This window comes from Perissodus microlepis, chromosome 12 (genome assembly GCF_051167445.1).
Source record: "Perissodus microlepis isolate ML-2025 ecotype Zambia chromosome 12, ASM5116744v1, whole genome shotgun sequence".
NCBI classification, from domain to species: domain Eukaryota; kingdom Metazoa; phylum Chordata; class Actinopteri; order Cichliformes; family Cichlidae; genus Perissodus; species Perissodus microlepis.
Genome location: NC_140472.1, coordinates 13,524,425 through 13,641,568, shown reverse-complemented (window position 1 = coordinate 13,641,568; position 117,144 = coordinate 13,524,425). Strand labels below are relative to the sequence as shown.

Genomic DNA, 117,144 nt, shown 5'->3' with positions numbered 1-117,144 from the left:
TTAAAACAACAGGTGTTGACCAAAGTACTGTACAATAAAATAGACAAGGCAATAAACATTAAAAAAAACTGAATAGTGTTTTAGAAGAGAATAACATCCTTAAAAAGAGAATAAAATCATAAAAAATAATAATAGTAACAAACTCATGATGAACCAAAAGCCAGAGAATAAAAATGGGTCTTTAGACGACTTTTTAAAGTATCCAGTGTTGGGGAGGATCTGATATGCAAAGGCAATGTATTCCAAAGTTTGGGGGCAGTCACAGCAAATGCCCGGTCTCCTCTATGTTTTAATCTGGACCTAGGGATAACAAAAAGCATTTGGTCTGCAGACTTCAAGGATCTTGGGGGAGAATACCAGGTTAGGAGATCAGCAAGATGTGTAGGGGCTAGTCCATGCAACGACTTAAAAACAAGTGTTAAGATCTTAAAGTCAGTTCGAAAGCTGACTGGCAGCCAGTGTAGTGATGGAAGTATAGGAGATATATGATCTCGCTTGCGTGTGCCAGTTAGGAGCCATGCTGCAGCGTTTTGAACTAGCTGCAGTCGGCCGATTGATGAAGAGGTGACACCAGAGTAGAGACTATTACAGAAGTCGAGGCAAGATGAGATGAAGGCATGGATCGCTTTCTCAAAATCTCTGAAACAGAGAAAGGGCTTAACTTTTGTAATTAGGCGAAGATGAAAGAAACTGGTTTTGACTACATGATTTATCTGTTTATCAAATGTTAAATTGCTGTCAAAATCACCCCTAAATTTCTTGCAAATGATTTTTTATAATTTTCTAAGGGGCCAAGGTCATAATGGTCAGAAGGACCAAAAACAATGACCTCAGTTTTCTGTTCATTTAGATTTAGAAAATTTAGAGCCATCCATGCCTTGACATCTTCTAGACAATCAAACAGTTCCTTCAGAGGATTGACAGATTTTCATTTAGTGGAAGGTAAATCTGAGAATCATCTGCATAACAGTGAAAAGAAATTCCATATTTTTTAAAAATAGATTCCAACGGGAGAAAAAAGGATTGGACCAAGGATAGAGCCCTGGGGGACCCCACAAAAAAGGGTCGTCTTTGGAGACAATGTGTCTCTGAATCTAACAGAGAAAGTACGATTAGATAAGTAGGATTTAAACCACCCCAAAGCAAGCCCTTTAATTCCGGCACATTGTTCCAGTCGAGAGATAAGAATCCTGTGATCTACTGTGTCGAAAGCAGCACTGAGGTCTAATAATATTAAAATAGCAGAATCTCCAGAGTCGGTAAAAGTTAAAAGGTCATTAGAAACTTTTAAAAGAGCGGTTTCAGTGCTGTGGTGTGTTTTAAAACCAGATTGGAATAGTTCAACAATGTCATGTTATTCTAAGAAGGTCTGGAGCTGTAGAAGGACAATTTTCTCCAGCACGTTTGACAAAAAGGACAATTTAGAGTGGTAATTTGATAGAACTGTTGAGTCCAGATTCTGCTTTTTAAGGATGGGTTCCACCACAGCATGTTTAAAATCAGAGGGAACAGACCCAGACTGAAGACTGCTATTGACAATAGAAAGCAGACATGTACCAACAGTGTCAAAAACATCTTTCAGTAACCTAGGTGGAATGATATCCAGGGTACATTTTGAAGGTCTCAAGTTTCTGACTACTTCATTAAGTAATGAAAGGGATACTGGCTCGAAGTGATCAAAAACAGCCAAGGTTGGAGTATAAACACCTGGGTCAGAAATGGGAGGAATAACGTGGGATCTAATATCTACAATTTTATTAATGAAGAATTTCATTAGATTCCAACTTGTTATGTTCACTGCTATATGAGGATCAGCAGTGGGAGGATTAAGAACTGAGTTTATAATACCAAATTAAATCTGAGGTTTATAACAGTCGTTGGACACGATCTTGGAAAAGTATTTTATTTTAGCTGCTCTTACAACTTTCCGGTAACTTGACAGGGATTCTGTAAGTCCCTCAAACGACACTTGGAGATGGTATTTTTTCCATTTTCTTTCCGCTTTTCTACATGCCCGTCTGCATTCCCTGGTGTCATTATTTAACCACGGTTGGGTTTTAGGTTTTAGATACCTAGTGGTACCGAGAGTGCCCGAGCCGGGGCTCAAACCGGCAACTTTCTGATTACAAGGCGAACTGCCAACGCTTGAGCCAGGATCGCCCTAAATAACAATAATAATAATAATTATTTGATGTAAAAAAAGTTTATAAGAATCATTTTATATATTTTTCCATCACATTACATTTAAATTTAACAGTTCAATCTTTCAAATAACGGACAAATATTTGTGAAATTATGATATGATATTTGTGAAATTATTGTGAATGTATTTTAATAATCTAAAAATGCATATGTACAGACAAATACACTTAAAAAACAAGAAAATTCCATTTTATTACATTTACAGTGATTTTACGTTAATTTACATTTTAAATTAAAGTGTAAAATCACAGTCTATTTATGTAAATTGAATGATATTCTAGAAGAACAGTACAAATATGTAAAATACACAGTAAAATACTTTTGTATTACATTTTTTTTACAGTGTATGTTTGTGGATTAAAGGGTAAAAATGTTAAAGGATAAAGGGTAATGTTTGATGACCACAACATGACCTAATCAGTGATTTTTTTTAATGCATATTTGCATCATTATTCTTCCTACGTGCAAACACAAATGCATGTTTGGAAATGAACACGTTGTAGCACATTTCTGTTCTTACAATCAGCCACACAGTCTGCTCTTATCTTAAAACCAACATTTATTTTTACTTCCGCTCATTCCTGACTGTAGAGATATGAGCTGTAGACAGATGCTTCTTTTCCTAAACACGCTTCATTGAAACAATTGTTTTTGAGGGTTTTTTACAGCATGTACCCTTAAAACATAGTAGAGTTTATGTTTTTTACCATCAACACATTACAATTTTTAGACATACAAAAATACAACACTGCTTTAAGATTTGCATCGAGGTAGAAAAGTATACTGTACAGACAAAGTTATCATTATAAATAATATATAAATAACAGCAGATTTTGCATTTAGTGCAGTATTTTCACTGTAACAGTCACTCTGTAGCTTCTCTTTGGTGATTTCTGGCTTCTGTCTCGGAGCTCAGACCAGCTCCTCTGCCGATGGAGCTCTGATCTTGTGTCGACACAGTGGGCAGGTGCCAAACTCCTGAAAAACTCTGGAGTTGCAGTGTTTACATAAACACCGGTGGCCACACGGCAGTGTGATTCTGGCCTCTTTCACCATGCACACCGCACAGGTTAGAAAAATGTGACATCAAGAAATGAGACCACACTCTGTGTGAAATGTGCAACTGAAATCAGAGAGCGACTTTTGAAGGGACTGTTTTCACCTTCTGGCATTTTCATGTCAAGACAGGAGGAGTCATCACAACTGAAGTCCAAAACTGAACCAAAGTGACTGTAAGCATCAGGTGAGGTGAGGGGTTCAGGTGCAGGACAGGATCTTTTGGTACAAAATAGATCTTTTTTCTCTGAGCCTGCAGCACAGAGAAAATAATAATTTAAAAGTCATTCAGACAACATTTATCGCTGTCAGAGCATGTGAAATGCTCTGCCTTCACAGAACAGGAAAAACCTGCTGTAAGGCAAATATAACTGTGGTTGAACTTGCCTAGGAGCAAAATGGAGCGCGTCTGCCCGTAGACGTCTATCATGGCCCACAGAGGCAGGCTGAGGTCCACTCCTGTCAGCCACTTATACTGCCTGTTGCTGACAACTATGTATATGCTGCCACCATCAGAAACCCAAAACTCCAGCTCTGAACCTGCTTGGCAGTAGGATTCATTTACAGGGACAGCCCAGTGTCCAGGCTTGTCAGTGAGATTGGGGATGGCCAAGCAGGGCAGAGGTAGAGATCTGGCTGAGGGTGGCATAGTGGTAAAGCCCACACGCAGAGCTCCCTCCCAGTTGGTCAAATCCCTCTGCACTCTCAGACGAATCTTCTCCTGGACCTTCACTGGACGGCTGCTGAACACCAGCCCATTCTTGAAGGTGTTCTCAGTCTTCTCTGCGAGTCGACCTCCATGACTCAAGCGGACCTTTTCTCCCACAGCCTGATTGTGGAAGGTCAGAGGACCGAGACAGCGTGAGCTGCATCTGTGTGACACCTCTGACTGAAGAACTACAAAGATAGAAAATGGAAGCATATAAAACCATGTCTGTGTCCTAAGATTTATTTAAGATTTTTTAACTGCACATTTAGGTAGGTGACATATCACATTTACTTAATTAAAAGAAGCTACATATCAAAGTTATTGATTCATATTTAATAATACATTTAAAGCCAAAGTTTCCTCTTAACAGTCTAGAAATAGATAAACATGTAAACAGAAAACTGCTGTGGTTTCACAAAGAAGCTTGTTTGGTCTGGACTTCATCCAAGCTGAGAAATTCAGTGCTGGAGATTGCAGCGTTTGTTTGGTGAAGTCTGTGTTGCCGTCTCAGTCCACTAGATGGCCTGTGTTGATTTGTTTTCTGTGTTTTATCATCAGTGGTAAGATTTTAATTTCCAGAAAAAACAAAGCTTCTAGTTTCTTTTTACAAGAAACTTCAGTGTGCAGCTCATTATTATCACTCTGTCTTTGAACTCATTTGCTAATCACTTGCTTTATGGCACTTTGCTGTTTTTCAATGTTTACTTTTGCATTGTCTTGTTTCTGTATTAAGTTTCTGTAAAAGAATGAAATGAGCTGCTGTAAGTTGATTTTTGCAACCAAACATCAGCTTGATAATGATTCCTTTATCAAACTGAGATATAAAATTCTCTGTAAAGACTTACCAGAGTTCTTGTTCTTACTTTCTCTTGCCATCTTGAAGGTGCAAATAAATCTTGTCATGCGAGTCCTGATGGATGATGAGGTTGAGAGTCATCAAGTCATGAGTGTTAACTACCTTTGAATGATGAAGTACGTGAAGTATGAACAGACGCCCAGCATCACCAGTAAAGGGAATGGGGAGGGACAGAGGGAGGCACCAAAGTTTGGAAAATTACCTGATGTGAACAATAACATAATTTGGTGATTTGATTATTAGTCATTTCCTCTTTTATTTTTTTATTCCAATGTTCTTTGCACCCTTGTTAGTGTCGTCAGTTTCTCCACCTTGGTTTGAGAAAATTATTTTAATTATTTAATCATCTGTACCACCTCTGTGGCTTCTCCTATTTCCTGTGTTGTTCTTTCAGTAGTGACATATTGCTGCTGTCGTTCTAATTTGCTTTTTTTTCCTTTTGAATTCAAGTTTGAACTTTTCCTCTATTTTATACATGTTGTAGATCTTTTGCCAGTTTTTTGGATTTCAGGTATCTTCTGCTCCTCCTGAATGGTTTGAATCCACAAAATGATTGAAACGACCATCGTCTGGATTTAAAGTTTTTGAATTTGGAATTTTTCCAAGAGTTCGGAGTCCTGAATTTGGGGCTTTTTTGAGCTCTTTGTTACAGTGGACATACCAACATTTATGGTCATCTAGTTGGGTGTGTTGGAGCGCCAATATCAGCTAAATGAAGACATCAGGAAACCTAAAGACTAGAGATGGACCGATCCGATATTACGTATCGGTATCGGTCCGATACTGACCCAAATTACTGGATCGGATATCGGCGAGAAATAAAAAATGTAATCCGATCCATTAAATATCAAAAAAGCACCTCACAAAACTTGCTACACGGCGTAACTCGGCTCATAACCGTAGCACGTAGCAGCAGTATGCATCACGTGATAGAGCAGCTGTGTGTATTTGTAGCCTCGCCACCAAACCAGCATTTCATCTCCGAGGAAGTTATCCCAGAGAGAAGTAAAGCAAGTGTGTAAGTTCATCTCTGAATGTTTGTAAAGCATTCCCATGTTAAGCTTAACAACCGATATATGGAGCGACTGCCTCTCTCTCTCTCTCTCCTGCTGCTACTTCAATCGTGAAACTGATCAATTATCAGCTGATCGGCTTTTCTGTCGGGAGTCCGTCTCTCTTCTTAGTTTTTGGCCCACTTCGCGCCAGAAAGAGGAAACCAGCGGCTGAACAACAGCAGCACGTTTAACCTTGATAAGCTGTTGTTAGAATTTATTTAATATTACTTTCTACACCAGGATCTTTTTCTACGTAGCCGGTAACTGTGCAGGGGCGGATCTAGCAAAGTTTAGCCAGGGGGGCCGATAGGGCATGAACAGGGAAAAGGGGGCACAAAGACATACTTTTCTTTCTTATTCTCATTTAAAATGTCTAGCTTTTAATAAATAATTATCTGACTCTTACACCCAAAGTTTTAATCTGATGTAAAATATATAGAAGTCCATTACTGTATATAGTAACTATATACCCTAGTAAGCTATACTACTTTTTCCTTTGGGAAGATACCATCTGTGCAGTCTGCAATTCTGTTGAAGAAAGATGTTGAATCTATTTAATTATTCTTGAAAAATAATTTATTTCTGTGCATTTTCCCCTGCATCAAATTAAATTTGATTACATCGATTAAGCATCATGAGGTGGAGGGTGGTTCCCTATTTTCTTTTGCTGGGAGTTTGCAACCCTATTAGTTAGGTTGCTTAATATTTCTGCTAAGTACTCTTTAAAATACCAGAATAGGGAGGATGGAGTAGGTTTAAGTTTATTAGACTGATCAGTTTTGCTGAACTATGAAATATTTTGGGCGCAGTGTATTTTTTACATACAGGTATAACAGAATAGCTTTAGTGTTGTTATTTATTTAAACTTGAGTATGAACTTATACAAAATGCAGCAAGATATTAAAAAAACGTTTTATTGATTAAAAAACACACTATATCGGATTCATATCGGTATCGGCAGATATCCAAATTTATAATATCGGTATCGGACATAAAAAAGTGGTATCGTGCCATCTCTACTAAAGACCAGTGTTGGTCAAGTTACATGAAAATAGTAATTAGTTACTAATTAGTGACTACTGAAAGTAATCCTGTTACTTTACTGGTTACTTATTTTCAAAAGTAATTATTTACTTTATTACTTAGTTACTTTTTAAAAACATGATACACAACTTGAATATCTAATAAAGCAATAGACATTTTATCCCAATTCTATTTATTCTGCATAATCCATCATATAAAATTGAATCAAGTGAAAAAGTCTCTTTTAAAAATTGTTTTATTAGTTTTAATCTTTTAACTTTATGCATATTGCATTAAGCAAAAATTATACATGCAAGTCTTTGACTTGGAGACATTTTTTTTAACCTACTTTCTGCATATTCCAGCATATAAAATACAATTATTGTTTTGTGTTTATATTCATTCTTTTAAATAGATGCAAGTAAAACACAGCAAAAAACAAATAAAATCAAAGATTCAGTGGCACTAAGTCCTGTCGCTCTTGAGTCTATTTTCACCTGTTTAGCAGGAGTGGAGCAGGCGGAGGTTTGCCTGGTGCCGCAGCGGTCATGTCAGTGGGGGGATGCCGGGGTTTCTCTGTGAATTTCACATTCCTGTTCCCACGCAGTGTGTACAGCGGAAGCTAATGTTTTTGTCACTTTTTACGGAATCAAACTCAAAGTAAGGTCAGTACGTCCACGCTTTAAACGCTGGATGGCCGTACTGTCTCCCACACTCCACATTATCCATTGCCGATCAACACACATCTGTTGTTGCCACGGGCGTCGCACGCTCGTACGTCATTGTCACGAGACACTCCCGCGAACAAAATCACAGTTTAGTAACGCAGCGTGTTTACAGGAAAGTAACAGTAATCTAATTACTTTTTTTGCAATAGTAATCCCTTGCTTTACTCATTACTTGAAAGCACGTTACCTTAAATGCGTTACTGCCCATTTCTGCTCACACCAAAGGTCTTACTGTTGTTACGTTTTCTGTTCACAGATTGAATTAATATTGTTAGTGTTTACTCATAAACACCAACTTTAAGTACTGAACAAAAACTCAAAGGCAGCACAAACATGTCTGATTGTGTTAATTTTGGCCTTCAAGGACAAAGTGCAAACAAATCTTTGCTGTTTCAGTTTATTTTGACCACTTTTATGTAATAATTCACTCTGATTATTTATTTTTAGTTTGATGAAACATTTTATAAATATTGAAATATGTAAAAATCAAGTAATGATGGAACTAGGTTAATTTACTTTCACATTTAAAGAATTATATAAACACATGTTTGTGAATTAAAAGGTAAAAAATGTGTTTGTGTTAAATTAAGATTGCTATGGTTATGTTTGGTGACCACAATATGACCTGATCAGTGATTTGGGAGTGTAGTTTTTCTATTATCAGCCACACAGTCTGCTCTTATCTGAAAACCAACATTTATTTTCACGTCCGCTCATTCCTGACTGTAGAGACATGAGGTGTAGACAGATGCTTCTTTTCCTAAACACGCTTCATTGAAAAATATTGGTTTTGAGGGGTTTTTTTAACCCTTAAAACATAGTAGAGTTTATCGTTTTTACCATCAACACATTACAATTTTTAGACAAAAATACAACACTGCTTTAAGATTTGCATCGAGGTAGAAAAGTACACTGTACAGACAAAGTTATCATTATAAATAATATATAAATAGCAGCGTATTTTGCATTTAGTGCAGTATTTTCACTGTTACAGTCACTTTGTAACTTCTCTTTGGTGATTTCTGGCTTCTGTCTCGGAGCTCAGACCAGCTCCTCTGCCGATGGAGCTCTGATCTTGTGTCGACACAGTGGGCAGGTGCCAAACTCCTGAAAAACTCTGGAGTTGCAGTGTTTACATAAACACCGGTGGCCACACGGCAGTGTGATTCTGGCCTCTTTCACCATGCACACCGCACAGGTTATATCTGTGAGCAGAAGAGAGAGATCCCAAATTAGAAAAATGTGACATCAGGAAATGAGACCACACTCTGTGGTCAGAAATGTGCAACTGAAATCAGCAATGTTTAAAGGGACTCTTATTACCTGTTGGGACTTCTGCGTCAAGACAGGAGATGCAGTCATCATCAGTGAAGTCTGAAACATCAGAAACTGAACCAGCAAGTGAAGTGAGGGAGTCAGGTGGAGGACACGATCTTCTAGTGCAAAACAGCTTACGTTTCTCTGAACCTGCAGCAAAGAGAAAAAAATGTTTTAATAGGCATTCAGACAACATTTATCACTGTCAGAGCATGCTGTGCCTTTGGACACCAAGAAAAGCTGCTGTAAGGCAAATATAACTGTGGTTCTAGTGAACTTGCCTAGGAGTAAAATGGAGCACGTCTGTCCGTAGATGTCTATCATGGCCCACAGAGGCTGGCTGAGGTTCACTCCTGTTAGCTTCTTACACCGCCTGTTGTTGACAGCTACGTATATGCTGCCACCACGAGAAACCCAAAACTCCAGCTCTGAACCTGCTTCACAAACAGATTCATCCAGTGGAACAGCCCAGTGTCCAGGCTTGTCAGTGAGGTTGGGAATGGCCATGCAGGGCAGAGGTAGAGATCTGGCTGAGGGTGGCACGTTGGTAAAGCCCACACGCAGAGCCCCACCCCAGATGAATGAATCCCTCTGCACTCTCAGACGAATCCTCTCCTGGACTCTCACTGGACGGCTGCTGAACACCAGCCCATTCTTGAACGTGGCCTCAGTCTTGTCTGCAAGTCGATCTCCATGACTCAGGCAGATCTTTTCTCCCACAGCCTGACGGTGGAAGTTCAGAGGACCGAGACAGAGCAGACTGCATCTGTGTGACACCTCTGACTGGAGAACTACAAAGAATAAAAACACAAACACAACAAATTATTTTACAGGCAGAACATGGTTTAGTAAATGAAAATCACTATTGTAACAATATACTTGCATTTAATGGTTAATTAACAGGTTCTATGATCTATCATCAGTCAGATTCAAACTGTGTGAGTGTGATCATTTACTTTAACAAAACATTCTTGTGAAATTTTATTTGTTAATATTTGATCTATGTATTAGTAATTATACTATAAATCATGTTAATGTAACTAATACAGTAGTTCAAGAGTGTTCACTTTTGACAAGTACATGAAGTTTCATCCACGCTTAGTAACCTTAAGCTTAAAGTGAACTCTACAAGTTGCCTCATCTATCTGTCAAAGGTGAGTTACAGTCAGCTTCGTCTGCTAGGCAGTTTCAAAGATTTATCTTGCAGGTGTGACTCACACAGTTATTGTGTATACCTTCATCAGTAACAAGCAGACCATTTCCTGTAAAATATAAACTTTCTGTTCTCCCTCTCTTATCTGCAGTGGTGCCGCAGCCATAAAATATTTCTTAATGAACAGTTTAGAAAATATCTTTTACACACAAAACTACTAACATGTGAAATTGAATTTGTATTGCTCTTTCATTTAGTAAAATCAATTACAACTTTTTCTTGTTGCTTTTTATGCATCAAATTCTCTATGAGGACTTACCGGAGTTCGTGTTGTTGCTCTTCTTCACCATCCTGAAGAGATAAGTAATATTTCTCATATGCGTCTGAATAGAAGATGTGATCACGTCTGTGTGTTGGTCTGGAGCACATGTGGTTTGGAAACAGAAACAATTCCAGCATGACAAGTTAAAGAAGTGGGACGGACGGGAGTGAGGGAGGAGCCATACTTTGGAAATTCACCTAAAATCCCCCCCGAAAAAAAAAGACCAGGGTAGTTTTTGTTTTGTTTTTCCCCCATAGATTACTGTTTGTCTCGTGATTTCTTTTTAGGTACTGACCTTTGGAGTAAAAGTTCAAACAAAAAAGCACACAGACACATTATGATTTGTGTGAATTCTGCTCACATGCAACTAGTTTCATTTTCATTATCTGTAATTATTTTGTGGCTTAGGACACAAGACAATGTTCATGGCGAATAAGAATGTGTTTGGTCCTGTATCACTGTCTCAAAAAGATTTTTCAGTATGGTTTTCTTCACTTAACATGCTGCACTCACTGCTGTTTCTATCAGAAATGCAGTGCAGCCTCCTTCCCATTAAACACATTAAATACCAATTAAATTATCTTGATTTGCATCATGGAAATTTTTCACCATATCCAACATATTATTTTCCGGAATGACTGTGAGTGTGAACTTCAAGGGAATCTAGACATGCCTGCAATGAAAGCACGTGTCGCTTCATTACACATCTCTGGCTGGTTGTGATTAATCTCTAAAGCGGATGTGTCGCCCTCTACAGGCGCTATGATTGGCTGCTCAGGTCCCGTGACAGGACGAAATTATAGCTTGTAACAGCTGTGAGATCATGACGTTCGGAAATTTACCAGCTCTCCCCCTTTTCCCAAGAAAATCCCAACATTTCGTCACTGATAGACTGCACGTAAAAGCAGCGATGTGTTCCAACGTGTAAAACTGATTGTAAAATGAGAAGAGCGTGTTGTGTACACTATTTATGTCATTAAACTTGTATTTTGCGCCTTTTGGGTTAAGAATGCAATACTTTCCATATGTCATGCACTTAAAGCATTTGAGTACTTTTTTAAAAAACAAAAAAATACAAATAATAAAAGTCATAACCTGATATCTGTAAGTTTACATAAAGGTTTATTATTAAACTGTAATCAAATAGTTAAAGAAATTCCAAGAAACACGAAAAAGAAAAGTCCAGATATGAGGCCGGAAATAGTCCTCCCACGGGACATGTTTAACCTACATGATAATGGGTGAGGAAATTGTGCTAAAGCCATTGCAACACAGAAACCAAGGTCTGCCTGAGTCATTAACTCTTTTCAAAGCAGCCACTGTGCTGCTGCTGTTTCCCAGAAACAAGTCCACAGAATAACTCTAATATAAATCACAACAATTCATTTGCATGATTATAAAATCTGATGGGGTTTTTTTTTATGCCACATAGTTAAATGACACAGTTGCCTGTCCTCCTGAATAGTTTGTTAATGTGCAAAAACAGAGTGGATTACATGGCACATTATTACACTGATAAATAAAATAAGAAATGAGATTTTGCCAGTGAATATTGTGACCAAATGGCATTTCATTTAACCAATGTCCTTTGCCTCACAACTCTGTGTAAGACACATTTTGTTTAAAGAGATTAAAGATATAGATGTGCGACAAATTAAAGTAAAACTCTGTAAGATGCTGGGCCACCGGAGCAACTTTACTGCATTTTTTTCCTCCCTTAATTCTCAGTGTCCTAATTCAACAAGGTGCTAAAAATGTTCTTCAGAGATTTTGGCCCACACTGTCAAATCTGCAGCAACATAGTTTCTGTGCATCCTTGACGCAAAGCTCCTGTTCCACCACATGTCAAAGGCGTTCTATTAAAATAAGATCTGGTGACTACGGGGGCCAAGTGAGTACAGTGAACTCATTTTCATGTTCAAGAAACCAGTTTGAGATTATTTGAGCTCTGTGACACCCACCAGAACATGTGTGTACTGTGGTTATAAAGGAACAAATGTTGTGAATAACAACACTCAGGTAGGCTGTGGAGTTTAAATCATGTCACTTGGCACTAAGGGGTTCAAAACCAAGAAAATATCCTACCAACAACAAGAAGCCAGGATGGATCCATGGTTTCATTTTGTTTTCATGCCAAATTCTGACCCTACCCTCCAAATGTCTCAGCAGAATCTTATAATGGCAATTCAGTTCAATCCGTTTCATTTCTATGGCACCAAATCACAAAAACAGTTGCCTCTAGGTGCTTTATAAAGACCTCACGATAATACAGAGAAAACCCCAAGAATAAAACAACCTACCTACGAGCTAGCACTTGGTGACTGTGGGAAGGAAAAATGGCATTTTAACAGGAAGAGACTCCCTCAGAACCAGCCTCAAAAGCCTTAAAACTCATGTAAATCATCTTTCTTCTCCATTTCGATACTTGCTTTGAACAGGTTGTCTTACTCGCATCTACATGCTTCAGTTCACTGAGTTGCTGCCTTGTAACTGGCTGTTAGATATTTGTATTAACCAGCAGTTGTAGAGGTGTACTTAATGAAGTGGCCAGTGAGTATATATTTGACTAAGGGTGGTGCTTAGATTGATCACCTTTCTGATAATGCCTCGGTGGAGGTAAATAGATTTATAAATAGGAATAGGAAAGAGGAAAATAAATAATGATAGACCAAATCCTCACACATCATAGATATAAGAATGTCTATCTGTAAACCAAGTCTTTATGTTTAGTTTTTCATTTTATAATTATATAATATACAACAAACATTTAACATTTTCTATATACAAAACTGGACTGTTCTGCTATCAAACTAGGAAACAGGGGAACCCTTCCTCCACTCCTCCTCTTTACTCCAGCTGCACTCACACATGGCAGGCCATCAAAAAATCAACTTGTTCCCACTCCACCTGTTCAAAACACTATTAATCTGCTGCCTTCCAATAAAAGGCTTGGCTTTCACCGAGGAGCCAATAGAATGGCATTAATGCTGCGAGACCCAGGCCAATCCCAAGCTGCATTCTAATGTGGCCTATCTTTATCAAGGTGCCACTCCATTTCCAGATACTGCTTATTTATGATTTCTGAGGAGGGAGCCAGCGGGAGGCATATGTCTTTCGGAGAACACTAAAATCCGTGTCCAGAGGACTCGCAGGAGACTTCAGATATGGAGCTATCACATGCCAAGCTGTGGATAAGAAGAAATCAAATGTGCGAGTGAAGTTTATTTTTCGGATGTGGTGGCAACTTTGACAAAGATCAGAGACTTTGCTGCTCGGGTTCCTAATTGTTTGACTATCTGGAGACGGAGGGTGTGGTACCAAACTCCGACCTCATCTGCTGGTGAGAGAGCTCCTTCTTTGGCCACCAAATATCTTTTTCTACTTGGAGCTCATTGGATGTGTTGATAAGACCTAGAGGAAGAGTTACCAGACTTCCCATGGATCCAAACATCCAGGGGTCTTTCCTGTTTAACAACAGCCTCAACCAGTTCCCCTCAGACATCAAGGCACCAGTGTGCCAGTACTCAATGCCCAACTCCTTCTACAAGCTCAGCCCGGGCCTGAACAGCCAGCTGCAGCCAGGGACGCCTCATGGCATCAGTGACATCCTGAGCCGCTCCATGGTCGGGGTGGGCTCCTCGGGCACCGCCACCCTGCTGCCCGGATACTCCAGCATGGGGGGGTTCAGCCCCTCTGTCACCAGCACTTCCATGTACTACAATCGAGACTACAATTCCTCACTGGGCGGCTTCTCCAAACCCGGCTCCGAGTGCCCGATGAAGAGTCGCAGTGTAAACTGCTGGGCAGAAAGCAGCTGTGAGTGGAGAGGAGGGAGGCAGCAGTGCACCAACAGTGAGTCTAAATACTGCAGAGCGGGCTCAGCAGCAGCAGCTCCTCAGCACTGTCATCGCACTCTGATCTTCCACTTTAAAAATGGAAACATTATCCAGTAAATACACAAATTTCAGAATCAAATCTGTTATAAAGTTGTTATCTGTTGAGTTCAGACTCGAGGTTAGATTTTTGATATGACTAAAGCTTTTTCTCTCTTTTTGTATTAAAACGTTGAAAATCCATTTATTAAAATGTAACTATCTGTTGTTAATTAGAAGTTGTGCAGACTAAAGGAAAATACAAACAGATCTTTTAAAAACAATTTATTTAATAAACATGTCAAATATTCATTCAAAAGATTTCATTTAATTATGTAGATGATTGAAAAATTATGTTTCATTTAATTCACAAATGGAGACATTTTACTTCGGTTCAGTGTATAAACAACAAATACATGCAGTCTATGAGGGAAATATACATGTGCTCATTTTTTTTTCCTGAGCAATGAGCCAAAATGCTGTGGCATTTCAGGCAGAAACATTCAGTCCTGTGTCATACATCAGTTTCATGTAATGTGTTTTTATTTTTTTCAGGTAGTGGTCCTCTTGGGGAGATGTCCAGCAGGAAAAAACACACCAGACCGACATTTAGTGGACATCAGATATTTGCTCTGGAGAAAACTTTTGAGCAGACAAAGTATTTGGCAGGGCCAGAGAGAGCGAGACTGGCTTATTCTCTGGGAATGACTGAATCACAAGTCAAGGTAACGTCGCCATCTGCTTACATTTGAGATGAGTGTAAATAAGATTTTTATTTTTGTGTGTGTTCGACAGTTCCACTGATATATATTCCTTGTGGTATATTTATTTTTTATACCCAGTAGTGTTGTCTTGTTTTGAAAGCTGCCACATATAAAAAAGCATACATGTCGTGTGTAAATTCAAGTGCAGCGATAGAAATCTGCAGATCATATAGCAGCACATACTCACCCTCAAGCAGAAATGGGGACACAGATTATTTTCCCATACCTTTTCATGTAACACAATGCTTAAAAGAATACTCGATAAGCTGCAGGGCTCCGGTCTACAGGAGTTAGATGACAACTCCCCCGTGCGTTGTGTGTTTTCAGGTTTGGTTTCAGAACCGACGCACCAAGTGGAGGAAGAAGAGCGCCTCTGAGCCCAGCTCCACACAGACCAACCACTCGGGGCCGGCCGGAGAGGCCTCGGAGAATGAGGTGGAGGACGAGGAGTACAACAAGCCTCTAGACCCCGACTCTGACGACGATAAGATCCGATTGCTGCTGCGCAAACACCGCAGGGCTTTCTCTGTCCTTCGCCTCGGGCCGCACCACATCTGATGCACTTCCTGCAGGCTATAGGCTACACAGGCACACACAGAGACACACGTACAGGCATAAAACTCTCTCAGCACATATGCATGCTGTAATAAATTTCAAACTAGTTTGCAATACGTTTAACTGCTGAGCTGTTTCGCATGATCGGAAAAGGCCCGACAAAAAACATTAAAAGGTCGAACTGACGCAGAGTCTTTAAAAAGTTACTGTAAAAAATCGATATCTCTGGCTTGTTACACAGTTACTTATGTCACAGAAAGTAACCTTAAGCTATTCCTGCACTCCAATTTTGAACAGCTGGGTCGTTTTCAGTTATGCGTATTTCAAAATAAAGCTCTTCTAAATCCTTGTGTGACTTGCATAATGCTGTCTAAATGCTTTAGTAAACTCTATATACCATAAAACACTAAGATCACAGAGCCTTCACCCCTAAAGTAGACGCTAAAATTAAAAGGCAGTGTGAATTTTCTGAATTTACTTTTGAGTATAATTTCCCAGAACAAGGAGATTTTCCGTGATCGTTACAAAAAGGCCAGAGAAGAGAATGCGTGATCATATGACACGCATTCTAACGTATACGGTTTCCAACAAACTAGAAAGGTAGACTTTTTAAAAGTGGGGGTGGGGGTGTGGCCGGAACAATAAAAGGTAAGCAGACAGTGCTGACATGCTGTAAAGTGTTTTAATCGTCTACAGTTTGTTTTCTTTAATTACATTTTAGCTTGAAGTTGGCTCAAATCCAAGTCTTTGACTTTGCTTTGTACTCATACTTACTTTTTAACCACACTGTAAAAATATCAAGGTGTATGATATAAAAAAAAATTACCGTGCACATTAAATTATTATCAATTATTTATCAGACATGTCTTTTTTGTCTTTTGTAATGTGAAAAATCAAACTTAAATGTAGACAATTTGGGTCTTGAGTTATGCTGATGTGGTAGCTGGTTAAAGGGGCCAAAGCAAAGGCACAAAAGCTAAAGAAGGTCAAAGGTCAATTCTAGTGTGATTTACTAGTGTGGTGGGGCTTAATTGAAGACAATGACCTCTGCAACCCATTTCAACTTCAAATCAATACCAGCAGAGCAGCTTGGTCACCATTTAGGCTCAGTGACTTGAAGCTGGCTGTGGTTTATCCAGCTGACAGGATATGTCTGATGACTGTGTTAGAACAAAAGCATGGGAACGCCGCTAAGACAATCACATTTTGCTTCAAAGAAAAGTCTGAAATAAAGGTAGTTGTTCTTGCAAGTGTTAAGAAAGATGTGTTTTGGTCTGGCACACAAGTTCAGACTTCATGTGTGGGTGAGAGAATTCCTTCTCTGACCACCAAATTTCATTTTTCAATTGGAGCTTGTTCGCTGCGTTGCTAACCAGTCCGACCAGCTCCTCTCACACCTCAGTGTGCCAGTACAAAATACCCAACTCCTACATGCTCAGCCTCACATCAGTCACGTACATGAACAGTCAAAAATGTGATTGTTCTTATCTGAGTGTCAAAGTGACAGGTGTGGGTCCAAGTCTTTTATTCTGAAAAACATATTTTGGTCTCCTCTGTTACTGATATTATCTGTTTTTTTTGTTTTGTTTTGTTGTTGTTGTTTAATCTGGACTTAAATCTGTATCTGAGTCCAACTGCTGCATCAACACAAAGTGAAAAAAGAAAGAATCCTGACTGTGATTCTCAGTCTGAAGCGCAGGTTTAATATTTCCTCTGTTTTAGCTGTCATTTTGCTCTTCTGACCCAAAGTAACCACAGTTTTATTACAGTAACTAAATGCAATAACACACACAGACACTAATGTAAAGCTTGTGTTACTTGGACGGGCTAAATTTGACATGATCTGACATTTATTTTAATGTGATCAACACAAAAGTATATATATACAAATATAAGTGAGAATATAGTTTATTTATAATATTTTATAATATTAATGACTTTAATAAGTCATTAAAGTCATAAAAAAAGTAACTTGGTACACAGATGATTACCTAACCTGTCAGGGTTAACTGCTCTTGGGAAATGAGGTCATTTACGTAGTTTACAACCTTTGCTTTCCCATAAGAGGCGTGACTTGATTGTAAACCCCCAAAAACAAAAAACAAAAGTGCAACAAAGGGTGATACTTTATTTACAAAAGTGAAATATCACAAATGTAGTGTTTATAACCAGCTCCACTCCTGTGACAAAGCATTTATCACAAACAGACATTTGCGTTGCTCTTTCTCGTTGCGATGAGGCTACAGTCACACTTTACAAACATCATGCCAAAGTTCTGAATCTAGGCATCAAAAAAGCATTTTTGTGATGAATATAGGAAAATGCTCTCCCATAAAACACCCAAAAAGCAACAAACACACTTTAAACAGAATCAATTAGTCAAAATTGTCAAAGCCTTGTTAACTCACACATGATTTTACTACACTGGTGCTGCAGTAAGAGACAAGGATCAAAGATAAATGCAATAATTCAAAAGCAAACAGCGCCCCCTCTGTTGAGTGTGGGTACACAGGTGTGATTATGCACAGGATTATTTTTTTTTAAATTTAATTTAGTGGATGCCAGGTAATCAAAACAGACGTTCTTCTTAACTACAGCTGTAGGTAAACACTACAGCATAACTACAGCGTGATTCTTTTTGGCAATGAAATACAGCTGACGCCAACTGCAGCAGGGTGAAGTCTGACCAGACATCCTGCATAGTAAACTGGAGGAGGACAGCTCAAATTAATCGGAGAAGAAATGCAAAGTCAAGGTAATAAAGCACTTGGTATAATGTGTATAATACAGCTCGGGAAATAAGAGAGATACACAAGTTCATTTTGGATGCTGCGGTAATCCATTCAGCTCTCACCACTGCTGCTAAAATGTTACTGGCCTTTTTTTCTTTTGCCTGTCTACTTTCATTTCATCATAACACCACTATTAAAAATCCAATTTGTCATGGCTGGAGCTGATGTGTATGAAGTAGCAACCTGTATGAAAAAAGTAGGAAATCTGTCACTAATCCTGTTTTATCAGCGGAGATCATTCACACATGACACCTGGAAGCAAAGACAGCTGTGCTTCCCTCATCATTTAAAAAATGCTATGGTGATGGCAAAGCAAAGATGCATGTACTAAATAGAGCATAAAAAAACTAACTAAAAGCACGCACACATGACCACGAGGGTTTGATATTTCCCTTTTCAAGATACCACTACTACACAAACTGTGGCTCATAATATACCCAGTACTCTCCTGAATCTTTTGTTAATTGTTGCTTAAGCTGGGTGTTTTAGAATAAAATGCCTTTAGTTAGGGCCAGTAAGAAATGAGTAAATTGACATTCATACAAAGTTTGGTTATTTTCGACACTGCCTGTAAAATGGACGGCATTGAAAAAACATGAAATACAATCAATTGAGCTAAAAATAATTTTAAAAATTCTTGATGTGTCTCATGAATGTGCAGCTGCAGGTAGGATTTGCAGGATTATCCCTGGTGACTCCGACATTTCGGGTAGAGGGGACTTTTAAAAAATCCCAGAGGAAGCGGTGAATAGGAACAACTCTCAAAAACTCTTGACACGTCTTGATAAATCTGGGTTACATGATACAAGATCTGTGGTCAGCAGTGTGTGGCAGGGAGCTTAGCTGAGGCTGAGTGAAACGCTGGCTTATTTTTGGTGGCTGATGGGACGGTTGTAGTGGAGAACAATCACACTGATCAGCCTCTGAGGATGCTGTGGTTACAAGCCTGCAGCAGACAGAAACACACTTTGTAAATGAGCACTGAAAACCCTTTCTAATTGTTGTTCACACACACATTGTTGTGCACACACACATTCACACAGCTAACACACTCTGGTGGCTACATCAGGGGCAACTCGGGGTTTAGCATCTCGGCCAAGGATACTTCAGCATGTGGACTGGAGGAGTCGGGGATCAATCTACCGACCAGCAGACGACCTGCTCCACCACCAGATCTTCAGCCACAGAGCTCTGTTTAACCAGTGTGGATTACAGTGCAAATACAGGACACAGTGGGTTCAGACATCTAAATGCTATTGTAAGCAAATCAAGTCTAAATTAGCGTACATAAGACTGACTCTCCTGCAAAAGCCATTTCTCAGGTCAATGAGGTAAAATTAACTATGATTTTTAGTATCATTTGAAATGTAAATGGTTACATAAAAAGCACACCTTGCAAGAGCTAAAATGTAGCCTCAAAGTACTAGCGGTAGGCTAAACCTTTCATATGCTTTGAAATGTCAAAAACAAAAAAGGTGATGGTTGTAGCCTCTTCAAGCACTCCCATTGTGTGGATCTCATCATTTTGCAGCTTTCTGAAGAAGGACAATCATGAAAAGGCAGTACTTCCTTAAAAAAATAAATTGAAATGGCAGCAAAACAAAATCATGGCCATAAAAATGCCAATATGCTGCCCCGCACAATGAATGTGTCTCCGGCCAGCCATCCATGTGGTAATTAATGAAAAGCAGGCCAGCATTAAACCTAATGTGTAGCCACAGTGACAGTGAGGAGGATTCAATAGACATAGATCAGCGAGAGTGCAGATCGCCTGCACTCCAACTACGATGTGCACAAAGGATCTCTTATGTCCCGCACGCATTACTCTTAGTTCATATCCTGACTCCACTGGGCCAGTAGGGTTATGGCTCTCCAGGGACCAGAGAAAGATTACTGTGCTCACTCTCTCACACTGAATCCATTCACTGGAATTACTACATCGACTCAGCTGCACTTGCACATGCAGTACAGAACACACACACACACACTCAGTGAAACTTCTTACCATTTAGAAGTATCAGATGTGGTCATTTGTCTTCAGTGAGAAGGACAAGAACACAGGCTACAGAAGAAAAACAAAACACATCAGAGTCAGTCCACATGGCTGATTTGTGACCTACACAACGTGCACAACACACTGCTTATCTGTTACCTTATGATCTCCCATACAGACATTAGGACCCATTGTGTTGTAAATGACACTCTTCTCACCATCGTCTCTCTGAAAAGAAGAATGAACTTGAAGATCATTTATATGTAAACATAACAAACAGATTCTTCTTAAATTATATTAAGTTAAATGTTGAGTATCACATTTGTGTGGGCTGGATTATGTTCATAGTGGATTTACATCACATTACATATTAAAGGTTATACAGTATGTGTGCACGAATGTAAAACCGTGTCCAGGTAAATACTTTTTTAAATTGGCAGTGTGAGTGAAGTGTCATGTAGTATTAAAAAATTTGATCCTCCCTGACTTTCTGTGTGCCCTCTAACATCCTGTGTGCTGATTTATTTGTAAAAGTCTTAATTTTCTAGAAAAATCAGAAGAAAGTGAGGTCCATGCTCTGCTTGCATGCTGTGCCAACGTGTGTAAGACCAGCCAACATTATTTTAGAACCAGAGCCCACTAACTTCAACTAACGACCATCTCCCACACAACACAGACTCCATCACAAACAAGACAAGAAAGAAAAGTATGTCCGTTGTCTAATGACTTGTGATTGGCAACTTCTTATGCAATGAAGATGTAGTTTTACACCAAAGTTAATCCTCAATTTCACAATATGATCCAGAACAATCCCAAAAACTCAGGAGGACTTTTACAGACTTTGGCTCACAGACTTCTACAGGAAAAGAAGTCTTTTTGCAAACATAGGTATCACCATCTGTTAGCTAACATTAGCTTTCCTGCAAAAACAGACAAACTGCAAGCTACATATTGTAGCAAAGCTCTATCTTAAATAGATAATGCTAGCTAATTTATTTAAACCCCTAGAGCTGCTCTGGCTGATAAATGAACCCGTCACTATCAGCAAAGGTTTACGAACTAACCAGAGTCAGAGTCATGCAGCATAATTGGTTAACCTTAAAATGCTGTGAACTAATGTTATTGCTAGAAACACATTTGTTGTGGATATGTTGGTTGGCTAGCTTGCTAAAGAGCTTCCTTAACACGTCATGCTAACTCACATATTACATCAAATTGTGTTTGTCATCAAAAAATTATGTGATTCTACAAATCAAAGCTGTATAACTAACATGGCAGAAGTAGCATGGATCTGCTACTGGGTGCTTTCTGATCTTATCTGAAAACAAATATACTTTTAGTTAAGTATGACCCTTTAATAATCTCTGTGTATAGTATTATCAATTAGCAGAGATTATATCTGAGATTGTGTGGATGTAAAATGACAAACAACAAGCGTGACAAAGACTCACCCTGTAGATTAAATCTTGGGCTGTATGTGACATAAGGATGCGATCACACCAGGCAGGACAGCGAGTGTTCATGTACTGGGTTGGTTTAGCATGCTCTTCACTGTATGGGTAGCTGAGCACAAGACGAGAGGGGAACAAATTCTTAAAGCATGAAAAGTAAATGGCAGAAATTTGCAGCAAGTAGCAGAGTTACAGGTCGTACCTTGGTGGAAACTTGATGTCCTCTTCCCTAATAACATCATGGAAGGCTGCGACTTCTTTGTCATACTTCAAAAGCTGAGGGACAGAAGCCATTATGGTTACAAATGACTACAAACGTCAACACATGAAAAACAAGCATGATGTGAGTGAGTGCAGATTTAACATGGGGGATAATTTGGGTTACTGCTACTAATGTTTCTCCCTTTTTGTGTTTACTGTGCTGTCATTTCTATGACGCATTCCTGCTGATGGAATCTAAAATCTAATCTAATCTAAAATCTCTGAAGACAGGTCAAACTAAGTTTCCCCTGAGTTTCTCAGTAGTGCAACTGATGATATCTTTATGGGTGAAAGGTGAGATTGTGTTCTTACTGCTCTGCCATTGTCCTCTCTGAAAACCGCCTGGTGCAGGTAGGCGAAAAGCTTCTCCTCAATTCGAAGCAGAACCTAGAGGTGAAAAGGAGGCAGAGAAAGTAACTTTTGAAGCAGATAATTCTGGCTTTTTTTTTCTTTTTTTAAACGAGATTCTCTCGTTTCAATCACCTGGTGGTCGTTATCCTTTTCTTCATATATGATTCTCTGCACTTCGTTACTGCTGTCCTTCTTCACCGTCTGCACATCGGCAGCAGTGGACAAATCCTGGTCAAAAAACACAAACGAGAGAGAGGGTTTATGTCAAAATTACAGACTGGTACACAATTGCATCACTTGAACTTTGGGAAAAATGAATGCTCTTGCATACCTGGACCAGACTAAGTGTATCCAGACGGAAGTTGAAATCTCCAAACACAAAGAAAGGCAGCACGGTTTGCCGACTGTCTGATATCCTGGAAAAATAAAAATACTACCTTAAGTCATAACACAGGGTTTTAATTCTTAATCCCAATGTACTTTGTATGTGTGGAAATTCTCATACATGTTTCTGTTGATTTTGTTAAAATGCTAATTCGCTGGATAAGAGGAGCTACATGATAGCAGATTTTGAATATTATGTTTTCATACAGTAGCGTGCAGCTGCTAATCTCACCTGCTGATGACATATCTGAGAGCGTTATTGCGGTTGGCTGAGTAAATGGAAGGACTGGAGTTGCAGGCAATGAGGTTAGAGGCATCATGGAACAGGTGGACATTTACCAGGTCTAGACCTCTGTGAAAACACCCCCCGACACACACAGGCAAAAGAAGGTGAGTTGTGGCAGATGGAGGGGAAAAAAACAGGAAACAATCCGATAACTCCAAAGCCTGACATCAGATAGGTGTGTATGTGAGTCTGTGTGTGAAATAACAGGTGTCATTTACAGGAGCTTTCTTATCAATGAGCACACTTGGGTTAATGTTCAGTCTACAAACAAGTGCAGTTCACTGGCTCCTTTTCTTAGGCTGTCACCAGAAAGCAATTAATGAGAATCTCACAAATGAGCTGTGTTGACTCACAGTATGATGCTGTGGTACATTAGATTTTGAGCTCCTGTTGTTCCAGTCCCAAGGTAACAACACAGCAGAGCAAATACTGACTACTACTATGAAATTAAAACCCTGCTCACCATCCTATAACATGCCGAGTCTCAGCTCCCAACAGAGCACCGCATTAAATTAATTATTTATATTCTGTGAGTGTAACCAGTGAAGAGGACATTTTTGTCAAAACAAAACCCAGAAGATATTAATAACTGGATGATAAGAAACCACAAGGTCATCGGAGCAGCTGAATGTGAGCCTCACTGTTTGTTTTATATCAGCTTTGATAGATCAAAGTAGGTTTTAAATGTCCTCTTAGATGTTTACTGAGTAAAATTGTATTTGCTTGTCTTCAAGGAACTACAATATTTGACCTTCAGTTTACTGAGGGATGCAGAAGCATGCTTTAAAAACAAGTATGACATAGTGGCTAACAGTTGCTTTAACTCCAGCAGTTATGGTTCCATATTGTAGGAGCTTAAACATACTGATACCAAATACTGTAAAAGATGGACAAAGCCAATGTGGACATACCAAATATGATTTAATAACATTTTTTTTAAATTATTATCAAAGGTTAGGTCCTATCAGTGAAATGTATACCCAGCCCTCTGATGTGATGTCTTATCTGAACATTGACCCATGGGACATTTTTTTATTTATTTAACTTTGACAGTCAGTCAAGGACTTTGGGCTCATAACAATCTTCTACGCTGCTTTTCCAATCTTTTAAAAACAGGCTACATATTTGTTCCCAAGGGTGCTGTTTTTATTGTAAATGTATTTTTCCAAAAACGTCACCAAACAACCACACATGAAAGTGTGTTCAACCCTGCTGGTGCATCACGGTGAAGGTGAATGTTTGTTACGTACTGGTTGTGTATAATCCAGCGGGTCCTCATGAAGCCCTTTCTGGACCACTTGAACTGCAACAGAGGAAAAACTGGAGTGAGTCACTAAACAGCAGTGAGCTGTGTCTTTAAAGGGCTAAATTGATAATTATTGATTCTTGCACATAATTTGTCTCATCACCCTGTCAGAGCAGGCAGACGGCCCCCCGAAAGCCCCAGTAGACTCATTTGTCCCAACATCTCCTTTGGCCCATGTTTGCCCCTCCCGACAGGCATACCCAGATGCACAGTCATGCATACATACTCACATCAGGCCAGAAATTCTTTGGGAATTTTTCTTTCTCCACGGTGGTGACCCTGTCCAGAGAGCCCATATACCTGTTCTTCTCCAGCACTGCTTTAAAATTCTTAACTGTGAGAGGCAGAGCCAAGGAGGTGACATGTAAAAGAGTGAGAAAACATGCAAACAGCAATCAATAAACTGGTGTTAACCTCATCAGAGGGGCATACATGATGAGCAAATCTATAAGCGGGCCATTAGACTGTGTTCGGCGAACAACAATCGTTTCGGGCCACGCAGCGAGTGGCAGCTTCGGGATGTTTATGGTCCTTCCATAAGCTTTTCTGAGGAGCTTTTTCAAGTCTAACGTGACTGGACTATGCAACAGCAAAATAGCTGCTCCACTTTAAATTCGAGTTCTTTGCAAATAGGAGACGTAGCTTTCAAACTGCCAGCGCAGTTTGCCAGAGAAATGTCCAACAATTAAACACCGACAAGGGTTTTGCAACAGCACAACCGACTGCACCAAAGGAGGGAGGATTCTATCAAAACAATGCATTGAGTAATAACCATTGGTGCGATCCAAGACGTTGTTTGGAAAAGAAACTAAATTTAGCATGAATGATGAAATAGGAAATCCATGTAAGCGTTGTGTTTTTTTTACCATGAAAGTCATACTGTTGTATATTTTTCAGTGTCTTGTGGATGAAGTACATGCTCCCCAAAGCCTGTGGATAGAAAATATATAGCAGTTACAATCAGTTTTAGGTAAACCACTTCAAAAAAATCATAGTGAAACTGGACTTTTAATCATTCTGCAGAGGCTTTTGGTTTCATTGATCCTCTTCAAAGAAAGCAAGAACACATGGTATGCTTTGTGCATTGGGAATGTATGACACAGTGCATTGTTACTCTCCAAAAAGATGGCAAACTTTAAGTAATAAAGTATTTCCAAGAGGACGTATAACTGCATAGCACATCCACGCGCTGCTTCTGAGACACGCACACTTCAGTACCCAATCATCCCTGACGTGGGGCTGACAATTTTTAATGTACTAACTGCCTGCTCCACTGATCTGATTAATCGCGGCCCGTGAAATCAATAAAGACAGAAAATTAAAACCATTTAAAAGGTATTAAGCAGTGAGCCCGCTGTCTGCCAACACCGCTGCTGCAAACTGGGAGCTGAAGAAAAATCAGCCGGCACTCAAGAGGGCTCAGGGCGTGACAGACCGCGGTGACAGACACCCCCCAAACACACACACACACACACAAATCCAGCCGCTACATGAGAAATTTCTCCCTGAAGAATTCATTTATCTTCAGTGCCAAAGTTGTCCACAATAAATAAAATTAGATATGTCTCTGTGTTTGACTCCAGCGAACTGCAGTTGGTGACCAACTTGTCGGAATGAAGATTTAAGCAATGAGTTATTTAACCGAGTCTGAAATTGTCCTTAACTTGTAAAGCAGCTTGTAGACTCAGGAAGGAAGTCAGTTCCCACTGAAGTTATGTTGGCACTTTTTTTTCACAAAATTGGGACATTAGAAATGTACTCTAACAATTCATAAAACATGAGATGGCCAACCCTTTTCGCTTTGTTTATGCTAGATTAGTAACAATGTTATATACTGGAAAGTATGTGCACACACGTCGGTGCACACAGAGGCACATTTCCCTCCTCGTTTTCCTCCACATACTCTGCCAAACACCTATCTTCATCAATCAGGTTTGTGCACAGTTTAATAAAAAAATATTGACTTACAAGTGATTTTTTATCAAAACACCATTTGTACTGGGAATTCATGCAAGTCTGCCCCCTCTGCTTCTGCAACCCCTCTGAAAAGAGAACCCACCACCCCTCCCCAAATTCTCTCATGGCCGTATAACTGATGATCGCAGCCAAGGGGAAACAAATTGAAAATCAATGCAGGTGGCACCGACGAAATGAGAATGAGGCATTAGGTGGGGTGGGGTGGCTGCAACCCTCCCAGGGCAAACAGCGGGGGGTGCAAACACTCAAGTGCAGAGGAAACTTAGTCCCGGCTGTCTTCTGCCCCCCAACACACTTTATTTATTGTGTACAAATAGGCTGGGATCAATAGTTTTAATCTAGAGTTAAATGCATTGACTTTGGCCTGTCTCTACTCTCACCTGGCCATTGAGTTTCCCCTTTTTTACTTCACGCACCTTCAGTCTACAGATGCAGCCATTGACCCCTACTGTCAAATGTTCAGCGTGAGGGTATCACCTGGGAGGAGTGTGGGTTAATACTTTAAAAAACACTCTACTGTGCAAAAGTCTTGAGCTGACTGTCCTTGCACTGCGATTTATTGAAAAATGTGCATACATGCATGGAAAAAACAGGTTGAACAATTCAAACAGCTTGAAAGTGAATATTTGGTGTGAGCGCCTCTATTCTTCAGTACAGCCTGAACTCTCTTAGACAAGCTTTCTTGTGTTTTTTTTTTTTTTAGGTAGTTTTCAGGAATGTTTTTTTTCAGGCTTCTTGAAGGACATTCAAAGCTCTTCTTTGGATGTTGGCTGCCTTTTGTTTTGCTCTCTGTCAAGATGATCTCACACTGCTTCAGTAATGCAGAAGCCCAAAATCTGTCCAATACCACTGGCCAAAATGCAGTTCCAGCCTCCCCCTGGTTTACAGATGCAGTAGACACTCACTGTTGTTCTTCTCTCCTGACCTCTGTACATACTGACATATCCATTTGAAGCAAGGTAAGCTTTGAGGCAACTCTTGTTGTGATTTAGAGCTATATAAATAACATTAAATGATTTGACTTTCAGATGCTGTTGATCTGCTGTATATAGATTTTTTGCCTGACTCTTCAGTTTCCTCTCTACAAAGTATGCCGAGACATGTTTTTGGCTCATAGCTTTTTCGGAATCAACTTGTTGATACAAAAATAGAAACAAATAGTATGATTGCAACAGGCTGCTAGTAACAAAGTGCCTAAAGTTACAATTTAAAACTGGTTCTTTGCTAAGCTGTCCATAACATGGGCTTATCCCTTGAATTTCATGGCTTTTTAAAATCTTGAATGATTCATAGGCCAGTGTTAAGAAGCTTAACAAAAAAAACAAAACAAAAACATTGCCCTGACTGGCCTGAAAATAAGCAAAAAAGCAGCCAGTGGTTAAAGAAAAACTTTAAAAGCTCGTCAGAAAACCTGGAGAACTATTGCTCAAACAACTTTTAAAAAAATTACAAGAAAGTCTGGTTCCTCGAAAGTGAAATAAAAAATGAGGGGTGAGTCACAACTTTTGCACTTCCAGCTAGGGGCAAAATTTCTAGGAAACTAATACTGTTGAACCAGTTAAGAGCCACTGTGAACTTTAAGAAATCATTTTCATTACTTTCTAAGAAAGATATTAAAAACTTGTTTGTATTACATGAGGACAATAAAAAAGAAGGTGCATACAGAAAACGTCTTTCATAAAAGGTGTGGACAATGTGGCTTAATCTGTGACTGAACAGCATTCCAACAAAAGACCAAGGATTCAGCTCATGACATTAAGAAATGCCGGGAGCAGCATGAGATTTAACAGACCTGTCTTTAAGAGCACCTCCTCTCCCTGTGCTCATATTGCGCAACAGCTTTAGCGCTGTTTTGTGCTTCATCTTTGAGATCAATGTCACTTACACAAGGCTGTTGTTTTGCACATCTAACATTCTGCAGTGAACTGAAAACTGACTCCAGCTAGGAAGTACTACTATAGTATGTTCAGATTTCAGCAGATTTTATTTGCAATGTCCTGATCTTTAACATGATGATCAGAATAACAGTTACTCACAGAAAAGTCTGTTTGGGCAGTCTGTGGCAACCAGTGTTGGTCAAGTTACTTGAAAATAGTAATTAGTTAATAATGACTAATTACTTGTCCAAGAAAGTAATCCTGTTACTTTACTGGTTACTTATTTTCAAAAGTAATTAGTTACTTCATTACTTAGTTACTTTTAAAAAACATGACACACAACCTGAATATGTAATAACGCAATAGACCTTTTCAGCCCAATTCTATTTTTTCTGCATAATCCATCATGTAAAATTGAATCAAATGAAAAAGTCTCTTCTAAAGATTGTTTTAATCCTTTAATTTCATGCACATTGCATCAAGCAAAAATTCAATTATATGCAACTGTCTTTAACATTTAAACCTATTTTCTGCATATTGCAGCACAGACACTAAAATAATGTTTTGTGTTTACACTCACGCTTTTAAATAGATGCCAGTAAAACACAGCAAAAAATAAATAAAATCAAAGATTGCAATGCAATCTGGAGCCAGTAAGCACGTTTTTTGTTTCACTGTGTCGCGTCACTCTCAGAAACTTCTGATTTTCCCCAGCAGAGTATATTGAATCCATCCAGTTATCATTGTGCATTAACATGTAAGAGAACTCCATCTAGTGGAAACACACAGCAACTACTCTGTATGAGACGTTTTTGTGTTTCTTACCGTGAAGCTATCTTCTACTTTGAACTGGTTGTCCACATAAATGCAAGACCTGTCAAAGTCTTTCATTTCTTCACTGGACTCGAGGGTCCTGGTAACAGCAGAGCAAAAAAGTATGATCACTGCAATGGAGGTTTCTTTGTATACAGATCTAACAATCTAAGAGTCTTCTGACTATAACTATACAACCATCAATTAATGTTATGTTTTTAAATAAAGATGTAATGACTTGATTCGTTCTCGCTTCTCGAATGACATCAAATCGTAGATGGTTTTCATTTTTTTGACACATTATAAGCAACTGTTTAATTGACAACAATGAATCAATGGAAATGGCGAAATGCATTATAATCAGCATATTAATCCTACCAGAAGAAGTTTTCTGCATGACCCATGTTTAACATGTAGTCCTTTCCTCCAACCTCCTGGAAGTGCAGGGCAATGAACTGTGGCTTGTAGCTCTGGATAGTCTGTTATAAAGCAAAGCAAACAGTCTCAGTGCAACGTACATGCTTACACTAAAGAGCACTGAGGGGTGTAGAAGGTCAATAATGATTGTTACAGGATGAAGGCAACTGTCCTTTAGAGAAGGGCTGGTAATGCTATCAGTTTAAGTACTGGATTGCACCGATGACGCACATGCATGCACACGGCTGAGTTGTAGTTCCTTCCGTAAATCTATGTAACCACATCAGACTGACTTCATGAAACCATATGTCTCTCACATTTCTTACTGCCTATCCCTCTTCATCTGCTATACATCATCATCCTCACATGTCACTGCTTGAAGGATGTAATTTCTTAACATAAAACCTCTTCAAAACATTAGCGTTTTCCACAGAATGTTCCTGCAAATGTTTCATAATATAATCCAGTTTAAAAAATTAAAAGATTTCTCTCCAAGGAAGACTCTTAATTTGAAATACAAGATACACAAAGTATGTCCAGTGTGTGGGCAATGCAAATCAATCAGCACATCTTAAATATTTGACCATTCAGTTTGTCTCGATAGGTCTTTTAATTTTGAGTTTTGAATTTCAACACTACATCTATGAATGGAGGCCAGGTGAAGGTTTACTATTACTGACTATCGGTGTTAGTCCTTCTGCAGATATGTTATCAGTATTTACAACTGTATAATAGAACAGTGGCCAGAACCAACACAGGTTTCGCTTCCTAGAAGTGGCCATACTCTCCACAAAACAAAACAAAACAGAAATATCACATTCTGAAAACTGTAATATTATTATTGCAACATGCAGAAGCTCAAGCTTACCTTGTACAGTTGTTTTAACCATTCACTTTGAATTTCACCGACCTATGAAATGTAAAAACAAACAAACATATATATATAATAAAGGCACAGATCAACAGATTTTTTTCAGTACATCTAGAAATCAGAACAATCAGGACAATATTTACTTTCCCGTTTTCATCATCTATGAAAACATGATGTCCCTATTTAAATTTCAGAGATCGTGAGGCTAAAGGCAGCAGAGGTTAACCAATTTGCAGTGAAGAAGAAGAAACTCATAACACTGACAACACAATAGATATTTAATTCATGTTTTTTCCTTTTAAATGTTATTTTCTCCCTCACTTGCACAGATATAATCATATATCACTGCTATTGCAATGTCTCAATTATCACAGTGCCATGATAACAGTATTATTGTGGACAATTATGTATGTATGATATTATGATATTATTATGTAAGTATGATATCATCTATTTTTGAATTGCTCCATGATTACCATGCCCACTAATTAATATGTTTTAAAGATATTAAATGTTGCTTTATATCATTAGTAGACCAAATTAAAGAAACAGGGTTAGTCTAATCTTCAACTATTTAAAATGTTCAAAGCTAAAGGACTAAAAATATTGCAGTCAAAATAAAATATAATAACAAAATAAATAAAATAACACTCTCTCTCAGTTTTGACATTTATTGGGACATAATAAAAATAGATCATCTGGCCCTTAGCAGGTTCAAAAATTATTTAAATACCATCCCTCATAAACAACTGCACATTACATATTACACTGTGTAATTATTTAGTGAAAAACTAAAGCAAAATGCAAAACGAGTGTGTGAGAAACTAAGTAGACATCTTGTAGGAGCACGTTTAGCAGGAGTAAATTAAAGTAATCATTATCTTTATGACTTTATCAGTCTCTCACATCATTGTGGAGATTTGCTGCTTTGCTTGGGCTCATTCTACGGTGGCCCTGAGAGGCCAAACGGACTGCAACTTCAGAAAACACTTGCAAAAAGAAAAATGCTGCAAAAAGAAAAATGCTCCAAAAAGAAAAACACCTGCAAAAAAAAAAAACACCTGCAAAAAGAAAAACGCTGCAAAAAGAAAAACGCTCCAAAAGCACACAAGACACAACGGAAATGTTTCTGGGGAGACAATAACCCGACGGACCAGTTGCACGAACCAAAACATGCTAACAAGTGCACTGGGACTGGGAGACACTTCAAAGAAGTGGAAGCGGGGTGGCCAAAGAGTAAACTTTCAAAAGTAAGTACTGAATATTATGTCACTTATTTATGTGCAAATGTTTAATAATGAAGAACATTAAAACATTACTGTTGGCCACCAGCCGGCAAAAATATGTGACATTAGCGATGTTTGTACTTTCAGCATTTACTTTGTTTTAAAGCCTTCATACGCCGTTCGATAATCGACCTTAATCTTACAGAGAATCTGATGATTTTGTAGATAATTCAAGTCAGTCATATATCCACAAACACAACAGGCTGAAAGTCAGTGATGCTGCTCGGTTTGCAGTCCTGAATATCACGGCACAAGCAGGATTCACTGCACTGTTAATGTTAGCTATGTTATATTGCTGCCTCTGTTCGGTGGTGTCGAGCCAAACGGACTTTAACATGTGTTTGAACGAGCTGACGGTTCACTCGTTAAGCTGAAAGAAAGATGCTTTAATCACAGGAGTCACACATGTGTCCACTGTACCATCTGGGAACTCTTCTTGTTTAGCACTCGTAATAACACAAACACTAAATCCTCCTTCTCTTGTGCTGTTTTGTAGCAGTGTATACACCTGAGACTGTCACCTGTCTGTCTGCCCTGCACTCTCTCTCTCTTTTTCTTTCTCTCTGATTGTGGAATAAAAGTATGAACATGTATTTATAAGTTACACTTGTGTTTGAATCCTGCAGCTTATCACACATTTGATTTCCATGTGTGATAACTGCAAGTGTCCAGAGTGAGGACAGACTGAGGGACCCACTGCTGCACATCATCTGTGAGGCTTTGCACCCCTGATGATCCACCAGGACAAACTCAGCAGTGTGTGAGGAAGAGGAGGAGGAAGAGCCAGCAGCAGCTGACAGATGGAGAGAATAGACAGACTGTTCCCTGTTTGTGAAGGACTGCTAGAAAAGTTTAGAATAACTAATTGTCTGTCCTGAATCAGTCTTATTAGGTAATGTTCAAATAATTTTATCATCCCAGTGTTTTCAGTGTGGGAGAAAGTACTCAGGGCCTTCAAGTTACACACTATGAAAGGCAGCAACAAGTTTAATGTCCAGAAACTTAAAGTATGTATCAGCAGCAGAATGGAGCTAAAAATAAATGTTTGTTTCAGTTCTATGAAGCTTTGAGTATTTTGGATTAGTAGCACTGCTGTGTTTGTTGCATCATATTGCTGTAATTGTTTATATGCTTTATATATTCTGAGGTAAGTTGATCTATAGTGTTACATCATATTCTATAAGGATGTTATGTGTTTGTATACTTTCTGCCCAGTTTGACCCATTTAGCAGAAGTCAGCCTGTTTAAGGCTCTGATATCTATTCTGTATGACATAAGGAGTTATGACATGGTATGATTTTCTCACCCAATAAAGGAATATTTAATATATCAGTCAACTCTTCATTCTATCAGAAACAGTTATCACAGCTCGTACATTTTCTTTTTACACATATATGTAAGCATTGAGACAAATTTAGTAATGCCAACATATTAAAAGAACAATATTTGTCTCTTATATATAATACATCTATAGATACACTGTCAAAGATACTTGTCTTTGAGTGAAGATTTAAGGTGATAGGAAATATAAATAAATGCAACTTGAATCTTTACTGAAGCTCAGTATTTGACACGGAGTTCAAACTCACTGCTGTAATAACTAATAATGATTAATATAATAACTATAATATTGGCCATATTATATTTACATTACCAAAGTGAGATGACTTTAGTCTCATGAACAACATTAGCTAATTGTTATTTACTAGTTAATCTTAAATGACTGTTCAGTACAGAAATGAAGCCCAACGATCATGTTATACAGTCCTGTGGTCTCAGCCTCAGATACTTATCAAATCACACAAAGCTCATGTAGAAACAAATGTACAAAATATGTTCTCCTTCATTTCTGTCAAACAAAGCTGTATGAAACGTTTCCAGCTGTTAGTATCATGGTTGCTAGGCAACCTGGGCAGCGCGACAGAGGCTAGACCGTCCCATTTCACAAGCCTACAAGCCTCGCACTTCCGGCCTCAGTGGTCTTTGAGTACGTATTTTATGCCTGTTTTATTTTCTCTTTTTAAATCTTTTTATGACTTGTAATCTTATGTGCAGCACTTTGTGATTCTGTCTTGAAAGGTGCTATATAAATAAAAATTTATTTATTTATTTATTTACGCGGTCCTTGAGGACCGTTAAGGCTGCGTACTAAGGCTGCAGACCCTGAATTGGGATACAGCCTGTCACTACCTGATCCGTACCAGAAACCCGATCGGTACCCTGCATGCGCAAATCTTACGTCACTTCCTCTCTTTGCCAACATTGCGACATTCAATATATTTGAATGATACGGTTAGCGCCCAGTTAGCACCTAGCATTTCTCAACACCTCTGCCTCCTTTTCGACTACCGGGACATTTAAACAATGGATAATCCGTATACAAACAAATTCATGCTTTTCTCCTCATCAGAGAGCGTTCCCCGATTGAACAACAGCGCCGTAAAATAAGAATGGCGCCTAATTACAGAGTTAATAATACAGACTTTGTAATATGTCATGTAAAGATTCATGAGCCAGATGAAGTGTTTACTGACAATTGACAGTGATAGCGGACATCATCATCATTATTCCAATCAATCCTCTCCATACAGACAAGCATAAACACACTCGACTATCCCTAAATCAAATTTAACACACGTTTGTAATGACGCTAATTCAGTTTACAATAGAGTTCATTCGCTCGGTCAGCAGGTGGCAGTATCCTCGTACACTGGGGAGTAAACTGCCATTAAACGAACAGAAGAAGAAACGTCTTCAAGTAACTTAAAGAAGTCCAGACGCTTTTCTTTGCAAGCTCCTTTGACAACAGAAGAAGAAGAAAACCCCTGCACATGCGTGGTACGGATCGGGTAGACCCGATTTGTACGGTCCGATTGTGCATGGAGTCCTGTCCGACGGAGTCCTGATCCGTAACTATGTTTTTATTTTTCGTTTTTGTCTACATTATATTGAAATGTTTCATTATTGGAAACATTTTAAGAGATACTTGTTATTCTTAACATCTTAACAGATACTCTGACCTGTAACCATCGTAAAACGCTTCGACCGGAAGTAGACACCTTTCGCGCATGCGGGGTACCGATCGGGTTTCCGGTACGGATCGGGTAGTGACACAGTCGGGTTATTGTCTCCCCAGAAACATTTCCGTTGTGTTTTGTGTGCTTTTGCAGCGTTTTTCTTTTTGCAGGTGTTTTTCTTTTTGCAGGTGTTTTTCTTTTTGCAGCGTTTTTCTTTTTGCAGCATTTTTCTTTTTGCAAGTGTTTTTCTTTTTGCAGCATTTTTCTTTTTGCAAGTTTTTTCTGAAGTTGCATTCCGTTTGGCCTCTCAGGGCCACCGTATAATTCCCCTGCGGCATGACCCAATCTGGGCTGTCAGACAGATGGCCTCATATTTGACTGTAGAATACTTTTGCATACAGTAGAGTTCATGGCTCAATCACTGCAAGTCCCCCAACGACCTCTGGCTGCAAAAGAATCCCAAATCATCATCCCTCCACCGCCGTGCATGACAACTTGTATGAGGTCTTTGCTGATATGCTGTGTTTGTTTTTTGTCAAATGCGGAGCTGTGGATGGCGAAACATCTTCATTTTGGTCTGGTCTTTCTTAAGGACATTGGTTGAGAAATCTTGTGGTTTGATGAGATGCAAATTTGCAAACCAAAGCTGTGCTGCCATGTTTTTGTCAGAGAGGTTTTCTCCTGGCAACACAAACAAACCATACTTGTTCAGTCTTTTTTTAATTGTACTGTCATGAATTTTAACATTTAACATTCTAACTGAGGCTTGTAGAATCTGAAACCTAAGAATCTTAGGTTTTTATTTGCAATTTCATTGCATTTCATTTCAAGACCATGGCTGGTGTCTTTCTGTCTTTGTTAACATATGCCAGAACATCTTCTTTTATAAAGGTGCTCACACTTGCTGATGATCAGTTAATCAAGTTCATTTAGTTAGCAGCACCTGGCAGCTACTTCCCTACCTAATTGCTATGGAAGCAGTAAGGGTACACTTAATTTTAAATATACTGCTTTACATTTTGCAGTCAAGAAAATGTCACAGACCTCTGTTAGAATAAACTAATTATTTATTTTATACAATTATTTATTCTTTATTTTACTGCTATGTATGACTCTAACAGGGCACTTGGTTCACAATAGTTTATATTTCATGTGCCAGATTAGTCGTACAGTCCATGGCCTGATCTATCTGGCATATAAGGTGTGTGTTATATGTTTTTTTAAAACCCATTGACTTAATGTTGCAAATGCTCATTTCATCGTCCTATGAAAAAACAATTATGCCCGAAAGATTGCGATTATTGATCAAATATGATACTGAGTGAAAGAAAGAAAGATATATGGACAATCTCTCTAGGGGACAACAGAAGTCCCCTACAGAGAAATGCATGGAAACATGCACAGAGCTACAAGTGCAAATTGAAGTAAAAAAAAAAAAAATTAAGTGACTAGTAAATGTGACAGAAATGGTCAATTTCTTTTTAATGCTTAAGAGTTACATAACTTGCAGCTTCAAATATTCCACCAAATTCTTACATGGAGTCCATAAATGATGATCAAATGATGATGTATTTTTGCTCATTTATGCTGCCCAACAGAAGGGACATAAGGACAGAAGTAGAAACCTTAGATTAATGCAAAACAAAGAAAAGCTTCTGTATTTAAAATTGCACTGCTATATCAGCTAATGGATAATCAGCTCAAATGGAAGTCAGGAAATCATCTCAAACTCTGAGCAGGTTAACATAAACATTAGGGATTTCCTGGAAACATTATCCTGTGCCATGTACAAGTACAGCTGCACCTGTTGCAGTCCAGCCAACATCAGCTTGTCATCTATGAAGGTCTGTGTCTTTTTTCATAGACAGTTGATATTCAGGTTTAATAGTAAAATGTTACTCAAAAAAGTCAGCAGATAAGCCTTATACACAGCTAAAGAAGCCAAACAGATTCAGTGCTTCCAGGTTTAGAAAAGCAGGCAGATATTTTAGATGCTACATGTGAGGTGCTGTACCCTGACAATACTCATCCACCCATCTCATCAAATAAAATTCTGTTTTCATCCCATGATTTTGTTGTTGTTGTTTAAGGTCATGTTTTGTTAACTTGTATAGCTAGTAGCTGGTATTACCAGGTAAAACAGTTGTTTCTTTTGCCAGAATCTTCAGTCTTGTAGTTCATCAATTGATACCAACTTTGATCATGTACTTTCTTACAGTGACACTACTGGATTTACAGCCCAGAGTAGGCGCAGAGTAATATGCAGTCTCCTGCAAGGCCAGTTTTTTTCCTAGCACCTGAGAAATGACTTTGCATAGTGCATTTGCATGCCAGGGATAACAGCGACTCAGCCATTATGACCGATAGGACTCCTCTCACGTCAGCCTTGCTCCAAACACTCTGTCCACCAGCTGTAATACATTTGCATTTAGTTGACATACTTTTAATTTATACTTTCTATAGACGTGACAACGTCAAAAACTGGATGAGGCAAACTTACAACAACCAGTTGGACACTTTATTTTTTCTTTCTGACCAGAACAATAAGCAAACTGTCAGACAGCAGGCATTGTAGAAATTAAACTCTTTTCTTTGTCTATTGTTGTAATCTGCACTGAAGCACTTGTGTGAAGCTGTGGTCTTTTTAAATGTGCTATAGAAATAAATTTTGATTGATTGATTGGTTGATTGGTTGAATTAAACAATTAAACAGATTGAATTAAACAGGCTGATTAAGTTGATTGGTCTTGTCACAGAGTGGTGACCACATCCCGTCCTATGTCAGCTGGGAATGACTGAAAATGAAGGCATTTGTTTTTATACAAGGGAAAATATATAAATATGTATATATTTAGTCATTACACAAGCTCAGTAATAAACATGGTAGCCAAGATGGCACTAAATATCAGTGAGAGTTTAATGTCTCATATGCTGAGCTGCTCTAACAGGACACTCAGCCAGCCCAGAACTGCAAAGGAAAAGGATTTACTCTGTCTTGTGCTGCAGGTCCTGCTCTCACCCAAAAGTTGGGTGAATAATTTAGGAATGTTTGTTTATAGAAATGAGAGGGCTTAACTTAAGTAAGTGGAAAAGTTCAAGTCCACCGCGGAAGATATTCATCTGTTTACATATCTCCCACAATGGGACCTGACATGTTTTCATTGGAGCAAGGTCTGGCAACCGGAAACGGGTCCTGAGCCAAATTTCCATGAGTCTAAGAGCTCTCCTCCCTGAAAGTTAAGCAAAGCCGAGCTAAAACAGAGAAAGAGCTAGAACCCGTTGGAACAGTTAAATTACAGTTTAAATTATTTAATCTTGTGTTTAAAAAGGTAGTTTTACTGTATGTTTTTGGACACATGCAAAAAAGTGAGACTGGGCAGTTACAGACTCATAGAGCTACCATGGCGCTCTAAATCTCCGCAGTTTTATAAGGCTGCTATAAACTGAATACTGAATACAAAACAAACACACTTTCCCAGTAGTGACATCATAAGCACTGATTTTACACCTGGGATTGATGAGAAATAGTATGGTTGCAATCTGAGAGGCAGCAACTTCATTACCCTCATAGAGGATCTGGAGGACTCCTGCAAAGGCACAGCTACCTTTGCAGACTGACAGGATGCCAAGGATGTTAACTCAAATGAGTTAACATCCTTGGCAATAAATCAACTTCTGCACTAAATCTGTTATAAACTTTATGTAACCTGCAATCCTCTATTAAACCTTTGCTGACCTTAGTTTACTTTGGAATGAGTTATGCCCAACACTCAATGCAACTTGATGTTTTGTTCTGTGAATTGTGCACTGCATTGTGTATGCATCTGTGTGTATGGAGATCATTAGGTTTGTACATGTGTGTGCACAGATGCTGAGCTGATCATTATCAAACAGTATCAAAAGTGGGCATGATTAAATAAGTTTATACTTCCTCCTGCTCCTTTTCCACCATGTAAATTGCACGGTATTGTGTTGGTGGTGGTGTTTTTGTTTTTTCTCGTTCACCTGTTTACACTGCACTTTTGTTGTTTATTTTATTTTTTATAGGAAAAGGGCAATTTGTTACTTCATGTCAACATGGCGAGGGTTAAAGAGGTCTATTCACTATTTATTATCAGTATGAATATGTAATTTAATTGCAAGCATAACTGTAAACGAAAAAAAAAACACTTCTGAATGACAACATTTATTTGACCTGTGTGTTGTTATTGTTCATGTCTGGGTGTTGCAAACAGGTTCAGAAGGATTTGGTAAACGATAAAAGGACTGGTTCTTATAGGACTGGTAGATATAACTACTTTATCTGAGCACTCAAAGTAGCTTCCCTCATTAAGAAAAGCACGCTCTTTCTATCTAAAATTCACACCCCGATGGATGTATCGGAGAGCAAATTGAGGTTAGCGTCTTGCCAAGGATACTTGGCATGCAGACTGGAATTGAACCACCACCTTTCACGATTTGTAGGTGACCTGCTCTACCACCTGAGCTGCAGCCACCCGTTCCAGTCTGGCACGTGACGCGTCCAACAGGTAGCTTGTCTAATTATGAGTCAACTTTGACTGTTTCCTTTTAATTAACAGTATCTGTTGCTGACAGCTGATAAGGAAACATTGCTTGGTAACTTGAAAGCGTCGCATTACGAGGCAAATGTACGTCAATTACCGAAAAGCCCCAACAACAAACAAAAAAACATAAAGCACCAGAAGAGCTCAGCTCACTGCTTACATCCTTATACCTATGATGTAAGCTAGCAATGTAGCCGATTCAATATTTAAAAAAAAAAACTTGCCTCCTACCCTACACCCTCCTACCGGCTTACTTAAGCCTATTAGCGTTTATATAATCCTCTGACTGTACCTTAAGTATGGTGTGACTTTAAATGTGATGCTGTTCTACTTACATTGTCAAAGAGTGAGCCGACGTTTGCGGTGACAAGCAGCACATCGGTGAACGTTTCCATGTTAACGACGCGAGCAGTCCCGAGGAAACTCCGTAGTAGCAGCAGCAGCGTCGCCAGTGATGCTCATGCAGGCCTGCGATCAACTCTGCAGGAGCTTACCGAGGCTTATAATGTGTGTGAGTGTCTGAGAGAGAATCTGAGTCGCGACTAGCAGCTATCCCTCAGTCTCACGGACGCCTTCCCGCTTCTGGTCCAAATCGTTTGCTGATAGCGGGCTTCGGTGTCGCACGGTTAACGTACGCCTGCAGAGAGGCGCTCGTCTTCATCATCCTCGTGGAGTCAGGGAGCAGGTAACAAGTTTGTGTAACTGCCCGTTCAGACGTGTGGATTTCCGCCTCCTCGGGATTAATTGGACTAGTAGGTTCTTAAGGGCTTCTTAAGCAGCCTGGACTGGGCATCTGTTGCTGACAAACCCTCGGAGAGCCTTCTGCAAGCGGGCGGTGTTGCGTTATGAACTCCTGGCGCTCCGCCCATTCGCTCCGATCGCTGCTGGTTTGCTGTATTCAATATAATACAATACAAGTTTATCAGTGATAAGCCAACCAGCACTCAATAATAAAATCACCTGGAGGTAATCTCACAGCATTTGAATGTCACAGAAACCTTTACATACATACATGACTTGCTGTACAAAACAGCTAGCTTTTACCGCAACCCCTCCTGAACCACACTAAACATTACATTATTACAATGATTTGTGAGGTGTTATAACCTAACATGTAATTTATAGACCACATAAAGTTTTTGTTGTTGAAAAAAAAGACCTGAAAGGATTTTAAACTCGCAAATCAGCGTACCACAGTCTCGTTGTCTAAAGACACAAAACAGGAAGTTAGTGATCTTCTCCCTGTGTAGCACTTCTTTTCACTTGGGGCAGGTTGTTTTTCTTCAGCGCACAATCAAATTATATAACAGGTACATCTTGCCTTAATCTCACTTCCCCTTAGCTGTATGATCAGTGATTATACCCCGCTGCTATCACCGTTAACTACACTGTAATGTTCAGTCCTGTGCCAACAGATGCATGACTTCCACTTTAGTCATTTTTCTTTAGAAAACCCACCTTCTCCAGTATCTTTTCATCACCACAGCAGCATAACAACATTTCCCCATCCTTAGTTTCCAGTGGAGCCAGAAGCTATAAAAGACTTATTTGGAGTCGATGGATGTGTGCCATGCGGCAGGGTTGGACTCTGGCACTCCGTAATGTTGTTAGTGAGCTGCTCAACCAAGGCATGGGTTACACAACCGAAAGCCGCTGTCTGCTTCCTCTTTCTCCTCCTCCTCCAAGCACTGTGTTCTTTATTTACCCGCATCAACGAATCCACTTGAAGCTATTGCAATCAAATGGTTTGGAAGGACGCCTCACTGAAAGGAGGAAGAAGTGGTTTATTGCAGCCATGGATTCTTGGATGAGGCAGTGCAGTATGAAAGTTTTCAGACCTTGTGGTTGTTGTTCATCTCTGTCTCACTTCCACAGTGCGTCTTTGTCCTGTCTTCCTCCCCAGATGGCTGTCCTTTCCTAAGCCTGGTCCTGCTAGAGGTTTCTTCCTGTTAAAAGGGGGATTTTCATTCCCACTGACACCAAGTTCTTCTTTATAAGTGGGCATAATGTAAAGTGCTTTGAGGCGACTGTTGTAATGTCTCCATGTAGTTGGTAAGAATAACTGAATAATTAAAATTATAGGTTGATTGGCCTTGTAGAGCCAATCATCTTCATAAGTCTGGACCCAGAAATAGCTGATGTTTATTGTCTTTCTATCAATTGACACCCATGAGATCAAGATGTTTTGATATTTTTTATGCATTCAAAATTCTTATTCAATCTACTTTAAAACAGGTCTGTCTTTTGTTTTATCCCCTATAAAAATTATCAGCACTTTTAAGAATAAATGCTTTAGTCATCAGGACGCATATCATGAGCAGGTATCAGACTAAAAGTGAGCCTATGACATCGGACTCTACTGTGTGCTGAAACTCAGCAAATATTTGCCCCCTTCCTGGTTTATTCTTTGCATAATTGTCACAGTTACATGTGTCAGACTGTCAAAAAAACATTTAATGTGGGACAATTATAATGACAAAACACACAATGCAGTTTTAAAATCGTGACTTAATAAATTAAGGGATAAAATCTACCCAAACCTATCTGGCTCTGTGTGACAGAGTGATAGTGTAAACCTAATAACTTGTTTTGCCACTTTTGGCAGCACAAACTGCAATCAAGTGCGTGTGATTACTGGCAAATGTCTTTCAAATCACTGTGAAGGAACTTTGGCCGACTCGCCTTTGCAGAGGTTTTTTTTTTTTTTTTTTTTTTTTTTTTTTTTTTTAAATCAACCACACTGGAGGGTTTTCAAGAATGAAAGGCTTGTTTAAGGTCAGCATAAGCATCTCAGGTATTCACATGTTTAAATCTCTTCAAATGTGCTGTACATTCACGCACTGATCCTTAGCACTAAACCCTGATAGGGAATAAATGCAAGAATACAGTGCTAGAAAAATAAAGATCCCAATCTTGATGCCAGACTGGAGGCATCACAACGAAAAACTATCCAGAAAGACAGAAAACAACAGCAAGTCAAGGCAATACTTATAAACATTAGATATAGTGAAAAAAAACAAAGTCAAAAGTAGTGAACATTCTTGAACATTTATTATTTTTATGAAATGATTTGACATAATCTAAACGACTATCCCTGATAACAGCAGACCAGTGAGACAAAGGTCCCAGGGAGAAACCAATGAGGCCGTCCACCAAGTTTCTTGAGTTCAAAGTAAAGCTGCAGTCTGTTCATGAAACCTCCTTGAGGCTGCTAAGTTAGGAAAAAGGTCATTGGTGAGGCGGGGCAGATAAACACAATAGCTTTTAGAGTTTACTTAAAATAAACTAGCCACTGTTCACTGCAATGGCAGGAAGTCAATGAAAAGATGTATTTTTAAAAGGTGTATGAGTATGTTTTGGTTATTTGCCATTATATCTATGTGTTTAGTGAAGAGACCCACTGTTATGATTTTACATCGCTACCTGCGTGACACAAGCCTTACAGGAACAATGCTGACGAAATTCCTAATAATCCCCTTTTCCAGTTATACATTATTAGCTGGAAGAGGAATAGGTGTCTAAATCTACAGACTTCCATCAGAGTAACTGTGGGTGCACATTTTCCACTTCATAATGTGAGCACTTGCACATTCAGTGGAGAGAGGAGAAAAAAAAGAAAAGAAGTCACAGACATCATATCAGGAACACGTCAAGCGCAGCTCCTACAGTGGCCATGTGTTGATACAAGTCTTAATGTAAAACTCAATGCTTAAAATACAAGTTTGTTTTTCATCTTGGAAAAAAGCCCATAAAAATATCTGAAATGTAACAAAATCTGGCACTGTGCCCTGAATCAAGGGTACAAGCCGGTCATGAAAAACCCCAAGTCAGTCACAGGTTTCAGCTTTAGAACAATTTAGTTTTTATCTACAACAACTCCTTTATACACCCAGGTATAATAAAGTCTGAAACGGAAACATAACATAAAAACATGACTGCAAAATCTTAAAAACAAAATATAAAACGATTAAGTGAAAAAGAAAAAAAACAAAACAAAAATAAACACTTTTCCTTAAAAGACTGCCACCAAGGAAGACTCTCCTTTGCTTCATTTCTAATGCAAGCGAGGCTTCGGTCAAGCTATTCCAACACAGGGCAGCAGACTCAGAATGACCTGTAACAGCGAAGCCAACTTAACATGCCAGGCTGAGGCAGTGACCGAGGAAGCCAAATGGAGTACTTTTGACATCAGGGACAGAATTTTCCAGTCCAGGGGCTCCGACAGAAAAGGACCGCTGCTGATCGCCTAATCAGTAAGAGGTGCCCAGCTTTGAGCCAGTCCATCTCCATAAAGGTCCTTCAGGAGCGGCTGCGGTCCTCCTGGGTGCCAACCAGCATTTTACTGTACAGCTTCTGCTGCTCTTCTTTAAAGGTATCTTTAACCTTTGCCCTTTTCAGTCCTCCATCCCTATAAAAGAGCCTGAATTAGTAAACAATGTAGCCACACATGTTCTACTGATTAGTTTCTATCCAAGCAATTAAAATGTAAAAAACTTAATCACAAATGGCAATACTGTAAAAATTCTGTAAAAAATGGCAACCAAATGGTACAAGGAAGCAAATATTCAACTATGAAAACTGAATTAAATATAATAATGTCTCCATGTAATTGATAAGAATAATTGAATAATTAAATTATAGGTTGATTGGCCTTGTAGATCCAATCAGCTTCATAAGTCTGGACCCAGAAAAACCTAATGATGTCAAACTCTTCTTCATTTCCCAGAAATCAAACAAACACTGTGGCATCACTGAGAGTAACAACAGTCCAAATTCTTGCAGCGCCAATAAAATGATGAGTGTGGGAGTTCATCCTGGTGTTACAAAAAAGTTTAACATCCATGAAAAAGGGGATATATGTTATTTAACAGAGTAAGAAGTTAGCTAACTATACTCTCCATCAAAAAATCATAAATCATGTTCTGAAATTTAAAAAAGAAAGAAAGAAAGTGACAGATCTGTTGTCACTCTGGACAAAACAAAACAGTAGCAATGCTCAATCATCCAAGAAAAGAAATCCCCCAAAGTTGATTTTATTCGGATTCTGACTGACGAAATGTTTCTCTCAATGAAAACACCATGTCCAGATGAACAGAATCAACTTTTTGTGAGTAGTAATGTTTGTAGTGTTACTGAAGTTTGGCTAGCTAGCAATGGCGTGCTACCTGGTGGCTACCTACAGAGCTATGGTTAGATTAATATAAATATAATAAATGTTAATGCGAATGTCTCTGATGGCAGGAAGAAGACATGGAAAACCGACCGAACTTTAGTTAAGAAAACATTTCAGATAATCCATCTAATGGAAGAATTTCTGATCCTAGGCTTCAGGTCACCACTGAAATCCTAGTCAGCCTGAGAGTGATTCTTTTCTGATGCGTTAAATATTTGGTGTCTGGCAAGCCGTGAGCCCATGGGCTGTCAATACAGTATTTAAAAACTGACCTTAAAAGCGTGCTGCACATAACCGGTGCCAGACAAACTGACAACGACCATGGATTATTCTTAGGGGCTTGTTTATGTTAACTTAAAAAAAAAGTATCACAATACATTAAAAAGACAAGAGTCTAAACAAACGCCACAGGAGGACAGGGAAGCAGGAGGGACAGCATCATGTAACAAGCAGATAAGCTGTAATTCAGATGGCAGCCTACAAAGCTGTAGTAACTAAAGGAAATTTCAGTAGTTCATAGCTCATAAAAAGAAAGGAAAGCAGTGTTATTAGGTTGCATCAATTTGCTAAATGCATTTCATGGAAACTACTGGATGCAGTTGAAACAGTAATGAAAATCCAGTATATTTTTAGACATTTAAAATGATCTGTGTGGGACTATAGTATATGTAACATAATTATGGATGAATTTGGTTAACAGCTCCAACAAGCTGGAGCAATGATTGTGTATGTGACTGACAGAAGAAACTTTATAAGGTTTTGCTATTGCTTTTGGTTACACTTGTGCTTTTCTATGATCCAGTGTCTGGTATGAATAGTCACACGATTTTTCTGCCTTGTCCTTCATTGAGTGTGTATGTGAAAATGAAAGTGTGTTATCTTACCATAAGAGATCGACAAGTCCTCCTTGCCTGGCTATGGCTGCTTTAACACGATTTGCAAACTGTACTGCATCCTCTCCCTCCTGTTGGGAGGACAAACATAAATACAATTCTGGTAAGCAAGCGGTCATAAACAACCAACAGCTTTTCTGCTAAAATCTTGTCATTTTGTCATACTGAAGGAGATCTGGGTGGCAGCATCTGTAGCAATGCCATGCAGCACATGCTCATGCAATATGCACCAATTCACCACATACCATGGAGGATGCTGGTTTTTGAGTTGTGTGCTGATGGTTGCTCTTTTTAGCTCTTTAAGACTATGTATATGATGAATGAATGAATAGATTTTGATTGGTCAGGTCACTGGACAGATTTATGTTTCATTTCAGTCGATCTTAAATAAGAGAGTTAGCAACATTTCTGAATCTTGTTTTATTTCTCAAAGACTTTGCTTCTCTGAGATGTTCTTTGCATAATCAATAATGTTAATGACCTGTTGCCAGTTAACATAATTAATGCTGAGATGTTTCACTAGGTGCTTTATTCCCCTCATGTGTTTCGTTGCCCTTGTCTAAAAAATTTTTAAAAGTATAAAGCCTTGAAAATGTATACCATCAAAACTTTGGTATTAATCTCATTGTAGGAATTTATAAACAGGGCGACAAGACAATACAGAGGGTCTACAGCTGAAACGCATATTCTGTTATTGTGACTGCAGGTCCTGCTGGTCAAATTTTGAGGATGGCTGGTCAAAATAAAATGTAATAAATCAAGATTAAAAAAAATCCATTACAAGTACATGGATTTTAAACAACGTGCTCTCAATATATAAAAACAAAACAAAACAAAAAAAGAAAGCTCCTCTTTGTTGAGATGCCTCGAGTTGAGTCTCACCTCTCTAGACATGGGAGGAAGGTACCACACGCTGCAGACGATGGCCCAGCTGCTCATCATACGCAAAAGGTAGTTGACCATCCCGAACTTGCTGCTATTCCAGAAAGCATCTCCAAAGCGGGGATCATACTACGAGGTTCAGGCACACACCAAAATGATTAATCAGTACATGTGTTACTGTGGACAAGACTGTAGTTAAAAACTAGAACAAAAACTGTTACCTTAATAGCCACAGGGTAGACTGTGGCACCAATTTCAAAACTGCCCTTCTTAAACATCATAACCGATGTGTTGTTAATGCAGGTACCTTGAAATAAGAATTTATAAAACAAGGTTTATGTAAGATAAAGTGAAACTTGCAGTTAGATAACTATATGATTTTCTATATGAGCTCACCTTCTGGGAAAATGAGGATAGGCAGTTTAGATTTATCTTCTACATGGTCGCTCAATCTGTAGTGAAAGAAGTATGCAGGTTAATGCAAAAGATTTCTAAAGAGATCATTTTTTAAAGACTATTAAACCAGAAATTTGAGTAGACTTATTCTAATTTGAAGTTCTACTTTGAATGATCCAAAAGCAACCCATGGAATAATTTCTAAAAAGGTGAAACATCATAAAGACGTACAAAAAAAGTATCATTAAACACAGACTGTAATTCTACCTTTTGGCCACAAGATGTCTGTCTTTTACTTCTGAGCGTTCAAACCAAATGTGTGGACAAGCTTTGACCATGGATCTCTGAATGACCCCCATCAAGCCACCATGGATTTGTCCAACCTAACAACACAAACACAAAGATAGCAACAGATCTATTTCTGGGAGAGTTGCCACTCCAACAAATACCTGCAGTAGAAGAAGTGACCAACGTAAATGTTTTGTCCTTTTCTACATTTTGTGCCAGGAAACAGTATAGTTACCATAGCATAACAGCCATCGCTTGCCAGGATGATGACATCAATGGGTGAAGTGTGGTTAGCGACACAGATGCCTCCATTTTTGGGTTTATTCTCACTAGAAAAGGGGAAAACAACAATTAAATTATGATGGGACTTAATAAAGATTATGTGGTGTGGGGGGTAAGCAACTGTTAAAATCAAATGCAAAACCATGCTTAATAGAAATTTTGGTATTTTTTGGTGCAGTGCCTCCCACCCTCTTCTCTGGTGAAAACAAAGCAACCCATGCTGTCCATGTTGAAATGTGCGACCCCTGGAGTATGGAGGATCTGACAGCTAAGACCACATTCCACAGATAGAGTTTCCATCTTAAATAGGGAGAGAACATTGCTTACTGTATCACTTGAGTATTTTTAGAACCAGACTGGGGAGGAATACATGTTACAACAGGCTAGGCCCAACAGACTCAAAGCTACAGCTCTGGCTCACCTACAAGTGCACCTAATGTGCATCAGTCCAATCAACAAATGTCAAACAAGTACTGACTCGACTTCTGCTCGTATCTCTCAACAGAATCTGAATTTATATTCTCATTTCAACAACAAACCACCATTGTTCTGCAGGTGAAAGCATGTCGGGTCACATTTCCTTTCAGAAACGTAACAAATATCACTAAAAATGTCAGCTGATTATTTCAAATTCCTTCAAGCCTCCAATACACTTGGCACTGCCAAGAAAACACCAGCTGCTAGAGAGCGCACAATGTGAGTATTAACTTCCTCTTCCACATCCGGTTGCCCTTTTGATCAAAGTCCTCTCTCACGTTTTATGTTCCTCCAACGTTCTTGCGAGAAAAAAATAAATATTTAAATTATTTCTTGCATCACTTAATAAATCTCTCAAACCCAAATCTAATTGAATCAGTAATGGTACATGAAACACATTCCCTGGCTCCAAGCATGTTTTATGTAAAAAATTTGGAAAGTTTGGTTGAGCTCACAATGGCTGTGTGAGCATCTGTTGCTGACTTCTGTACTTCATCTTGCATCAGAATGACTGCTGCGGTGAAAATTAATTCAGAAAGTCTTGAGTCTGGCTACAGACACCCTTCCTTTCATGCTCACACACTATATGCACAGATTTCAGTTGTTAACACAATAACTTCTGCTCTCTGAACATAAGTCATCCGCCATCATGTAATCTGACACCTTTCCCCTCAGGACAAGATGTCTGCTGAGCCTTATGTTTCTGAAAGGCAAAATGATGGGACCATGTGAACAAGCGGTGCAGCCGCTGCATGGTTGGAATTATTGTATCCTTCTAGGTTTATGATAACTTCAAACCAAAGCTTAAATCTTGACATCCTCATTGCCCAAAGTGTCGAAGGCTACGTTCAGACTGCAGGTCTTAATGCTCAATTCCGACTTTTTGATCAAATCCGATTTTTCTGTCTGGATGTTCACACTACAAATAAAATGTGACCGCAAACCGCTCTAGTGTGAACGGTTCACGGCCCTCAGAGCGGCCCGCACGCGCAAAAGAAGACGTCACACACAACGCGCTCCGTTTACGGTAGTAAAAACGGCAGCTACAGAGCTAGCAGGTGTTGTTGCAGCAGTCTATTAATTTCTGCACAGTCGTAACCGACAGAATTTTGACAAATTAATTAGAAGAAGGAGGACACTGAGAAAAAAGACAGCCCATGCTTTAACAATGGCCTTGTTTGGAGCAGTGGCTGCTACCTCCGTGCAGAGGTATATATGGACACGGAGTTGTTTAGCTTGAATAGAATTGTCTCCCCATATGCTAATCAACTCCAAAACCTCAGTTTTTGTCCATTGACTCGCTCCGTCTCCAGTTTCCGCCGCCATGCTTTCTCGTTTGTCTTCTCTGGCGCTGATAATTGGCTTCTGTCTTGTGTCAGTGACATAAAAGACTGATTTAATGCAACATGACCATTCAAACAGCAGTCACTTTCTAAAACATTAGATATGTATCGGATTCAGTACCACATACGAAAGTGACCCAGATCGGATTTGAAAATATTGGATTTGTGCTGTTCAAACTGTCGTACCATGATCGGATATGGGTCGCATAGGGACAAAAAAGTCGTATTTGATGCGCTTTCGCCTGCAGTGTGAACGTAGCCTAAAATAACCCCAAAACGCATTAAATCTACAGTAGCATTTTTGAAACTGACTGCTGACATTATGCAATTTTTGGGGGTATCTCTTTTTGTTAAACATAGTTTTCCCCTTGACAATGAAAAAGTAAATCGCTCTGAGCGCTATCTAATTGTAATTTGATTTTTTTCAGCAAAGTCAATAATCACCAGCAGCACTGTTACACTTTTCGGACAGACTTTTGCACTGTTATAACTCTGGCTTCATGCAATTTCTTATGGAGTGCGAACAGACACATCAATCAATATTTTTAATGAAAACTTATCAGGGTGTATGCCATTAAAGAGCAAGAGTGAAAAAAAAAAAGGGAAATTAACCACAATGTTGAGAAAGCACAGAGAAACACTGGGGCAGTTGTGTGAAGCAATCAACCAGCAGATGCACCACCCATCATCCTGTCCTTTATGACCGGACACTGATCCAAAAAAAATGGAAAAACAGCCAGTGGAAATGACAGAAAGCACAAACTCTAGCCTTTGAAACAAATTGTTTAACTCTTTATAGTAATGATATGATTTCTTTAAAATAATACAAAGGCTTGCATTAGGAAATCAGTCTGCCACGAGCCTTGAAGGGATAATTAATTAGCTTCTGCCTTCTCTGTTGCCATTATTACCACAGGTAATGTGCTTCTGACGCCAGAAATTATGCAATTAAATGAGCAATGTCAAGTAAACACTTCCAGTGGTTGACCAATGGAATAAAACAGTCACATGACTTGGTGGTTATATGGGAAAACAGTGTAGGTCCTTACCTGTCATGGTAGGTTATAATGGCAGTCAAAGCTCTGACGCATATTCTGTAGCACATCAAATGGACTTTCTCACTCAGAAAATTTTTCATCCTGGAAAGAGTACACAGCAGGATTAACACATCTGCAGGGCTGATCTGATACTTTTGATAGAGTTAAAGTCGTAACGATCAGTTGTACCTTCCATTTGGCAGCAGCCCAACAACAGAGGTGAGGAACACAAGCAGACCTACACCAGTGAAGGCAAGAGTGACCCTGATAGAGGGAGACAGGACAATTCAGAGAAGCATATATAAGGAAGCATTACAACAGAACACTGTAGTTGTTTTGGTTTAATTAATTAGTCTTTGTATGGACATTAACATGCAGATATATTACTTAAAAAGCTTTCTTCTCAACCACAAGCTTTCACTTAGAAGAGCTCATGTAAAAAGCATGATTAATATCCAGTAGTGTAAGATTCTTGACATCAACTCAAAGTATCATGCCCTCCTCTACACTCCACTGTCTCAGACAAGACTGCAGAACCTGCAGAAGGACATATTAGGTGACAGTTAAGCTGGCCGACACGTCGACTTAATCTGGATGAACCAATCATCCAGGGCTGGAAAAGGTGCTGATTATATTGTGTGGGGATTAAGAAAAATATAAGAGAGCTGAAGGTTTCACAGTGTCATGAGCAAAGCCAATATTCAATTGGACAAAGGCTGAAAGAGAGAATCTATTAGGCTTGACAGGAGACTAGAAGGGAGGGTGTCTGTGCAGCGGTGGCCTGATTTGTCTCCCCACTGGCGACTGGAAATGAGCCAGCCATGCTTAGCACTGAGTCACCATCCCTGTGCCTTTCTAAGATGAGGCTGGTAGAGGATCTCTGTATGTGGCGTCTTTAGTTATGTAACAGCAAGTTCGCATGTCAAGTAACCACACAAAACTGAGTAACCCGTTAGACTTGCATGTGGTTAAAACATAAATGTGAAACTTTAGTAACATTCTCTGGGACAGTTTGTTAAAACTGAAGAACTTAATATAAGAAAAAAGTGTTCTGTCATTGCTCAGTTGAGCAGGACTGCTGCATCACACCTAGAAAGTCCTGGGTTTGAACTGATCATCTGTGGTTTTGCCACAGTCAAACCACACACCCACGGGCTGGAATCTAGACGTCCCATAGATGCGAACACTTAATCTGCATGTGTGTTAATGCTGTGACGGCCTAAAGACCTATCGAGGGTGTACCCGACCTTTCTGAAATATCCCTACTGGAAGCATCGATTGTGAGGCTGGTTTGGCCTACAGGTGGTACATTTGCAACTTTTTATTGGACTATTTAGATGGAGTTACATGACAAAAGATACAAACATACATGCTAGGGAGGGAGATTATTAGTATGTTACATACGTAACATATTTCTCATATCGTTGAGTGTTTGTGACGAGCTAAAATATGGAAAAGTATTCAAACTAAACTTTTATGCTAGCATTAGCATTTGTGTCAAGGTTATACCAGTGCCTAGTTGTACAGGAGGGGCTAATGTATTGTGTGTATCCATGTTTTTGGTATTTCAAAAGCAGCAACTGTGCTTTTGCCTGTGACTCTTCAAAGTACAGCTAATACCTGAGAGGCAGCAGGAAACCATAGCGGATCAGCAGGCCCAGCCCCCATAGGACAGTCAGCCTCAGGCTGATATAGTGGAAGTTGTAGTTGCTCCGGGTCAGCAGATTCCAGGACTCCAGCTCCTCAGCAGTAAACCGCTTGGTCACTTCATCATCCATGATGCTTTCCACTCCTCGCCGGGCAAAATAGAAAATGTCAGATAACTCAAACTCAGTGGCTGAGTCCAGGTCTTTATTGCTGCCGCTCCGCCGGATCTCCTTGATCTCCTCCTCCAAGGAGGTTGGCTCCTTGGCAATGATAGCTGGAATAGTTCAGACAGACAGAAAGTCAAAAATACTCACCTCTAAAACAAATACATCTTTTGAACAAATATTTCCAAGAAAACACAATGATCTTACCATTTGAATAGGGTTTGTACAGGAGGTGATTCTTTTCTTTTGCTCCTCTCTCTATCCTAAGTGTGGCCCACTAGAAAGAAACAAAGAAAGAAATGGATCTACAATTAGAAAGAGACGCAAAAATGATTGAGAAATTAAAAAAAAAAAAAAAAACAGTTCATTCTAGAGAGGTGCACAAATATTCCCCACACCCTGGCCTAAAGGCATCTAAAATGAAAACATGTGCGCACTGGTTATCAGCAGAGTTGTTATTTTAAAGACAGGTTTCAGCCTTGCATTCAATCATCATTGCAACATTACATTACATGAAAGAAAGGTCAAACATCTGGCAGCAGAAGGAATCTTATATGGACAAATGGTCACATTTTTAAGCAAGCCAATATCCAAAACTCGTTTCTGCACAAGAGACAATATGAATGAACTTTTCCCACAAAAAGAAATATTACATCTATTGTTTTTCCTTTTTGCACAAATGATTAAAATTGGCAAAATTCCCCAGTGTTGTTCAAGTATATCATGCTTATCTTCAGACACCCAATGTTTGCTTATTCAAAAAAAAAAAAAAAAAAAGATTTCCGTGTCTAGTACTTCTCCAATTTTTCTGACTTATCTGTGCTAGCAGAAACACTAAAATGCAGACTACTCCCTGTTTAACATGTATTATTACTGCAATAAATGTCAAAAATATTTCCTATGACGCAAACATCTAGTCATTTACGTATGCTGTGCTAGCTGAGATAAAAACTAAATGAAGTGCATCAAAGAACGCAGTGTTCTCCCAAGCTGGAAAACAACATGTTTGTTTGTGTGCGTGTGTTTGGGGGGGATATCAGGAAATGAGTAACCGGGTTGTGCTCGATCAGTTTCACCTGTGCCTACAGCCTGCAGAATTTTGGCAACTTTGAGGGTTTTCTGCATCAATCATAAGAAAATCAACTGACACTGGAACAAAACTGCATGTTTGTAAGTACTCAAACACAGTAAGGCATGAAAGTCTGCTAAAACTCAAATTAGTCGAAAGGACTGGTACAAACAAGAACGCTTGGTGGCTGGACATCTCACAAACTTTCAAACTTTTGGCTCTAAATCACAGAAAGCCTAAACACCTTTATTTAGGCTGGATAACCAAGATGTTTTATTAAATTTCCTAAAAATAACTTTATTTTACAGCAACAATTAACATTAACTCTAGTAATGAAGGCTCTACACAAGCCATTATTAGTCAAATCTGATACAAGCAACACTAGTCAACCAAGGTTTTTCACTTTTTTATTTTGTTCTTTTACAGCTACCTTTAAACTGTGTCGTGACAAGTTGTCTTACCGAGTCATCATATGAAAATGCAGCTGCAGTTGTCAGTGGTGACTGCAAGAGTAAACAGAGAGCGGCTCCTTCTAGTAAAAAGATGAGGACCAAAATAAAGCAGCTGCTTTGCAGCATGTAGCTCCCAAGCTGCATGCGAGCGAAAAGGTCCTAACTGCTACATGTACATATCTTATGAAGTATTGCCATTTATACACTCATTGGTTAACAGTAAAACAAGTTCTTCAGACAAGTAACTGCAAAAACAAAGCATCATTTTAGGTTTTCTGTTAAAACTGTCTATACACAAACATGGCAGGTTTCATGTTTTTATTTCCATCAAACCTAGTGAATCAAATCCATGTGCTACATCTTCATCTCTGCCTTGCACGCTCTCGGTCGTATCTGTTCTTTTCTGGAAATCTCACTGCTGCTCCTTGAATTATGAGCTAAGAACATCTGATTATCTTCCAGTGGTTCATTTATTTCTGGCACAAGTTCTGCTCTCAGAGGTACATGATGGAAAGTAATGACTGCTTTACTAGTGACACAACTGGGCAGAGCAGCTGATGCACTGTGCCATTATTAGGAGTTCAAATGCATTTCTTTAAAGTAACGACAGCAATTCAGTAAGCAGAGACAACACTTACTGACAAGCACTGTTTTCTAAACTTGCATAACAAGGGAAGAATACCCTGTGGCTGTGGTGTTGATCTCTATCAGTCAGACAATGCCTACTGGTCAGTCTTTAAAGGCACAAATAAAGCTGGAGACGTGCCAGTGAACAATCGCTGTTTTCTACAACTTATTTCCTTTTTACAACTAAGATAAAATTTTAATGACACATTTGAGGAACAATGCTAGCAACTTTTATGTCCTTGCCATTGTGCTTGGCAGCAGAGGCAATCATTTTAACGGTCAACTGTACAAAAGCACAAACACACCTTTATCCACAACATTTATGATTGCCACAGCACATCAGACTGCAATAAACTTTGAGTCACGAGGAAGCAAGCTCTTACCTCAAAGACCTTTAAGAGTGTTTTCATGTAAAGACGCCGGATACCAAAGGACACCCCAAAGATGGCAGGCACAATAATGAAGACCAGCAGCAGGGTGAACCACACGGTGAAGGAGATGCCCAGCAGGATACACACCAAGTTATCAAAAGGATTGAAGAAGAGTTCCATCTTTGAAGTTGGATGAGTTCAGTTCAAAAACAGTGTAAAATCCCAGGATTGAGCAGATGTGAGAAGAGGTGCAGGTCTTCACCTCCCGGCCCCAAGTGGCCTTTACCTTTTTGTCAGAAAAAGGTCTTCATCAAGATAACTAGGGGATGGAGCTTCTCCTTGCACTGAACTGCGAATCATTACAAAACAGGAGACCACCTTGTTGTTGCCCTCTTGGGCAGTGTTAAGTATTTCAGTAGATTCACCTCGAACTGGATTCTGAAACTGAGCTGAGAAGAGTTCCGAGAAAGGGGGGGAGTTACAATTAAGGCAGGTGTGCTAACAAGCTGCCTGTCCCTTGTTGCAGATGTTTTCTGCGGTTTGAGAAATGCCTCCCGCTGGCGGAAAAAAATGTAAACACTGGGACAAAAACAGCTGGGTACAGCAGGTGGTTTTTCTTGTGTGGTGAAGATCCGGGAGCTCGGCAGGAGTCACAAAGGCCTGGAAAGATGTAAACACATGGTTAGGACCAGCTGTGTCTCAGTACTAAAACCTCTTTGGTCGGATTGCGGTCTGTGTAATTTAATAACGCAAGACAGACAACGTGTCCTTGTGTCAGCGCCTGCTCAGTACATATTACCGGTGTACAAACTTAACGCTAACGTGAACATAAATAAACACCACTGGTCTTTATAAGGCTAGCGCCCACCTATTTTCTGCTAAGGAGCAGATAACTTTAAATGTTACGGTTATGGGCTGGGGTGAAACGATAACGTTAGCTTAGAGGCCCTTCTCGTACCAGCTGCTGATGCTGCAGTCGGGCGGCTAACGACAGGCTCAGTCCTCAATTTAAAAAAACAAAACACTTTGGATTAGCGCGGCTCATGTATTATTTAACGGCTATTGACGCTTTCTAGGACAATTTGGCCGCCTCTCAACCCCGAGGAGGCTATTAAAGCGATATAAGCAAGAGCTCGGTTGAGAAACTCAAAGACTCCTGAACGCACACTGATGACAAGAAGCCAAGGATAAAGTTAGCTTGTCGCCTCTGAGCTAACAGTGAGGCTCAAATTTGCCTCCTTGTGCGAATCGCCTCGTTTTGCTAACGTTAGCCTGCTTGCGCTCAGCTCAGTCCTCCACGATGCTGTCCGGTAGTTCATGCTCCGCTAAGACAGCCTTTCAGTTACCAGCTTGAATTCGGTACGAGGACTTGGTGTGTTTCCAGTAATTATCCTAACAACAAAACTACACGAGGTTTAAAAGGCTTCACAGTTAACCAACCTTCAGTCACGTGAAGTCCGGCTCCGGTACAGCAGCGCTCCGTCCCCCATCACTTTGTCTTTGTCTTGTGGACTGCAGCCAAACTCCACCCGTCGGACAGCACAAGCGTACAGCTGGCGGCTCGAGGATCACTGAAACGACCAACTCCTGCCGAAACCCCCCCACCCCACCATCACCACCGAGCAGTGCTGACCTCTGGTGGTACACGTACGCTATTACAGTTGAATACTTTATTGGGATTTTATTTTTTCTAACCACTAGTGGCGCTATAGAGCAACTTTGCCACACGCGCTTGTGGTCAGAGGTTTACATCCACTAACCATGGGCAGGAATATCATGATAATTTGGGGCTTTAAAGATTTCTTTAAACCGTTCTTTTTCTCAGGATGGAAGGAGTTATTTTGGATTTTTTTTTCCAGTCCAAGCAGGCTCAAAAGTATACATCCACTTTCTTAAATCTTTTAATAAATGGTGTTCAAGGTTCTACAATGTCTTTTAACTTGACAAGTTCAAGACCTATTAACTTTAACTGCTAGTTTCTTTTGCTAGCATATGGATATTTGACAACACTCATTGGACCACCACTCAGAACAACGAGAAAACAAATGAACTCAGTGAAGACCAAAAAAGGAGAATTGTAGATTTACACAAGTTGTCAAGACCTCCCTGAGCCATTTCTAAACACTGCAAATTCTAATATCATCAGTTTAACCAGCTGTCCTTAAATAAAAGTTATTCAGATGTCTCACTACTTTTTTAAGGTCTAAAAAGAGGTCATAAACTATCACCCTTAGATTAGAGTAAATTGTTATAACAACCCAGGAATCACCAAAGCTCAAGCCTGCCATGGACGGGAAACTGCTGGATGCCAACCAAGAACAAGACAATGACCCAAAACACATCAAACCTGGTTTTGGATTAGATAAAGCAGGCTAACATTAAGTTTCTTGAATGGCCTTCCCAAAGCCCCAAGCTCAGTCCTGTTGAGAATTTCTGCACTATATTTAAAACTGTCTTACTGTATTTAAATTTTTTGACCACAACTAAACAAAATAGGAAATATTAGTACAAACCTGCCATTTGTACTGGATCAGAATGATAGAATTAATACACCTTTTCTAATATTACTCTTCACGTAATAGCAAATTCCCCCAAAACAAAAAAATAAAGCCTTTGTTGTTGATGTTTTTTTAAATAAATATATATATATATATATATATATATATATATATATATATATATATATATATATATATATATATATATATTTTTTTTTATATCTACAAAAATAAAGTAATTTCCACAAACCAACCTTTAAACAATTCAAAATACTTTGATAACAAAAAAAAAAACACCCTTTTTATTCACACATTTACATCCATGTAAAGTCTTTTCAAGTAATTTCAGATACAGAGAAGGAAAAATGGTACTGATACTTGGCACGTCATTCAAGCTTACAACCATGAATTAATAAACTCTATGAATGAGAGAAAATAAAACTTTTGTTTCCTAATTATAGATAGTGTTTTATAACCACTCTGTAAACACAAAATCTCAGTCAGATACCTCTCTACTTGTAAGCCTTATGGGTGCAGCAGCCTTGTAGTATCTAGCCTTTTGTCAACTTCTCCGCAGGTGTCCATCGGACTTGAGGAGGATCAGTCGCCTGCTCCTCTGATGAGCATCAAGAACTGCTCTCCAGCAGAGCTTCAAAGTCCGGTGAGCAAACCATTTTGTGTTTGATGTTCCCTAATACAGTCAAGTTACCCGTTTTCCCCTCTGTATTGATAGAGACAAGTTCCTGTGAATAGAAGGGATGGAAAGAAAAGCGCGTCAGAAATGTTTTTAATCGTGCAAATACAATAGATCGGAGGAGGATGTTGGAAGATGGAAATAAATACATTAATCAGAAAAAGACATAAAAAAATCCTCAAAGAAATAAATTTGTGTTGTACCTGCAGGAAAGAGCAGGATGTTCCTAGAGACACATCGAGTGTCACCTGCCCCAGTATGAGCTGCACTCGGCCAGACTTGCGTACCAGCATCTTTCCCACAACACCCTCCCGCAGATCCTTCAGATTGCAGCTGTTGTCCTCAGCTTTCTCCTCCTGTTTGGTTTAAAAACACCACCTACTCAGAAGAACACGACAACATCATGGACTTAAACTTGGACCCCAGCTGTATGCTTACCTCTGATTCTGTTTTCAGGAGCACAGACTGCCCATCCTCTGACTGCACCTCTGTTTTCACCGGCTTGTGCTCTTTTGTGGGAGGCTGGCCGGGCAGCGAGTCTGGTAGCTGAATGAAGAAAAGCTCCTCCGCTTTGCTCAGACTCCATCTGTGCAGCAGGTCAGGGAGTACTTCGGGCTCGGGGAGAGGAGGAGGCCTGAAAGTTGCCTCGGGCTTCTTTATTTCAATTTCCTCTGGCTCTTGTTTCACTGAAGACAAAGTTACGATTAATTTCATGATGCTGCAAAGGAAATTAAACAAGTTCTGAGTCAAACGCAGGTACAAACATTTACCTTCAGCTGCAGGCTCCATTGGTTCACAATCCTCCTCTTTCTTCTCATTTTTAATAGGAGCGTCACTAAATTCATCCTTGAATCCCCATCCTGACACAGCGAGGGGGAGCTGGACAGGGCAGCTCCTCTTCTCACTCCGCAGGAAGGGATCATCCACAAACTAAAAGAACACAATAAGCATTGGGAAAAAGATATAATCCTTTACTTGTCTAAGCAAAAACTCCATGGAACATCTGCAGGTTGTTCAAAAACCTGCAGCGAGGATTCTGACTAAATCTTCTAAATACATTTAAACCGTTGTTGATCCAGCTGCACTGGCTCCCCGCTCAACTCAGAACCCATTTCAAGATTGTTGTTCTGACGTTTAGAGCTCATCATGGACTAGAACCAGGTTACATCAGTGAATGTTTTACAGCTATATGATCCCAGCAAGTCCCTTAGGTCTTATTCTAAAGGTGCTATATAAATGAAATTGTACGTATTTAGTTACGCAAACAAAGACGAGTGAAAACCAAGAGACTCACGTTGTCTCGTTCCAGCTTGCGCAGGATCTCTTTGGTCTCCTCCTCGGTCTCTCGCTTTTCCTTTTTGATATTAATGATGGGCGAGGGTCCCATGCTTGGAGCGTCTCTCTCGCTTTCATAGCCGCCTGTGTGTGTGGGTGACACAGAATTATGCTGGTGCGATAGAGACTCTGTAAGACACACACGTAAACGATGCGTGAGGAGCACCGGGTCTCCCACCTCTCTTTTTCATCATCATGTCTCCGGGCCCCTGTTCAAAAATGGAGTGCGACTGGATGAGCTCTTGATGGCCTCGACCCCTGCCTCTCATTCTGGGACCCCGACCTCGATCAGTTTCCTTCCTCTCTCTCCTCTGCCCATCTTCAACTTTTGTTCTAGTGTGAGAAAATAGCAGTCAAAGAAACAGCTGGCTTTGGATGTCTGTACTTTATTTATTTAGTGCTTTGGGAACTTACTCTTCTTTAACTTTTCGGCCAATAATGTTGGGTGTAAACGTTTTCTAAAGAGTAAAAAGTAGAACGATAAATGCAAGAGATGAGACAACAAATGTATTCATTCAAAGTATCCATTTGCGCTTTTTTTCTGTTGTTGTTGTTGTTAAATGAAGCGAGTGAGTTAGTGAAACAGAGGCATGTCAGACCTTCTTCACTCCTCCTAATGTGAGGTCTCTGGATCGCATCGTGGGGAGGCGGCCAGGAGAGATGCCAGCTGACGGGCGACGGCTCATCAGGAGTCCTTTGTTACCGCTCCCTCCAGGAGTCGGCACACGACCACCGGGGTCGCCTGAACCTGCGTCCGACATCCTGAATTGGGGCAAAAGCAGGGGATCGACCATGGGATGGATATTACAAATATTAACATTGTTTCTTATAACATTCTCATATTTATATATAACACACATTTCAACAGTCAGCATGCCGATTGCCAAGGGTTACAGTCCTGTATCAGATTACCAATCACAGTATGTAGACATGGCCAAATTGGCCTTGCAAGGCTACTTACTGCTACTGCCTATTGATTACTCTTAACTGTTTAGCTATATTTACTTTATGTATGAACATTTTTACATTGGTAATTATGCCTCTTAGCACATTTTAAACTCTACTTCCACAAAGACTGGAACTGGTAAGTAGAATAGGTCTTGAAAATGAGACATATAGATATATATTTATTTTTTTTCTCCACTGAATGACTGATTTATTTTGAACATGACTAAAATAACAACAAAATACACTTTAAACAATAATGAGACAAAGAAAGGGTTGGTACAAACAGACTTAAAGGTAAACTCATTTGATCCTACCTCAATATACAATATACATGTATAATTACATACAATTATATAAGTCTACAAACAGATATCACGCATAAAAATCCTAATAATGATGAAGCTAAATGTTGGGTTTAATTGTGCCTGTCTGTAGAACAAATGAAATGTTTTGAATAAAAAAAGGGTCAACTCATATCTCAAATCAGGCAACAAAGTATGTATCTCATTTACAGTGACAGTTTTTTTCCCCTTTTTTTCCCCCTTCCTTCCTCTCCCCCTCCTTTTTACATAAAATATAATTACTATTATATAAACAATCATATATCTATGTCTATACATTAATATTTATATACCTAAATAAGTATATACAAAGGAGGGGGGGGGGGGGATTTTTAAAAAAAAGGAGAAAGAAAGAGAAAAAAAACCAACCCCAAAACAAACAACCCCCCCAAAAAAAAAAAAAAAAGAAAGAAAACAATACACCTGCCCAGACCAATGTGTATACTCTTGGAGCAGATATGGGGGGAGGCCATCCCTCCCAGTTTTACTTATTAAAGTAATCTATAAAGGGTTGCCAAATTAGGTAAAACTGTTTAACATTATCTCTCAATGAAAATTTAATTTTCTCCAAGTGTAAATGATACATTGTGTCTCTTAACAAGGCAGAGTGAGTTGGGGGAGCTTTATTTTTCCAATTTAGAAGTATAAGGCGTCTTGCAAGCAATGTTATAAAACTCAAAGCACGAATTTGTTTATTATTTAAGTATTTAATAATTTAAATATATAGATATATTTAACTAAATTATTCTCTCTGTTATGATTACAGGACAGACCATCTCAGAATCTCCACAGTTTTGCTGTATTTGAATTAAACTGGCTACTGATTTATTTATTTTTTTGTTTTTAAATGGTACAGCTTGTCCCATTGGTCCAATGCAGCATGAAATCTGAAATAGAATTTTCTTTTTTTTTTTTTAATTAAAATCTTAATGTTAAAAAGGATTAAATGTTTATATTATATAGTATTATATGTTTAAATGTGACTTCAGATTTTAAAGGGTGAATATAGATATATACCCTGCTCTATAAGACCGCAGAACATACTGTTGACATAATTGATTCATGTAGTATATACTTATTAATTTCGTTGTAATATACATTATCTTTTTCTGAACACAGACAACAATGTAAATCTGAGCTTCTACTTTTTGTGTTTTTACTAAAGTAGCGCTTATAACACTGTGACATAAATTACTGACACGTTATTGTATCACTATAAACAGAGATCCTGCAGACACATTTTTATTCTTAGAAATGATTTTAGACTACCTCAGCAACACGTGGCCACATTCCAGTGAAATACAACGACACAGGACACTTTGTTTTAACTTTCAGGATGAACTTTTCACATGCTGTGCTTTCTCGCCTACTTACGTTATTGTCCCTCTGACGTCCTTATGAAATATTAATCCAAAACCCCAGAGTCATTACAGACTGTCTCTACCAGTGCTGTGTGGGACACTGCATGACAGTGTTGATAATTCTGCAGCACGGCGCCATGACACTTCCGCATTTGTCACCGTCCACTCAGTTCAGGTGGATCAAACCTGCGCAGAAACATACGCATGTTCACCACGGAACTCGATAGACCGGCGTACATTAATACATTTAGATCGACTTATGTATATATATGAAAAATGTTATTTTACTGACATATAAATATGCTTTGTTATAAAACACACCAAATGCGATGATCTGCAGTAGCTACTCACTGATGCTCATAATCATAAGTAAACGGAAGAGGCCGTTGTTCGCTCCAATGCGCAGATGTGAGTAGGTCAAACACAGCTGAATCACTATATTACACTTTGAAATTTATTAAGATCCCTTAATAATCTCATAATATAATACTGTTCTAGATTATATAATTGAACTTCATTTTAGGCAGCAGGGTGTGAAAAGGTTCTCCTGACCTGTAATTGTGTAAATACATAATATAGAATGTATAATATAGAAGATGCAGAGATGGATGAGAGAAAGACAGAGCAGGAAAGGACAAACTAATAATACCAAATTGTAAATTTGGTATTTGGTCCATGCAAAAGTCTTGACTCACCCCTCATTTCTTTATATTTTGTTTCCAAGAAGCCAGACTTTCTGCTAATTTTTAAGTAGTCTAGAGCAAGAGTTCCCTGGGCTTTCTGAAGGTGATTCAAAGCTCTCTCTTTTTTTGGAGATCTGCTGCTTTCTGGTTCATTTTCAGTTCGGTCTTTCTGTTATTTATAGCCAAAACACTTGAACCACTATTGTGTTTACACATAACAGACCAGTTAGCAAAGAATCGTGTTTCATTTGGCATTAAAATTTAAATTGTGTCTTTAGGTACTTTGTTACTAGTTCCTGTTTCTTTTGTTGAATCTACAAAATATGCCAAACATAACACAGTTTGATAAACATAAAATACTATTATTGGGAGTCAGCAATGTGGTTCCCAAAGAAGTATAAGGTGACAACCTGGCATATCTTAACATGGTGTGGAATGTGTCCTTAAGAAATTTTAGGAAACTGGACAAGTGAAGGGCTGAAGAAGTAAGATAAGATAAGATAAGATAAGATAAGATAAGATAAGATAAGATAAGATAAGATAAGATAAGATAACCTTTATTAGTCCCACATGTCAGAAATTTGTTGTGTCACAGCAGAAAGTGGACAGTGCAAAGTTACAGTACCAAAAAATAAGAAAAACCCTGGAATAGGATAAAATAATAAGAACAAGATACTATATACAACAGAATAAAATACTGCGAAGTCTTTGTTGTGGAGTCTGACAGCAGTGGGAAGGAAAGAGGGGTGCCGCAGCTTGCCACTGAAGGAGCTGTTCAGTGCTGTTAGAGTCTCTTGCATGGGGTGGGAGATGTTGTCCAACAGGGATGACAGCTTAGCCACCATTCTCCTGTCACTCACCACCTCCACTGGGTCTAGAGGGCATCCTAGAACAGAGCTGGCCCTCCGGTTCAGACTGGTCAGTGGCATACTTAAAATACTATCTACTGCAGACAAGTTCAAAGAGTCGTGTCTTGAAGAAACAAGACGTTACTGAATAAGTGTGGCATCATCTTGCCAGAGAATAGAACAAAAAGCAGCCACCATCCAAAGAACAGCTTTGGATGTCCTTCAAGAATCCTGGAGAGCTATTGCTGAAGACTACTTAAATAAATTACAATGAAACTACCTAACAGACTGTGCTGAAGAATAAAAATGTTCATTCCAAATATTGACTTTCAAGGTTGATAGAAATTGTACAGCTTCTGTTTTTGCATTATACTGAATTTGGGTTCCCAAATTTAGTTTAAGATTTTGAACATCACACTATTTATATCAGTATACCTCCCATGTGGCCACATGAGGATTAACAGTCTTTACATATAACACGTAATGTGTAATTCAAGTTTTGCAAATGTGCTGAGAATATTCCATCTATTCAGAGAAAATGCCAAGTTGCTAATAAAACTTTTTATGGAGTTTGTTCATAATTTGGTGGACACAGATTCTCCCAGTATGTGGACTGAACATCTGTGTAACACATTATTCTGGGAGCATCCGCTTATGTAAATGTAGTAATAGTATATTCCTCCTAGGGGTGCCACAGATTTTTGGTACCCCGGGTCAAACAGTGCCTGGTCCCTTTGATAAGGGAAGGACCTCTCGGCAAATACTTGAATGAGTCTAGAATAAATTTACAATATTTGTTTTAAAAACACAACTCAAATATGCCCATTTGTAAGCATAATTGAAATATAAGAGATATTCTGAACACCATAACATGGGGCCAGATTCTGCTTTCTCTACACGCACACCTACTGCTCTCCTAAAAAACTGGTTATTCCCATTTCTGAAGCAGGGAAGGTTATTTGGACAGAGGCTGTCATGGCATGACTAATGATGGATGATTGCAGTTTAATTATACTCTAGGGGTATCACTTATCTGTGGCTGTCTGGAAATAAATGAAGCTTTTCAATATGCCACACAGTGTGTGGAATTAAGGCACTATATCTTTGTCATTTTTTTTTCGAAATAAAACACAGTGAAAGGACTTCACTAGCACTATAAATTCATCCCTTTGTTATCTCTCTTTAGCCTACACTCATGTCTATTGTTTTAGTAGCAGATTATATGCGTTAATCTGGGGAGGGTCTCTTTAATCTCTGATGCAATCCTAAATTAAGTTGTCCAGTGAGGTCGAACAAGCACAAAAAAAAAAAAAAACATCCCACAGAAAATGAATGCAAGTGGAAATCTGATTACTCAGGACTTAGATAGTGGCATCCCCCACCTCCAGATAGGCTAGAGGGAGATGCCCTGTGGAGTTGGTCCATATGGCATGACAGTTGGCACATGTATGTTTTTTGAGGTCTTGACAGGACTCTGTGTAATTTTATGGGCCACCACTCACAGTGTAATTTGTTTAGAATAATGTGTGGCAAGTTGAGTGCGCAAAAAGCAGTTATTCTTTCTACCTTCAGACTTCCAGAGCCCAGACTTTCTCCATATCTGAGAGGTGACATTTATGTCGGCAGTTCAGTGTTCAGATTAGAGTATATTTGGATTTTGTGCTTCGGGGCAGATTTACAAGCGAGCGATGTGATGTGATGTGCTGTGCACGGTTGGCTGGCGAAAGCTCCGATGCTGCCGAGGTACACTGAGTGTCTCGCTGCGGTCACACTGCAACTGGAAAAATCTTCTCTTTTTTTTAATCCCCCCTTTCCTTCTTTCAGCTTTTAATTCATCCTTTATGGGTGCAGAGGAGTCAAGTTATCATCGTGCAGCGCTCAGAGCGAAAAATGAGATTGGGAGGGGGGGAGAGAGGGAGGCAGGGAGTGGGAGGTGGGGGGTTAGAGTGTTTGTGTGACACAGAGAGAGAGAAACAGATGGAGAAAGAGGAAGAGAGGAGGCTGTGTGTTCGTTTTACCTCCTAATCAGTTTTCCTGGAGGATCTATCATCGGCTGCACGATAGCAGGCAAGTAGAAAGCGAAATAAGACGACCTTCTACCATCTCAAATTTCAGCCTCATACAAGTAAGGAATTTTTTTACATTATTCTTCACATTACATTATTCTGAGTCCCAGAAAATGAATCAATTTATTAAACGAGTCTATTTACAAGTTGTTGACATCAAATGATCTTATCCTGGGTGTGAGTGTGTGTGTTTTTTCTCCAAATATATTTGACATGAAGTCAGATGAATGCAGCAGATGTTGGAGTTTTATTTACAGATTGTTATTCTCTTGGTGTCAACATGCATTTTTCCCCCTGCCAACTTCGGGTATTTATTAAATCCCACCAATGACATTTTGCGTGCGACTGCGAGGACATTTCACGTAGCAGCCCTGACTGATTCGTGTAAAGAGATTGGGCGTCATTCTGGTAAATGTCAGTGCCAACTGTGCATCGCTTCAAACTACTTTAACGAAGAGATAATATTTCCATTTTCATACCCGCCGACTGCCTTTTCAGCATCCCAGTTTAAGAACTAAAGCGAGAAGATTGCGCCTTTTCCTCCCCTCTCGCCTAGCTATGTAAATGTCTTTTAAAGTATTCTCCTCAAAGAAGAAGAAGAAGAAACGTGGCTTTGAACCAGAGGGCTGATTTCTATGCCCTGCTCCATATGCATGATTACAGCACAACATCTGTGTGTGTGTTATGTACTTCAGCCAGAGATGTGAACTGTAGCCTAATTATGCACTTCTAGATGAATTATGAGTTATGATGTGTACTCATAATAATTATTAGTTAGACCAAATTGCCTTATGTGGAGCAGCTGTCTGTTAAAGCTGGTAATGTGGTGGAGATAATTGGCTCACATTGGTGTTTTTTTTCTAAGTGAGAGAAATGTAATTGTGTGAATGGTATGGCAACCTGAATTTGAACTGTGTTCACATCTCTGCCATCCAAAAGTGGAGCATATGCAGACGCACGGGGAGCTTTGATGACTTGTCCTGAGAGAATCTTCTGTTGCCCCAGTTTCTATCTCTGAAAAAAAAAGGCACACTATGGCAAGAAAAGAGAACAGCAGCTGGAAAACAGACGCGTGGAACTGCACGTGCACGGTGCGGCTCCCTGCCCCGGTTGCCCGTGTGAACAAGCCATCGCACAAATTTCACAGTTCACAGGTTTTAATGAGCTACCGCAGCCTGTCCATCACACTGACGGGTGGGGCGCACCTTAGCAGACCCGGCAATCAGACAATGACTCTAAACCAGGCAATTTGTAGGATCACAGGGACCACAACGGAGGGAGTTATTTTTGAACACATATTTGCCACGTGCTCACTGTGCCAGGGCTAATAAGAGAAATATGCAAAATGCTGCTTTTGGTGTTAAAAATACTGCAAGAGATCAGTAAATATACTGTAGCTGGAGGAGACTATTGCAGCAACACTAGACTGATGAAAACTGCAAGCAAGCTGGGATAAACAGGAGCACTATGGACACACTGAAGAGAGTTACCATCATTTAAGAGGAGGGTAGGTTGGTTAATGGGACAAACACAGGCTGGCCAACAGATTGCTCCCAGCCTGACACTCAAGGCTATGTGCAGCAGCCTAGATCGAACTGCTGATGGGCAGCTCAGGAAATATGATCATACATCACCTGCTACAGATGCTTAAACCTCCCTGCTTTCCTTGAGCTGAAAGGAGTCGCGTCGCTTGCAGTTTTGAAAAGCAGCAGATATCAGCAAGGAGACAGAAATGTTTAGAAAGTTTTCCCTTTTACGTTTGGATGCCTGCTGACGGGTGTGGAAAGGTTTTTGTTTGTGACCCCTTCCTTGCGAATTACAGGAGAAGATTGAGGGAGGCAGCGAGACGTGTGGTTGCTGAGAGACTGCTGTAGGTGGATTATGAAATGCAGGAGGGGGGGAACAGGGGCCAGTCACTCAGCTGGGAGCATATCGAGTTGTGCAATGATGGGAAATGTCAGTTAAGGGTGGGGGTGGGGGGGCAGTGAAGAAAGAGCTTGGACACAGATCTCTAAATGAAAGGTTAATTTCATTCAGCTGAGGTGTTTTGTTTTGAACTGTTGTACAGTGGCACGGTTTAATCTCTTAGCAGATATCCCCCACCCCCACCCCTATCTGCAGCACCAGTATTACATCCCCTTATTACAATCTAACTCAGTGCTTTTATCTCTAATTCTAATGGCAGATTACAGACATGGATGCTCCCCTTTCGACCCCCTGTAATATCCAGATTTGTGAGGTGACCTGCGACTCCTTCCGGATCATGTGGGATATGACCCCCGAGGACACGGCCAGAGCCACACACTTCTTCATCGACTTAAGCCGCAAGGCCAACAGGGACCCCAACCGCTTCAAACACAGGGTCTGATCAGTCTGTAACTCCAGCATGACCTCACATACCTTTCCCCCACCTTCTCCCCGAAGGCAGCCCGCTCTGTAGACTCATGCTCCAGATTCACACCGGTCACAGTGCTCGTTTTCATCATCCGTTTACTGTGCGTCATTTCCTAATTAACAGCGGGCAGCACGAACGAGGCAGGAAATCATTCGATTTTCATCGAAGTCTGCTTTGCTGAGCAGATGACTGCCTTACACGTTGTTACTCGGAACACAGAAAACTGTGGTTGTGCCCTTTCAGTCACTTCCAATACAAGCGAAAAGGAAAATGTGTGCAGTCAACAGCTTAGGGGCAGTGACTCACTTGCACATTGTTTCTTTTATTATATATATTTTTTGAAAGTGGACAAAACCTGACAAATTCAGCTGCAGCATGGAGACGTTTTCATGTTAATTCCTTCCCGTGTGCATGGTTAAATTCATTAATTTAAAAGATTTCATGAAACGCAGATATAATGTGACAACAAATCTTTTTTTAGTTTTATCTTTAATGTTGGTCAGAGTCTATTAATCTTGAGCATAGGGAAGAGATGTGTAGCTACCAGCTACTTTCCATCTGCTCTCTCTGGGTCATATTATATATATATAAGACATATCCTCATTTGCCCTGAGCCATGATAGCGGCTCAGACCCACAGAACGGCTGGAACTCCTGTTGAACTTAGTTCCACTTTAAGTTAATCTAAACATTATTCCAGCTATGCAGAATTTTCAGTGTGAGCAAGATAGATTGCTGACTTGGATGAATTTTAGAAATACACTCATGCAGTGTGCAGTTCCACAGAAGCTGGTGAACTCCTTTGTGGTTACCAGAACCTCTATGTTACTCATACAGCCCGGTCTGATTTTCATTCAGCACTGACGTCCCAATTAAAGACAAACATAACATGACTCAACACAACAGCAGTTCATATCTGTACCTGAAGTGCTGAGTCACCTCTTACAATGCAAGGCGGAAAAAGCTGTGAACTCTTCACTTCATGAACTTGTTTTATCTCCTTTACCAGCGAAAACTTCATCGCTCATTTCCTGTAGCTGCTTATGAGGCCTTTGTGGACTCTGAGATTTCATGATTGTGCATCTTCTATTCAGGTCACAGTCACATCTCAAGTGGGCTAAAGTCATGATTTGGCCATTCTGAAACCTGCAGCTTTTCTGTGGTTCATTAACTTGCTGTTGATCATCATCTTGTTAAGTCCGCTCTCACATTGACTTCTGTCCTGAAATTCAAATGGAAATTTTCTTGGTCCGCTTTCAAATTAATATTTTTCCCTCAGTGTGTGCAAGCTGCCAGGCACTGTGGTAACAAAGCAGCCCCAAATGATGATGAACTTCTACCAGCACTTCCAGCACGTTTGACCCCAGATGGCTTTTAGAGAAGTCATTAGCACATAGGGTCACTTCTGTGCCCCCGCCAGCACTATGAGCTATTACTCAGACATTAAAAATAAACTGTGTGATAATTAAACTTAAACTTAATGATGAAACCCTACTAACTCCAAAGACTTCAACAGCTATGGATTCCCTCTTCCCTGCTCCACACATCCAAAGCCACCACAAGCCTTATTCTCTATTTATACATTTCAAAACGTATTTTTTCCTTCCAATCATTTTTTAAATTTTCTTCCCTTTTTTTCTCATGTTCTTTTTAATAGTTATACTGATGGCATGCCTGTAGCCTGAAATAATGATAATGAAAAGAAACAGTTGCTATCTCCGCAGATGCAAAATGCCGACTGTAATTATGGCATATTATTGCAGCACGCATTCACAAACTGAAAAGTGCTTTTGTGAAGTCAAGGCAGGGGTAGCACTGAGCGAGCTCTTCTTAGATGGAGGATATGATTTCTCTCTGATACACGAAGAGGCACAAACAAACTTGCATCAGAGATGTTGCTATGGATATATGGACCTCTGAGCCTGTAGTAATTAGCTGTGCTGCTTAGAGGCCTTGGTCAAAACGAAGCTGCTGTTTTGATTAGATGTATCCTAGTTACAGCAGCTGGGGCTTAAAAATGGAATCTCACACTAATAAAGGCAAAGTTTATGGAAGGAAATGCTTGACTAACAATTGCATCTGCATCGGCTTTGAAATGTAAATGATGCATGCAGCAGACCGTTAAAGGCTTGCATCCTGTACCCTGGTGTCACCTGCTTCCTGCTTCATCCTGCAGGACGTGCCGACCAAGCTGGTGGCCAAAGCCGTGCCTCTCCCCATGGCAGTGAGGGGACACTGGTTCCTCAGCCCGCGGACAGAATACTGTGTTGCTGTTCAAACTGCGGTCCGACAGCCAGATGGTGATTACTTGGTCTCAGAGTGGAGCCAGGTGGTGGAGTTTTGCACTGGGGGTAAGACATGCACTCGTGTGTTGTGACTAAAATAACAGTGATTATGCATGCAGTCAAACATCAAAGATCTGACCAAAGTGATACAAGAGAGGAACAAAAAGTGCAGCGCACAAAAATGGCAAGACAACAACCCACAATTCTGTCTCAGCACCAGATAGTCATTAACATTTGAAAGTAGTGCAAACTTCAAGTAGTTTCACAGCTTCAAAACTTAAACTTTGCAGACTACGCCATGGAGCACCTACAGCAGCTTCTCGACAAGGCCAAGGGCTCAGCGGGGAGGCTGCTGAAATTCTCTGTCTTTTATCGCAACCAGCACCCAGACTACTTTGATTATGTCAGGTAGGCACTTCACTTTTTCTCTTTATTATACATTCCCATATGAACGGAGTGCAATAACTCATTTTCCTTTTCATGTATGGAATTAGAAAGGAGTGTGGAGGTCTGATGCGTCCAGCCCTCAAAGACACCAGTGGGAGTCACGGCTCACCCATCAGCGGCAAACTGCATGGAGTCTTCTTCAGCTGCAACACAGAGTTTGATACAGGGCTCCCTCCCAAAGACTCCCCGTACGGACCCCTGCGGTTTCAGATCCCGGCTGGACACCTGCTGAACCCCAACATCTGCCTGTATTTTGCAGACTTCTACTGCATGTACACGGCCTACCACTATGTGGTGCTGGTGCTTGCCCCTGTTGGCTCAGAGGGAGATGCCTTCTGCCGTACCCGCCTCCCTATGCTGGACTTGGCTTCCAACCCCTTTTTGACTTACACTGCCTCTCAGAGACCCGGGGAGGAGCCCTTGTACTGCCACGCCAGCGACGTCATCCTCGAGGTGCTGTTCACCGAGCCGGTTCACTTGGATCAGGGCGGCGTGGAGCAGATCAGCGGGCACCAGCTTATGAGTCTGACCACCGCCAATGCCAAGAAAGACCCGAGCTGCAAAGTGTGCAACATCAGCGTGGGACGCTGAGGGAAGCGCTGGCGCAGAACTTGAAGTGTGCAAGTCTGCAGCCAAGACAGCTGCTGTGATGCAAAAAGATGGTTGAGCCCATCATGTGTAGGTCAGAACACTGTGGAAAGAGTCACCTCTCAGGGTGCACTCGTGCTGCTTTCCCTCCTCCCTCCTGCCTGGACCAGATAGTGTATTTAAACTAGAAGACTTATAAAAGTGTGTATAGCATTACTCCATCCTAATCACAGTTGGAAATACAATGAACATGCATCCATGACAAAAAAAATGCAGGCTTTTCTGGCATCATCATGGTGATGTCTTTTTTTGGTTTTTGCCCATTTTCCCTTTGATGTGTTTTTTTCACAACTGACATTTTGACTTGTTGCAGTAGGGAAAATCAGGCAAAGTAATGGTCAAGGTGAGGTTTTTCTAATATGGACACTTGCTCACTTTCATAGCTTACTCAGCCATCATCAGTCCTCCTGCTCTTTCTCTGCTGTGACAAGTCAAAGCTGGTGTGACGGCATGTAAACTGTTTTTTTTTTCCTGTGGAGATTATTTCAGCTTATTGTGATCACCTCTCAAACAACATATGCACATAGACACTGCCATGTGTCTCCTATAAAATGAAGTCTAATCACTTATACTACACTGAAACATGAACGTTAGTTTCCAGCATCCTCACTGAATACTTTCCTGCTTCACTTTAAATGTAAGGTTATGACTAAGAAATTGTTGCAGGAAAGACTTTTTACTGCAGAACAGTAGGATACTTTGTAACAGTAAAAGCCATTAGGAGGAGGTTCAGTGTTTGAACATAAGAGAAAGGTAATGAGGAAGCTCTCAAAGCTCCCTGCAGTCGCTCTTTGGCAGCTGTGCTAAGATTAGCGGCTTCTGCTATTGGCTTCCTGTTTGTCCCTGCCCAGTAATCTCTGACCTACATGGGAATCCCAGAAATGCCTAAAGTGAAAGGGATCCCCTCCCTGTCGCACAACAATAATTCATCCTGTGGTGACGGGCCAAAATGCAGGACACAGTGTGTGATGCTTAACGTGAAAGGAACTGACACCAAAACTGATCTGTTTTAAAGACATTTTTAAAATATAGAACTGTTACTAAGCAGTATAAACATGATCAAAAATAAAAGAAGTAACATTTCACAGAAAAACAAAAATGTACACTAAACCTTCACCCAGGACTGATACAGTATACACGAAGGTGGGAAAAAAACAGGGTCACTTCTAGGTTTAGTGAGTCATGACCTTTCACTTAGATTCTTCCCATGGCACAGATGTGAGTTCACGCTCACTGTAATGCTGTAATTCTGTCCATCGTTATTGTCCCAAAAAGGCTCGCTGTGCCCTCCTGGCAAATAACTTAAACAGAACTCAATCTTCCTTTTGGCATCTAGCACTTTAGGAATGGTAATGTCAAATTCAAAGATGTTCGTCTGAGGTCCTCCAAAGCGTTTCTGCAGGTACGTGCAGGGCACGTCTCTGTAGCTCTGCCACGAGTCAAAGGTGATGCGCACACGCACATCCTTCTGGTAGCTGACATTCCCAACTCTCACGGTACCCCGGAGGGCCTTCTCGCTGATACTGCAGTTCTCCAAGATGACCATGCTCTCTGCCAGCTTGGCACGAAAGGCCTGGAAATTTGCAGATGGCTGTGGGAAGCCCAGTTTGAGCCGTGTTCCTGGGCAGCAGGTGCTGACTGTGCAGCTGTAGCCATCCTCTGTCATGCTGCCCAAAGACTGCAGCGATGGCAGCAGGTCGAGGTCAGACTGCTCTTCTTCGTCGGAAAACACTCGCACGGCTGTTAGAGACAATCCCCGCGAGTCGGCAAAAACAACACGTTTGCTCTTGATTGGGTACAACACATCATCATCGCCGTCGTCCAAGTCATCGAGGAAAGGTGAGGAAGGATGGGGCAGGAAGACTTGGCTCAAGATGTCAGAGGATAAGTGCTCTGAAGCTGGAGGACGGATGCAGGATCGCTGGGGTTTCAGGATGGGAACCCAGACATGAGGACACAGTTGTTTACGCTGGTTCAAGCACAGCCTGACAGCAATCTCCAGCAGTCCGGCTGACCGAGCCATCGACCCAAAGCCAACCACTGGCAGGACACTAACAAGAAACACACGGGGACCTCAGTACTGACTGGAAATATGAATATATCTTTGTATATATCGCAGTTGTGTCATTACATGTTTATGCAGGGCTTTTAAGGAAGGCATCACAACGTGAAAGTGATCTGATAAAAAATATTATGGTAATTTGAATTTAACCCCTAAAGAAGTTGTGCAAGCTAATCTGCACAGTGTGTGTGTGTGTTGTGTCTGCTTACGATGTACTGGACATCTCCATGCTGGTATTCCTATGCTGAGTGATGGGAATATTGTCCTCAATGTTTGGAGTTCTGGAAAAAAGAAAAAAAATCTGTCACAATTACAACAAAATCTGTATTTAAAAAAGAAAAAAAAGTTGCACACAAAGATTGGTGTGTGACAAGATGCAACAATCTTTGTGTGTAATTCTGACATTTAAAAATGTACTTACAATCTCCCATGAGTAGCGTGTTGTAGTTGTGTTGTCAGTTGTTCCCCACAGGAGAATCTGGCACAACACATTTATATCACCTCAGTTTAGATGTCATATTGTAAACTCCACCCTCTTCGCTGTCCTGACCAATCAGCTTGTGACTTTGTTTCTCTTTATGTCTCCCTGTGGTACTGCATTTCAGTACGTTTTAGGTTTTCATAGGTTGCCATTACTTTGCATAAATAAATAATTTAATTATGGGAAACATATGAACACACCTAAATGTTAACCATGAATATTTATGTGAAGTTAAATATTTGTATCGTCACCTTGCACATTCATTGTCCAGTGTTGACGATCTGCGTTACGTACATAAAAGTCTTCTTTGTGTAATTCCACTCTGCATTATGGAAACTATCCAGGTTATCCTGCCCTTTATTCTCACACCTGTTAGTGGACACAGATCCCACAGAGGCCTGGGCATGGCTCCAAACCTTTGCTATCTAGCGCCTGCTCTAAAGGAATCACTGCCCCACGGTCTATCAGCATGTGCAAACCTGAGGAGGGCCGGATTACAAACAACTCTCAGCAGGCTGGTCACTTAGACGAAGAAGCTATTCAGGAATCAGTCCATGTGCGTATGCGAGTATATCAAGTTCCACACATATCCACACATGGAAGACCTATCTTTACTGAGACTGTTGCCACCAAACTACAGGACATTTTTATGACTTTACAATTAGTGTGAAATGATAAAAACTGTTACAAATGTCAAGATTTTACAAAGCCTAAAAAAAATGGTGTAGTGTTTAATAAATGCAATTCTTTCACAATCATTTTATTTTTTTCCTCCAACTCACATTTCAAACTATCTTCGATGCCTGAGGGAATATTTACTTTATTTTCCAACATTTTAATAGGAATAATAACAGGCCCGTTCCCCACACTGTATGCTATCAGACATCTAAATCAACTTGATTTGTTCCTGGTTTTACCAAGTCAAGGCCCACACTATATGACAGCAGTGTGATAATCAGAACATCAAGTAACATTTCTTCTCCAGGTCTTCTATGAATGCAGTTTAAGAGTTAGCAACAGAGTAATCAAGACGACTGTCTAAGCCCACTCTTTCAATCCCTTATTAGTTCTAATTACTGGTGAATTTATGTGAAGGCAAACAATAAGCACTGATTGCTCCCGCTGAAACACTTACATAACAATGCTATCATAACATCTTTTAGGTTAAAGTTTAAAGCAAAGTCAAAAAGGAAACTTTCAACATGTGAAAAAGAGTAATGTCACGATGTACAACAGCTACGTGAGCATTAACAGGATAATCAATGACATTAAAGCATGTTAATTCAAGTGTGAATGTCCTTAAATCACAGCAAACAAACCCTGATCTTGCAAAGAGGCATGCACATGTAGCATGAGCACGGGATGGAAGGAATTATGATGCCAAGTGAACTGATGAAATTTCACCGTCAGCTGAGAAATCATCCAATAACATGAATCATTTGGATGAAGCAACATGAAGAGTAATGAATAAACAAATTAGACAGAGCTGTCTTTATCAGTCACACGCACACCAACGTACTACACAACAAAGCATATGTCATGACGTGATTAAAAAGATCCAAAAATACAAACTCAGCGCTGCAAAAACCTAGTTTAGTAAACAGGGTTCATCCACAGCTCTTAGTTTCCGCTGGCAGTGACCTCGATTGTGTCCCCCCGCCCCCACAGAATTAAATTCTGGTCCCATGGTGCTACAAACGTTTCTATATTTACATCCCAAAAGTCAGTCCTTATTCTGGATGAAAGATGAGGATGAAGGGCATGCTTCCTGATGTGATCTCTGTGCAGTCTTTATTTCAGGAATGTCTCCTGGATCCAAAGTAACAAGCAACCTGCAACATATAAAAGACCACTATTAATTGCCCTTGACTGTTAACAGTAGTATAGTTTAGAGATGGCAACTAAAATTTGTTGTAAACACATCATGGTGCTTTAAAATTTCAATGCTGTTTTTTTATTATCTGTTGCCAAGAGACAATGAACACTCAAGAAGGGAAAAAAGGGAAAGAGAAAAAAGTAAGCGCTAAAAATAATTCCAGATGTCACCGCAAAGCCATGGCTTATGTAAGAGCTGCAGAAATGAATTATTAGATGCCTGTAGAAGAGGGTGTGAGGGCAGTATTGAGTTAATGACAAAGATGGCTCAGTCAAGGCTCACTGGTACTGACCTTTGCATTCATATCAACTGCACAGCTCCACTTGACACAAGTGGAGCTATAGTTCGATAACGCATTAGGTGCTGAGAGCCCTCTTCGAGATCCACGACATACTCTCTGATAGAAGAGACACAGTGGAGATTTTATCAGTTTAGTATCTATACAGAAAAGGGTTAGCGAATGCAAGAAGGCAACACTGCCACCTACTGGATACCTAAATAATAGCACATCCAGAGAAATATTGACAAACAAACCTCTGATCCTCCGTTTCAGGCTCTACCAGGATGTTTTCCTGTCTCTCTTTCACTCGCAGAAACACAAAGGAGTCCAGGCAGGGCTCAGGCACTAACATTAGGATACACAGTGGTGAAACCAGTGCAATGGTCAGTGAAAATGTCACAGCAAATGTCACCATCTGTCTGCATGGGCTAATAGTATCACCATTTTAGACACAGAATGACACCTTACCTGCTTTGAGCATATCCATAGTCTGTACATTGGCTGGCATGCGCTTCAGTGCTACAGCCTTCAGGTAGCTTTCTGTGTTGGCATAATACCTGCAAGCCAGATGTGTTGGCATGTGATTTAAAAAAAAATCCCAAGAACCGCAGCGATTTAAACGACTTTATTCCAGTACACTCACTCTTTGGCAAAAGCAAACTCCTCAGGCGACAGCAGAGATGGCTCGCCCTCACCCCGAGACTTCTCTCTCTCCAAGACATGTGGGAAATACTTTTCAATCTAGACATGAACAGCACAAAAGGTCAGGCAGATGTCACCAACTGCCACCGAGTGAGAGAAAACTCAGTTTTGTGGCGCCGACCCAACCGACCTTCTGCAGACGAGAGCGCAGGTAGCTGCTGAGAACGTAGCGGATCCTGTCTATTTCCATGCGATGGATGCTGGCCTTTGCATCGCCTTTCTTCACCCGCTGCAAGTTGGACTCCTGTTGGTGACAAAACTGTCAGAAATTAAAGGATCCTTTTATTCAGGGCTACTCAGAATGACCAGAAAAGCAACAGCCCTGGGATATGTTTGAATATCACAGTGTTAATACCATCCTAATCATCTGAACTGAATGAATCTCCACATCTGGATGTATAGTAATGTAATCAAGGTCCTACTGACAGGCAGCAGCTTTAGATAGTAGTTTGTCACAGAGCAAACCACATTGCCCTGAATTGTTTGAGATTTTATTTTGAAACCACCACATTACACATTTGACATTACCATCAAAGTCTTGATATCAATTGCAGGGCTTCCTATAGATCAATTTATCCATACTAATAAAACTAAATAGTAAGAAAACCAGCAACGAAGTGCTGATCTGTCAGGTGACAGAAGAAATTAAAACATTTTTGTAAAAATTCAAGTAAACGAACAAAAAGAAGAAATCTCAGATATTCCTGAATTCAACTTCTATATTTTGAACATTTGATGATGTTTTTTGACCCACTTAAGAGGAAATTACTTTCTTTAAACTCACACTGAAAAATAAATTAATTTGTGTGTATAAAGTGGCATTTTGAGCTCTAGTGAATTGTAATGGGTATTTTAATACAATCTTTTGCTTTTTATGGGTTAAAAAAAAAAACAAAATTCACAGTTTAGAAGAGGTGGAATGCACCTATTTTTGTTTGTTAAGCCACTTAACATTGACCTATGAATCATCCGAGCACGAAAAGGCACCGAATTCGAAGGAAAAGCCAGTAACGCGTCTGCAAAAACAACAGACAACTTAGCAAAGAAGCTATTTTAACGTGCTACTTTAGGCACTTTGCTATTGGGAGCCTGTAGCAAAAAACACATTCTTTCTTTTCACTCCTTTAGTTGAATCTATTAAAAATGCCAAAGAAAAAAAAAACATTTTACAGGTATGAAATTATATTTCTACACCAACAAGATGATTCTCACTGAGCTACTAACCACTGAGAATCAGCTTGGTATATCTCAGCATGTGTGCCATTAAATAAAATTGTGCAAACTAGACAAGTTTTTTTTCCAAACAAGTCATTTTTCAGCATGGCAATGATCCCTAACACACTGCCAATGCAGTAAAAGCATACCTGGATGGGGAAAAAAAACAAAAAAAACCCCAAACATAAAAAACAACAACAAAAAAAACCCCACACAGTGGAACACTATCAGTCATGGATTGGCCTCGACATTATTGAAGCAGTGTGGGATCATCTTGACAGAGAACAGAACAAAAGGCAGCCGACATCAAAGAGCTTTTAATGTCCTTTAAGAAGTCTGGAGAACAATTCCTAAAGATTACTTAAAGAAATTACAAGAAAGCTTGCCCGAGAGAGTTCAGGCTGTGTATAATATAAAGGTGGTCATACGGAATATGGACTTTCATGCTCATTAGAATTGTACCAACTTTGCTTTTGCCTTACATTCTGCATGCCAATTTCACTACATCATAGCAAAACATAAAAAAGTGAGAGGTGGCTCGAGACTTTTGCACAGCACTGTATGTAGTTTTCCCTCTGCTGCATTTGAATCAGTCATGCACACTGTCATAGGTTGCAGTCCTTCGCGTTTCAGTTGCTATTTTGCAATTCAAAAACTCAACTATAACCATGCATGCCACTGAACATTAGAAACAACCCACAGCAGGAGGTATTCCCCAGGTAGTTTACCATATGAGTCAGCTGCTCCATCACACACTCCACCACCTCTGATTTGTTCTCCAGCAGCTCCGGTGAGAACTTCTCATTTAGCCAAGCCTGTGGGCGACACACACGGACACAACAGTGAAGACGGTGCTGAATATCTAATAGAGGTGAAGAGTCTGCACGTCAGGGGAATAATCTGGCCTACTTCTTCCAGTTTAGCGATCAGCTCGGCCGGGGTCATAACATCCTCCTGGGTGTCATCCTGGTTGAAGTCGCTGCCGTCGTCCGACATGGTTTTCAGTAAAAATACAAAGTTTCACCAAAACGCAGAATATCTGTTGAATTAAAAATAAATTAATAATAAAAATAGAGCAATTAAAACTGAATAATATGAGAGAAAATGTACTAATGCGACTACTACTGTCACAGCAGCCACAAGTTAGCGGAAAAACTCGTTGTTTATTCGCGCCACTGGGATTCTTCTCGCGAGATTTACATTGTGCTCGTTTCCCCGAGTTTAGCTTGTCAGGCAAGCCGTCTCGTAGGCTTAGTGTAGTTTTTATTAATAATTGGACGGAGCATTCAATAAAAGACAGTAAATTCGTTTCTAGACATTCAGGAAGAATATTGATCGGGGATGTTGAGGATTTTCTGCTACAGGAGCGCAAACTTTAAAAGTTCAATGAGCCCGGTTTTTCCTGAAATGCAGCACTGAGGGAATCTTCTCTACATAACACGTGCTGTGAATACAAGCAATACACTCAAAACATTGCATGTTGCTGAAGATTGTTGTAAGTAATGCTAGAGTGGTAGAAAGTGGTGGGAGAAGCATTTCTATGGTGTTTTCACGGATCATAATTAGTAGTTATGTTATTGTGCTTATATTGCGAGAGATATCTTTATATATATTTATTATATATTTTATATATTTACAGATAATTACTGCTAATACTATCAAATATATTACACAAGCATTAATTATGATCTAGAAAAACCTCATAGAAATGCTTCCCATACCACTAATAGACATAATATAATAGACACTATATAAAAGACAGTGACAGCACAGGGCACTGCATATTCACTCAAGAAATACCAAAAGATTGTGATTATTACAAACACACAAAGACATAACTGATGCCGTAGAAGTCAATTTGATTTCCTAAATCAGCATGTCATTGAATTTGATAAAATTCAATGACATGCAAAACATGCAACATGCAAAACAACAGTTGCCAATAAACAGTAAAGGTGCTTTGTGTTGTAAAGCAAAGACTCTAAAACCAATAAAAAGAAACTCCAACAATCAAATTAATCATTATGAGCAAGCGGCTCCCTTTTAATGGGAAGAAACCCCTGGCAGAACCAGGCTCAGGGAGGCTGTGCCATGAGTGGTCGTGGATGAGTGGGGAGGGAGGAAGCAAAAACAACACTGCGGGGGGAAAAAAAACAGAGATTAAAAATAACTAATGATTAAATACAAAGCAGCATATAAACACACAGAGTGTGAATAGAGTTGAATTAAGAAGAAATGCTCATTGCATCATGGGAAGGCCCCCAGCAGCTTGGGCCTATTGCAGTTTAACTAAGGGAGGGTTCAGTGTCACCTGATCCAGCCCTAACTATATACTTTATCAAAAGTTTTAAACCTAATCTTAAAAGTAGAGATGGTTTCTGTCTCACAAATCCAATCTGGGAGCTAGATCTACACGTTATCTGGGCTCTTAGTCTGCAGTTTCATTAGTGTGAATTCAGAGATCATCTGCTTCACTCGTTGCAGCTCTTTCAGACAACCTTACTGCAGTATCTCATTTGTCCTATTTGCTCCTTCTCGTCACTCCTCATTGCACTTACTTCATAGTTCTTTCATATTTTTTGCCTGCACTGCGGCCACCATAGTGATGTTCAGTGTTGCACGCTATCAGCATCCTCTGAACTTATCTGGACTACATCAGACCTGCAAGGTTGCAGCTCTCACCACATGCCTCAGACAGCTGCAGTTTCCTTAATGCACATCAGCAAACACAAATAACAGAAAGACTATATTGAGAAGAATTTGTCACTGCTCACTGACAAAAATACTTATGAGGCTCTGAATCGAGACACAGGTAGTGGTTACAGGAAAAGGGTCATAGAATGTGTCAAGCACTTAGATTAAGACGATGCTGCTGACCAGACCTCATACCACAGGTTACACCTAGGGGAAACTACACCAAGTCTGTATGGTTTACCGAAGATACAAAAACAGGGTGTACCTTTAAGACCAATTGTCTGCATGATCAACTCAGAGTTTCTGGCTTTGATCCTCAACCCGTTGGTAGGCAGCTCTAAACGCTACATCCAGAACACTTTGAATTTTGTTGAGAAGCTTAGAGATGTCATAATGGAGGCAGATGAAACAATGGTCTCATATGATGTTACGTTTCTCTTCACTTGTGTTCCAGTCACTGAAGCAGTGGAGGTAGTTCGTAAGAGATTACAGGATGACCCCAACCTCAGCAGCAGGACCACTCTCAGCACCGACCAAGTGTGTTTGTTTGTGGAACTGTGTCTTCATTCCACCTATTTCAAATACAAGTGTCAGTACTGCAGGCAGAAACATGGGTGTGCCATAGGTTCCCCAGTTTCACCCACTGTGGTCAACTTGTACATGGAAGAAGTGGAAAACGGGGCTCTGTTATCCTACCCTGGAACACCCCCAAGTCATTGGTTCAGGTATGTGGATGACACCTGGTTGAAAATCAAACCTCAGGACGTACCACAATTCACTGATCAGATTAACTTGGTGGAGAAACACATCAAGTTCACCATGGAGGTTATGAAAAATGACCGCCTTCTTAGACTGTGAGATTTCCATCAGTAATGGGGGACATTTAAAAGTTGATGGGTAACGTAAAATATTGTGATCCTGTTTCTCTTTATTCTTTGATCCTTTATTATTCTACTTGCTCCGTTTCTTTGCCGCTTAACTCCTCCCTCAGTTTTCAACTGATTTTCACCATTCGAACTTTAAACTGTTCTGCTCCTTCTGCAGATGTGTGCTATATCTTTTGGTGCTCATAACTGCTATACTTTTTGAAATATTAAACTTTTTGTGCCATTTTTTGGCCCATTAAAATGAATGGACCACACTACAATTTTTCTGCCAATTTATTACATATCTGCAATGTTTTTATGATTTCAGCAAATTTTCTAATATCCATTTCAGCTTTTTCATGTCTTTTCAGCAAAAAGTTCAGCTTTTTCACCTGTTTTGAGCACAAATTTTCAACTTCTTCACCTCTTTTCAGCAGAATTTTCAGTTTCTTCACCTCTTTTCAGCACAATTTTCTGTTTCTTCATTTATTTTGAGCAGAAAGTTCTAAAAGTTCACCTCTTTTCAGCAGAATTTTCAGCTTTTCACCTCTTATCAGCACAAATCTCAGCCTCTTCTGATCAGTGAGATGAGCAGCTGCTTTGAGAGCAGTTGGCACAGGTTCAAATCTGACCTGTGGCAATTTTTGCTTTTTTACTTCTTTTCAGCTGAAACTTCTGCTTTTTCAGCTGTTTTCAGCAGATTCCACTACACGGCATTCACACTGCATTTTCTCAGGAAATGCAACTTTTTCTAATTAAGGTTTGACTGTCATCACCCACTGGAGCACAAACTGTGTGTCATCAGGACGCTACGAAAAAGAGCGAACAGCATCGCAGAAGATACAGCGGCCAGGAAAGCAGAAGAACATCATATCAAGAAGGCGGAGGAGAGAGCCTAGTGCTAAAGCTTTCATCTTTCACAATCTTACAGTGCTGTGATTGAACTGAACAAAAAGAACAAAGATGTTTTCATGTTTTCTCTTTATTTGTTGGCTGGTTTAGTCTTTTGTTTAAATACACTTGAATAACATGAGAACAATATAGATATTTTTTTTATATCAAACACTGACCAACATTCATTCAAAATAATAATAATCTTCAGACATAACTACAGTACATCAGGGAACATTAGACAGTTTTTTGTTTCCAAAAACAAAATACTGAAACTGTGCAATTGACGATAACCTTAATATCGCATTCATTTTGACCTGAATTGAATATAAAATTCATTTTAATAATCATAGCAACATATCATTAAAATTTACTAGATAAAATCTAAAGAAATTAAAACTGAAAATAACTGACCTTAATCTGTTTTTCCAAAATTTATATTAGACAGATTACATTATTTGATCCTAGTGTAGCAGCTAAAGAAATATTGCATATTGTAATTTTTTTTAAGTAGTGCACCTTTCAGGTGCACTTGGACAGCAAGTCTTCAACATGATTCACTGGCTCCTATAAATATTTGCAGCTATCACTGCTCGGTGTTAATCCCCAGGATCCATACAGTCACTCAGCAGGAATAACTTGAAAATATTTAATGTTTAAAACATGTCAGGAGGCCTCAACAATACTCAACTGGGCAACAAACGACTGTCTTGTTTTGTGATTATCATTGTGATTTTCTCACAACTTTTGAGGGTAAATGGGATTGATGGCAGGAATGGCATATGCAGTTTGGGGATTTAACAGAGGAATGGGGTAGGGGTAGGAGTAAAAAGCAGACCCGATGAGAGCAGAGGGAGGTGGACCCATTGGTACATTGCGATACATTAGCTGAGAGGGAGGTAGTCTCATTCTGCTGGGGATAAATGAAGGGGGCAGGGGAGGTTGGAGCCTGGAGTCTCTGGCTGTTTTCTCGTAGCCTGACAGGACACACGGCAACGGCATGGTGGCAGCGGAATAGGACAGGCTCTGCTGAGCGGGAGAAACTTTCTGTTGCATTGTCCTGGATTTCTCTCTCTTCTCTGTCTGACAGGGCCACGGAGACATCCTCTTTGCACAAGTCAGAGAGTCGTCCTGCTGAAGCAACCTGCCCGTTTGGCCTTTGGTACTTGGCCGAACTGGAGTGGGTCGTAGAACATTGCCAGATTTTGGAATAACTCTGGTGAAGCTAGAGGTAGATGTTGGAGAAAAGCCAGGCTTCACAGAGTATGTGGTGGGTAGCTGGAAAGGATAAAGGTAATGTTTGCTTGCTCCTTTGTAGGACTTCCAGTCTTTAACTTGGTTTTTAATCGAGTCAGAGACGATTTGAGAAACATCCTTATTCTGTCCTTTAGGTTCTTTGTGTGTCTTACTAACAGTCTTGCTATCCTCACTGCGGCCCGATGGATTTTTGACAGAAGCGTTTTGGGACATTTCTGAGCTTGATGCAGCTTTATCTTCACCTCCTGCTGGACCTTCCTCTGATGAAACAGAGTAAGGGGAGGGGCTGCGGGAAGAGGAGGAGGATAAAGGGAGTGGGGAGCCATCAGAGGAGTTGCAGTGTCTGCTGGAAGAAGCCCTGGCTGGAGACTGGGAACAGTGGATGACGGAGGGCCTTTCTTTATCCTCGCTCTGAGAACTGGGCGGCAAATTGAGGCTAGCCTGAGCCATTCGCTTTTTTTTCTCCAGAGGAGAGATGACCTCTCCGGCTGCAGTCGATAACTGAGCAATCCACGAGTTGGATGCGGGGAGAAGGTAAACAGAAGGGCAGACATTATTGGTGGCTCTGTTTGGCTCAGTGTGGTGTCTGTCAGCCCAGAGAGCAGAGTGAGGATGAATTACTGCTTCACTTTGACAGGAAGATTCTGGACTTCTCTGGGTGAGTAACTGAAAGACATGGAGGAGGAGGGATTTTAGAACACAATATAAACAAACACTTCTCTTTTAGGTGTTTTGTCAGAGTTATAATTTGTTACCTCTGAATCAATGTCTCTATCTGAATGAGTTCTTTTCCTCTTCCCTTCTGCCTTAGTCATCTTGCCATCCAAATTTCTCTTGTATGGCTTTCGCGGTTTGCTTGGAGGCAGGGGTTTGTCTTCCTCTCCTTTTATATGCCTCTCAAAGGGAAGCACCAGCCTGTCACATAAGCAGCAGAGTTTAAATTGAGTCTCAGCTGATCTTATAGTGTTTGAACCAAAAAAGGTTCTTGAGAAACAGAGTCATCCTCACCTCTCATAATGTCTGCGAGTGCAAGTAGCTGCACTGGTGCTACCAGGGCTTCCTCCCAGCTCATCGTAGACTTTCTTCCAAAGGCGTCGTGCTGTCACCTGTTGACAAAAATGAACGTGTATAACAGTTCAAAATCATTACACTATTTAAACAGTTCCCACTAGGATGGCAGTATCTGGTATCCTAATTTTATGCTGTTTCTATCATGAAACCATAGACTGTATATAAAAGATGGATGTAACCACCTACTGGTCCATTCAAACCACAAATCCTCAATTTTGTATTTATTTATTTGTGGAGACAAAATTAAAATCAGAATTGGGCAAGAAGATTGACAGTTAACAACATGCTTGCAGGTATGGGTGCACTGCCACTTGTTAGTGCACAGGCAATTCATTTTCCCAAGGGGGTACATTAGAAACTGAGAAACAAGGAAATTCACCAATAAGGTGGAGTCAGTTCTGCTCGATATTAATTCTTTGAACATTAATTCTGTGTAACATACCAAGGCAGCAACAGTGTGATTAAAAGGTCCAAGTCAGAGACTTGACCTGGACTAACACCTAGCAGACTGCGCTTGTGTGAATTAATTTATTCATTTTTGTACCTCAGGTGCTTGGACCCTAATATATTTACTTATAGATCTATTTGTAAAAATGTTTTTGAGGAAGGGCAGTGGTTGCTTACCCTTTAAATGCCATGTCTGCTGGTTTTCGGTATTGAAATTACACTTTCAATTTTAAACCTGTGCTAACGTAGGTGGCTCATATTGGTGTATTTACAACCTGGGACAAAGCAACGGTGGTCAACACGAGCCTCGATCTAGTTCCATTTCATTATGAGTTTCACTCTCACAACTTATGCCACAGTGTCAACATCAAAGAAAACAGCATGGGGAGCGATGTGTTGACAGCGTCGCTGTCTGCATCTCTAGCACCTAAACCTACAGCTCATTTCCACTTAAAAGCCCGCCAGCAGTGAAGCCTTTTTTGCATCTGTTATATAAGCTAAATAAAGTACTTACTGAATCATAGCCTCCAAGTTTATCAACAGCTTTGTAGATCTTCCAGAGATTAACTGAGAGTGGGGGGGAGACACACACACACATACATGAATAATCTACTTCTTTTTCTAATTCCATTTTAACAATGTGTTTATATAAAAGCAATAATAGAGTAAACTCACTTTGTTTAAAGCCCAGGTGAGGAATCCTTTCTATGGGTGTACCTTTCTCCTTCATAAAAGAGTGCAAACTTGAGACAAATGCCTTCTCCTCCATCTGCACCACACTGGCCCTTCCTTCATCTTCACATTCAGTTGTAGAGTCGTGAATCTCAATAACAGCAGGAGAAGCCTACAGTAAGAGGAAACAGATGCATGAAAGGACTACATTAGTATGCTTTGTAAAGGTGTCACAGTCCACTGTTTTACAGCTGAAGGTACTGTAAGAGAAATGGGAAAAACGACATGCAGAGTTGTCTCATGAGACACAAATGTTGAAATGAAACGTCAAAATCAGAGAGTAGGGTTTTACCGCTACTTTCAATAGATAACCGCTATACATCCTGTCTGGAGAGAACGCAGCAGACTTGTGGGGTTTTTGGTCTGGAGCTGTCAGTCACTGGTACAAATGTCACTCAGTAAAATGAGCTTGAGCCGAGAAGAGAAGAGTCGTTGCAAGCGCTGTATGTGAGAGTCAGTAGGTGAATAAATATGTTGTTTTGCAAGAGCTCCAAAAATCGCATACGTTTCTGCAAAAGTAGTGTCAGTGACACTAACGAGGAATTTCAGATACCAAGAAATTTGGCGTCAAGTTCACATTACTCAGAAGTCCAGCAGAGGAAATTCACAATGTCACTATTTGTGGTTTGCAAGAAAACAGAAATGAAACAGAAAAGGCATGCAGAATTAAAATCGTCGCTTCAAAAGATTTCAAAAAGCTGAGACTCAAGAAGAGAAACTGTTGCTTAATTTTAGCTCAGATGATATTTCTATTGTTGAAGAAAAAAAGAAGAAGAAGAAGAACAAAAAAAAAAGGGCAGCTAAAAACGAACCCTTGGGTGTGATAGTCTTCCGTTGTTCACAGCCACCGTGTCGCTCACGCTGTGTAAACACTGGTTCATACATCACAAACGCTGATATAGTCACTTCTCGTAGTGAAAACAAAGAGTTTGGAATTTACAGCATCTATTTAAATGTGAGATCTCACATCACAGCTGCATTTGATCAATTTCGGTAGATTGGATGTCAAGGGATACCGCAGTGGACGCTGTCAATATTTTACTTTGAATCACCACATATAGAAGCTGCTATTTCTGTGGCACTCATTGTACAACAAAACAGCTAGAGGCGGTTTCATATTGAATCAAGTTCCTCTATGTGGTTCCTGGTTCCGAGAAGTAAACCCCTAGAGTGAGTAATAGTGAAGGTGCAGGCCTCTAACCAAGATAGCCCAACTGAGTCACAGTTCAGTGGCTTTACACTCCTGTTCCCAGCCAGCAGCAAACAGCTCTGACTTTCCACTGTTTTCTAAAGGTTTTCTCATAGGCAATATTTTCTGCACCGCCTAGAAGAGCACCCCGGGCGACCTGCTTTTCTCGCCACATTTGTACAAATCAGGGGATTTTGATTGAATATGCGGCAGAATGTGCGCGCGCAATGATATTAGTCTGAAAATGTGAGAAAGTGGTGATTGGAATCTTGCACAGAATTCAGCTCGTCTGTTTTCAGTCATTGTATTTTAGATCTGATTCACAAAACTTTCAGGTTTACGCATCAATGATCGCCTACAGGAAATGTCTTCACTGTAAGCCACATAATGAAGCCCCTGCGCTGAAGATCGCACTCAAGACCAGAGAACAAATATCATCGTGAAACTTTCGGTTGATTTTCACAGATGAATTTTCTTTTCTTTCTCTTTTTTTTTTTTTTTTTTTTTGGAAAACTGTGTGGGTGATGTTGATGTCAATGTGTTGATACACAATTCTCACAATGATTGTCAGCGGCGTTCTGGATTGATGCTATCGTCAGGCCAGAAGTCACCACATTAACCACCATGCTTTCAACTAACATCAGCTTTGGAAATTTCATGAGCTAATTTGTGTTTCTCATATTGTTCCTCTCATTTCACTTACCAGAACAGCGGCTGTGAGTGGCAGTGCTCCCGCAGTTTCTTTATGTGCAACGAAATATTGTGGCGTGTGAGGTGTGTGTGTGTGTGTGCGCCTTTTCGAGGCCTCTCAGAAAACAAAGCAGAATCACTTATTCCTCCTTACTCATTTCATAATCGACCATAGAGATGAAACGACTGTATGCACATAATCAGCACTTCAAAAAATCGCCACTCAAATCCACTGAAAAGGGGAAATGAAAACACAACACATAACTCATTCTGAGTAGTCATGTCTGTAGTCACTGATTAACTGTAACTGATGGAAATTGCCCAGACGGCTGCCAGAAGACCAACTGTCATTTTTTTTTTTTTTGTCATTTTATCAGCAGTGACAGAGTTTAGTACCTGCTTTGCGGTCCCCTTCTCTTCGTCACTGGCTGCCGTTTGTTGTGACGTTTCATTCTGGTCCTCTTGAGCTTCAAAGAGACAGAGACGGTAAACTCAACAAAAATCGAGTCATTTGGGTATGTGAATTTACCCGAGCCACCTTGGATTTTTTTTTTAAACTCAAGACATATCTTGGGTAGAAGTGCGCAATCTGATCAAAATTTAAAAGCACCCCTCATAAATAATATTAAAGGTGATTTTCATCACTGTTCTCGTAATTTGGTCAACAGTTATAATGTTTAATAAGTTCAGGGGGAAAAAAAGAAAAACAGTAATCTGTAGAACATATTGTCAACTGGGTGTGATATAAAACCACAGGTTGCAAAACCACTTCCTGCTCATGAACACAACCACTTGTACGCTGCACTGTATGATATTGTGACACAAGAACTACAGTATTTTGGTAAGATAATCTCAAGCAAGATGAGAATCCACTGAGGCACTTTCATTCATTTGCCTGCCCTGCATTAACGTGACCGTTAGTGGTTTGTGATATTTTGCCTGGCAACAGTTTGACTTTTACTTTAGTGCTTCCACGTTCAGGACTGCAAAATATAGGAATTTATGAATGTAGCTGGAAATAATATGAATGTTAAAAAAGCCAAACAAACAAGAAGAAAATACCAAGACTGGGAATGAAATGCAATTCTGAGAATGACATGTCATTCTTCACAAACTGTCAGCTCAATACCATGAAGCCCTCCACCCACAGTGATATCATTTGTGTGCAAAACCAATATGCTTCTCTTTTGAGATCATTTATTTCCTGTGCTGTGGCTTGAACCTTTAATTCTGCTTTCAGTAGCCCTGAACTTCTCCATTTTGAGTGTTGGAGAAATATTTTTGACATATTGTTTTTAAAAAAATGTTCCATTGCCTCTCAGAGGTTATTTAGCTTCACATAAAACACGCGCTTGTGTTGGTGTTCGAAGCAGATATCGATCAGAGTCGCATTATTGTGACAGATTAACTGCGGCACTTTAAAAGCCAGCGAGAACTCCTGTGACACTTTGTGACGTTTTGGGTCTAACAGCCGCTTCTGTCACAGATGAATGTCATGAACATGAATTTACTTTTGCAAAAATCTTCAAAGTGTCGTTATTAAACAACTTCAGAAGAACTAAAATCATCCCTAAAATGATGTGTTTAACTCGTTTCTATACGTTCATAAAGCAACACATGTAAACAGCATCTACTTTTGAGTACAAAATCAAGATCGTTCTTACCCATTTCCAGACGTTGCCTTCTAGTCTCCGGCTTAACTGTGACAGTAATTCATGCAGCGCTCACATCAACTTGACACCACAAAATAGGAAGGTGTCTCCACAGGACAGTTTCATTGGTTGACTGATGTAACACCGCAAATGAGTCTGGGAAACTGAGTCCTTTTTTTTTCTTCCATCAGCTGTGTTTGAATAGTCAGCTTAAAACTTTATTAAAATCTGCATTTGGGTATCTTACAGTCTGACAGCTGTAGCTCACAGTGTGCTGTTTCTCATCTGTTTTTTTCCTGAGGACATGCTATTGTCTATACTTGTGGTGTCATCAGCACATGAAACACATATTTCTGATTTTGTAGAGATTACTACAAGTGATTCTATTGAAGATTTCTTATACAGCTTTCATGTTAAACAAACATACCGACTCACAAATACCTCCAGTCACATGTAAGTTCAAATACAGTTTAAATGGGGGCGTAACATTTCCTGAACATGTACACTAATGACTATTCTATCTGATAAACATAGGAAGCTATCACTTATTAACATCAGTGCTTAAGTAGGTAAAAAATATTTCTTTAAAGCAGACGGTGTCAAACATAGGGCCCGGGGACCAGATTTGGCCTGCCGAACACTCCAATCTGGCCCAATGGAAAATGTGAGGGAGGGCATAGATTTTGAAGTAGCTGTAAGTTCCTGCTGATAAGGGCCTCCCCCATGACCACTCATAGTGCACTAAAATAACTAGATAAACATTTAAATGACTAACAAGTTCCTGTTTTTTCATTCCATACTATAGAAATATCTATTTTTTTAGAACAAAGATACAAAAATACATTTTCTGTGTATTCTGTATAAAAAACCTCACAAACTTTCTTTTATAATTACTGATCAGTCTGGACAATGTGCTACCAGAACCTTTCCCGTAATTTTACACTTTTATTTCTTACTATTTAAGCCCAAAGAGTCATGCTAAAAGGTTTCCTGCATTCCCTGCAGCAGCATTTCATTGCACTTCTTATTTCATTCAGTGTGTAGCTAAATTTCTTTAGACTGTTAGAAAAGCCAGTTTCAATGGTCTGGCCTGCTTAAGATTAAAGTGGGCTGTACGTGGCCAACAATGTAAACTGAGTCACAGAGGAATGCTTGTTTACTTTATGAGCAATGGAAGATATGGGGACTATTTTTCACATAGAGGTCTTATACTCTGACCACATGATGTGCGTTCTGACTCGTAAGATTTGAAGGTTTCTGTAATAAAGCTAATAGGATCTTTATGCATATAGATACATATATCTATAAAGACTTTTATATGTAAGTTATTGCATCTTTTGCTCATTGCGTACTGTCCCTTAAAAAAGGTCACACCTGGCACGTTTACTTCAAACAAGCTGTTGAACCACAGACTGTGTATCTTTGTGTGTAATCAATGCTTTGACCTATATATAACGGTGAGGCTAGGCTAACTGTGCAGTCAAGTTTCTTATTATTTTAAAAGGTCAGCTTTATCTGCTTGTTGCATGTACTGAATACAGGTTTTCAAATTTGCCAGCCTTACAGCAGATGTAAGGTGAATCATCGTTAAACCCGTAAGGCTGTCCAGCGTTCAAAAATCCCTGTCACGCATCAAGTGACAGCACACTTATTCACATGTGTGACGGAGGAAACATAGGGCCAAACAAAGTATAGGTAACATAAAACACAGCAAAGATAGGAGTCATCCAAAAGCCAGCAGGCTACAGGAGTGTTATTATGCAAGTGGGAGTGTCTGTTTTATTGACATCATTCGAGTATATTCAGAATGTTCATTTTTCAGTGCATCATGTCTAAAAGGTTAAACTTTCCACTGTTACTAGAGTGGGATGTATGCAAACCTGAAATGGCATTTTAAAATTGCACCATTTGGGTGAAGGTGTTTTAGACTGGATTCACTCATGTATGTGCCTTTGACTCATAGCAACTTATAGAAATTAAAGACATACTCTAAGTGGTAACATGTAGGTAAATGAAAGCTTTGAAATTTCCTGGCAGCTGCAGGGATTTAAGCCCGTAGGTTGTATTTTAAGGAAGTGTGAATGTTCTACTTCTTTAAAACGGTTTCTACTGACCATCGCAGAAAGATATCACGTTTAAAAATAAAATGCCAGGATATGGCAGAAACAGAATTTTCCACTAGAGATGAGTGCCCCCCCCAAAAAAGAAAAAAAAGTATGTGAAAGAAAACGGTCATCTGTCTCCTTATTACCAGTTATGAGTCAGAGTCTTGAGATTTCCTGCAACTCGGGATGCACCGGAGTGACACAAATTGTTTTTCTTATTTGAGTAATATATATATATTGTTGCTCTTAATTTTTTTCACCTGAATCTCATTTTAAAAGTGTATTTTCCCCTTAATTTTCCTTTTGCTATGTCACACACAGCAAACCTATATAGATCTCGTGATAAAGCACCCGAGTCAAGAGATGCTGCACTTGACGCAATCCACATTTCCTCCGCATGTTTTTGATCTGCTTGAAAGGGGGATGCCCTATTCCTCCATCTGTTGCGGATAGAGTGTGACATTTCAAAATGATTAACACTTCAAATGTCAAAATAACCAAATATCTACAAACTGCCCAAATTTCAAAGGGCTTTTTTTTCACGACTGATAGACATGTTCTTGTTCTGGTTTTTTGAGAACATGAGCAAAGCTGCTCAAAAAACAGTGGAAGACGTGATCGCAGCCGTTAAGACAAACTAAGAAAAAAATGAACTTAGAAATATCAGGTGTGAGAAAATGTTTGCGCCCTCCCCTTGAGGATTTATAGGAAATGTATCTTAATTCCAAGTAACTGTGACAATAAATTTTGCAGAAATCCTGTGAGCTTTTGTATCTCCTGCCGCTGAAAACAAACGCACAGACCTGATGTGCAGATGAGCAAAAACATCATTCGTAAGAATGAGAAAATCCCCAGCTTTTCATTTGTGACTTTCACTGACATAAACACTGTGAGGTTGAGAGGAGGGCAGCTCAATGTAAATGAGATGGAGAGAATATTGTGATTTCAAAACACTGATTTCCTGTCTGAAGTGACTCACTATCCTGGGAACAATCTGCAGAGTGTGTAACTGGCACATAACGATTCCAGTCACGGTGACAAATGGTTATTAAGCAGGCTGTAAAAAAATCCTGCGTTTGCTTTTTTGTTTTTGTAGATTAGGGATTTAAAAAAGATCTGCACCTCTCCCCGGTTGTTTTAGGGATCGCCACGGATCTTCAGAAGTGAACTCGCAATAATTTAAAGCAGAGGTTTAAAATTTAGTTTCTAGATTGTGTAGGCGTATGTGGAACTTGTCCTGAAACTAAACTGGCTGATTAATTTCTTGACAAGCCAATATTAATTTACATTAGAAAAAAGAGTTTCAGTTCAAATTTTGAATTTAAACAAGCTCAGACAAAATATTCATGTATTTAAAGCGAAGCAGGAGGAAGAAGTGCGCTCTTCAGACTGTTATTAAAGTGCTATCTCATTGTGGGAAGTTCTTTAACTGCATTTAAACTCAAGATATGAATGATAAAGGCTCATCAAAGGCGAGAAGATATAAGGCACTTATGTGACACATGCAACGACGAGGCCTTGTGACAATGTGACGCTGCTAAAACAACAACAGAACTGCTCTTAACTTCTCTGGAAATCAAGTTTGCAATATTATAAAGCAGGTAATTTCTTCACTTGAACACAAGATTTAACTGAAGGATGTGGGAGAAGCAAAATCTGATTTTCGTGTGAAAATGAAACCTATGCATTAGAGGTGAATTCCCCAGCTGTTGTCTCATTCCAGGAAACTGACGTTAAAGCTTGTGTATACATCTGAGTTCCTGTTACACCTCTGAAAATCCCTCAAGGTTTTCTATGTTATTTCAATGTGTTTCTAATGTACATCTACACCTGTTTTTAAAAAAAACAAAAACAAAAAACAAACAAACATGACATCACAGATTACCTATTTATTTTTTATTATGAAGGACGTTTGTGCATTACAATAGACTCTGGAAAAAGAAGCCTCAAACATGAAACATTGGAATGGATAAACAATGCCCTTTGCTATTTGCGATCAACTCATTTCTTTCCTTTTGTTAACTGACCTCAAAGTTCAAAAGAGCAAAACATTTTGTTCCATGATAAAAAATAGTGGTCTTGCATAAAATGTGCCGACAAGCTGCTTAAACGTGTCAATAAAATGTTATCACTGCATTAACGCCCCGTCATAATGGCACCATAATATCGTCACTTATCGTCAGACATCTATTATACACTCAGTCAACCTCAGTCCAGCGAGATCCAAATATAACAGAACAGAAATAATGCTGATTACGCCTTCTTCTTTTCAACTTCTCCCTGAAAAGTTCAATATGTTCAAATGGTGAAATGATGCGGCCCATATGAGGAAGGAATTGAAATGAGATGAAAGCAAAAACGTTTGCTCACAGTTAAAAAGGAACCACTTTATGCATTTCCTACTACAGAGCCTACCACTCAGAGCACAGCAAACAAGTTTTGTTTTTTTTAAATATGTAATTAACCACAGTCGTATCAGTAAAGGTTTCAAATTCACACAGGATGTAAATTCAGTCACATAAAAATAATAATAATAAAAAATTATTCAGTCTGCCGGTACAGAAAGGCAAAAATCAAGGCAAAAGTTTATTCTGTAGCTGGTACCACCACCTTTGATTTTTTTTTCTTTCCTGAAATGGAGAGGAGCAATTGCTACAAAGTAACAACGAAATTATACCTGAAATCAAACTGAAGCCACTTTGGAAGAAACGTGAAATAGAAATGCTCACAACAGAATTAAAGAGGCTGACACTGCATCACATTTACAGGACTTAATTTTGGAATGACAAAGGGAGGTTTTTGGTTGGCCTGTAGGTCTTCACAAATCCCTACGCTATGCCATCACTTGCTTATAACATCAACGATTTAATGGAAATACTTTCTTGAAATCAAAAGTTTCAGGCCCGCGATGACCATTCATGTTATTTTTATCCAGGAAGTGGAGGCTCATTTGCTTCACTTCGGCCTGATATCTAGTGTGTGAGGACTGACGTTGCTGTGTGTCGTGTTTACTGCAGAGGTCCTACGGGCCTGCCGCTCCGATCGATGATCGGCGGGGAAAGCGGAGCGCCGGGCTTACATGACCTCCACGTAATTGGCCGGGAACATTCCAAAATGGCCATCTGGGCCGTAGCCTCGCCACCAACCCTCGTCTATCATCTCAATCCCGGTAATGATGTCGTCGGGGTCGAAAGAGATCTCTGTGTCATCAGCTAAAAGAAAAGAAGTTTGGGTTTATTTTAAGAAATTTCTCAACACATACTTCAGTCAAACTTCCTAAACACTAAAACCACCAAAGGTGTCACTGAAAGTGCTCAGGCACCAAAATAAAACCCCATGATCTCAGATTTCATGACTTTTCCTAAAATGGGTTTATTAATCATACAGTGAATTCTAGGGTGTGTGGGTAAAAAGAAAAAAAACACACCTCTACCTAGAAGCACCAAAAGAGTCATTGTGACCCTGATAGGCATCAGTATGAAATACACACATTTTAACATAAAGGCTGAATTAAAATGAATCAGAACCAGTGAGGTGCGCTTGACTTAGATAAAAGATGAATAGCTGAAGGGCTGAATAGGTTGGATATCTGGGATGTTGAGCCAGGGCAGCGTGGATGCTGCAACTTCTATTTTCATTCTCCCTAATCTTTGTTCACGCCCCCCTTTTCTGTCACTCTTTACTGTCTTTTACCCGTTTATTTTTTTTACAAAACATACTGCTACTTTTAGGGTGACTTTTCAGCGTCATTTTCAACTTAACTGAGATACTGAAGCTAACTGGAAACAACAAGCATAGCGAGATAAAGCAATTCTGAACTCTGCATTACTTAGTAGCTACTGTGTCAGAGCTGCTGATGACTGTCATGTGTAGCAGGGATAATTAGGTTTTCCACAAAAAAAATTAATATACACCCATATTCCTTCTATCAAGAATGCGTCCCATAGATAAATGGATTGTGTTGGAATTTGGTCAAATATTTAAGAACTTTAACCCGAGACTGACCAGCTTGGTAGTCATATAAAGCTCTCGCACAGATGCCTCTGTCTGATGTCTCCTCAGCAGTCACTTCATAGGTGTTAGTCTCCTCCGCCTAGGAAAGAACAGAGAAATTGGTTTTAATAGTGGCTGCTTATGTCTATCACTGTCCAGCCAAAGGTAAGTAAACACTCACTTGAGGAGGGTCTTCATAAACTGGCTCTGTGACGCACGAGTTAGCAGTCGGTGCTTCTTCTGCAATAGAGAGAGAACTGTAAGAATGAGTGTGTGGGGGCTGGGCTGTCAGCCTTACCAGCAGGTTTCAGGAACAGCCTTTTATCAAGATGCAAGTTTAGTTATTTTATCACAGCAAATCATGACAATGTGTTTATACTGAAGCAGATGGAAGGGTTGGGAAAATGATATAAAGGATTAACACTGCCCGTGAAATGAACCCCACCTTGCTGCTCCTGAGGGGCTGCGTCCTGCTCATCATACTCACACCGGGACGGCCCATCATCATCATCATCACCACCATCAGGCTCTTATCACCCAAAACACCAGCACAGACATGCATGTGGAAGACATTCACAAGAGCACACAAGCTTAAATTCCACCACCAGGCTCAGACATAAGGGCGTTCTTGGTCTGCTTAACTTAAGGAGCATCAAAACAAGTCTTAAAAAAACAGAATGGAAGCATGACTCATGATGAAATGGCAGATTACAAGAAATGTGAAAGATGAGACACCAGAACAACGAGACACGAAGCGATTCGCTGTTGTTAAGTGTCAGTCTGACACCCAACTTGTTTGTGTGTGTGTGTTTGTATGTTGGTGTGTGTGTGCGTGTGTGTTTAAAGCTCACACCTGTGGCGTGGACAGGAGAGGCGGAGCCTGCAGGTACAGGAGAAGCTTGGCGCTGAGGTGAGCTGGCTCGCTCAGATTCATACACTTGCTTAGACAGAAAGGGGCTTTGAAGACGCCCTGAGCAGAGATGCACATTGAGCCCCCAGAACCCCCCCAAAAAACAAAACAAAAATTGAAGAGACAGAAAACAAAGACCAGACAGGTTGAGCAGAGGAAGAGACAGCGTTATGGCGACAGAGTTAAGTATGAACTACGAGACAACTAGACAGTCTGATGGAACATTTCAACTATGGAAAAGGACAGTGATGGGGAAATAATCACTTACAGAATTTATACCTACCACTACCTGAAAAAGATGCTGACATTCAATGATTTACATGACCGAGTCGTTGTTTACAGTGCGAAAATACCTGGCTGAGGGCTTGCAGGAGCAGCAGGAGGCACATCTGAGTCACTGGGAGTTATTCCTCTCTCTCTCTGCTTGAACATTTCTCTAGGGTTCACAGCACGCTGAGAGATGAGAGAAGCAGCCTCCTGAGAGGAAGAAAACCAATAATATGTACAAAAAGCATTAGACCGAGGTCGTCGGTAATGTGGTGGAAAGCGTTTGTCAAACGACACAAAAATAACAAATCAATCTGAAGATTGATGTCATACGAGACAAAAGCTGGAAGAGAGGTGCGTTCCCCTGAGCATCAAAGGGCTTACACTGGATTAGATTTAGATTTAGGCAAAAGAAAAGAGAGTAAATTAGCCAGAAGAAGAGCACTTGGGTGAAGGGGAACTCACATTGGCCTTCTCCACAGATTCACCTCTCTTGACTGCTCTCGCCTGGGCTGCCTGGTTCTCCTCCTGCTCCTCCTGATAATGTTAATATCAATATTGGCACTGCTGACTTTGCTACCTTCCTGACTTGTGTTTAGAAGATGTATGCACCACCAAAAAGTACTCAAAAATGAACACAGTTAATTAAATGTAGTCGTGTCAGTGGCCCAGTGAGGCACTCACCCAACGGGGTTTTTCCTGCTCTCTACTCTCAGCTTCCTGCTGCTGCTGGTACTTCCTAATTAATAATGAGAAAACAGAGAAAATGTAATTTGAACCTTTGTTTAAAAAAGAAAAGATAAAAAGAAACAATTGCAAACTGGTCTCATTATTAGGTAAGCCTACTTTTGTTGGTCAATTTGAGAGGACCTCTCCTTGTCCCTTTTTTCCCTCATCACTGCCTCCTTGGCCTCTCTGTCTTTCCTCTCCCTTTCCAGGTGCTTGCGCTCCTCCTCTGCCTTGCGCCGCTCCTCCAGTCGACGCTTCTCCTCTTCTTTCTAAAAGCCAATCACAGCAACAAGGTCAAACGTCACAGTCATTGAAAAGCTTGATTTTACAATGATTAATAAAAGAAAACTGCTGGGAAATTAGCACCACCAAAAAGTTGCAACTAAGCGGTTACTCATCACAGTTTCATTTGTGATGGAAAAGGCTATGTGCCATGTATTTTTTATAGAGTGAAAAATACATGGCACTAAGGAGCTTAACAGAAAAGGCAGGATGTGTAATATGTTAAAATATTTGAGGCATTTCTTGCATTTTCACAGAGATAAGAGACAAGTACATATTGTTTAATGAGTGTACCTCTGCCTGGGCCCAGAAGTTGTCTTTGTTGGTCTTTCTGATTTCTGACATGGCGTTGGTTTTCTGGTAGACTGAGCCCTGTATGACAAGAAAACAAACATCGATATGCCGTCCAGTGTTGGCAGAATTGCCAGAGTAAATTAAAATACAAAAAAAGTATTTTATTTTACAGGTTACTTGTGGATAAACTTCATAAACACATCCATATCAGATCACTTTTTTGTGTCAGTGATATGACACAAAATCTAAAAATCTGCTCAGCTTTTAATCAGTGCTGTGTCATCACTTTGTCATCATTCCCAACACAGAACGCAGTGGAAAGGGCGAGACTGTGTGCTGCTGACACCGGCGGTCAGCAGCTGAAATGCAGAATGAGGCCAGGATGTGACAGGATGCATGAAGGCCTGGCTTGCCTTTCCTCAATATGAAGCAGCTTTCACATCACATTAACATTAACACATTCACAGATGCCAACAGACTTAATAAACTAATCCGTAAGGCCAGTAATGTTGTGGGGATGGAGCTGGACTCCCTCAAGGTGGTGTCGGAGAGGCGGATGCTGTCCAAGATAAAGACAATGTTGGATAACACCTCCCACCCACTCCATGACATGCTGGTCAGTCACAGGAGCACGTTCAGTGAGAGACTGAGATTACCGAAAAGCACCACTGAACGACACAGGAAATCTTTCCTGCCTGTGGCCATCTCCCTGTACAACGCATCCACTTAACACACTGGTTACAGCTACAACTACACATGTTTCTTTTCCAGCTATTTATTTATGAGTGACTTATGTATGTATATATATGTCTGTCTTGTCTTAATGTTGGTTTATAATGGAGCACTGTAACAAAAAATAATTTCCCCCAGGGATTAATAAAGTATTCTGATTCTGATTCTGAACAAGGCTAACTGATAAACCAAAAAAAATAAAAAATAAAAAATCTGATACATCAAAGAGCGCTGAAGAAAATCAGAACAGAGGATGACTCATTTTTCAATATGTGCACAAGTGACCATGAACAATGTTGCCTTTGTTTATTTTCTGTGTGAACGTGACTGCATTTCCACACCAGGGTGGCTTGAATACACTCTTCCTTCTGCATTCTCACTTGGCACACACGCACTGTGCAAAAACAGTGAGAGATCTCACACAATCACTGCATGGCACATTTTCAATATAATGCAGATTGAGTTCACCGTGAAAATGCTCATGCAGCAGTACGAGTGCCAATATTTGGATGTCTGGATCAGCAGCTTCATTTCTGTGACTGTTTATGACTGAATGCAGATGTTTGGGCAGGGAAATGATGCTGAAACATGTGTGCAGAGGTAGACTGTGATTTGTAAAAGGAATAATGACTATTTTTAATATGGATCCAATTAACTCTTATAAATCAGATTGCAGATGACCATTAAACAACAACAACAACAACAACAACAACAAAAACATTTAAGGCGTGTGCATGATCTGAGATAAAGGAGTCTAGTTAAGATCTAGTTCACTGCTTATCTTGTTCTATTGTTGACAGGCAAGTGGAAGTGCATACCACGGGACCCTGAGGACCGCTGTCCTGGAAGCGGCTGGAAGCTTCTTTGTGGAAGCTGTAGTTGGCTCCTGAGGCTTTAGCCACCTTTTGCATAATCGACTCGGGCTCCACATCCTCCTCTGCTCTGGCGTTTATTGTGACATGGGCCCCCTGAAACAGCAAAGAAGAACAGTTCCTTTTAAAACACAAAGGAGGAAACCCTTCTAGTTTCATCTTGGTTCCGACACACAAACCAGCCACAGCAATGAACTCCTTGCAAGTGTGGCATTAATAACACTGACATCATTCCAGCAAAGCTATTACATTAATGACAATTCTAGGAGCAGGAATGTGTATCCATTTACTGAATGTCATGCGGTAAAGTCAGCGTTAAGGTGCATGCAGTTAGTCCTCCTCTGCAAACACAACCAGACAGCAGTACAAATTCCAATGTGTATTTGAACTAGACTCAAAGGTTTCACACTACCTTCAGAAAATTGGACATGGCACTGACATGATTTGCACATATTCCCTTCCTGGCATCCTTTACTCCCTCTCCAGTCTGAAACGCAACAGCATTTAGAGGGTTAGTGACCACAACAGAGACGGCAAACACATGTTTAATAGCTGAGTGTCGCTCTGACCCAGTTGATGAGGACATATTTGGGCAGGCCGGAATTTGGATCCTGGACCCGGCAGAAAGCATACATCACTTTTCCACTGTTGAGTTCTTCAACCAGCTCTTCCAGTCCTCCATCTGATGCATAAACATCGTGGAAAAGTCAAATGGTTATTGTGGTTCATTGTGTAACTGTTGGCATTTTTTCCCCATTGCAAATCATGGGGTGAGAAAGCAGAGGCAAGCAGTCCTTTTGTGCTGATATTCCAGTACCGCTATGCTGACGGTGGCATTCCTGCACACATTTGCTAATATCGTGTTGAGATCATAAAAACTTGATTAAAATATCCACATGGTTACTCACCCCCTTTTTCTGCCAGTCGGATGTCATCGCTGTTTCCCTCATAGGTGAACAAGGCCCTGTATAAAGCACCAGATTACACCTAATTACACCACTGGCTGAAAACAGATCCCACAGACAGAAAAGTGGATACGCATCATTTCACAGTAAACAAGAGTTGTTTTGCAAACCTATTCAAAGTATCACTTAAGCCCCATTTACACACGATACAGGGGAAACAGGTGTAGTGTAAACACTGCTGCAGTTTCTAATCCTCATTTCTAGCAGCCTTTTGAGTAATCTTTACAGGCCGCAGGCCCAAGAAGAAAAATTCCACTGAAATTTCTTTGCTGTGAAAATCCTAGTAAAAAAGACTAGCAGACCTAAACAAACAAGCTTTAGTTAATACATAGCTCCATTTTCTGTGTGTAAATACATTAATAATGGAGGCATTTGAAGAAGCCTTTCATAGAGTCGGGTTTTTCGTGTCGGGGTCAGTCTAAACGAGTTTTTGTGGGTTATTTGTATGCAACAAAATATTTATTTAGGTGATGAATAGCAGGGGAGTTCCACATGAAGTTAATAATGTAAAGATTTGGCTGATATGAACTCATAACTGCGTCAGTTTTTAGTAAGTTGTAGGTAGGTGTATGGTGTAATTCAGGGACGTGTTGTGACATTCTTATTTCACTTGGCTTGGAGATCTCCTTCCAGAGACAACCCAGGATGCATTTATGATTTACTACACAGATGAACTGATCTGTTCCTCCACAGAATTCATAAGAAGTAGCCACATGTTATAATGCTAATTACAGCTCAACACAGGCTGCTAATTTAAGCCCAACAATAACGCTTACAAAGTAAAAATCCAGTGTGCTGTGGATTTTAAAGGGCATTTGCTTGTTATCAGGACACAGCACGTAGCAGTTCATATCAGAGGAACTTGCTCACTCCGAAAGATCACTTCTTTATTCTACATTTACTTAATCCTGTTAGCAGCACCATTTTAAAAAAGCAAATTGCTGAGCTGATAGGCGGTGGCTGTCGACTGCTTAAAATGAGGGAAGAAAGGCAAACATTGATTTGATGAGAGACATTTTCAGAGTCCACACAGAGCCAGCAGTCCTCTCTCTGAACACGTCCTCTTGGGGATTATCTAATTCGGGTCATCATTAAACACGGCGGCAGAACTTCAACAGGTTTAAATTTCAAACCACAAACGCTTTCTGTAACGTTGGGTAAAACAAAGAGGAAGTTCTAGTATCACTTACTGGTTATAAATTACTTCTGATATGTTACCAGGAAGTGGGCAAGGACGCTATCGACTTACCTCACGCCCTTTCATGATTTCATTTAATTTGAGCTAAAAATACAGTCAAAGCATGGTAGTTGGCTCAGTATAGCCGTCAACTGACAACACTGTAACTAGCTATCTCGTTAGCACATCTTTAAGGTTATTAATCAACAGATCACCAATAAATGTCAGAAACTAAACTCCTACATTATACAAAGATGACTCTTAATAAACGTTATCGGTTATATAAAAACTACAAACTCTAATGTGGTTCCCAAATTACCATTATTTCCAGGTAACTGGCTAAGTTTATTTTACGATAGGTTAAGTTACTTGTCGACTCGCTCAAAGCTAGCCAACAATGTAGCTAACAACCTCCCTCGTACAAACAGTTAATACTGCTATGAAAATGTTTCTCCTTACCAGTTGGTATTGGATTTTTCATCTACCACTTCTTTATATGCAGCTGTTAATGCAGGGCCATTTTTGCTGAGGTTAACTGCCATCGTTATTCTGAGTACAGCTAGCCAGCTAGCTACCGGGATGCGCCCTTCCTATTGGGAGGAGTGGCAATGATGCTGCTGACTTTCAGCTGTGGGGGGGGGGCTAGTTTAGCCTAGAGGCTAGATGTCAGCCATGGTGCACCCTATATTAACAGTAATAATGATAACAGTGTGGCGTGACGCTGCCGATTTGGGGGTGTTGTGTGCGTTGTTTCTAATAATTTAATTCGGTCGACTATAATTAGTTGCAGCGATGTTTCCGAAAAATCATGATGCAAATATCAAAGGTTTAGTGAGATCAGACGAAACTGACCTTTACGCAATCATTGCTGTCTGCACCGCAAAAATCTCCCATAATGTTACTTATCAAACGTCCACAGGACCAGTAAAGGCCTCACCTTTTACTGGGAACGCATTGAAATAAATTAGAAATTCAAAATTCTAACCCTACAGTTATTAGAGCATATTACATGATTATTTTTTTTAACTTGTGTAACTTTAAAACAAACAAACAAACAAAAATGGTGCAAAATATATGGTTCCTCTCCCGTTTAAGATATACATTTCCCCCAAAAGTGTCTATATAGGAAGTATAGGAAACAACTATAGGGATCAAATGTAAAGGAAAATTATGAACATTTGTCTTGATTCACACTGGGATTTTTCATAAATATATCACACAGACAACTGCTTCTCAATGCCTGGCAAAGCTGCTGTAATATGGTGATAATGTGCTTAAAGTTAATTCACTGAACTGTGCATGTGCCTACACCCTAATACAGGTTGTGATACTCTATGCCAGGGTTACTTGATGTTCTGGCATCCACAAAAGAGCCAAGTAGACAGCTCCAAAAGAAAAGTAAGACACATTTTAGTCAATATCCAACGACAGTTGAAAGAATAGTAACAGTGAATAAATTTTAGCAGTAATAGGAGTCACGGTAAAAATAAACACCAGTGTATGTAATTTAGGTATAATAAAACCCACTTTAAGGCCCTAAAACAAACCAGATCACAAATTTCTCTATTTCTACCCTGAAAATGTCTTCATAGCAACATTTAAAGGACTGAGACATGAATCACTGCTGTAACTATAGTACATATTTCTCTCTCTCTCCAGAGATAAACCTAAACTTTTATTATAAAATAAAGGAACCATTTACCATTTGTCTTTAAGAAGTATGTAAGAAAATGTCTGCAAAATGTTAATTGAATGTTTTTTGGTTATGTCAAGTCAATGCCAACTCAAAAAAATCATAAATACCCAATTTAAAATCCCCTGTGATGAGGAACAAATGCAAACAGGTGCTGCAGTGGTTGCCAAAAGCATTGTAAACGAGTCAGAGAGCACTCTGCTGGACAAGCTGTGAGGTGACACCATTTCTAAATGACCCCAAACATATTTTTTCTGATTATGTTGGGTACAGAAACATTGTGTGATACGCTGAGAAATCAGTCAGGCTCTGCATGAAATGACTGCAAACAACAAGAAATCAAGATGAACTTTATTCATGTTATAACAAGGTCATAATTATCTTGTGTAGGTTACGTGAAGACGTGACTGTTCATGATGGCAGTTCAAGCACACATATCCCAGATTTTAAGATGCGTGAAGGCTGGTCCTGCATTCAGTAAAAGCTAAGCTGATTTTTTTTCTTTAAACAAAACATTGTGAACTCTTTATGCAGGCTTCCAGTTCTACTGATGTAATGAATCACCCATTTTGGGAATACAGCCCTGATAGCAAATTTACAGTTTATATGACACATTCTCTCTCTCTCTCTCTCCATATATATATATATATATATGTATACACAAAAATGAGGGTTAAGGCTAAACTTTTAGTCAGAGGTGTTAGGCAGATGAAATTCAACGAAATCCCTGATATTCTGCAAAATGGCTGAGAAGGATCACCAGACTGCAAAGCATGCCAAGCTGCCTATATGAAACCGTACTGAACACGTGGGTTAAAGGAAGTCAATGTAGCATTACTCATATTATGAACTGAGGCTCTTGTTGAATAGTTGGAAGATACCCAGCTTTCTAATAAATAAATAGCTAGATGAATAAACACCAATGCACACAAAGACTGGACTTGTAGTATTACAGTGGAGGTGTCGGAGCATTCGGTGGGTACATTTTCAAAACATTTTAGTATATACGGTATACTTTCAGGACAACTTGTTTTGACATGTTTTTATTTTTACAGTAGAATATTAAAAATCTATAGTCAGCATCTAAACAATGGTGTTAATTCTACAATCAAAGCTTCTTAAATAATCATGCTTAGCTATTTACCTTTCTGTATGAATCTATTAAATAATAGCTCAATAGCAGAAATTTCTTGCTCCTTCTAATATCCAATAATTCCCTTTATACTGGCAGCATCGACGCACTGAATTGTGATTTTTGACAACTTTTCCAACTACTTTGTCCAACAGTTACAATGGATTATCTTACTATTACATTATGACACATCAAAATCGTGCTCAATATTCATGACACAAATGAGAAAAAAAACCCAAAACAAAACAAAAAAAACCCACACTTTCAAAGATACAATTTAAAAAGAAAAAAAAAAAAGCCACAAACATTATACCCTAAAAAAAAGGAAAAAAAGTTTACTGTCAGTGTTGCTTATTAATGGAAGAAAAAAAAAAAAGCAGAACAATGATGAAAATGAACATAAATCCTGATATTTAAAGCATACCAAACTGTAATGTTATGACTGTAAGTGACACAGATCTGCAAAACATCAAGTCTGTTCAAAAACAGCATCATTTGCAAGCTGTTCACAACCACACAACCAATCGCTTTAAAAACACTGAAATAAGTGGAGAGAAATAATGAGAGTAACAGTATGTTTCGGAAAGCATATGTTTATGTGCAGCACAGACCCATTGTGGTATGTCTTTGATCACACTGCAGTAAGTTGCAGTCAGTGATGGGTCGTTATTTGAACAGAACCGCAAAATTAGGCAAGTGCTAGTTTTAGAAGTCGGACTGTGTTAACCCTGATCATTTTTCTCACCATGGGTCACCGCATGTAAAAGGCTGATGATCTTCTTAAAGATACCTGAGTAACTGTACTGAGGAAGTGGCGCACAGCTATGACTGCACGACAAAGAGTAGCCATATTCATAGCTACACAGCATAACATGTTAAACAGCAGTAGTTTTTGAGCACTATGGACACCAGCCGTCATTTATTATTCAAGACACAAGAACGATGGCATGTGTGAGAAAGATGGAGGTGGACGTTAACCTACCCGCTAACTTATAAACAGCAGCTCCCCAGTGTTTTCAAAACAACTCAATACTGTTACAACTCCAATTGCAGCGGATGATGGAGACAAATCCTTCTTAACACCTTTCACATTGTTCCAGGGCAGAGACAGTTACGTGCCAACAGATCAGCTGCTGGTAATGGCACTGCACACTTTTGTGTTCAACAGGAAACATTCTGTCTAAATTGCACATCAACATAACACAGAAAGGCCACCAGAAAACATGAAATACAGTAACAAGACATCCAGTGGGGTGCAGACAGTACCTCTGAAATGAAGGGAGAAATAATCTCCTAAATCAAACATTTTGTTTCTGAGTAGCACGACGATATGACTCAATGATGGTAAAAATGATGCTTATAAAAAGCAACAATTATAATGATCATCACAATAGCAAGAGTAACAGTTTAAAGTCTGAGTACGGTGGTAGGGATTGTAAAGAGTTTTCTGGTATTCCATGTGGGAGTGCTTTAAGGAGTCCATTAGGTCCTGCTCAGCAGATCCATACAAGTCATGAAGCAGAGCACACTGTATCAGCTCAACACACACAAAGCCAAGTGGCACTGTACCTCATAGTACCGCTTCCTTCTCCAAAAAGTGGGCTGTTGTTTAGTTTACCCCCCTCCCCCAAAGTCCCCCAACTACTTTGATGCTCATTTACTTCAAGTTACAAATCATCTGTGTTTCTTTTGTTCTCGTAGTTCTGATCTCGTTCTCATCTCCTTGGTGTTCTCACATTGCATACTTCTGTGTCCATTCTCTTGCTAGTTTGTTGTACCTGTAAAACACATGCAATGTGAAAAGTTTAACTTAACCTCAAACTCAGAAGTTAATCTTGCAGCATGAGTGTACCTGGCTGTGAGCTCAACTGTGGCAAAAGCAGTCATGTTTTACACTTACTTTTCCCTGTCAGCCTTGTACGTGTGGGCGATCTCTGGTACCAGCGGGTCATCTGGGTTTGGATCGCACAGAAGAGAGCAGATGGACAATAATACTGTGGAAGAAAGAATCAAAGTTAAAAATCTTTGAGAGGGGATTTATTATAGACATAACTGTGTTCTACTCCTACCATCAGCACAGCAAGATGTCATTTCAACTTCTTAAATAATCAAAATCACATCTAGAAGCACTCCAATCATTTCATATGTGCCATTACAAATAAGTTCAACAATAATTTGTTAATCAATCACTACATGGATCCACTAGCCCAAAATTAGCAGATGAATCGGACCCATCTACAGTACAATCCAAAGAAACGGAAGGTATAATTTTACCTAAAGTGTAATTTTATGTTATGGCTTTGGCATCATTTCAATTCTCTCAACAAGCAGGCAACAATCTGTTTATCATAAATCTGTTGGCTAAATCTTTTTTTTCCAAACACTTTTTGGCTCATGTATTGGGTATATGTACACCCACACCACACATTTTAATTTATTTTTTTACCTTTTGAAACTGTAAGTGCAGGTGACCACTGTGACCTCAGAATGTCCAGACAAATACTTCCATTGCTGTTGATATTTGGGTGGTAAATTTTTGTTGTGAATGCAACCTGTTCCAAAACATAGAAAAAAAATGATGTAAGGCCAATTATATGACAGAATAAATTTAAAAAATAAGAAGCATTGTGCCTCACTGTTTTACTCACTTTTGGTGGTTTAAAGGGGTAATCCGTTGGGAAGTGAATGGTGAGGAAGAACACTCCACTCTGATATGGACTGTCACTCTGTTTAAATAGCAAGAGAAATAAAGTAAGGGGTCATGATTTTCATTTATAAGTGCACTTTAACTGTATTGGGTGTGATAAGTGTTTCACTTACTGGACCCATTATTGTTGCCTGCCAATGAAACACTGAGAGGAGGAAAAACAAAATTATGTAAATCACACATAAATCTTCAAAGATTACTCAACAACTGTTAAACTACTTACAATCCTCTCCAACTGGTCCAGCAGAGCACTGGGCAGGAGGATCCCTCTGCAGGTCCGACAGTTCCTAAAAGTCAGGGCATTTACAAAGTGAATCAGAACGTTTGAAGTTCAAAGAAAACACAAATTAACTCTTGATGTGATGCTATCACAATCCATGTGCCAGCATACTGGCACCATCAACAGTTCTTGATAGACTACACAACAGTCTACAAAACATTGCAGTCTCTGTGTACATAAATAAGAGATGAATTCAATCGCTAAGCATAACCTGGAGGTCTTATGAGCCACTAACGCTGGTAAGTGAAACTGGTGTGGGAATGCTTTTAGAGTGCCTGCACTCTAAAAGGAACAATATTATAACACAAGATGCTGCACTGCAATATAATGTCATAAATATTTTGTCCCACCCACATGTTCCATCTGACAGGCTGTTTTATATAGAAATAACACATCTGTAGCAGGAGAAAATAGGCCAAAACTGAAGCCTCATCAGTAGTTTGATGAACTACATACCCACGGATTAAAAACATTTATTTTAAATTAAAATCTAATTCTCCTTCCCCCAAGAGGCATGCTGTGATATGTAATTAACTCAAATCAAAGCTTGGTTGAACACAGAAAGAAAAACAGCAGATATTCAAACAGAAATAAGGCCCGTTATTAAACATCTCTTGAATGAAAGCCTATCTATTCTGTTATATAAATATACACAGTGCCCTGCTCCAGTGCCCCATTTGCCATTCCATATATGGCAACACTGACACTAGGGTTCAATTTTGGCAACCAACAAGCAGCTGTCATTCAGCAACATCATCAGCGACAGTTACCGATACAAGGATAAAGACAACTGTCCGCCCACTGATTTATCAACAAGTCATCTACATACCCAACAATAATAAAAGCAAAGAGCACACACTCAATAATGTCAAAGCCGAGCTTTACGTTGCACTGTGAATCACAACTAGAAACACTAACAAGAGTGCTTAGTAACCTTTCAGGAGAAAAAGGCATAATTTCACACAAAGAAACATTTAAAATAAACAGCGTGTTTGTTGACTGCGACCGTTACTGTAGCAGTGCACCAATGGGGCCACCGGTGGGTTAGCTTGTCTTTGTCTATAAATTATTTTAAACAGGAGCAGAAAAATCAAGCTAGCACTGCTAATTCGACCCAAAGAAAAGGTTAGACACAGGCAACATCGTTACAGAGGGGACTCAAGCTTAAAAAATGTATATATTGAAGATATGGCTGGCACTTGTAAGCAAATATACACTCACCTTCTGAATTCTTTTCAACGCCATTGCTTCAATGGCTATGCTAGGTAGCCTGTCAGCTAACAGTTAGCACTTCACACATAAAATTTGGCTTCTGAGGCCGCGTACTTTCAAATCTCAGTGTACGTATAAACGACAAATGCCGTCTGAGTCTGAACGTTTGGTTTCTAGTATAAGCAATGTGACCAACAATGAGTTATATGTTGATCTTTCTTAGGAACAACTGAGCTATTTTGCTGCTGTCTCCTTCTCATTACTGCTCTTCTTTGGGTGCCTGGCAGCCAGTTTAAATATCGCGAGACCGACCTACAACTTCCATTGTTGTAGTTCAAACTGTAATTTAACCAGTTTCGAGTTACGATAAAAGTAAAAAATCTGTATAAATAAAAAATAAAACTAGAGAAAGAAATCTGATTTCGATTTGTTTAAAAACAAAAACTATTAAATTAACGTATTTACTTTTTGTTTTAAAAATGTATTCCTATTTTAATGATTTCATGATTTTTTCTTGCTTGTTTGTTTTAAAAGCGCTCAGACAAAATGAAGCGTGATCCCTCAATGCGCATCCTTCAAGTTTAAATAGACAGACAGTGGCAAGCGACATGGCTTCAAGCATTATTACACACAAAGGCTTCAACAATAATTGAGCAGAGGTGTCCACAAGATGTCACTGTTTGAAAACAGCTAATGCACAAGGAAACCACATGGTCAGAATAGATTATGCTGTTCAACTTTTACTTTAAATAGTTTTTCGGGGTTTGAAGCACATTTTTTCTAACCAAACACTGCACTTCCCAGAATCAAAGGATTGTATTTTACAATGTTGTTTCAAATTATTTATTTCAAGTGCATAACAATCGATGAGTAAAGTACAATGAGGTCAAACACGTCTATTATTTACACGCACATAAAGAATAGAGAAAAAGACTATAGAATTGTTCATTCAATACCCAATCACTGTAAAGGCATATTCATTTGAGTCAGCTGCATGCTCCAGTTTCTGCATGGCCTTGTCTTGCAAAGCCTCATGAGCTTCTCTTTATATGTCTTAAACAAGAGTGAAAAAAGAGCTCTCATTATTTTAGTGAGTATGCATGAATGGCTCGCAGTGTTCATTCTTCTTAAATGGCTGATTCAGTGTCAGGTTGAGGATCCTATCGTCAATGTGACACTGAGAGGGACCATTTTCCTTTGGAAAACTGAAGATTCCTTCAGATAATATCTTATTGTTTGCTCATCTCTGTGCTCTCAATGACCTGCCTGTCCTCGGGGCTTGCCTGTAATCAGATTCAGCAAGCAGCAGAGGTAGCTGAAGTTTTGAGTCTTGTGCAGCAGGGGCCTGAGTTTGTCTTCTTGGAGAGGCTGTTTATCAGCATGAGGTTTTCAGACAAAGCCAAGCCTACACTGTTGGCTTAAGGCCTCAGTTCACAGAGCTCTCCCTGCTGTACAGTTTCCTGTGAAATCTCAAATCACAATGATTTGTTTGCTACTGTGTCCTTCAAATCTATAGGGATTTTGTAGTTGACATAGGGATAAGTGCAATTAAAGGGGGTGGAGGGGATGCTTAGGGGATGAAGGCAATAAGTAAAATGTCTCTGTTTCAATAAGGTAACAGATCATTGACCTGTATGGGGAATTTCCCACCTATACCCAGAGGTTGAGTTTTTAGTTACATGACCGGTGCCCCAAGTTCCAGTGATGTATGACTCAAAGTGTGAATGTGTCAGAACTGGGATGATATGGGTGGGGGTAGGAGCTTAGCTGACCTGTCTCATGTGGGATATAGCCTATAGTGCTGTTATTTGAAACCACGGGCTCAGCAGACTCCAGTGATCTGTCTTTTTGGTCACATGAATCATCATTAGTCGAAGTTCAATTATATAACAGAAAGCATTCCACTTATTTTAGCAATCATGCATGCGTGCGTCTGTGCCCATGCTCCTTTCGATGGCCCTTTTCCCATGGCTGCTGTGACAAAGCACATATATTCCATGTCATTTTCAAAATTAACTTAAATGGGTCTTACTAATGTCTAAATTATCCAATAAAAGCGCAACCAATTAATGCTGAGCACAAGCTTTGCTCACAATCCCCAGAGGTGTTCTACCTTCAGGTCAGCCTGTTAGCTTTCTGAGGGCTCTCTTATGGAACAAAGATCTATTGTTCATGCATACTAAGAGATATTTGTTCGCCCCTTGTATCAATGGTCTAGATTTGATTATATACTCAGGCAATATGTGCAAGTAGTACTCATGTTTGCAGTGAAGTCAGCACTCTGCACAATCAAATAATTCTTGAGCTAAGCAACTGGAAAAAGGGTCATTATGCATGAAGCAATCACTGTTTCATGGTTCATTTCCTCAGCTGTGATTTGATTTTGCTTGTCAGTGTTAAGTTGGCCTTTGACCTAGAAAAATCTCCAAATTGCTCCTCAAATCTTCCTTTTTTTATTTTGCTTCTGTGGGTATCTGTGAATTTTACAGCTCGCATCAATAAGTAAACAGGCATGATAAGAGCTTTCCCTTTTGTGCTCCCTTAGACATAAAAACAAGCTGGTACATGACTGTGTGCTCCTTTGGCTTGCAGAGTTTACATGATGCAATGATATAAACTTTTATAGCTTCGAGGATGTTATTATTAAATGGCATTAAATGCTATAATTGCGGACATAGAGAGCTCTGCAGGTTTCATTTGTGGAATTTCACTTTTACAAGCAGCAGGGGGCCTAGAAGAAAAAAGTTACAACATTTTAGTGTTTTTGAGAGGCCGTGCAGTGTTTACAGTCACAGGGCAACTAATGACCTGTTTTCTGAATCACAATCTTTTGTACAATTTGTTCTATATATTATTTCCAGCAAATCTAAAAAAAAAAAAGCCCCCCGAATAACAATTGAAGAGTAGAAACACTGTTGTTTAAGAAGCAAACACCGTATTAGATTTAAAGCTTTAACACATGTTTTGCAAGTATGGGAGGTTCAGTAATATTGATATTAAAACAATGTTGCTATTAAAACAGCCATATTTGCCTTTTAAGAGGCTCTGCACAATCCTTATTTATGGATTCATATTCTTAATGGCTTTATTTCAATTCATCTCTGATTATCATGATTTAATGTCTCTCCGGAGACAGCAGATCCAGGCCTCCTGTGCCTATCCCGTCTGATCCACCCTTATCAGATGTGCATCATGTGGAGCACAGACCCAAACCACACATGTAGTCATAAAGAACCAGTAATCCATCGGGGTTTAGCACTTACAGAAGAATCCCCAGAGGCCTCTGTGACTCTGCGTTGCGCCACACTTGTGGAAAGGTGATTGACAGCTCTGGAAACCGTTTTACTGTGCTGCTCTTGAAATGACTAGTCTCCTGAGTCTTGGTAATAACTAATCTTTAGTGTTGACTATTGCATTCAGTGGTGACTCTCCCTAATCAAATGCGTTCCAGCTGTTTGAGTTCTGATGACAAATTCAGGTTTTCCCAGTTTGTTGAGCTTCCTTGAGAGACAAAGGAGGGATTTCCTCTGAAACAGACAGGCAGTGGCAGCACCAACAAATGGCCTGGTACTGTTATCAAATAGAAAGTCTCACTAAATATAAACTTATCATCTGCAGTCCAAACCAGTACAGAATAAAAAAAAAGCAGCTGAAACACGTTTTTTGTAGGCTGCACACAGGGACACAGATTGCAGATTTATGTAACAACTGAATGATAAAAGAAGAAAAGAGTATATATGGAGTTGCAACACATGCTAATATTTTGTGACTTAGGTGAAAGGGACGTGTTCTTATCTCTGGGCTTTCGTCACTGCCAAGCACACACACACACACACACACACACGCAAACCCCTTTCCTCGGAAGATACGGGACGTTTGAGCATTGCTGCTGGTGCGTACATCGGCCTTTAAAGCAGCCACCTGTTGTTTGACAGGATTTTACTGTCCAGAGGTGCGTAGTGAGTGCCGCTGATTGTGTGTGAAAGTAAGTGACTGGGACATGGGGGGCTGTCCATCCTGCTGCACAATAAACAGTTTGTTTCCCAGGAGCACCCCTCATGTTCCTGTTGTTGGCTCCATCGGTGCTCACTGGGAAACGTCCCGGCCTCTATTGTCTGCAAGGTCAGAGGTCACAGGATGCTCCTAAAGGCCCCAAAAGGGAGGTAAGAGGTTGGATAGTGAGGCGCCAGCACAAACGCACACACACACACACACACACACACACACACACACACACACACACACACACACACACGCACACACACTTCTTAAAACAAAAAAAAAGTCAAAATCGCCTCTCTTTTGCCTCCCTCCCCTCTCTTGTCAATGCTGAGTCATTATCAAGAGTTTCAGGAAATGAAATCAGGACAATGCTCCAACTCACTATTTCATATTGAACATCCTGATTAGTTTGAGCGCAGCGCTCTCTGTTTTCTGTTTCTCATGTGCATTCTTCGCATATCTTCAATGGACAGTCAACACGCCTTCTCGTGCAAAACCTGGAAATCGAATCTCAGCAGCGAACGCAGGATAGTCATATCAAGGAAGAAAAAGAGTCCAGAAAGGGATTGTTGTATTGTTTTCATTCCTTTACATACGTTAACCTCAGATGGATCTTAAACAATGGCTGTGACATGGAGCAGATGCGTGCCCCCTGATTGCATTGACATTTTAAGCAGAACTTCATGTCAGATGCAGGTTTTTTTGCTGGTCAATTAAACACGTCAGCTCAGAAAAGGAGACAGTTTTTGACAATACGATGCCCGTGAGGAAACATCTTATACGTCTCTTGACACTCGGTACTGAGTGATAGCGGAGGCTGAGGTTTGTGTCCGTTTGAGTTCCTCCATTTATGCAGCAGCGTTGCTGTAATGTCGTCTGTGAAGTTTAGTTTTAAAATGTTTTGAGCAGTAGTCTTTTATTGCACATTAACCAAAGAATTTCTGGGGCCTGTCCTGTGCCTCAGTGCACTGGTGGAGTCGATTGATTAGACATGCTATTCTCTGGACATTTATCTTCTTTATGAAGCTGAGAACCAGAATTTTGAGCTTTATTCCAGATGATTGTTGCAAAGCTTTTTTTTTCTTTTAAATTTGTTGTACTGTATTTATTACTTTTTCCTGTTTGTGTTATTTCAGTCTCTGACATACTGACACCGTGACGTGCTGTAATGTTTGGATGGTAGGGCCAGAATTTTGCACAAAGAAAACTAAAGCGTGGATCCATCCTGCCTTGTATCAATGGTTCAGACTGCTGCTGGTGTAATCGTGCAAGGATTATTTTCTTGGCATGCTTCAGTTACCCAGATATGGGCACATTAATATTAACTGAGCAATGTTCAAATGCCACCACAGCTCAGCTTAGTACTGATGCTGACCATGTCCTTGGTGTACCCATCACCTGATGGCTGCTTCCAGTAGGGTGCACAGTGTCACAAAGCTCAGATCATCTCAAACTGGTTTCCTGAACATGAAAATGAGTTCACTGAACTCAAATGGCCTCTACAGTCATCAGATCACAATCTGATAGTGGAGCAGGAGGTTCACATCGTGGCTTTATTTAAGCTTTTGTAAAGCATCCTTGGGTTCCTTGAAAGGTGCTATTCAAATCTCAGTTATTATTATTTATTATCAGGGATGTGCAGCCGACAAATCTGCAGCAACTGTATGATGTCATCATGTCAATATGAACCAAAATCTCTCAAGAACGTTCCAGCAACTTGTTGAGTCTAATAAAGAGGCCTGTGAGAGAATGTAGCAATATTACATTATTGTTACATCCTAACCCATGCATTGTAGAAGTAGGTCTTTATAGTTACATGGTTAAATTACAGGCAATTATATACTGTGTAGCAGTTTAGTATTAAAAAAAGGAGTCATGGTGTAAGTTTCCGTTGCCCCTAAAATGTTCATGTGTGTCAGTGTAGCATACTTAAAAGGAGCTAGCTCTGGTGTATTATCATATAATATTACATATTTGTTCTATACGTTCTTCCTTGCCATGTTATTGTTTGTGGGAAGGCTCGCGCTGTGTGATGTAAGATGAGAAGGTGCTAAAGGTAACATGAGAGACAACAGGCATCTTCATTTTTCAACCACGGGCAATTATGAATATAATGCTCATAGTTTGAGTTACATGTTTTGAATCTTCGTCCAAGCCCGAAGCCTGACCCTTACCTCGCCTTGCCCTGTCATATCAAGTTAGGCCTTATACTGGAGCTGGGACGTGACAGCTGGAAATGGTTTGAGGCTCTCCGGATAGTTTGTTTTCAGAGCACACTGCGGGACTGGATGAGAGACACGTGTAGGTTAGCCTTTCCTTGTAGTTCTTTTGTATCTCAGAGATAGTGTCGCTGCAAAAAACCCGCATTGTAGCATATTTGGTTGCTAGGGGGCATATGATAAACTGATTTGCGCTGTCCCAGCATCCCAGTAACATGTCACTATAGTTAAATAGCCTCTTCTGTGTTTTTTGAGCTCTTTGACCTGTTGGGGATTCATTTCCTGGTCTGTTGTGCTTCTCAGTCTGCAACTGGGGTTCTGGCATAATTTGCGTTCTCACCTCCCAATCCTTCTCAGATGGTGGGGTGCTTTTCCTTTCTTTATGACCAAATAAATCAGACTGGTGCCAAAGAAAAAAAAAAGGGATTAAAATTCCCCTTTTGCTGTCTTGAGAAGCCCAGCTGCACTGCACTGTTTGTTTTCCACAGCTCACAGTGCAGCTGCAGAGTTAAGCATTACAGAGAGGTGGGCCAAAGCAAAACAGAAATGACTTATTTTTATTGCCACGTACCTTTCCATTCACTGAGTGATAATTGTATGGTGGAATTAGAAAGAAACAAGAGCAGCAGTCTGGTTGAGATAATTTTAATATGGTTAAAGTTGCTCTCTGTTTACAGGTAATAACTTCAAGGTGGTTTTCTTCACTCTGAGGACTTTTATTTTTTACAGTAGGCTTTTGCTGTGCTGCTAAACCCTCTTTTCTGACCACAGTCTATTTCAGAAGACACACTGCACCAGCCACACTTAACTGTATTATGTAAAAAGCGCAAGAAGCAAAGAACACAAATAGTCACTGTCGCCAGATACAAAGAATAACAATAACCTTGACTTTATGTAAATATGATATTAACTCTTACAGTGGTCTATTCTGGAAGGACTCAGCGAACGTACAGCAGCTATTTTAACAGCTGCAGATGAGCGCCTCACCATTCATAATGCAGAAAGATAGCGGCGCAGATGCATCAGGAGATAACTCAGGAAGAAATGTGGTGTAGCAGGTAAGACGTGTCTGTAAGTAATATATCTGGGCTGTTCGTGTGATTCTTTGTAAATGCTGCCTGAATCTGCCAAGCATGACTGTCCAGCAGGTTTTATAGAAGCTTGCTCTCTCAGGTGTACGTGATCGCTCAATACCCGCCTTGACCTCAGAGCAAGTTTTGCCCAAAAAGATATGGGGTGGTGCTCTTTACTTACCCAGCCCACTTTGTGCAATTTCTCCTTCTCAAGCTTTTTTTTTTTTTAAATAGTCCTATTTCAGAGTTCGGATGCGTCTAATAAACATGACTCATTTCCCCTTAAACAGTACACTGCTAGAGCATCTGCTGCATTTACTAATAGCAAAACATAGCACCTATTTACCCTCTGTGTTCATAACAGCATTAAAGTACCTGGAAATTATATCCGTACTTTCCACAGATAGCATCTATCCTCCCGCAGCTCACAAACAAGAACATTTTATCCCAAATAACCCAATTTAACTCTTTTTATGTCGAATTTGTGGCATAACTTGTTGTTGGACACAGCATTTCTCTGGCTTGTGAATGCGACTTTATTAATTAATGTAAAATGCAAAAATTCACATCTGCAAGATCCAGCAGAGGGTTGTGCAGGAATACTGTGGAAGAGAGATTCAGATGATGGTTTCCAGATCCTGTGCATTATTCTGACGGATCTTGTCCTGGATATGGTCATCCTATAAGTAGTTGAAAAAAAGGAGCCATAGAGAATACACTAATAATGAGCAATCCATGTGAAAAACAGAACTTCACGAGGACTGGGACTAACTTATCTTCTCCTCTGGATACTTGCAGACAAAAACCAGCAAGGACGCTAAAAATATGCAAAAGACTTGTGGTGCAGTTTCCCAAGGCCAGAGAAAGGAAATAGACTGACAGTTTCTCCCTGACCCCTTTACTACCCCCCTGTAACCTCCTAACAACCCCCACGGGGGATCCTGTCTCTATGTGTAAAACAGACAGTCAAAAAAGCATCCTGGAAATTCTAGAGCCACAAAAACAAGGGGACATGAGGAAGTCCAATAAGCTTGTATGTTGAGGGCTCAGTCGGGAGATAATCTCGAGGCCACACAGAGCAGGCGCCAAGTCTATAGAGCCTAAAAGCTCCACTGCGCAGCACAGCAGCGTGGTCATTGTTGTCTTTGGAAAGTAAGCAGCTCTAGTAAAGGCCGGTGGTGTGAAAGCCACCTCTCTTCTTGAGTGTCTCCTTCAGACCCTGTTGTTGACATACAGGGCAGGTGCAGCTACTCTCTACAACTGCATCGACTAGAAGCCCCCACCACACACACACACAGCGCACACAAACACTCATGCACTCACATACACATAGGGGACTTGGTATCACAAGACAGGGTTATACGGACAAAGACAAATCTACCATTTTCTTTAATATCTCTGCAACAATCAGCAAGGGGCTGCTGAGTTAACACAGGGCCCACAGAGATGAAAACAATGGCTGGATTCTTCTGGCTTGAAGATGGCTA

At 39.9% G+C, this 117,144-nt stretch overlaps 12 protein-coding genes across 17 annotated transcripts; 2 read left to right on the top strand and 10 right to left on the bottom strand.

Moving 5' to 3' along the window:
• Positions 1–2,658: 2,658 nt before the first annotated feature.
• LOC146375926 (E3 ubiquitin-protein ligase NEURL3-like) lies at positions 2,659–4,843 on the bottom strand. Its single transcript, XM_084946750.1, has 4 exons — positions 4,813–4,843; positions 3,646–4,155; positions 3,361–3,511; positions 2,659–3,277 (listed from the first exon to the last, which is right to left on the bottom strand). Exons 1-4 carry the CDS (start codon positions 4,841–4,843, stop codon positions 3,115–3,117), a joined length of 855 nt encoding a protein of 284 aa, XP_084802876.1. The 3' UTR covers positions 2,659–3,114.
• A 3,297-nt stretch (positions 4,844–8,140) lies between these two features.
• Positions 8,141–10,509, bottom strand: LOC146375925 (E3 ubiquitin-protein ligase NEURL3-like). The gene is made up of 4 exons (XM_084947095.1): positions 10,419–10,509; positions 9,228–9,737; positions 8,953–9,096; positions 8,141–8,834 (listed from the first exon to the last, which is right to left on the bottom strand). Exons 1-4 carry the CDS (start codon positions 10,474–10,476, stop codon positions 8,671–8,673), a joined length of 876 nt encoding a protein of 291 aa, XP_084803221.1. The 5' UTR covers positions 10,477–10,509; the 3' UTR covers positions 8,141–8,670.
• Positions 10,510–13,544: 3,035 nt separating this feature from the next.
• On the top strand, positions 13,545–16,439 carry nkx6-3 (NK6 homeobox 3). Its single transcript, XM_084945256.1, has 3 exons — positions 13,545–14,273; positions 14,849–15,018; positions 15,385–16,439. Exons 1-3 carry the CDS (start codon positions 13,859–13,861, stop codon positions 15,613–15,615), a joined length of 816 nt encoding a protein of 271 aa, XP_084801382.1. The 5' UTR covers positions 13,545–13,858; the 3' UTR covers positions 15,616–16,439.
• Positions 16,440–17,720: 1,281 nt separating this feature from the next.
• Positions 17,721–41,057, bottom strand: LOC146375923 (inositol polyphosphate-5-phosphatase A-like). The gene is made up of 17 exons (XM_084945255.1): positions 40,718–41,057; positions 39,595–40,151; positions 30,389–30,430; positions 29,482–29,582; positions 29,116–29,203; positions 25,303–25,366; positions 24,667–24,770; positions 24,381–24,433; positions 23,077–23,196; positions 22,792–22,876; positions 22,593–22,688; positions 22,422–22,496; positions 22,051–22,124; positions 21,849–21,960; positions 20,557–20,625; positions 20,410–20,466; positions 17,721–19,350 (listed from the first exon to the last, which is right to left on the bottom strand). Exons 2-16 carry the CDS (start codon positions 39,652–39,654, stop codon positions 20,422–20,424), a joined length of 1,188 nt encoding a protein of 395 aa, XP_084801381.1. The 5' UTR covers positions 39,655–40,151; positions 40,718–41,057; the 3' UTR covers positions 17,721–19,350; positions 20,410–20,421.
• Positions 41,058–42,288: 1,231 nt separating this feature from the next.
• LOC146375922 (glycerol-3-phosphate acyltransferase 4) lies at positions 42,289–55,982 on the bottom strand. Its single transcript, XM_084945254.1, has 13 exons — positions 55,801–55,982; positions 54,373–55,020; positions 52,049–52,118; positions 51,651–51,951; positions 50,220–50,294; positions 50,043–50,132; positions 47,127–47,220; positions 46,871–46,986; positions 46,604–46,659; positions 46,429–46,514; positions 46,208–46,336; positions 45,317–45,396; positions 42,289–43,667 (listed from the first exon to the last, which is right to left on the bottom strand). Exons 2-13 carry the CDS (start codon positions 54,538–54,540, stop codon positions 43,559–43,561), a joined length of 1,374 nt encoding a protein of 457 aa, XP_084801380.1. The 5' UTR covers positions 54,541–55,020; positions 55,801–55,982; the 3' UTR covers positions 42,289–43,558.
• A 1,123-nt stretch (positions 55,983–57,105) lies between these two features.
• Positions 57,106–61,702, bottom strand: polr3d (polymerase (RNA) III (DNA directed) polypeptide D). The gene is made up of 9 exons (XM_084947467.1): positions 61,551–61,702; positions 59,487–59,649; positions 59,302–59,345; positions 59,066–59,220; positions 58,847–58,971; positions 58,323–58,482; positions 57,991–58,238; positions 57,756–57,908; positions 57,106–57,601 (listed from the first exon to the last, which is right to left on the bottom strand). Exons 2-9 carry the CDS (start codon positions 59,646–59,648, stop codon positions 57,485–57,487), a joined length of 1,164 nt encoding a protein of 387 aa, XP_084803593.1. The 5' UTR covers position 59,649; positions 61,551–61,702; the 3' UTR covers positions 57,106–57,484.
• Positions 61,703–65,026: 3,324 nt separating this feature from the next.
• Positions 65,027–74,206, top strand: phyhip (phytanoyl-CoA 2-hydroxylase interacting protein). Of its 2 annotated transcripts, none has more exons than XM_084946437.1 (5): positions 65,027–65,135; positions 67,320–67,496; positions 69,705–69,879; positions 70,104–70,221; positions 70,308–74,206. In XM_084946437.1, the coding sequence occupies exons 2-5, from the start codon at positions 67,329–67,331 to the stop codon at positions 70,849–70,851; spliced, it is 1,005 nt and encodes a 334-aa protein (XP_084802563.1). In that variant the 5' UTR covers positions 65,027–65,135; positions 67,320–67,328; the 3' UTR covers positions 70,852–74,206. The 2 variants fall into 2 exon arrangements, with proteins under 2 accessions (XP_084802563.1, XP_084802561.1); XM_084946435.1 differs by having other exon boundaries at positions 65,103–65,193.
• ppp1r3c2b (protein phosphatase 1 regulatory subunit 3C2, duplicate b) lies at positions 71,912–72,931 on the bottom strand. The gene has a single exon (XM_084946438.1). The coding sequence runs from the start codon at positions 72,929–72,931 to the stop codon at positions 72,089–72,091; it is 843 nt and encodes a 280-aa protein (XP_084802564.1). The 3' UTR covers positions 71,912–72,088.
• A 963-nt stretch (positions 74,207–75,169) lies between the features above and the next one.
• gins4 (GINS complex subunit 4 (Sld5 homolog)) lies at positions 75,170–78,684 on the bottom strand. Its single transcript, XM_084946439.1, has 8 exons — positions 78,434–78,684; positions 78,253–78,339; positions 76,440–76,553; positions 76,251–76,348; positions 76,076–76,164; positions 75,862–75,952; positions 75,620–75,724; positions 75,170–75,283 (listed from the first exon to the last, which is right to left on the bottom strand). Exons 1-7 carry the CDS (start codon positions 78,518–78,520, stop codon positions 75,628–75,630), a joined length of 663 nt encoding a protein of 220 aa, XP_084802565.1. The 5' UTR covers positions 78,521–78,684; the 3' UTR covers positions 75,170–75,283; positions 75,620–75,627.
• Positions 78,685–82,063: 3,379 nt separating this feature from the next.
• Positions 82,064–89,161, bottom strand: arid5a (AT-rich interactive domain 5A). Its single transcript, XM_084947384.1, has 7 exons — positions 89,026–89,161; positions 87,758–87,828; positions 85,426–85,594; positions 85,265–85,317; positions 84,241–84,338; positions 83,988–84,147; positions 82,064–83,898 (listed from the first exon to the last, which is right to left on the bottom strand). The coding sequence occupies exons 1-7, from the start codon at positions 89,027–89,029 to the stop codon at positions 82,714–82,716; spliced, it is 1,740 nt and encodes a 579-aa protein (XP_084803510.1). The 5' UTR covers positions 89,030–89,161; the 3' UTR covers positions 82,064–82,713.
• Positions 89,162–92,992: 3,831 nt separating this feature from the next.
• On the bottom strand, positions 92,993–101,968 carry dbnlb (drebrin-like b). 5 transcript variants are annotated; one of them, XM_084946703.1, is made up of 15 exons: positions 101,799–101,968; positions 100,106–100,161; positions 99,767–99,879; positions 99,610–99,684; positions 99,144–99,293; positions 97,594–97,671; positions 97,135–97,286; positions 96,973–97,027; positions 96,754–96,825; positions 96,375–96,498; positions 95,965–96,081; positions 95,557–95,640; positions 95,293–95,351; positions 95,124–95,211; positions 92,993–94,330 (listed from the first exon to the last, which is right to left on the bottom strand). In XM_084946703.1, the coding sequence occupies exons 1-15, from the start codon at positions 101,879–101,881 to the stop codon at positions 94,194–94,196; spliced, it is 1,443 nt and encodes a 480-aa protein (XP_084802829.1). In that variant the 5' UTR covers positions 101,882–101,968; the 3' UTR covers positions 92,993–94,193. The 5 variants fall into 5 exon arrangements, with proteins under 5 accessions (XP_084802829.1, XP_084802831.1, XP_084802832.1 ...); XM_084946705.1 differs by lacking the exon at positions 95,557–95,640 and having other exon boundaries at positions 101,799–101,967; XM_084946706.1 differs by lacking the exon at positions 95,965–96,081 and having other exon boundaries at positions 101,799–101,967.
• Positions 101,969–103,366: 1,398 nt separating this feature from the next.
• On the bottom strand, positions 103,367–108,656 carry ube2d4 (ubiquitin conjugating enzyme E2 D4). Its single transcript, XM_084946592.1, has 7 exons — positions 108,373–108,656; positions 107,095–107,158; positions 106,985–107,016; positions 106,813–106,890; positions 106,611–106,716; positions 106,065–106,158; positions 103,367–105,942 (listed from the first exon to the last, which is right to left on the bottom strand). The coding sequence occupies exons 1-7, from the start codon at positions 108,394–108,396 to the stop codon at positions 105,897–105,899; spliced, it is 444 nt and encodes a 147-aa protein (XP_084802718.1). The 5' UTR covers positions 108,397–108,656; the 3' UTR covers positions 103,367–105,896.
• Between the last annotated feature and the right edge of the window lie 8,488 nt (positions 108,657–117,144).

Excerpts from the sequence above, each read along its gene's own strand:
- LOC146375926 (XM_084946750.1), bottom strand. The coding sequence starts at position 4,843 with ATGGCAAGAGAAAGTAAGAACAAGAACTCTG. Across the intron at positions 4,156-4,812 it reads AAGTAAGAACAAGAACTCTG|TTCTTCAGTCAGAGGTGTCA; the intron begins GTAAGTCTTTAC and ends CTATCTTTGTAG. Across the intron at positions 3,512-3,645 it reads GCGCTCCATTTTGCTCCTAG|GCTCAGAGAAAAAAGATCTA; the intron begins GCAAGTTCAACC and ends TCTGTGCTGCAG.
- LOC146375925 (XM_084947095.1), bottom strand. The coding sequence starts at position 10,476 with ATGAGAAATATTACTTATCTCTTCAGGATGGTGAAGAAGAGCAACAAC. Across the intron at positions 9,097-9,227 it reads GTGCTCCATTTTACTCCTAG|GTTCAGAGAAACGTAAGCTG; the intron begins GCAAGTTCACTA and ends TCTTTGCTGCAG. Across the intron at positions 8,835-8,952 it reads TGACGCAGAAGTCCCAACAG|ATATAACCTGTGCGGTGTGC; the intron begins GTAATAAGAGTC and ends TTCTGCTCACAG.
- nkx6-3 (XM_084945256.1), top strand. The coding sequence starts at position 13,859 with ATGGATCCAAACATCCAGGGGTCTTTCCTGTTTAACAACAGCCTCAAC. Across the intron at positions 14,274-14,848 it reads GAGGCAGCAGTGCACCAACA|GTAGTGGTCCTCTTGGGGAG; the intron begins GTGAGTCTAAAT and ends TATTTTTTTCAG. Across the intron at positions 15,019-15,384 it reads TGACTGAATCACAAGTCAAG|GTTTGGTTTCAGAACCGACG; the intron begins GTAACGTCGCCA and ends GTGTGTTTTCAG.
- LOC146375923 (XM_084945255.1), bottom strand. The coding sequence starts at position 39,654 with ATGGAAACGTTCACCGATGTGCTGCTTGTCACCGCAAACGTCGGCTCA. Across the intron at positions 22,497-22,592 it reads AAAAGGATAACGACCACCAG|GTTCTGCTTCGAATTGAGGA; the intron begins GTGATTGAAACG and ends TTTCACCTCTAG. Across the intron at positions 20,626-21,848 it reads CCCAAGATTTAATCTACAGG|AGAGACGATGGTGAGAAGAG; the intron begins GTGAGTCTTTGT and ends TCTTCTTTTCAG.
- LOC146375922 (XM_084945254.1), bottom strand. The coding sequence starts at position 54,540 with ATGGAACTCTTCTTCAATCCTTTTGATAACTTGGTGTGTATCCTGCTG. Across the intron at positions 52,119-54,372 it reads CACTCTTAAAGGTCTTTGAG|TGGGCCACACTTAGGATAGA; the intron begins GTAAGAGCTTGC and ends GTTTCTTTCTAG. Across the intron at positions 46,515-46,603 it reads TATCCTCATTTTCCCAGAAG|GTACCTGCATTAACAACACA; the intron begins GTGAGCTCATAT and ends TCTTATTTCAAG.
- polr3d (XM_084947467.1), bottom strand. The coding sequence starts at position 59,648 with ATGTCGGACGCAGGTTCAGGCGACCCCGGTGGTCGTGTGCCGACTCCT. Across the intron at positions 58,972-59,065 it reads CATGATGATGAAAAAGAGAG|GCGGCTATGAAAGCGAGAGA; the intron begins GTGGGAGACCCG and ends CCACACACACAG. Across the intron at positions 57,909-57,990 it reads TCCTGAAAACAGAATCAGAG|GAGGAGAAAGCTGAGGACAA; the intron begins GTAAGCATACAG and ends TAAACCAAACAG.
- phyhip (XM_084946437.1), top strand. The coding sequence starts at position 67,329 with ATGGATGCTCCCCTTTCGACCCCCTGTAATATCCAGATTTGTGAGGTG. Across the intron at positions 67,497-69,704 it reads CCAACCGCTTCAAACACAGG|GACGTGCCGACCAAGCTGGT; the intron begins GTCTGATCAGTC and ends TTCATCCTGCAG. Across the intron at positions 69,880-70,103 it reads GGTGGAGTTTTGCACTGGGG|ACTACGCCATGGAGCACCTA; the intron begins GTAAGACATGCA and ends TAAACTTTGCAG.
- ppp1r3c2b (XM_084946438.1), bottom strand. The coding sequence starts at position 72,931 with ATGGCTCGGTCAGCCGGACTGCTGGAGATTGCTGTCAGGCTGTGCTTG.
- gins4 (XM_084946439.1), bottom strand. The coding sequence starts at position 78,520 with ATGTCGGACGACGGCAGCGACTTCAACCAGGATGACACCCAGGAGGAT. Across the intron at positions 76,165-76,250 it reads GAGTTTGCTTTTGCCAAAGA|GTATTATGCCAACACAGAAA; the intron begins GTGAGTGTACTG and ends TCTGGCTTGCAG. Across the intron at positions 75,953-76,075 it reads TATGGATATGCTCAAAGCAG|TGCCTGAGCCCTGCCTGGAC; the intron begins GTAAGGTGTCAT and ends TCCTAATGTTAG.
- arid5a (XM_084947384.1), bottom strand. Across the intron at positions 84,339-85,264 it reads AACTTGGAGGCTATGATTCA|GTGACAGCACGACGCCTTTG; the intron begins GTAAGTACTTTA and ends TTTTGTCAACAG. Across the intron at positions 84,148-84,240 it reads ACTCGCAGACATTATGAGAG|GCTGGTGCTTCCCTTTGAGA; the intron begins GTGAGGATGACT and ends CTTATGTGACAG.
- dbnlb (XM_084946703.1), bottom strand. The coding sequence starts at position 101,881 with ATGGCAGTTAACCTCAGCAAAAATGGCCCTGCATTAACAGCTGCATAT. Across the intron at positions 99,880-100,105 it reads CCGACTGGCAGAAAAAGGGG|ATGGAGGACTGGAAGAGCTG; the intron begins GTGAGTAACCAT and ends TTTATGCATCAG. Across the intron at positions 94,331-95,123 it reads TTTATATGACTACCAAGCTG|CTGATGACACAGAGATCTCT; the intron begins GTCAGTCTCGGG and ends CTTTTCTTTTAG.
- ube2d4 (XM_084946592.1), bottom strand. The coding sequence starts at position 108,396 with ATGGCGTTGAAAAGAATTCAGAAG. Across the intron at positions 107,159-108,372 it reads CGTTGAAAAGAATTCAGAAG|GAACTGTCGGACCTGCAGAG; the intron begins GTGAGTGTATAT and ends CCTGACTTTTAG. Across the intron at positions 106,159-106,610 it reads TGCACTTACAGTTTCAAAAG|TATTATTGTCCATCTGCTCT; the intron begins GTAAAAAAATAA and ends TTTCTTCCACAG.